Raw genomic sequence first — 144,179 nt, forward strand, 5'->3', positions numbered from 1 at the left:
TAATGTTCCAACTGCAACAAATCCCTTTTGCAAGGGTGTTGGAAAGACTTTCCAAATCTAGGCAACAGATTCTCAGAATGGTCTATTGCCTCTGGGAAGATGGGACTGCAAGGAGTCTGTACTTAGAAACAAATGAGGATGAGGGTTGATGGTGATTTCCATATGGTTTTTGTTTTAAATTTGAAATTTTATTTATTTTTAATTAATTCAAATTTAAAAACTGATGCTCAGGTGCATCACAGGATACTTGTAAAATGACTTTGGAACAACTTGGGTATGTGAAACTACTTTACAAAATATTTTTTGGACAGTTTTAGGTTATGACAAAATTGAGAGTAAGGTATAGAGATTTACATTATACCCTCTGCCCCTACATACACATTTCCCCCACTATTAACATCCCCCAGAGTGGCACATTTGTTACAATGAAGGAACCTGCTTTGACACCCAAAGTCCATAGTTTACATTAGGCTTCACTTTTAGTGTTGGCCATTCTATGGATTTTAACAAATGTATAATGATATGTATCCATCATTTTAGTAGCATACAGAATAGTTTCACTGCCCTAAAAATCCTCTGTGCTCTGCCTATATCTTCCCCAACCCCCAAACCCTGGCAACCGCTGATCTTTTCACCATCTCCATAGTTTTACCTTTTCCAGAATGTCGTATAGGTGGAACAAAATAATATGCAGCCTTTTCAGATTGGCTTCTTTCACTTAGTAATAAGCATTTAAGATTCCACCACGTCTTTTCATGGCTTGATAGCTCATTTCTTTTTAAAAAATGTTTTATTTTTCAATTGCAGTTAACATTCAAAACTATATTAATTTCAGGCACAGAGCATAGTGGTTAGATATTTATGTAACTTATGAAGTGATCCCCCTGGTAAGTCTAGTACCCACCTGGCATCATACATAGTTATCATAATATTATTGGCTATATTTTCTATACTTTACTTTATATCCCCATGACTGTTTTTATAACTACTAATTTGTGATTCTTAATCCATTCACCTTTTTCACCCTCCTCCCCAACTCTTTCCCATCTGGCTAGATAGTATTTCACTCTCTGGATGTAACACACCCATGTGATTTTTAAAAAATATATATTTTTATTGATTTCAGAGAGGAAGGGAGAGGGAGAGAGAGAGGTAGAGACATCGATGATGAGAGAGAATCATTGATAGGCTGCTTCCTGCATGCCCTTCATTGGGGATCAAGCCCACAACGAGGGTATGTGCCCTTGACCGGAATTCAACCCAGGACCCTTTAGTCTGCAGGCTGATGCTCTGTCCACTGGCTAGGGCCACACCCATGTGATTTTGAAATGGTGGGTTTACTTCCTGGGAACAGGGATGTCATAAAGAGTGGGGCAGACCTAGAGGACTGCATAAGTCATGAGCAAGCTTTCTTCTGCTTGCTGACATTGGAATGCCACTTGTTGAAGTGACTTAGTGAGCACGGAAAACTTTTGCTGTCTTTTCACCTTTAATTTTTTTTCTTAATCCTCACCCAAGGACTTGCTTTTTATTGATTTTTTAAAAGAGAGAGAGAGCGAGTGTGAGAGAGAAACATCATTGTGAGAGTGAAACATTGACCGATTGCCTCCTGCACGCACCCTGACCAGGGATTGAACCCACAACCTGGGCATGTGCCCTGACCAGGAATTGAACCCACCACATTACGGTGTACTGGATGATGATCATTCAACTGAACCACACTGGCCAGGGCTCATCTTTAATTTTTGACTGGACTTCATTGCTACCATCAAGTGCTCAGAGGAGGAAACAAACATAGAATTTGGACTCAGGAAGATCCATCTTTGGGCCCTGGTTCTGCCACTTCTGTAATATGGGACCTTGGGAAAGCCATTTTACCTCTGTGTCTGAGCTATGGTTTCTCTGTAAAAAAGAGACAGTGATCCTAGCTCAAAGGAAACTTGTGAGAATTAAATAGTACATGTCATACTACTTCATAAACGATATACAGTAGCACCTTTCAAATGTTAATTTAATAATTGTTCCAAGTGAAGTGACTGAGTCCCTGGTGTTCTTGTTCTTGACTTCCTGCCAGTCTGTTTCCCAGTGGTCCCAGTGATGGGGAACTGCAGGACCATTTATTGTATCTTGGTACACTGAAGGGCAATTCTCCCTGAGCAGGGTCAATGTTAGGGGCCATCATTCCCAAAATCACACTCCAAACACTGGAAATATCATAGGCTGACCTAAATAAGGACTGCACCAAACTAAATCTGGATAACCCAAATTCTATCCAAACTGTGCCAAACTTAAAATTCCCAGCTAATTAGTCCACAGTTGATTTCTAGATGATGTCATTAGATAAGCTGTTTTCCCTTGAGTTCTTACTGAAGCAAAGCAAGTTTTGGGTGAAATTGAGGAACCTATTTATTGAGATCCAAAGGAAAGCAAACCTCCCACATTTCTCTAGTTAGGCTCAGGCAGCCCAGGTTGAACCATATCATTGATGCTTAGAGGTCTGATGTGCCCCTTACTCACCCTGAGGTGGTTGTTGCCTTGGGATCATAATGATCATTCCTCTAAGTTATTCCACTGAAAATACAATGCAGAAAGTCAATGTCAAGATGAAGGGAGACCTCTCAGATCACCTATCAGGCACAGAGTTTGTTCTTGAATTCTAACCTCTGTTACTCCCACATCAATGTAGATCTGGATCTTCCAGTATGAGGTAAGCTCCATAAGCTCAGGGGTATGTGCCTTATATTATTATTTTGTCCTTTACAACTTGTAGAACAATGGTTGGAATAATTTGACCTAGAGAGGTATGAAAATGGCCTAGGAAAGTGGAACTGTGTCATAGATATTCAGTAGTGCAGAAGAGGTGACCAGATAGACTGAGCATGTGTACTGGTAAAACTTTGGTACTATTGAACCAGGATGAAGATATGGATACCAATGCTGGGTTTGAAAATTTGAAGTGGATTTGGGAAGGAAAATATCTAGTGAAGAGAGGAGGTTGAGGTTTATAATCTCTAGAGAAATGCATTTCTTTGACCCCTTTAGCATTTGCTTCAAATCCTTGTTTTTTTGGAAGTAGAAATGGGTATTAATGGAGAAAGAGTGACTATTTTGAGAAAGAAAATTGGAAACTTCAAAAAGAATGTATTCCCAAAATGAATTCATAAAAAGGCTGGATCTTTGGTTATTAGATGTGTGTTTCAAAGGCCAGAGGTTTTATGGTCATATGTACCAGCCTAAAGCAAATTAATATATTGTTGGTGCTATTAGCATGTAAATGTCAATTGTAAAATTCCAAGAATATTTCTATAGTGTGTATAATTTTCCAAAATTACTTAATCATGGAGCCCTAAAAATACTTTAGTACTTTATTTCTGTAATATGATTATTTCAGGGGTTGCAAACTGGTTATTCTGATTTGCCTGGTAGAATGTTTAAAAATAAATGGAATTTGAATACATTTGAGCAGTGCCTAGACTTATGAGTTCTACACAGGACTCTCTACTGTTTTATTCTCAATCTGATGCAGACAATTAATTACCTGCCTATAGGCATTTGGGTTTTCTACTCTTCTTTCTGCTTCAGAAAACAAAGGAGTGTGGCCTATGAATATTGGAACTAAATGTCTGTCGCATTCTTAGGAGGCAAGAGAAATCCAGGACCTCCTCAACATCCGCAAAAAAAGCAAAAAAGCAGATGATAGGGCCTCTAGTGGACCATCTCATTGTAGCTTCTGCTCAATGTGGGAATCCTTTCCAAACCATTCTGGACATAGCCTTTTCATGTCTACCTAGACACTTTTAATGATAGGGGAGTTACTATTAATATGAAGCCTTAATACATATATTAAACTAGGATCTTTTGTACCCCTTGCTTAAAATTTTCACCTGTGGTGGTTCTGCCCTATGGAGGAACATAGAATGACTCCTTGTCTTTGCTACAATGTCACGTCTATTGGATGGTCTTTTAAACATACAGATTCCTTCAGTGGCTTTTCATTTGTAATCATTTCTATATCTCTTCCTTGGTTTTACCTCACTCCTACGGATGATCAATAGCTTGATCATGTAGTACACCGAATTTGAACAGGGCATTCAGAGTTGCATGCATCACTCAGGATCTGCCCTGCTCAGTGCAGACTATTTTGGGACCTATATTCATGATCTGAGCATCAAACTTCTCATGACACAGGCCCAGATTGCCTTGGCTTGGCTTTTGCAGTGGCAGTGTCCCTCAACTGGTTCACTGAAACTTACAGTCAACCGAAGGCCACAATTTGTTTAATAAAAAGCCAAGACAAGCCTCTTGATTCAGGAAAATTGTCTTGACTCCATTATAGTTAATTTAGAAGTGGCTGTGTTGACTGAGACCTATACACTGGGTTCTCTGTTATAATATAAAATTTGTGTAATCATGAGAAAGCAGAGTTATTAATAATTTCATTGGTATGTATTGAGAAATAAAAGATAGAGTTCTGGTTTTCAAGAACTCTCCAGTTGGGAGGAGAAGACCAAGGTTTATTTAGAAAGAAATTAGTGAAGAATATGAGGAAATATGTAAATGCTAAATTGTGCCAAGTAGACCAGAAGTCGTGATCAGAGAAAAATTGGGGCAATGGTGGTAGGAGAAAGAAAGAAAAGGTTTCATGGAGGAAGTGAGACACACCCTGGTGCTTGAACAGTGCTTTGAATTGGACTAGTACAGACTGACGGGTGGATCTTGTTGGTGAAGGGGTTGGCAGAGGTGATCTCATTTGGTAGAACAAAGGGTGTCTTTGAGTATTAAAAGGTAGGATGGGGCTAGTTATAGGGGGTCCTGGTATCCAGACAAAGGAATTTAGCCTTGAAATTGTGGGTCTAGGGCAGTGATGGCCAACCTTTTGAGCGCGGCATGTCAGCATTTTGAAAAACCCTAACTTAACTCTGGTGCTGTGTCACATATAGAAATTTTTTGATATTTGCAACCATAGTAAAACAAAGACTTATATTTTTGATATTTATTTTATATATTTAAATGCCATTTAACAAAGAAAAATCAACCAAAAAAATGAGTTCACGTGTCACCTCTGACATGCGTGTCATAGGTTCACCATCACTGGTCTAGGGGAAGGTGTGAAATGGCAGAAGAGCTGCTAAAGGAAGTATAGTCTGGAAGTGGTATTTAGGATAGATTTGAGGGGCTGGAGGCAGGGGCCACACCTGCAAGGCAGTTAGAATAAGGAAGCAATGATCATCTACCGTGAAGAACCATTTTGAAAGAGGAAATACAGGATTTATGAGACTGCTTAGAGGTGAGGAAGAAGGGTTAGATAGATATGATGTTGTAGTTTCACACCTGGTTGATGTGGATAATGGTGGTTCCATGGTCAGAACTGAAGAAGGAAATGGTTTGGATGAAAGAGGCTGATTTTGTCTGGGGCAAGATTGGGTGGCCATGTGGGTTTGGGGCAGCATTTAAATGATATGGTCCAGTAAACCATTTGGAGATAGGACCTGGGTAGCTGCTGATGGGAAAGAAGTGTGAACAATGCACCATCTTCCCTTCTTTTTTTTTCTTTTTAAAAAAAATATATTTTATTGATTTTTTGCAGAGAGGAAGGGAGAAGGATAGAGAGTTAGATACATCGATGAGAGAGAAACATCGATCAGCTGCCTCCTGCACACCCCCCACCGGGGATGTGCCTGCAACTAAGGTACATGCCCTTGACGGGAATCGAACCTGGGACCCTTGAGTCCGCAGGCCGACGCTCTATCCACTGAGCCAAACAGGTCAGGGCACCATCTTCCCTTCTTAGTACATGCCCTGGTGTTCAGTTCTGAGTTAGCAGACAGGTGTATGCCTGGTACAGAGGTAAGAGCAGGTGCTTCTGAGTCAGACAGATCTGGGTTCAAACCCTGCTCTGCCACTTACTAGCTATGTGACCTGAGCAATAAATGTAACCTCCCTGAGCCTCAGGACAGTCATCTATAAAAGGAGGAGTAATAAAACTTCATAAAGGCTTAGGGAGGACTAAATAAAGTGGGTACAATTGTATTTACAAGAAGTGCACTGTTATTGATGTCACTGCTGTCTGGCTGCCTGCAGCAACTGCTGTCTACCCATCAACGGGTTTGGGCTATCAGGAGATGGTGCCTAGGGATTGAGACTAAACCGAGACTGTTCTGAGTGTGGGGATCTCGCTGATAAACTTGTCATCACTCTGGAGCTGCTGGGCAGAGATAAAAGCATTCACCCCTTCTGAGAGTCTGGTTGAAGAAAGATACCCACTCACCAGGGGTGAAGAGTATTTTCTTTAAGCAGCCTTAGGAGTTCCCAGACCTGCCTACCTCCTGACTTCTGCAGAAGGGCTAGCTTTGTACAGCTGCCATAACACAGCTACGGTCCTTTATAAGTCTTACTAGCTTTCCCCACCCCCAGTAGCTGCCTCTGGGCTCTGACATCTGAGGACCACAATGAACTGGGAATGAACATAGGCTCCAGCCAAAGCTTGAGGACCTTCCTCAAATACTCCAGGTTCCCCATAGACATGGACGTTAAGAAGTCCTCCCATGTCAGGTCTCAGGATGTATTTCAGGTGCTTGTAGGTCACTTGGCATTGGCTATGAGACCACAGTGGAAATACTAGCACAGCTATTTCATGTGCAGTGTCAGCAAATGCAGCAGGCAGACAAGCCAGGGTTGGGTAGCCCAGTGTGCTCACATAGGTGAGGGCAGCCAAGCCTGTCTGAATGCGGAGAACTCTGGGAAACATGAATGGGGATGCTTGGCAGCTTTTGGAGGAGCCAGAATCCTCAGCGCAAGGCTTGGAAAGCTGTTTATACTTAGATTACATTTTTCTTTCTAGAGTAAGAGGTGTTCAGCCTGATGATGGAACACCCTAGGACTGTGAGAAAGGCTCCTCTCATATGTCATCTTTTATGCCAACTTCTTGGAGAATGACCCTTGCCTGATCGAGCTTCTATCTGGTCTGTGTGTGTGTGTGTGTGTGTGTGTGTGTGTCTTCAATTGGACATCAAGGCACCTGCATTCCACTCCTCTGGACAAATGACTCAGGCCAGAAAGGCTCTGGGCTCTGTGTCAGCACTCACCTTTGGTCATTGGACCTTCCCATTTGGCACCCAGTGAATATAGTCTTTTGTGAGGTTTAGGTGTGATTGTGGCTAATGGTTTTGAAAGACAGATCTGCATAGGTAAGCATCTTGTAAAATAGTTCTCTGAAGGCATTTATCAAGGAGAAATGTGCAAGCCCAAAGGTGGAAGGAAGCTGGGGGAGGAGTGGCAGCGGGAAAGGAGGTGAGAGTGGAATACCAAAACATATGCTTTTCAGCTGCCCTGGCTGGTCCTGGAGTAGCCCCGCTCCGGTGGGAGGGAGGCCCTGCAGGTTGCAGTGCATCTGAAAGATTTATGCCCTGCACACCGAGCGCATATCGACGACTCTCCACGGCACAATTTTGAAAAGGTGATTATGGGTCTGACATAAAGAAATATTTTATATGAAATTGCTGAAAGTTCTCTGGGTACTAAGCAATAATCACCTTAATGCTTTAGAAAGTCTTCCAATTTGTTTCCCATTGGCTTCTTGGCAGTTGGGATTTGCATGCTACATAATATCCAATTCTGGGCATTCTGCATGCCACCATGCTCAGCATCGGGCTTCCCTGGACGAAGAATGCATTATGGGTTGGGGATAAGTCTCAGTAACTTTAAAAATGTGCATAGACTTAGAATCTACCTCTTGAAATGTTTTAAAGAAAAATTTAGAAAAAAGATGCTCATTTAAAAGATATGTGGTCAAAGATGTTTATCATGGTGTGATATTTTGTGTATATGTCATTCCAGAATTTAATGCCCTGCATTTTAAGAGAGAAAAGTTAGAAACACCATGAATGTGCCAAAATAGGAGATTTGAGGTTTAAAAAAGTACTATAGAATATTATGTATGACTAAGTCTGAAAAACAAGTTGTAGCACAGTACACATGTATGTGCTATGATTCCATTTTTATAAAATGCATATACATTCATATTTTTATGGGAATGAATTCTTGAAAGACCTATGCAAACATGCAAAGGTGGTAAGGATATGGGTGATTTTGCTTTTTACAAAACATTAACCTGACTATTTTCTGTAAAAACATAGATTATTTATGTTGAAAATAGCGGGGATGCTCCCTTAGTGAGGAGCTCTCTTGTTGGCATTGGTCCATTGCCACGTGTGCTTCCTGCTGTTGTTGTCCTAAGGTGTCCAGTAGGCTGCTTGTTGCAGCTGAATGGAGCTGCTGACGGTAGGCCTTGGCTGCAAAGACGATGACAGGCAGCTCCTCTTAAATTCTGGTCGGTGCCACGGAGAGGAGCCATTGGTTAACTGACATCTTTCATCAGCTGAGCTTGGGCTTCCAGATCTGACTCATGGGGAGATCAGGGGCCTCTGCCATTGCCGTCACTATTGTGTCTGGCCCGTGGCCACATGTCAGTGTACCAGGAGGCTGCTTTCTTTTCTATTGGCCTCTGTGTTTCTTTTTAAAATTGTGTTATTTATTTAGATACTGTTTTCATCAGCATCATGTGTTGTTGCCACTGAACTTGAGTCAGGGAATAAGTCTGTTGGAATCTGGCAGTTGTGCTTTGTAATTTGTAGTCCTAGTCAGCAGGTTGGCCTGAAACGTTTGGTGTAGGGATTCAGATATTGAACTAGGTCACGATGACAGTGCAGTAGCTCTCAGAAGATGGTGTCCTGATTTCTTCCCTCTGTGTCTTCTCTCTTAAGGTGGGGTGGGAGGGACTTAGTTTTAAAAATATACCTGGCCTCCAAAATGAGCCTAATTTTGAGTAGTCTTTTCCCATTACTACCCTACTACTAGTGAAACGAAGTTGGAGCAGAAAAAAACTACACACAAGAGAAAGAGAAACTCCCCTCACTTCACTTTTTTTCCTTCTTTCCATGTGTGCCACTTTGGAGACAAATCAATTTAGCTATTTCTGAGCAAAGAAAAAACGATGCCCCAAGTATCAGATCTCAGTTTCTGTGCCAGCAGGCAAGGAAGCAATGAGTGTCCACAACATCTGCATTAAAATTGGGATTTCTTTTGTTATTGCTGGCGTTGCACGGGTGAGATGTGATTCTGGAAGCAGACTTTGGGCAGCTTTCACTTTTTCAGTGTCAGAAATACACCGAAGACCCTGGGAAAAGGTGTATAAGGGGGAACTAACATTTACTTGGCCCTGACCATGTGCTAGATAATTTACATCCACATTTCATTGCAGGGTTAAAATTACACTCAGCATTCTGACCCTGAAGTCCAATGGAAATCACATTGGAATTCCCTCTCCAGAGCTGACAGTTTGTTTTTCTTAATATTTTTTTTTGAAAGGATGAGTCTTCTCTTTCTCTTGGATTAAATAATACAATGAGTCTGATAAAAAATAATATTTTACCTTTGCTCAATCCAGTTAACCCTGAAAATTACTGGGTTGAGTCTTGGGCTTAGAAAGAAACCATTTCGTTGACACCTAATTTTACAGATGGTAACACTGAGATCAGAGGAGGAAGGGACTTGCCAGGGTCACACTCAGAGTTTCAGATCAGGTCCTTGAATTACTGATGAGGACGCCACCTGAGAACTGATTTTCGTGCAGTTGGTTATCAGCCCACTCCTTTTCCTCATCCTCATCTCAGTTCAGCAACCTTCTGATGAGAAGTGATTTAGGGAGCCAATCTCTCACCTGGATCCAACAGAAAGGACAGAAGAGTCATGCTTCTATTTTCTGATGATTCCACACCATGAATCTACAGTACAAGCCAGTTTCCTACATTAGGTTCATGTCCATGTTGCATCCCCAATGAGTGATGGCAAGATGGAAACTCCCCCCATAGGGCCCAGGAAAGCATTTGTTATACCCCAAATCCTTTGGAAGTTCCCAAGAGAGAAGAGACAAGGGCTACAGAAAGTGACTCATTTACCCCCTAAAGAGTTGGCAGATGAATCAACAGACACTTGTGATCACTGACACCATAAGTGTCGATGGACATGAACCATCTTTGGGCAAATAGTATCAAACTCCATAACTTCATAAGCATGTTAGGCCTTGGAATAAATTGCAAGTTCAACTCCATAAACGACAAAATGATGTTAATATGTTGATAAAAATGTAAAAAAATGTTAATGTATAGAAAAAGTATAGGCCCTTTTTCTGCCACCAGTTACACCCCCCCCCCCCCCCATAATGAATTAGCATATACGTTCTATTTTTTTACTGCTCTATTTTCAAAAGTTCCACCATCCCATTGGTGAAATATTTATTTATTTATTTATATATTTATTTAGATATTTTTATTGATATAAGAGAGGGAGAGGGAGAGAGAGACAGAAACATGAATGATGAGAGACAGTCATTGGATGCCTCCTGCATGTCCTCCACTGGAGTTTGAGCCAACAACCTAGGCATGTACCCTGACTAGGAATTGAACTGTGACCTCCTGGTTCATAGTTTGATACTCAATCACCGAGTCACACTGGCTGGGCATGGAGTTTTTAAATGATCCGTAAAGGCAGATCTGATGCTCTTGCCTTGGTCAGGTGACCCACAGACTAATATCTCTTAGCCCCACACTTATCTCAGGGAAGCTCAGCTTTTCACACTGTCCATTGCTTAGAAAAGTTGTGTTGGAAAATAAAAATACTTTACATTTACATAAAAGATACTTTTACTGATATTGTTTAGTTCAAATCTGCACTTTTTATACTAGTCCTATTTTAACATTTGAAAGGTGAGGAAAGGGGGGATTGGGGAAGTGATAGGATTTTACCAGGGGCACACAGCTCACAGTTAGAGCTGGGACTCAAATCCAGGACTCGGGATCCTTTTTAATGGGTTTCCTACCATCTCAGGGTTTGATCTTGTGATGGAGAAATGCCAAGGCAGCATTATTGTTAGTTCAGACTAGACATTGCTGTTAGCTTTCTAGATTGTTCATAGTTAAAAAAAATAAAGAAACAACACCTCAGGAATCTATCTTTTAGCCAAATCAACTGTGATGACAGTGTTCCGTAATCGCCATGTTATTAGAAGGAATTAGGATTAGCTGAACTCTTCACCTTACCCCCTTATCCTACCATTGTCTAGGGATCAGAGCATAAGTTTAAATTTCCAGCTGTGCCACATGTCAGTTAGGTGACATTTGGTAAGTGTGAGCCTCAGTTTTGTGAAAATTGAGGAAAATACTTTAAAATGTTTTTGTGAGACAAAACGTGTTAATGTAGGTAAAACACCCAGCACAGCACTGGGGTAAATAGATATTAGCTCTTGCTATTACTGTTCCTGAAGTTCTAAGGGTGAGACAATAAAATAAATTGTGTGAGAAGTTGACAAATAATTAAAAAACACGATTATTTACATCCACCAACGTCATTGGGTGATTTTAATTGAGGACTTAATCCATAGAACCTAATAGAGTAGCTTATTAAGAAGGGTAAGGTCTCAGGCATTATGTATAAGTCCTGTTAGAGTAGAGAAAGAGTATTTCATTAGATTTTCCTAAAAATCCTACAGGATGGGTGTCATTGTGCACACTCACAGATGAAGAAAATGAGACTTTTAGGGTAAAGTAATTGCCATGTAATATGTAAGCTGGCAAAGCAGGGGTTTGAATGAATATTGATTTCACTTTGATAACTCATTGAGTGTCTAGGAGATTTGCCATGGTGGGTGTCAAAAATTATGAAGTGGATTCATCTGGTTAATAAAGTGTTAGTTCTAGTTATTAAAATACCTTTTTTTGCCAACATTAGACATCTTTTAAATTAAATTGATAGTGCTGAAAATTTGGAAACCTTTGCTTATGTATTTATATAGATTTTCAAGTAAGGTACAAATTATTTGAAAATAAATATACAAGGGCATTTTTGTTTAACCCTTTCATTTTTGGTTATGATGCTTTATGATGAATGGAATAGAATATGGGAAAGATGAATGACACTACAGAAGTTTATTCTGAATTAAATTTTGGGCTACATTAGTGACCAATAGTTTTGAAATGACTGTTCTGAAAAGTTCTGCTTCTTCATTAAGTGTTGACTGCTCCCCCATCCTCATTTTACAAATGAATTTTTTACCCCTAACCCTAAAGGCTTAGATTTTATTTTCCATAAATTAACACTATATACCAGCCCTGATGAATCACAAATATCTTAAATATGAGATTCTCTTGCTTCGGAGACAGACTTTTTTAAAAAAATATATTTTATTGATTTTTTACACAGTGGAAGGGAGAGGGATAGAGAGTTAGAAACATCGATGAGAGAGAAACATCGATCAGCTGCTTCCTGAGCACTCCCCACTGGGGATGTGCCCGCAACCAAGGTACATGCCCTTGACCGGAATCGAACCTGGGACCCTTGAGTCCGCAGGCCGATGCTCTATCCACTGAGCCAAACCGGTTAGGGCCGGAGACAGACTTTTAAAACAAGTTTTTGTTCTGCATCCTGGAATTCTGGTTACATTGTGAGAAACAGCTTTGTTCCCTATTAGTGTGACATGAAAATATCTTTTGCAAAGGACCAGGGACAGCGAGAAGGACAGAAAAGAGGGAAAGAAAAGAACAGGAAATTGAAGAATAAGGCCAAGTGGGAAATAGGTGTAGGAGAGATGGAAAGAGAGAGAGAGAGAGATGGAGAAGGAGAAAGAGATGAAAAGAAATACAGAATGAGATAGATAGAAATAGAATGACAGAAAGAGAAATAGACAGATGAGGACAATGGAGAATGAGAAAGGAGGAGAGGGGGGATGGGAGAGACAGAAAGAAAAGGAGAGAAACCAAAAAGCCAGGACCGTATCTCCTCCAGGACCCCGCAGGGAGCTGGTAAGAAAGAATTTGAAGCCAGAGGGACATATTCAGAACCAGGAGTTGAGTCTAATTGTAAGCAGACCCTGCCCGCCCCCTTCAGATGAGTGATGGACTCCTGGCATGTGACCTAGCTTGGCAATCTCCACCCCCTGTCCAGGCTGCCATAAGGAGATACGTAATGTCTAGAGTGATGGGAAAGTCATGCCTGCAGATGGTACAGATGGAGCTGCCTCATAAAATGACTCACTGTGAATCCTCACTGAAATCTCCGCTATAAAAATGATAATGGAAAAAGCAAAAGAAAGGCTAAACAGGCTTGAAAGAAATTTGTTCCAGCTTGTGTAGCTCCCTTCAATTTTTGAAAGAAAGAGAGAAAAAAAAGAAGACCCTGTAAGTAAAATGCAAGGAAGAATGTATCTTCTTCCCTCCTGGCAATATTCCTTCACCCCCACTTCCTTTTTGACATCAGTATGTAAATGAAAATGGCAAGGGAAAAAGGAAGAGTTTTGGAGAAAGATGTAAGAATTATTTATTAAGAAGTAGGGGGATGTCTGTAGGGAAGGGCTGGGAGGCTCAGAAGAAAGGGAGTGGCATTTTAGAGAGCAAAGAGGAGGCTCTCATGGAGCAGGACTTGTGTTTCCTTTGATGTCTGAGGTAGAGGTTGCCAGAATGGAGTGGGCCTCCCAGAGAGTGAGGTCAGACACTGGATGAGAGAGTATATAACAGTGACTCATGAAGACCTCTTTAGCAAGAAGGTGTCCCAATCTAGGCATTTAGGCTCTGCCTAGTCAGAACACTGCACAAAAGTCTCTGCACACGCCAACTACAGAAGCAAGACACCCATGATTTCACTGTCTACCTGGACCATTTCTGATATGGGACTGTCCCAAAGCACATTATTCATGCACTCCATGCTTCTGACCCCCTTGTCCTAACCATCAGTGCAGTGGATGTACCTCAGTCTAGACCAGGGGTGGGCAAACTTTTTGACTCGAGGGCCACAATGGGTTCTTAAACTGGACCAGAGGGCTGGAACAAAAGCATGGATGGAGTGTTTGTGTGAACTAATATAAATTCAAAGTAAACATCATTACATAAAAGGGTACGGTCTTTTTATTTTTATTTTTATTCATTTCAAACGGGCCGAATCTGGCCCGCGGGCCGTAGTTTGCCCAAGGCTGCCCTGACCTCTTATTCTTCACTCTCACCTCCTCCTGGTACTTCACATTAGTCAACCCCATCTGGAAACAGCAGTGAGGGAATCCATGAGGTCAGCCTCCTGGGGTTCAAAGCAAGGCACAGAAGGGTGGAGGGTGGATGGGGTTGAGGGGAAAACAGAGAATGACCATCATATATGCAAACTCATCCAGATGGCAGTTGTTCAGTACCAGGTAATTTGTCTACTTGTGTCTAGACCAGGGGTCCTCAAACTACGGCCCGTGGGCCACATGCAAATACAAATATTGTATTTGTTCCCGTTTTGTTTTTTTACTTCAAAATAAGATATGTGCAGTGTGCATAGGAATTTGTTCATAGTTTTTTTAAAAACTATAGTCCGGCCCTCCAACAGTCTGAGGGACAGTGAACTGGCCCCCTGTTTAAAAAGTTTGAGGACCCCTGGTCTAGACCACGTCAGGGGCAGCCAGATCCAGCCCATAGGGAGAAGGCCACTCAAAACTACACAGGTTCTCGGGCCCAGGCTATGATGTATAATGGCTCTAGTGCTGAAGAGCAATGAGAGTGTTAAACCAGGAAACTGAGGTACAAGCCCTATCCTTTGAAGAGCTCCAACATGATGAGAGATGGGGGAGATAATAGTTCAGAAAGAGCCTTACTAGGTCCCTTGGCTGTATACAATTGACTTAGTGTTGGCTCCATTAGGTTGGGGTGCAGCAGGGTGCTGATGTCCTCATCTTCATCCTCATGGGTTCAGGAATTGGGCTGGGTCTTGGATCTCCCAACATTTTAGTTGTTGGAGTTACTGTGGGGTGCAGGGAGAAAACTTTGGTTGACAGGGGAGGGTGGTTTGAGTGCTGGTGGACTAGTTAACACACACGAAACACAAGTGGGTGTAGGAAAAGCTGAGAGTGACTAAGAGCCTAGAGCAGTGGTCGGCAAACTGCGGCTCGCGAGCCACATGCAGCTCTTTGGCCCCTTAAGTGTGACTCTTCCACAAAATACCGACTTCTGTGCATGGGCCAGGAAGTTTCAATCACACTGTCCATGCATGCCCGCACGTGGTATTTTGTGGAAGAGCCACACTCAAGGGGCCAAAGAGCCACATGTGGTTCTCGAGCTGCAGTTTGCCGACCACTGGGAGAATTAGCTTCCAGGAGCTGAAAGGGCCATAAGTGGCAGATAACAGGCCAATGAGGCATCCTCACCCAGAAGGGCCTTGAAAACAAGATGAGTCTCCTTTACACCAGAGATTTCATTTTGTTTTTGCTTGTAAAAGGGCCTGTCTTTATGTCCTCAGCCTGGATTGTGTGGAGAGGAGTAGGAATGGGGAAGAACTTGCTGAGGAGTATGGTAGAATAGGGAGGAGAAATATAAGTGTTGGAGAGAGATCTTGACTCTCTGTTTTCTCACAAAACATCTCTTAAATATCTTCCTTGAATGAGGATAACACTTAAAGGAGGCCCTTTCTACTTCATGCAAGAGTAAAGGCCTGGCCTGAACTCATTTCTGCATTAACTGGTGAAATAACTAATTGACTCATATTACATGGGATATATTTTTGTTTCATGTGTTGATAAATAATATTGAAAATGGTTTTTAAAGACATATAGAGTATACCTTCAGTTAAACACTGAAATCTTTCCCTTCATGAAGAAAAGGATGATTATTTTCTAGTTATGCCATAGGGCACAATCTGGAATTTTGAATCATGGTTGGCTCTGTCTTAGAAAACTCCTGTATTGTTATTTTTGTCACTTTCCCCCTGGGGCAGGAGTCCTTTGTGTATTGCTTGCTCTCCTTGGTTGTGGCAGCTGTCTCTTAATTTCTGTCTCTGAAATTGAGTTTTCCACTCTGATTACTTGTCACTTGTGGTCATCATTGTAGGTACAAAGTTAAATAGCACTGGCCAGTTGCTCAATGGTTAGAGTGTTGGCCCTTGGACCAAAGGGTTGTGGGTTCAATTCCCAGTCAAGGGCATGTACCTCGGTTGCAGGTTCCATCCCCAGCCCTGGTCTGGCATGTGCTAGAGACAACCAATCAATGTGTCTCTCTCACATCAATGTTTCTCTTTCCCCTCTCCCCTCTTCTACTCTCTCTTAAAAAGTCAATGGAAAAAATATCCTTGCGTGAAGATTAAAAAAAAAGTTAATTATATATCAATTATGTTTCCAGCATTAGATAGATTCAAAGATGGAAAACTTAGAATTGATAGAATGAGAAATAAAACCTCCCTGAATCTGTCCCTTATGTCTTCAGAGGATATTAAAAGTGCTACCGAAGTTACTTCCATTCATGCGGGTGAGACTGGGAAGATAGGTACAGTACCTCTCTTCTCTGCAGAGAGGAGTTTCAGACCAGAGGTGTACCCACCTCCCAGCTTCCCCAACAGCCACTTGTGTTACTTGTATCTTTGAACCATTTTGTCCTAGTCTTTTCTGCCTCGTGCTGATGTTTTGTGGCATCATTTTAAAAAATGTAATTTTATTAAACATTTTAAAAATAATTTGAAAATTTTTCACTTACAGTTGACATACAATATTGTATTAGTTTCAAGTGTTTTGTGGCATCTTGAAATTGGTTGACCCAGATATCTCAGTCATCTTATAACTGAGTTGATAATGAGAGTTAAAAATGGGGAATAGAATAGTTTACTAAAAGTCTTTGGAGAATTATCCAAAATGTAAGTATCTCATTCCTGAAATAAGTAACTTCCAGATTTAAGTGATCGTGTCAACACTACTAATGAAAATTCAGGTGAGGGACTGTTATTTTATATTTTACTATACTTTTCAGATTCACTGTATCTAGACTTATGTTTATTTTTGCTTCCAAAACTTTATACTACATTTTGGATCTTATTCTTTAGCTAATTATATCTGTCACTAAACTAAGCCAGAGGCTGTACCCTATGAGCACCTGAGCAGTCTAAAATATCCTGGCTTAACCTGAAGTCTAGGTCCCGTTAGGACACTGTTTTGTAAATATCGACAAAACGTTAGAAGCACAGATTCCATATGACTGGGTGTTCTGGAATAGTTCCCGTGTTAGTGTCTGTCTTGCTATCCCTATAAATACAGTGGGAAATATTAGACTGTGTGTCCCAATTTTAACTTAGAATGTAGTTCACACATTTTTTTCTGTCTTCACTTTCTCCCTATCTTGTGCTGCTCCAGGAAGACTGTCGACCTGCCTGGTCTGGTACTGGATTCACCTGGACATTTGTGGGCCTTCCTACCCCAGTCCAGTTTGTTCCTTGGTCTCTGCCATTCGCTTCCAGGGATGGGTTGTTGTCTTTGGTTTTGCACAGGAATAAATAACTTTGGGGTTATTAAGGCCGCTACCCTAGAAAAGATGAACGTTTTTTTCATGATCTCCTTTCAGTCCCCCTATGGCATTTCTGGGCAGTGAGGACTGGAGGAAATCCTCAGAGTGCTTAAAAACATTTCCTGCTTTTTCCTGCATGTGCCTGGGTTACAGGGACTCTTGAGCCCCTGGCTGTGCCTTCCTTTTCTTCCCCTTCTGAGAGAAAAGAATGGGAGAGAGAACAGAGAGAACTGGTTTTTCTCCTGATGTGCCTGAAGTGCATGGTTACTTTGTTTTTATGGTTTCTGATTTGTAGGCTACATTTGCCCTTCTTTACTTTCATTCATTCATATGTAATTGCAAAGGTTTGGGTGGGCAGTATTATGGTAAATCAGTGTGGCCTTTCCTTGTGGCCTCTTTCTTTATTAAACCTTTATTTAGTGCTTTTGTAATACCTTTGTTTTTCTGCTTATGAAAGTAATATAGAAAAGTATAAATAATTTATTTCTTTAGACAGATTCCTAGAAGTAAAAGTACTAGGTTCATGTAGAGCATAAATATTTTATAGTGAAATTATATTCCAGAAAGCTTATACCCATTCACCTTCCTGCCAATTGAGTAAATGAATACATTTTAATTTATATTACTAATAAAATCTTTGCTAACTTGATTGGTAAAAATATCTTATTTTTAATGCATTTCAAAACTACTAGTGAGCTTTATAAAAATACATAAATAAGCAAACAAATACATGTTTATTAGCCTTTTGTACCTCCTATCTTTGATGGTAGAAAAATTTAACAGTTTAAGGTCTAAAATATATTTCTTTTTTTTTTTTTGCTTTCTTTCTTCAGAAAGTCTTTCTCCATCCAAAGCTCATCTATATTCTGCCCCCCCCAAGATTTAAAATATGATTTGATTTGAAAACAAATTTATTCCTTGATCTGCATGAAATTTGTTTTAATGTGTGTGGTGTGAAGTGAGGATTTAAATTTTTTATCTTTAAATCAATAACCAAATTTTATCAACACCTTAGTTGTAAACTACAGAACCCATACTGGCTAGCTTAAAGAGATTCAGAATATTCTGAGGATTTTAGGTGGCTCATAGTATCTCTGGGTTGGACAGGGTGATAACTTTCAACAATGGTACTCAGAACTGTGCCAGAGGACTGGCTAGGTGAGGAATTTGCTACAGCCTCTGCTCCCTCCTGTACCAGCAAAATCCAGGCCAGACCACACTTAGAACTGGGTCTCTCATTTACTTTTGAGAAAAGTCTCATGTGGTTTCACCTGATTGGGAAAGCAATTTTTCTGGAAGTTATTTTGGGAAGTCAGTTTTCAAAATGTGGGAAATTATCAAAATATAGGGAGAATGTGTACAAGATTGGGTGACCACAAGGGGCTAAGCTAGTTGTTGCAGCAGCCTTAACCACTGATTGGTGATTCCACAAATTTGTTAAGTTTGCATTTTAGAAAATGTATCCTATATAATAAAGAGGCAATATGCAAATTGACTGTCATGCCCTCACACAAGATGGCCGTCCCATGTGGTCACAAGATGGCCACAACAAGATGGCTAGCCAGAGAGGGCAGTTAGGGGCGACAGGGCCAGCAGGGGAGGGCAGTTGGGAGGGACCAGGCCTGCAGGGGAGGGCAGTTAGGGGTGACCAGGCCTGCAGGGGAGGGCAGTTGGGGGTGACCAGGCCTGCAGGGGAGGGCAGTTGGGGGGGACCAGGCCTGCAAGGGAGAGCAGTTGGGGGGGATCAGGCCTGCAGGCGAGGGCAGTGGGGGGGACCAGGCCTGCAGGGGAGGGCAGTTAGGGGTAATCAGGCCAGCAGGGGAGGGCAGTGGGGGCAATTGGGCTGGCAGGGGAGCAGTTAGGTGTCGATCAGGCTGGCAGGGGAGTGGTTATGGGGTGATCAGACTGGCAGGCAGAAGCGGTTAGGGGCAATCAGGAGTCCCAGATTGTGAGAGGGATGTCCAACTGCTGGTTTAAATGGCAGTGGGACATCCCCCGAGGGGTCCCAGATTGGAGAGGATGCAGGCTGGGCTGAGGGACCCCCTTTCCCCCAGTGCACGAATTTCGTGCACTGGGCCTCTAGTAGATTAATAAGACCAGTTTCTCACATGTAATCAATTCTATTTGATTATTTTTTTGTTCTTGTGCTAATGCATAATTATTGTGTTTTTTGTTGTGCAATGTTTTAATTACTATTGATCTATCTTGCTCTTCTTTTTCAGTTCTTATTCTTTCCAGGTGAACTTTGACCACTTTATCACTTTATAAAACATAAATTGGTATTTTGATTAGAATTCATTAAACCTTTATGTTAATTTGACTATTATTGACCTCATTAGAATATTCATTCTTCCCATCTATGTAAGAGATATATACAGGGTGGGGCAAAAGTAGGTTTACAGTTGTTCATATGGAAAATAATACAGTAATCCTATATAATAAAAGCATAGTATGCAAAATGTTCTCTCGACTGGGAGCTCATCCAGGAGTTCGACCAGGGGGCGGGGTCGGCTGGGGAAAGGGAGGGAGTACCCGGCCAGCAGCCAGCAGCTGCTAGGGACCCTACCAATGCATGAATTTCGTGCACTAGGCCTCTAGTTAATAAATAATAATACAAGACTAAACTCTTTTATGTACTCACAACTGTAAACCTATTTTGTCCCACCCTGTATTTTCACCTAGTTAAAAATTTTTAATGTTCCTTAATAAAATTTTGTCATTTGCTTCATAAGGGTATTTGTATTTCTCCCTATTATTCTATAAAATATATTATTATTAATATAAACAGACTTAGTTTTCTTTTTATTTCCCCTGCTTTTTCTTGCCAGGCATGATAGTTATTAAATTTTGCCTATGTATTTTGTGTTATACACTTAAAAAATTTATTAATTCTAAGAAAATTTCAGTTAATTTTGTTGAGCTTTCTAAGAATACATCGATATATGCAATATGACAGTAATTTTGGAACATCATAAGGCAAACAACTAAAAGAAAAGACATGAACAATGATTTATATAAAATTAATTCAATAAGCTAGGTGTAAAATACCCTGGAAGGGGAGATGTTTCTAATTTTATAATAGTGCCTGCATTCCCTCTGTAGGGACACTCTGAGTAACATGTATAAGGCTGGTGATTTATAGCACCCAGATATGTGCTATAAAGACAACCACATGCCTGCCTCGGTTTCCCTGTAAATCTAGACTGCATACCCAGACACACATGGTGTTTTCTCTCCAAATGCAAGTTCCTAAGCTCCACGTTCGGATGCTGGGTAATTCAAGCAGAATGATGCCTCACGAAGTCTCTGCAGCAATGCCTCTCTGCAGGCTCACCGATGGAAGGGATTTCATAAGTGAAAACAGGCCAGGGCTCACTCAGTTCAATCTTCCTGCTCCAAGCCTCTCTCTTCCTTTCGACAGCTAAGCCAGGTGTTTGGAGTACAGTGTTGGTGGGGTTTGTGGAATGTTACACTTAGAAGCTTAAAAAAAAAGTCAATAAATAAGCTCAAACAAATGGAAAGAATTTGCCTACTTTTAAGACTCCCAAATTATCCTGTGTCTCCCAGGCAGGCTGACAACTAACAAAATGGCATTAATTAGTTACATAGAAATTCCCTAAAAAGCCTTGGGAAGATTAATGCCTGAGGTTCATAATGAGCATCATTGGATACTAGCTTCTAATTCCATAGGTTATACACTATACAGAGATAAATCTGTCCTATATAGGAACAGGATTCTGCCTGGCAGATTTTCCCAGGGTCTTAAAAATTTTGCTAAGTATTCATTTGTATTTATAGCCTTAAAGGCAATTACTAGGCCACCCCATCCCTCAGTTGTTCATTGGCCAGCTAGCTGTACTACATAGTCTCTGCACTTTGCCTGCTTAGCATATAAATTAAGAAGATGAACAGACTGGGCTGAATCCACTTACCTGGCTTGCTCCATTCTAAGATACACAGGAGAGGGTGGGATTTGGGGGTGTTTTTGGCATAAGACAACTGAAGGTCCTGTTTCTCGAGGTTTTTAACAGCTGGGACTCTTTTGTGATTGGTCATTTTAGGATGGCTCTTAATGAATTTAGGAATGTGGCTCTGAGCCAAACCCAAGTGCAGCTGATGCTGCTCTTTCTGGTCAGAAAGTGGGCAGTGGGATGGGATTTGGGAAGGCCTTGTGGTGAAATGAGGAGGTGTGTTAAGTCAAATATATTAAAAGGCTAAGGTAGGAGCTTTCTTAATACTTGAAGGATTACAGGATATTTGAGGTTGGCGGAGGCTGCATTTACAGCAGGAAATGCAATAGCTCCTGTCACATCTTGAGGGAGCTTGATAGGGGCTGGCCCGTTCTCCTGCTGGGCTTTAGTATTAGAATCCTCCCTTTCATGAGCCCTTCAAAGTCTGCAGGGTCTGCTTTGTGCCACAAAATAGTGCTCCACACATTTCTGACTGGCCAGCAAAGACTAAATGCATGATTGCCCAAAAGTTAAAAAGAATCCATTTGATGTGCATGTGGGTAATATCTTGTGGTGATGCTGCTTTAGAAAACTTGTATAATTAACTATTTTTTTTGCTATTAATAATATCGCCATCAGATCTGTAAAAAAGGACACAACCCCCTTAAAGCTTAACTTTCATTTTGGAAATGAACTGGAAGTCTCCTAGAGTGATGATTCTTTCTACAATAATCAGTTAATCTTTCTGGTAATCAACTTCACGTTGAAATCCCGCTCTTTTTTTTTTTTTTTGGAAAGCAACATCCTTCGTTTGAAAAAGGGCTGTGAGGGTTTTGACACGAAGGAGAGGTGGAACAAGTGTTTGGAGTTGTGAACCTAAGGTTTCCTGCTTTTTAAAATCTTTACTTAAGTGTGTGTGTGTGTGTGTGTGTGTGTGTGTGTAAGTTAAGCAATGGCAGAGTAATTATTTAAAATTAATTAATATAACAGAAAATTAAGTTTTTAAGTAGAACCACTGTTCAATTCAGGTGTCTGTGTCTTGGGGTAAACCTTTATATTTGGATCACAGGTTTCAGGACCAGTATCTACCTGGGGCAGCCAGTATAGCAGAGTAAAGGCTATGCTCTCCATGGATACATAATGCAGGCACCCATGGCAAAGTCACAGATTACATGCTAGCTTTTCCTCCTATCAAGTACTTATTTTGACTGTGTAGACAGGATGTATTTTTAGGTATCCATTTGTGTTCATTTGCTCCACCTTTCTTTTCCGCATGTATTAAGTCACTTCATTTTCTCAGGGAAGTCAACAGCAGGGTTGAAAGGGAAAAAGGAAGTCATTCATTCCTCTTGGCTTTTGTTTTCAAAGGCCAAGCCCATGGGAGGGCTTAAGGTACCACATAAGGACCAGAAAAGGAGGGAGTGGTTCACAGGAGGAAGCAGAGTGAGTTGGCAGAATTAGGAGTTCCTCAGAGGGCTTTCTGCAGACCCGAAGAATATTCTCCTGGGCCAGAGGGAGGAAAGTTGAAAGGCCCTCGTGTAGTAGGGACCCTGACTCTGCATCCTGAAGAGAGAGAGCAAGAAGGTGTGTCTAGGTAAACAAGACCAGAAAGATTCTCCCAGAAACTATGTTATTGGACCATGGAAACAGCAGAGAGGAATTGGGCCTCAGGGAGCCATAGGTACAGGTGGCAATCTCTTTGGCAAATTGTGTGGACTAATGACTGATTATCACCAAGCCACCCCCATCACTGCCCTAGGAACTTCGGCATAACCTAAGGAAAGAGGGGTGACCACAGAACCACTGCGATTGTTTCCTGCCGGTTCGATGAGGGGTTAACTTGACTTCTAGAAAAGAAAGGTGCGCTATCTCCTCTAGATTTGGTTTTGTGGGTTAAAATTAATCTCCACTACAGTTGCGTAAACTAATCAGTTATCACCATAGTGGAAACAATAAAGCTATTTGTGTATAGACACAGTTAGTTAAGGTTTCTGTCTCTGATGGAAGAGAGGGTGAGAAGACTTGTGTACTAGTGGAGGAGAACAGTGGCCTGGGGCATTTAGAAATGCAATGAAAATAAATTCCCTCATGAAAATTAAGTTATACCTTCTATTGACTTCCTTTTGTGTGTGTTCACGCTTAAATTCTATTATTTTAGCATATTTTTAATCTGCAATACAGTATTACCAACTGTAGCCATTATTCTAATCCTCAAACTTTATTATATTGACTTTCATTAAATGCATCAGTCAGAGATTGAGAAAGACACAGGTGGAATACTCAAATTGGAGAATTTTAGAAGAGACCTAAAAGAAGGACCTGTTTATAAAAGGGCAGGCAAAATTTAGGGAAAGTAAGAAAGGATGGTGCAATACCTCGAGGGTAGTAAAACAGAAGTTCTTTCCATCCTGGGTTGTTATTACTTCTCAGCAGATGTTTGGAAATGGGAATGACTGGATTTCTTCATTCTTCGCATATTTGTTGAGAAATTAAGTAGGATACAATGGATTTTTCCCCCTAGTCCCCTCATTGTCTATCTTCGTCCCATGAACTTTCTGCAAAACAGGTTCTTCAGCATTTGCAAAACCCTCACCTTTAAAATGGGATATACTTAGGGGAAATGCTTTTCTTTCATTTTTTAAAAACACCTCTGGTGAAGTGAACTCTATAAGCCCCTTTACTCACTCTACTGTAAGGGAGATGTGTTGACTTACCCGATTGGTAAACTTTAGAAGAATAATTGGTCATGCTTATCTGGGCTTGATTCTTCTTTCTTTTAGGAATGTGCCTTTCTGTGGAGGATGTAAGATCTCTGCCTTCATCTCAGATATTGTGGAGGGACCCCCCTAGTGGGAAGGGCCCGCTGCTCAGGCCAGCTTTTCCACAACTGGATGAGATAGGTTTATGTCTTTTATATTCTAAGTTTCAGTATTAGCAACCCCATTTAGCTAACAGGATTATTCATGATAAAAACTCTTAGTAAACTAGGAATAGAGGGCACTTTCTTAACCTAATCAAGGGCAACTAGGGAAGCTTAGATCAGAAGTCATAGTTAATGGAAGAATGTTGGAAACTTTCCCTCTGAGATGAGGAGCAGGATGGGATGTCTGCCACACTCTCTGCAATTCAACATTTTATTGGAGGTTCTCACCAGTGCAGTAGCCAGCCAGGCAGGAAAACAAACAAAAAATTAGTAATTAGGAGAAATTAAAATTGTCCTTAAGGTGAAATAATTGTATAAATATGCTAAAGAGTTTTTTAATAAGTTAGTAGAAGTAATAGGTACACTTTGAAATGTTGTTATATATTTAATCAATATACCAAAGTCAGTTGAATTCCATACACCATCAAAAATCAGTTAGACAATGTAATTTCAAATAGTTTTATATTTTACAGTAACTACAGAATTATAAATTCCACAGGAATCAATAAAAATAAAAGGCAGACACTTCAAGGAAATTGTGGTTTTACTAAAAGCTATTAAAGTTCACCCGGTGTGGCTCAGTTGGCTGAGCATCATCCCGTGTACCAAGAGGTCAATGGTTGGATTCCTGTTCAGGGCATATACCCAGGTTGCGGCCTTGACCCCAGTGGGGGACGTGCAGGAGGCAGCCAATAGATGTTTCTCTCTCTCACCCTCTCTCTCTAAAAACCATTAACAACATATTTTTTAAAAAGCTATTAAAGTTCTTAATAAAAGGAGAGATATTTCATATAGTTGGATAGAAAGATGTAAGTCCTTTTCAAATTTATTCATAGTTTCATAGTAATTATGATTAGTATACAAACTTTTTTTTGGTGCAGTCAACAGATTTTTAAAGTTAATATGGATAAACAAAGGGCTTCTGCAGGATAAAAACACTTTTGAAGAACAAAATAGGGACTTGAATAAGACTTGTGTTGCCATGACTTTTGATGAAGCTATGGTAATTAAGACAGTGTGATATTGTGCAGGAATTGATGAAAGACCACTTGAACAGGACAAGAAGCTCAGGAACAAAGTCAGGGTATGTAAAACTGTGTTTTATAATAAAGTTTAATATGTCTATACCCTAAGAATCAGCAATTTCACCCTTTAGGAAACACTTAGAGAACACTTTGCTTTTGTACACTAGGAGACAGATTGAAGAATGTTCACAGAAGCAATTTTTTAAAAAGCAACCAAGCAAACAAAAAAATAAAACATTTCAACAGGACAAAGTAGGGTATATGCATATAATGGAATACTATAGGGAAGTAAAAGGAAATGGACTACAGCTATATACATTAAGATAGATGAATCTTAAAAGCATAGTCTTCTTCAGAAGTCATAGAAAAATATATTTAATATATTCATTTATATCAAGTTCAAAACCAGGCAGAGCCAAACAATACATTATTTAGGCATGCATTACTTGTAATAAAACTCTTAAACAAAAACAAAGGAACACTTATTACAAAATTCAGAGTAGTGGTGACCTCTGTAAGGCACAAGGGTGATAGTGGGGTGATGGGATGCCATTGGGAGAGAGCTTCCAAGTAATGGGTAAAGCTCTACATCTTTAACGAGGTGTTGGGTACATGGATATTTGTTTTTTATTCTTCTAACTACATATATATATATATATATATATATATTAGTAGTTTTTTATTCTTCTAAATATATATATATATATATATATATATATATATATATACTGGTGCACAAAATTTGTGCACATTAAAAGAGAATTAATTGCCCCAACCGGTTTGGCTCAGTGGATAGAGCATTGGCCTGCGGACTCAAGGGTCCCAGGTTCGATTCTGGTCAAAGGCATGTACCTTGGTTGCGGGCACATCCCCAGTGAGGAGTGTGCAGGAGGCAGCTGATCGATGTTTCTCGTCATTGATGTTTCTAACTCTCTATCCCTCTCCCTTCCTCTCTGTAAAAAATCAATAAAATATATTTTTTTAAAAAGGGGATTAATTAGCAGAGATATTTTAATATTGCTATTTGCCCTTTCTCTATAATAGAAGTGTGAGAGATGAAAGTATTAGTAAAATGTATATGAAAATAATATATAAATTTATTAATAAATAAACAGTAACAAAAGGATATAACAACAATAGAGGAATGATATAAAAATGACAAAAACATGATATAAAAACAACAGTGATGCAAAAGATGACTGATAAAGTGAGTAAACTTATTCTAATATCTCCCTGTACACCACATTAAGAGTGAAAACACTTTCAGAGTGCTTGACTAATTTCCCTTGTGATGAAGTACTTAGAACTTTAACTGTAACATCACATGCTCTTCATACTCAAGAGAAAGCAACATATAACTGACCATGTGCAAAAACGGGTTCAAGTAGGAACATGCCTACTCTGTCTAGAGTTTGTCCATGTGATTTATTAGTAGTCATCACAAATGCTGGCATCACGGGAAACCGTCGTCGAATCAATTTAAATGGGAGGCCAGTGTCAGATGGGGACAAATTAATTCTTGGAATCAGAACAGCCTCTCCCTCTGCAGATCCTGTTAATACTTCAGCTTCGATAATGTTAGGTCATACTCTTTTTTAAAAAAAAATATTTTATTGATTTTTTTTACAGAGAGGAAGGGAGAGGGATAGAGAGTCAGAAACATCGATGAGAGAGAAACACCGATCAGCTGCCTCCTGCACACCCCTTACTGGGGATGTGCCCGCGACCAAGGTACATGCCCTTGACCGGAATCGAACCTGATACCCTTGAGTCCGCAGGCTGACACTCTATCCACTGAGCCAAACCAGGTAGGGCAGGTCATAATCTTTGATAATAAAACTGGTACCATTACAAAGACCCCATTTACTATTGAGATTTCTCAATAGCATGATGATTGCACCCACTTTCAATTTTAATTTATGACACGGCATTCCCAAAGGAGTAATATTATTCAGAAATTCGATGGGGAAATTTTCCTTTGTTTCTTTGTTATGGGGTGGGGCCACAACATTAGTAACAAAGAAACAGAATTAAGACTTTATTGTGCGGAGCCGCTACAGTGTTTTGGACAGGTTCAAGCCTTGGACTGATGAGAGGGCACAGTCCTCTCATTGCCACGTGCAAGTCCCAGCTTGGAGGGAAGGGCCCACCCAGCACAATTATAGCCAATAGCTGTAGTTGTCAGCTTGAACCTATGGTCTGAACACGGTGGCCCCACGTGCCTGAATAATGGGGGCTTGATAGAGTTCAGGTGCATGTAGTTGAGTAGGATTGAAACCCAGGAGAATGTTTGTAAACATCTTGGTCACGCCCTTACTTTGCCTCATAGCATCTGTTATAAACTAAAGGCATTGCTGTGGGAGTGGTCGCTGTCTCTGAGAGAAGCAGCGTCCCACCGAGACCCGGCTTTCATTCTCTTGTCTGTCTTTTCTAAGCCTTTCAGCCGCCCCCACTCAGGTTCACCCCTTGCTGGAGCGGCACACTTTAGAAAGATCTGCCTCCACGCTCCCAGGGCGGGTTCCTGCCTCAAACTCTGCCCTTACAGGAAACAGCTCCTGGAAACAGCTTGGGGAGGATGCAGCTGTTGCCAAGACAACCCCTGTAGGACTGACTTCCTTCTGCTCAGTCGCTGTTCGTCTGTATGTGACGAACACCACCCATGGTTTTTATATAAGTAGATATATATGTGTATAATTCTTTATTGTTGAAAGTTTTACATATGTCTCCTTTTTTCCTGATTGACCTCTCCCCACCCGCTCCTGCCCCCAGCACATGTGCCCACCAATGTTATATCTTTTGTATGTATAGTATATTTCAGAATAAGCATAGCCACAAATCATAGTTGGCAGGATTTGAAACTTGTGAGGAAAGTATCCAATAGGCAAAGGTGATATTTGGGGAGTGCAGGATGTGTAACTATAGTGTACTTTTGCTACTTGGGTTTTTAAAAATCTTTTTTAAATTTTATTTTTTATTAGAGTTTGCATTCAACACAATTTTATAATAGATTAAGGTCTACAGCACAGCAGGTAGACATTCATATAGGTTACAAAGTGTTCCCTACAATAATTCAAGCATCCACCTGGCACCATAGATAGTTATTACAATATCGTTAGTTACATTCATTATCCTTTACCTTACATCCCTGTAACTATTTTGTAGCTACCAATTAGTAATCCCATCTCATTATTTCACATATCCCAACACTCCTTCCCTCTGGCATTCATCAGTCTGTTCTCTGTAACTTTAATTCTATCTCTATTTTGTTTGTTTTGTTCTTTAGATTCCACAAATAAGTGATATATGGTATTTGTCTTTCTCTGTCTGGCTTAGTTCACTTAGCATAACACCTTCTATGTCCATTCATGCTGTCACAAGTGATAAAATTCCATCCTTTTTCATGTCTGAGTAATATTCCATTGTATATATGACAGATTTTATATCTACCCATTTATTGATGGGTACTTGGATTGCTTCCATATCTTGGTTATTGTAATTAATGCTGAAATTAACACAGGGGTGCATATATTTTTTCCAATTAGCGTTTTGGATTTCTTTGGATATGTATTCAGGAGTGGGATTGCTGGGTCATAAGGCAGTTCCATTTTTAATTTTTTTGAGGAACCACCATAGTGTTTTTCCATAGTGGTTGCATCAATTGACGGGAATGCTGTTTGGGTTTTGAGCTACAACTGGCAGTAGCCTGGCTCAATGTCACCACTAAGTTTTTTCTACTAGATCTTGCACTTTCATAACCTATGCTGGCTATAGCTCTTGACGGAAGAAGGGAAAACATGGGTTTGTTTCTGCAAGAGTATCAGGCATGGAAAGTGCAATAGGAACATCACGTGTGTTTTATAAAGAACTGAAGATGTAAGTCTTGCAGGACTAAACTTGTCTTCGGCACTCTTATAGCAAGAATGAAGCCAATGCATATTCTGACATCTCTAGAAGTCAAAACACATCCTGGGCTTCTGAATGGTTAAAGCAGAAGGTCTCACCTAAAGCATAACTCTTAATTGTTTATAAGTCATTTAAAAATATATTTTTATTGATTTCAGAGAGGGAGGGAGGGAGAGAGAGAGAGAGAGAGAGAGAGAGAGAGAGAGAAACAATTAATGACAAGAGGAAATCATTGATTGGCTGCCTCCTGTATGCCCCTTACTGGGGATCGAGCCCTGACTGGGGATCAAACTGTGTCCTCCAGGTTCATAGATCAGTGCTCAACCACTGAGCCACACCAGTTGAAAGTCATTTTTTTTATCACTAGTAACTGCAAAGCCTGTTTCCTAATAATTTGAATTTTGAATGAATTTCTGAGACTTGAAAGTTTCCTGTGCACTGATGTTCTATATATCTTCTTGAATGGGAGGAAAAGTGGCATTTCACTTAGAGGTACTGCGTTGTGAATAGTTATGATTAGAAATTATGTTAGTATTTGACTTCTCTGGCAAATATTCTTGGGGGAGGGGAGTTAATTAGATCTGACCTTGCATCATTGATCTATATTAAGAAAGCAATGACACAGATCTGTGACTTGTTGAGAACTGCCAGGCTGGAGTACTATAGAGAAATGCCACCAGTCTGCTTGGAAAAATACCTGAACACTTGAATAACCCCCAAGAGGGATGTCAGCAAGTGGGCCTAAATCTTACTAAGCAGCTGAAAACATGCTGAATGCCCTCTGGAAGTATTATGGCCATTGTGCAGCTCAGTTGTGTAAGTCACGGCTATTAACTAAACTCAAAGGCCAAACTGTCAGGCAGCCAGCCCTTTCCTTAGCTGCTTGTTTTCCTGTCTCTCAAGTGCATCTTGTAAACCGTGGTACTGAACAGAGACTAGCACAACATTGTTGCTCAGAGTCAGTGTTTCCTACTCCTTCCATTTTTTCCCGTTCTTCCCAAAGCCCCGGGAAAGTGGACACCAGTGGATGCCTACAGGAGAAGCTGTCGTGACAAATGTTTCCAAGCTCACCCTGAAGGATGGCGAGGAGAGTGCCATTTCCTGAGAATTACTGGTAGTAATTACTGTCGGACACTGTGGATGGATGGGGAAAGTTCAGAAACCATGTGCGAACAGTTGGCACATTGGAAATATTTGCAAAGGGAAGAGAGCAAACCCAGAGCATTCTTTTATTTTTCATTAGCCGGATTGCAGGCCAATGAATAAGTAGAAAGTTCATGTATTTTCTTTTCTGGGACCCAGGCCAGGGTTCTGGAGACTGATCACAGAAAACTGGTTATGAAATACTCAGGAGCTAGGAAGTGGCATTGTGTCTACTCCCGTTTCCTCACCCCAGCAGTTCAGGCGACTCAATGCCATTCAGAAGGGAGCTTGCAAAATACTGTCTGTCTCTCTTTCCTATATTCTTGTCAAGATCATTGCCAAACTATTTTTTATTTGTTAAGAAAAGTAAAGTTTGGATAATGATTTGTAATTTTTGAACACAAGAAGGAAAGATGGTAAATTCAGATATAAACTTCATATTCTTTTTATTTCACAGATCTTTGTTTTTGGTTCAAAATGTATATTTATTGAAATATTATGTTGCACCAGATCTACTTTTTATATTTAAATAAGCTATTTTTACAAAATTATACCATTTTGATTATTAGGTGAGATAAAAATTCATCCATAAATTCATGATCATAGTAGGCAATGGTATTCTTAAGAAAGAATATTATGCTGTTGTAACCTATATGTGCATGCAACTGAATATACATTCTTCAGATAACATTGTATTATAATTTTCCACACTGCTGCATAGTCTTCAAAGCCAACACGAAAAATAGATGATAAAAAGTACACACTCTTTAAGGAAAATGTTGAGAATAGTTTTTAAAAATTGTTAATTTTCTGAAAATATCTTTATATTTTGCTTTAGTCTACTTTTTATCCATACTCTAAAAATAGCATGCAATTCAGTATCCTGTTTTGGGGCACTTAACATAATTTTTTTCCTATTTTAGTGCATAACCATCATACACATAATTTTAATGGTTGCATTATGTTCCATTTAGTATATTTGCCAATTCAACATTCTGCGATGGTCGACATTTAGATTATTTCCACTAACTTGCTATTATAAAAATGCCATCATAAACATCTTCCTGCATGTAGCTTTTTCTTTAATTGGGTTGTTTCTCTAGGACATTACTGGATCAAAGGCCAACCAGTTTCCCAGCTCCTGAGGATTGTTGCCAAATGGTTTTTTAAAAGTATTGCATAGGTTTACACAGCTACTAATCTTGTACAATAGAGCCAGTTTTACACAATTCTCAATGTAATTACTATTAATTTTATAGCTGTTTTAATTTTTATTTATTCAATTAGTAATGAAATTTCTTTCTTAATGTGTTTCTTACTGGTTTTTCCATTTTGTGAATTGTCTGTTTACATAGTCCATGTGTTTTTTGAACAGTGTTTTTCTAATTGCCTTATATAAAATTTGGTGTATTGCCATGCATATGATTTTTCCTCAGACTTCTTTTATTTTTTTGACATACCAAAACTATCATATTTGGTATCAGTCTTTTCCTCTGTAGTATCACTTAGAAAGTCATTTCCTCTATGAAGAATTGGTTGATGAATCCTATATTCTTCTAGATTTTTTTATGATTTAAATAAAAACAATTTCTCCAGTAATGTGAATTTTTTTTTGTGTGTGGAAAGCTTACAATAAAGAGATATACAAAAAAAGAAAAAAACATAAAATAATCAGAAATCCTGCTTTCTAGAGAAAATCATAGGTAACATTTTTGTATATATCCTCCGACTATTTACACTGTAAATATAGAAAAATAAATATATAATTATACACATTTTACAAAAATGGTATTGCATACAGAGCGTGTATTGTTAAGTAAACTCCATGTTTTTCCTACATTAAAATGTAACCTACATCAGTGACTCTAGGTACACCTCGAATTTCAAATGGCTCCATAGCATTCTGTTATATACATAACTATTCCTTTAGCATATTTGGGTTTTCTTCTATTATAAACAAATCTGAGATGAATAATGTTGTACAAACTTTTTTTCACACTTGTGCAATTTGAAGCAGGGAGGATTCCTGGGGCCAAGACATGTTAAAAAAGATTTTTTTATTACTTTCCCAAATTGTCTCCCCAAAGATTCCTGGTTTCAACTTCAGCCAGTTAAATTTGACAGTGCCTATATTGAAGTGATTCTCTTTAATCTTTATCAGTTAGATAGCTAGACAGTAAAGATGTTTCCTCCTTACTCTAATTTGTATTCTTAGCCTGTTTTCCATTAAGTTTTTTATATCTTTGCGTAATTTGGTTTATAATTTAAAAATCTGATGCAAAATGCCTGCCCTCTCCCCTTTTTAGTGAGGATAAATTGCCTTAAAATCAGTTCTTAACCTCAGAATTGAGGGGGAAAAGATTACTCTCCACGCCAGAGCAGCGTCATCTGTGTGTGTAAGGATACTTGCTGTCATCTGTGTGTGTAAGGAAACTGCTTTCCTGTTATTCTGAGCATGAATTGCAATTTCTATTATGCTGTAGTAATTGCTATCAAGTAAGGGAAAAGTTCCATTAGTGTTTATGTGGGGAGCCATTTTCTCCTAAAAGTTATGTTATATTTTTATGTCAATTATGTGAGGAAGAGAAATGTCTTAGAGACTCAGAAACTGGAGTTGAGAGAAGGGATCCTCAGTGGGAAACAGAGTCGGTAGATGGTTTTTGAGCACAACAATGCCAAGACTATCAGTTGTGGGTGTAAAAAAGCTCTCAGTAGGTGGAGATAATACAGTGATCAGACCTCAACATGGAGGTTCCCAGGGCTGGTGCTAGCTCAGTAGGAAGGATGCCCAGACTAGCTGGGAGCCACAGGCAAGTGCAAACACCCTGCCATGGAGAGGAGCATTGAGGATCAAGTTGGCAACTGGGACTATGGACTGCTAGTTGTCTTCCAATATTTCAATAATTGAACCACCAATCTATGGCTGGGCGTATAGCCATCCATAAGATAGACCATACTCTGCAATTTCCCTTGCAGCTGGTTGTAGGCCTGTGGCTGACTGCTGGTAAAAGATGCTCTGTGTGCAGAGCAGAATACATCCCTTCTGGGACATGTCCTTAAAGAGGATGAGGATGCCCCTTTCTCCTTTTTTGCTGTTCAGAATGTGGATTTGATGGTTGGACAATGTAGTGGACACTGTTGATGCCTTGCTCAGCTCCCCCTTTCTGAGCCAGAACCCTCCAACCCCCGGCTGTTGAAATGTTGGCAGCTAATGGCTCACAGCTGTCCCCTTCTGCAGGGGATTGTCCCCAGTCCATCTTTCTTTCTGGACAGGGCACAGCAATTTCAGAGTCTCCATTTTGGACTGTGAGGGGGAAGCCATATATTGAGGATAGTAGAACAAAAAGGTAGAAGAAAGCTCCTTCACTGTGGATTGTGACTGCCTGCCTCTGGAGTTTTTAAGTGTGAAGTACCTTGGAAGTATTTGGGACATTAAGAATAATGATCACAGCCTATTGGTTCCACTTGCTTTTGTGAGAAGGGGAAAAAAAAATCATTGCTTACTTGTGCCAGTGATTGTATGCTCTGTTTAACAGAGGATTTTCCTGAGGGTGTCACCTAATAGATTATCTCAGCAGGTAGAAATTTGACCATCTGACTAGGCACTTAATATAGTGATTAAGTATGGGCTTCTGCACTCAGGCAGTTAGAATCCTGGCTCCATTGCTTATTCTCTCTGTGATTTTGACATTTTTCACTTATAAAATAGGCTTAGTATTACCAACACCACAGAATTGTTATTAAGATTTAATATGTAAAACGTATCATATAATGCCTGTATGTTGGTGTAAGTAGAGGCATTTTCCATAAGTATAAATTCCTTCTCAGCTTTAGGACAAGAGAAGAATGAGATATTTGGAAACTTTTCAGAAACCCCTTCCAAACTAGTACTTTCAGGTTATTCTCATGCTCTGTAAGGGCATTTCCCAGAAGGGGGTGCATTGGATTTGCTGACAGCTTTTCCCATAGATGCTTTTTCATGGAAGAAAGGAAGCTGGAACATAAGTCTGTTATCTTCATGGCTTCTGGAACCCTAGTTAGCTGCTGGGAGAGCATCTGATGTAGCCAAACCTTTTCCTTGTTCTCTAAAGAGCTACAAGGCCTTCATATTAAGCCACCACTATGGTCAACATGAAAATCTACACTAATATTAAGAGCATTGAAATTCCCAAGCTTCATTGGGCAAATTGAATCCCAAAGAAGAGGAACTGGTGCTTAGAACAAGAAGATTCAAAGAGTCTAATGAGGCCACAGGAAGAGGGCAATTGAGGGAGAGGCAGTAGGTCAACAAAGGTAGGTAGCAGGAGATTTTGGGTCCTCTGTCCATGTAATTTATTATAAATGTTCTTGATTCCAATCCCAAATATTTAATTTTTCTTACACAATAAATTGGTGCTGTTCCTGTTCAACCTTATGACTTGATGGATATGACAGTACCCAGCTCATAATGAGTAGCTCCAAGGGCAGGGTCATGTGGTGTCCTGCACAGTAACTGTTTTTCAAATGGGGAGTAGTTCTCTGCTAAAGAAGGGCTTGATCTGGAGCCTTTGGGGCATGTGCTGCAGCTTTCCTATTGAGGCTTGCCAGAAATTCTATGGAGCATCCTTATCCACTATGGATACTTTCATCAACATTGCACTTGTGTATATGGGGACAGTTTATGGCACAGTCTGGACCTCTTTTGTGTTCTGGCCACATTTGAATCTGGCAGCCTTATAAGTAACCAGATGAAGCCAACACTCTCAATGCCTGCCCCAAATATCCTTGATAGTTGTACACACCAAAAACTATTTGCTGTGAATACCATGCCTCTGCATGAGGCATTTTAGCAGTTATAGGTGCATTTATAGTCCATGCACAGGGAAAACCAGAAGTGCCAGATAGCTAGTGCCTCCAGAAGCAGCCCTCAAGCAATGTCAAAGGCTTTACCACTTGTCTACGTGGTCTCCCAGAACTCCCCGGTAGGACTGAACCTCAGGTGTCCATGATGGTGATCTTCTTGAAAACATGTCCTTTAGTGGCGTCTTTCCCTTTCCTATCTCATTCTTCCTTAGGATTTCCTTTCAACTAAACTACTTGTATTCACATCCTTATCTCAGAATCTGCTGCTGGCAATCCAATCTAAGACATCTAATACATGGATCAAAGCAGTATTCCCATTTAATGCTGCTTCTAAAATCCAGAGAGACCTGAAAGCACTGTGTCCCCTTCTTACAAGTATAATATGTAAGCCATAGTGACTAGCTTACAGCAACTAGCTCTTAACTTAAGAAGAGATATCCTGGAATACCCTAGACCACTGTATATGTAAAAATCTTCACTGATGTGGCAGCTCTCTAAGACTCCCATGGTCATGGTTTGGCACACAGATAATTATGAGGGCATCTTGCTCACTGGGTCTAATCACTCTATTGTTACTAATATACTGGGCCAGCATAAAGTCTAGTAGAATGCCAAGGTACCTACAGCATATGTTATAGTGGAGAACAGAAGAGTTAACATAGTTCTGGGGCAAGACAGTGAATGTGTACTGCTGTCCTTGTCATGTGAACCTAAGCCACCTTTTTTTTCCCCTAGTACTGTGAATTGAGAATATATTTACTACACTGATAGCTATATACCATGTGCCAGAGCTGTGTTGATTTCACTAGTGAAAATAGCACATCTACCAGAGCAGCCATGATTGAGATAACTACCATGATAAGTTCATGGTAATTCATCATTATCTGCTATAATTAATCTAGTTTGTTCAGGAGTCAGACAGTTGAGTTGAACAGGGGTATGATGGAGATCACCATTCCTATATCCTTTAAGTTTTTATGGTGGTTTGAGGTATTGCTTCTTATTTTGTTATCTTAGTTGAGCAGATTGGGTGGGAGAGTAGTTTCAGGTGCTTCCTTTAGACTTCTCTTACCATGATGGCTTTCGCTCCACATGTAAGGAAATAAGTGTGAATTTATAATAGTTACTAAATGTTTATACTCCACTTATACACTCAGAGCTTGAGGAAGCAACTGGCCATTGTACTAACTGTGAGATAAAAGTATGATATAAGCCCCCTCCTCTAATTAGAGCACCAAGTTGGCATTTGAGTCTTCCATTATCACTGTGAGCTTAGACTCTGTATCTATTGGTCTTCAAAATGCCTGAGTGTTCCTTTTCCCCACTACACAGTTACTATGGCAAATAGCTGCAGTTTCCTTGGGGGAAATATCTGAGGAATATTGACCATTATACTTGTAGCTGAATTGCAAGATCCTTCCTCATGAAGACCTGATTTTCCCTTTTCTTAAAAAAATATATTTTTATTGATTTCAAAGAGGAATGGAGAGGGAAAGAGAGATTGAATCATCAATGATTAGAGAGAATCATTGATTGGCTGCCTCCTGCACGCCCCCCCCCCCCCCCCATGGGGATCGAGCCTGCAACCCGGGCATGTGCCCTTGACTAGAATCGAACCCAGGATCCTTCAATCTGCAGGCCAACATTCTATCCACAGATAGAACTAGGGCCCTTTTGTTTTTCCATTGAGATGGCTAATATCAGTTTTCTGTTCTCTCTCTGTTTAATCCTACAAGTCGAGCAACGCTTTAGTCAGTAACCTATCTTAATAAATGTTCACTTAGTTAAGTCACTATAATTTCAGTTTGCAGTCAGATGCAAATTCTATGAAAGTAATATTCAAACTGAACCATGAGGGTTTTATACCTATAAATGTATAATTCACAGTGCAGGTATAGCAATTGTGAATCTTTATGTATGGAATAATGCAGGCTAAAATGAGTTGAGGAAAAAAGTTGGAAACATGAGGAGCAACTGGTAGAATCATGTGTCTAATGCTTCTTTATCTGACAGATCAAACAGCAACAAATAAACAAGTTTAGAGATCTAATAATAAAATGAAATAACTAATAGAACAATACTGATTATTAAGCCCCGCAAAGAGAAAATGCATTTACTTTTTTTGTCTGTTGCAAAGCTGCTTATGTTCATTTTATTTTATTTTAATTTTAAGTATAGCTTGTGTAGAACATTATATTGGTTATATTAGTTTCAAGTGTACTATATTGTGATTTTACAATTTTATACCTTACAATGTGATCACCACACTAATTCTAATAATCACTTGTCACCATGTAACATCACAATATTATTGACCATATTCCCCTTCCCCTTTTAAAGCATCTATTAAGCATACTAGGCTAGTGAGGACCTTTCTTAATAAAAAATATTTATATATTTCTTGACTGGGAAATCATAATATCAGCAATCTCCTAGAGTTAAGTGTATGGATGTATGTTGCTGTGAAATGACAAAGCCAGCAAGGTAAGAAAAATGGCGCCTGGGTTTTTGGAAGCTGATTGGGGTGAGTCTGGAAAAAGGGAGCACATGTTGTCTTTCTTTTCTCTCCTCAGCCCTCCCATGCCATCTCCAAAGTGCTATTTAATGAGCAAGGTGATTATTTAAAAAAACGGTTTTCCACTGGAAATCTCTTATGAGCAACAGTATAGATATAGGTGTGGTTCTTTTTTATGGTTTAATTTTCAAGTTGAAAGCTAGTTGGTTCTTTGAGCTGTTGATCGTAACCTTCCAGATGTGGTACACCTGGGAGAAGGGTTACTTCTTGTTTGGTTAAATTAATTGGCAAATGGAAAGCAATTAGAAATGTGCTTAATGCATAGTAACTGTCCATTGAAGGATAGCTGATTTACTCATTAGTGCCCTATCTTCCTGTCTTTCAAAGCCCCTTTATCCTCAGCGTCTGACTCAAGTCTTCCTCCAGGGCCCCTCTCAGGATACTCCAGCGCAGTCACACTATAATATCTGCTATGAATTTCATCATTTACTTGTCTTCTAATTGCATCCTGATGTTACTACCTCTTGTGCTACATGCAAGCTCTTGAAGGTACAGTGGTGCCAAGGCTCTGTGAGCAGGTAGCATAGCATTGCAATTCAGTGTATGGTGCTACTGCTTGGGTTCAAAACCTGGCTCTTCCACTAATTAGTTGTGTAATCTGGGGCAAGTTGTTTAATATCTCAAAGCTATTCATGTATTTATGTCTATAGCTTTTTCTTTCTTTTGTGTTCTTTTCTTCCCAGTAATGGTATTACTGGGTCAAAAGACACTGCTTACAACTGTGTGACTTAGCAAGTTAGTCATATCTCTATGCTTCAGTTTCCTCGCATGTAAATTGTGATAAAAGACCTTCTCATAGTGTGGCTCTGACAGTTAACAGATAAAACACACAGTCTTTGGCAAATATGAAACAGTGAATATTAATGCTAACTATTATTTTTATTTTTTGTTAATCCTCACCTGATGATATTTTTCCCATTGATTTTTAGAAAGTAGAAGGGAGGGGTAGAGACAGAGAAACATCAATGTGCCTCCTACATTCACCTTCACCAGGGCTGGGGTTTGAGCCTGCAATCCAGGTATGTGCCCTTTACTGGAATTGAACCCATGACCCTTCAGTTTGTGGGCTGATGTTCTAACTACTGAGCAGAACTGGTCAGGGCTAACTACAGTATTATTTTTGATTGATTGAAATACTTGGGCTTACATTTCCTTTTGAACAGATGCTCTGTTGGCCAAGAGGTATGAAATTTGAAAAAGAAAAGCAAATGAAATTATTCACTTAAGTGAGGCTTTTGTATTATCTAAAGTTTGCAATTTTGTATGATTTCCAAACTCTCATTTCTAGGAATAATTAAGAGTGCTGAATTGGGTACGGTGGCAGTTTTTCACAAAATCTACTTAAAACATGAGCTCTAAAGTTGTTTTGGTAATCTGGATGGGGGTAAAAAGAAAGGAGTGAAAACTATTAGAAAATCCTGTCTTTCTCGGCTGTATACTAAGACCAACTTGCTTCTTGCCTGTATAAACAATTTACTTTGAGAACAGAACTTATGGAATGTAGATCTGGGATGGTAAGGCAAGATTCAATTTGTGGGGTCATGCTTGGTGAGAAAAGTGTTCCCAGAAATAATATTTGAAGAAGGATTACATTCTGAACCCTGGTCAATTTCTTACCTCCTGGCAAAGTAAATTATGGTGCTGGGCAGGTTTCAATGCTCCCCCCTCCCTAGTGCCAGAGTTGATATTCGATGAGGTTCTGTTCGGGGCTTTTTACACACGTTTTAAATGGTTGCCAAGACATTTGCCTTTGCACTGCATCTCTGTTAAGCACTAAAGCTTGTGGCTTGATGTGCTGCACAAGCTGCAGAAGGGAGTGGATTCTGACAACTTGGTGGGTCCACAGATTCAACAGAGGCTGAGACATGGTCCCATGTGGGACAGTTAGAAATGACTTTGATTTCCCTTGTGGGGATAAGAAAAAAACTTGGTCCCTGTTCTAAAAAGAGTAAAAAAAATGGTCAAGCAGTTTTGGCTGAGGATTTGAAACACGCTTTTTTATGCATGTGTGTGTGTATGTATGTAAGTGTGTGTGTGTATATTTATAAATATAACATATATAACATAATTATATATAACTATATCATTACATATAATGATATAACATATCATTATTTACATATAATGACATGACATATGATTATATATAACATAATTATGTAATTTATATGTGTGTGTATATAAATAGATATGTATATCCTCTGAATACACTCATATGCACACACACAAATATACAAATTTATCCACATGTATTCTTTCCTCTGTGTTTTTGGCCATATTAAAAATGAAAAACGACTGAATTCATATTAGAACATTAATTGGTAGCATTATTGCTAAACACTGACTCTGCAGTAACTAAACAGGATGATAAGCCTGATTAGTGCATGTCTTTATTGATTTAACCATCTGAAAGGACTGACCATTGAATTTCCACTGTGATAAACACTGATCTGATCTGTTAACATTCTTTACAAGAAGATTGAAGTCAAACTAGTATGGAAAGACTAGATTACATTGTAAAACAATGCAGGTATAACTCATTGGAGGAATAGGAGCTAGTTTATCAAATAGATAAGCCAAAGAAATGCCTACAGCATAGCCAATGACAACAACGAAAATATCACCAAAATGCCAGGACTTTGTTGGATGGATTTGTTCTTAGCAGAGAAGGCAGATTTATGGCTAGTAATTTGTGTCCTTCAGAATTTAGAGTCGGGAGGCAGATGGAAATATAGCACGTTCAGCAAAACCTCTCTACAGCCAACTGTTGGACAGAAACCCAAGTTTCCTGAAAACTCATGGAAAAGCCATTCAGAGCCCTAACTCCCGAATCCTTATTAGGATGGTGGAGAAAATAACTTTTAAAACTTGATATGTTCACTTATGCACAAAGGTATATTTTTTACAGTATTGCAAAAAAAGGTAAATTAAGAATATTTTTTTTATTCCAAATGATCTGGTATTATTTTATTTTGCCATAAATTGCATGTATCCCAATGTGATTGAAACCCTACCAGGGTTTGAAGTTTTAACCGCAGCTAATGTATTTGAAAAAATAAAAAGCTTTCTGTCGGTATGGTTTTTGCTTCATACTGTGCAAGACACACTTATTCTCCAAGATAGAAGGAACTTTTTTTAAAATAAAACCTTAAAAGACTAAGCAGGAAATAACACACACTCAGAGAGACACTTTAGCCAAAAAGGAATAATTGAATACAAGTGAGAAAAGGGATTTATTTTAAATTAAAGAATTTTGACAGGACAGCTAAAGAACAAAGGGCTGTATTCTATATTAGCCATTTTCCCAGGGGTTCCAGGCTCTCATAGACTTCAATGGGAGGCTGCTTGCAGGAGGGAGGACTGGAACTGAAGAAATGTGGATCAAAGCAATCAGCATAAGGCATCTCAATCTGCCTTTGCTAGGCCAGCTGTTCAGAAAGTTCTATGGCCTTCCACAGTCATGCCTGTCCTTTCATGAATGGCAGTTACAAGACAGTTAAAATCCTAGTCTGAATGACTGGGTTTGGTTTAAAATACTTTGTTAGGTTTTTAAATATATTTACACCATGGTTCAATGGGAGTTTAAATGGGTTGACTAGAGACAATGGACTTTTGGTTGATGGAAAGAGGGACACAACATAAAAATAACAATTTCTTGGCTGAATAACATAAAGAAGGTACTTCTTACTGAGGGTGAAGTTTGTCTTTGGCTTCTCCACATGAGCCAGGGAATGGGTGTGATGCTGAGGAAAAAAAAGCAAGATTTGGGAACCATCAGATCTGGGTTCAAATCCAGCTTTGCTAGTTCTCACAGCAAGATGATCTTAGACAAGCCTCCTACTCTCTTAGGGGCTCAGTTTTCTTGTTTAAAGTGGGACTAGTAATACCTACATTAGGAAGATGGGGTGAGGATTAAGTGAAAGCTGACGTGAGAGAGAAAAGCAAAGTATATGTGTCTTAGAAATCATTCAATTCAATAAACATTAGTTTTTCTTAAGAATTCAGTCTTGATTACTTCGACACTAGGTTCACTTTCCAGTTCTACCATTGCTTCGGTTGAGAGGCAAGGCTCTTTATTCTTTCTGAACCTCATTCATTAGTAAAATGCATATGCAAATAGGTTGTACCCCAAAGATTTGTTGAAAATGGTAAAAAAAAATACAAGATTAAAACGAAACAAATAAATAGAACAAGATAAAACAGTTAAGACAAATCTCAGAAGGTAGTAAGCTCTCAAGAAAAAGCTATCTCTGATTCTGTGCCCCAGTTCTCCTTTTAGTCTGATTGGCTGTTTTTCTAAGCCAGTTCTAAACTCTCCTTTAGAGCCTGAACCTTCTTTCTTTTTTAGTGCATCCTGTTTTTCCAGCCCTAATAAAGAGAGCCTGCCTGTTGGAAAATGCATTGTAGGGCAGGGCCTTGGTCCACCCTCGGTGTTTGAAAACAATATAAAAGCTCCTAGGTCATTGGGTGTAACATCCCAGTGCTCCCCACCTTAATATCCAACCCCTTCCCACTGGGCCATTCTAGTTTTGTTTGCTATGGGATAATAGAAGTGACAGTTTTGAAATTAAATTTACTGGATAATATTTTATATCTTTAATGCACTCAAAGAGAAAACTATACGCAGAATGAATATATGTTCTGTATATTCCTGATTTTTCAGCATGACTATGTATTGCTTCTTATAAGGGACAATAAAAGAAGGACATTACAAATATAAACTCAGTTGGAACAGGCCTTTCTGTATTCTCTGCTTCCTCCTTACCAAACATCTCAAAATTAATGCATTATATAAACAGAAGGATTTGTTGTGTAAGACATCTTCCTAGGAGGAAGATCTTATGTATAGGATGACAGTTGACAGGGAGACTTTTTATCTGCACCCCCATCTCCATCCCACTCCCCTCTGCCTAAACTCTTTTTATATTTTCCTAAAGAGGTAATGATGGCAAAATGACTTTGGATGAGTTTTTCATTATTCCATTACTCATGGCATCTCTACGTCCCCAAATTTCTTGAGAATGGTTTTGGGCAGACCAGATAAACCCCATTTTTTGTGCTCCCAACATGGTATTGTGGAATTTATGGGGAATTTGTTGGAAGACAACTTGAGTTCTATTAAGTTTTGTTAATAATCATGAAAGCTTGGGTAAATCACTGAATTTCTTTGGGATGCAGTTTCTGTATTTGTAAATTGGATATAATAACTAGTATCTGTTTTTTCGAAACATACAGATGGGTTGTGAGGTTCAAATGAGAAAAGCATTTGGGGGCCATGTTACACAATAGTAGGATATTGTTAGGCCATATCTACAATGTTTATTCTGTGCCTGGTCCTGTTTGTCTCCATTCTGTGAGCATCATATATAAATAACTTGTGTGTGCATGAACCTTATGACTGTCATGAATCAATGACTTGCAATTCTTAGACATACCTGTATAGACTTTTATGCACTGTTTGGGATCTAGCAGCATTAAATAGCCTACACAAATGAAAGTTATCTTATTTTTATCACTGGGAAAGTTTCCAGGACGTTATCAACACATGCTAAAGTTTCCTACGTAGAATGTAATACTGAAACCTCGGCTACCTTACACTCGGGCTCACAACTTCCATATGATTTGCTTCTCACTTATAAAAAAACCACAGGCCTTGTCAGCCAAATTCCTAAGTAACATTCGGCAGTGGATAGTTGGATTCTGTTTTGGCTTTTCTTTCACTGTCACCAAAAAAATACAAAAGGGTTGGACACATGTATTCCCCTTTCCAACCTTCTCCCTATTCCCATACACTCTCCCCCCCCCCTCCCCCCCCACACACACGTCTTTCTCTAGAGCTGGACTAACATGGTCATTTCAAAACCACTAACACACACATTCACTTTCCACATGTTGATCATAGATCAATTTAATTATATGGCACTGCCCTTGGTTATCATCCCTCCTGAAACCATGTGGAATACTCATCGTCTCTAATCCTGGTCGATAGTATTTCCAAAGTACTTTACAAGCCCCGAGTAAGAGCCTCTAATGCTTTGCAGCAGCTGAGCTGGTAGCACACATGATATCTTAAATGTAACAATCAAAGGAGCTCGCAGGATCTTGGTATTTCCGCTGGCTTGCAGATGTGCTGTGTCCAGGTCCAAAATCTGTAATGTCAATTTTAGACAAAAGGAGCTTAAAACAGAATAAAGTCTCCCTGCTTTGTGTCAACAACTGAGCTAGGCTGAGAGAACGCTCCTGGACAGGGAGGCTGTATGTATTGTATATCAGTTATCTGACCCCTACAGTAATTTTTTGGGGGTGTGGGCCCATGAGCAGCCTTGCTCAAGATTTATGTAATGGAGGGCATTGTTTTATTAATCTACACCATGTGGAACTCTCCAGGTGCTAAGCTTTGATCTTCCTGCCCTCTGGTGCATTAAGTTTTCTAGTACTCATTGACAATGATGTTTGTGATTTAAAGCCCTCTTTTCCTGACTGCGGAGGGGGAAGCAGAAAGGGCTCAGATAACCCTACCTTGAACCAGAGATCCTCAACTTCTTTCCTTGTTTGGTTCAGTTTGGTCTAAAATTTACTCTGATTCTGTTTAGGAGAATTTGATCAGCACTCCAAGGAGTAAAAGAATAGCTTTCTGAAACATTTTATAGCACATTAGATTATGGCTAGAAATGCTAGACTTGGCGGACTGGGGAAGCTTGGCCTTCATCAAAGTGGCATGAGAAGATGGAAAAGAAATGGCGATTTTCCATTTCTCCCTGCGAAGAGCAAAAGGGAAAACAGTTTGAGAGGGATGAAAAGAGATATAGACATCCAGACATATGTCTAGCACGAAGCTTTAAGAACAAAAAGTATAATGATGAAGCAACCCGATTTGTTGCATTTCAGTAAGTACAGTATTACATTGGAGGAAAATGTGAAGAAATGTCAAGCAGATTATAGGCAATATAATATCTACTCCTTAAGGATACAGAGCTGGCGTCAGACTGCCTGTTTCAAACCCCCATTCTACTACTTCCTAGTGTCAAGTTCCAGACCTGGAAAATGGGGATAATAGTATCAACCTCCCAAGTTATTGAGAAGATTGAGTGAGTACTTAGAAGAGGGCTTGTATAGCCTAAGTGGTCTGTGTTTGCTAATACCTTCCCTAAGCCCCTTGGCTATAACACCTGTGATTTGCAACATGAATTACTTTTCCTTCTTATCCCCACTTCTGTTATTAAATAGAGTGACACCTTTGCACTTTTTAGGCTGGCAGAAATCAAGGCCTGGTTCCTATGAGGTATGTAAATAGAAACTCTTTATTGGGGAAGAGAATAGATTCCAAGTAACACATTTATGTTCAAGAGCACTATTATCAGAGGGAGAAATTAGTGTAGAGGCACAGGGGCGTTCTAGGGTCATGGAATCCTTATGGCTCTGCAAGGTTACCCCTACATTCTCTCTACAGGTAAGGGGGTGCCTCTTCCTCTCCCTACATTCTCTCTACAGGTAAGGGGGTGCCTCTTCCTCTCCCTACATTCTCTCTACAGGTAAGGGGGCTGCCTTCTTCCTCTCCCTACATTCTCTCTACAGGTAAGGGGGTACCCTGTTCCTCTCCCTACATTCTCTCTCACAGGTAAGGGGGTGCCTCTTCCTCTCCCTACATTCTCTCTACAGGTAAGGGGGTGCCTCTTCCTCTCCCTACATTCTCTCTACAGGTAAGGGGGTGCCTCTTCCTCTCCCTACATTCTCTCTACAGGTAAGGGGGTGCCTCTTCCTCTCCCTACATTCTCTCTACAGGTAAGGGGGTACCCTGTTCCTCTCCCTACATTCTCTCTCACAGGTAAGGGGCTGCCTCTTCCTCTCCCTACATTCTCTCTACAGGTAAGGGGGTACCCTGTTCCTCTCCCTACATTCTCTCTACAGGTAAGGGGGTACCCTGTTCCTCTCCCTACATTCTCTCTACAGGTAAGGGGGTACCCTGTTCCTCTCCCTACATTCTCTCTCACAGGTAAGGGGGTGCCTCTTCCTCTCCCTACATTCTCTCTACAGGTTAGGGGCTGCCTCTTCCTCTCCCTACATTCTCTCTATAGGTAAGGGGGTGCCTCTTCCTCTCCCTACATTCTCTCTATAGGTAAGGGGGTACCCTCTTCCTCAAACCCCTCCACCCACAGAATACAAAAAGGTGCTCTTGTCTCTATCAAACAGATTTGTTTTTGCTTCTTCTTAAACTTCATACAAATGGGATCTTACACTAGATACCCTTCTGTGCCTGGCTTTTTCATCTAGTAACAAATCTAGGATTTATGCATGTTTTTGTATATATCAGTAGCTTATTCTTTTCATTGTTGTGTAGAATTTCATTGTAAGAATATATCACAATTTATTTGCCCATTTTACTGTTGATGAGTTTTCAGTTTTGGGAAACTAGAAATAAAAATTGAGCATTACCTTTAAAGAGACATTTTAATAATATCCTCCATCAACAAGTTTTGTAGTGATGTGTGTTCTAACTTTCTTCTTGCTCAAAACTGAGTAGAATTCAGGAAGCCTTTATGTTCTCTAAGCATTTTGTTTTTCTTTTCTTTCCTTTTTTTTGTCTTTACTGTCTAAATCAGATTGTCTTTTAAAAAAGGATTTAATTGTCATTACTTGGGTCATTGCCAACCACCTTTATTAATAATTATATCTAGTTGAGCAGTGACAAATGATGATCAGGTGAGATTCATGTCTTTTGCAAAACTATCGAGTGGTTCTATAACTCATTTGGTCTAACTCAAACAGACAGAGAAAGATTTGTGTGTCTAAACCAGTGTGCATAGGACAGTAAAGGTGTTTCTAATTAAGGCTTCCACATCTACATTCATTTTGAGGAGATGAGTATGAATCCAGCTTAGTTGCTAGATGCAGATGTTCTAGGATTTCATTTCTTGCTCGTATAACATTAGGCAGAAGTTAAGAGAGGCAGTTTACCCTGGAAGCACATGAGAGAGGACATGCCTCACTTAAAGAGCCAGAGCCTGTCCTGTCCTCTTCAAGTAAGTGCTGGGCACACAAGTCCTAGGGGTAACACAGTTGGAAAGAAATGGAATGGGTGGGGGAACTAAAGGTTAGGGTCTACTAGCCCATTTTCCCCTTCAGGATGCACTGAAATGGAGAGACAGCCTCAAGAGATTTTATAATAGTTGATGTTGGCTAAAGAAAGACAAGGAAGGCAGAGGAGAACACCAGAATGTGCTGATGAGGTCTCTTTAGACAAGCAGGCATGCTGGGAGTACAGTAAATTACACTTTCTTATTAGGCCGAAGAAGAGGGTTTTCCATGAGCCTGGGGCTTTCAGTGTTAAAACTGGGGAAGTCCTGGAAAGACCAGGAACTTAGAACAACAAAACAGATTTAGCAGACCCCTCAGAGGTTTAGATTTCGCTGAAAGGGAATCATCTCACCAGCTATTAAAGTTTGTTTCACAAACTAGCCTCTCTTCTTTTCAATACAGAGTTTAGGCGTTGTTTTAGAAACTTAGACTAATAAAGTGGAGATGCCCTGTTCAAAGCACAGTCAGTGTGTGGATGTTCAGGGAAGTCTTCATCTAGTCGAAATATTCAAGCCTAGAATTGAATATTTACTCTTTTGAGCTGTTTTTTCCCTATTACGATTATCCCTTAAAGTGTGAGCAGGGCACCCCCGAATGAGAATCTTTGATTTTGTTAAGCATAACCACCAAGGGACCACATCCTAGGCCTATCATTTTAGATTATATCAGAGAGGGGCTTAGGAATGTGCACGATAACAAATTCCCAGGTAATTCACATGAACATGTGGCTTCTTAAGTCCCCCCTCCCCTCCTTCAGCAGGATTCCTACCTGAGAGGTGCCAAGAACCACTTGCTCGTGGAATCTCTCAATTGTATCATTTGTGATCTGGACATTTGAGCTTATTACATGTTATTGAACAGGATAATAATCAAAAGGGCCCCCAAATCTTGGGGAGCAGGCAGGCTATATATTATAGCTCCTTCTGCTCATACTTGTGCCTGTCACAGCCAGACTGGGGCTGGATTCTTACTTGCCAAGCCCTCCTGTGTCAGCTGAGAGGAGCATCTTACCCATGCTGGCTTAGGCTAACCTGGGCTGGCCTGAGAAGTCACTCTCTTTCATAATAAAGAGTTCTCTCTGTCACTGTGAGGTACAAATAGCCTTTTCCTTGGACAGAGATAGATGAGTCTTCCCAAGATCTTATTGAGAAGCTCTGCCCTTTTGACCTGGGGGCTGGCATTCCTCTCGTGTTAACTCCAGTGGATCTTATGGTGACTCCAAGGGCATGAACCAGCATGGTGTATCTTATATAACTTTTCTAAAAATTTCCCTTCTATCTTTTTTAGAAATACCCTCATCTTTTGCATTATATGATTGGCTTTGGCTTTGAGAAAGTTGAGGGGGATAGGAGATTCAAATGAGGATGTCTTGCACGCTCTTCAAATTTTCTTATGAAAATATTCTGGTATGATTTTGGGGTGGCTAATGTAAGTATTATGGAATAGAACTGCTGTGTTGAATTCTTCTATACTTTATTCTTTAAGTTTAAAATGTTAATATTTTGTACATTGAAAATTGTTTACAGCTATATTTTATATATTGGGTTTGCTTTAGTTTCTTCTAGGTGACTCAAATAATATTTTCTTCCACACTCACCCCAGAACCCTTCCTCCTATCCCCTGGTCACAGGCCTTGGCATCTTATGGTTCTTACACCCCTGCTCCTAGTGCAAGGAAGATGGGTGGGCAAAGTAGGCCAGCTGTGTTTGGCAAGGAAACCACTTTCTCAGGCTGAGGAAACCCAATTTATAGTGTGCTAGATTTGGAAAGCTACAGAAGGCTGTAACAGTGTGTAGAGCTAGGGATCTACCTCTTTAAATCAGTGTCTTGGAAATGAATTGCCAGCCACAAAGAAGAAGACATTAAAAAAGGAATGCTTCTAAGAAAAAGCCCTGAGACTCTGGACATCAGAAATCATTTTGTTATGGTCATTAAAATGGCCACTTTTTGGTGGAACAAAGTCCATAGAGTTGCCACTTCTAATGAATCAAAAGTTTGGGTATATCTTGGAGAGGTTAGAAGAAGAAAAAAGGTTTGGGTAAAAGAAATTGGAATATGGAAATTCAGGAGAAGTAACAAAACATCCAGGAAAGGCATTGATGTGCAAACATAGCTTCACTAATGCCTATACCCCACTGTAACCTAGAGAAGGTATTTGGCGAAGAACTTTGCAGTAGATATTTGGGGTACTGCTGTGAGTGTCAAAGGTATGACTGGAAGGAGAACTCTGAAAATGGCAGGTAGATACTCTCTCTAGCCATCTTGGAGTTACAAGTCCAAAGAGGGGGCCCAAATAGGAGAATGAGGAGGATGAGGCTGAGATATGGAGCGAAGACTTACCTTGCAAATTAGACCAGGTGTCAAAATGATGTTGTTGATTATGACCCTACAGCCTAGGGTAAAGAAAGCTTAAAATAGACTTTTCACTGTCAAGGAAAGCCCTGTCTGGAGCACCAGCAGCCATGACTCTAAGGTGTAATCTGTAAGGTCAGGATTGTTGGATTTTTATTATCCCTGTATTCCCAGTACCCAACTCATTGCTTGGTACTCAATAAGTACTTATTGCTGTGAGAATAGGGTCTAAAAGAACTGGTGAGGGGTATAAAATATTTCATGTTGGAGATTAAAGTGGGGTCAACTCTCATGAGTGAGATAAAGAAATATGGCTTATGTCCAGGATACTATGGTTTGCCTGGAGTATTGGGAGGATGAGGGAGGGTATCCTACACATTGGTCTAATTTTTTAGCACTTAGAAGTAAGGATCCCAATGGATGTCATTTTAGCTGCTTAGTAGAATCTCTAGAGATCTGGGATACCCAGTTTGTAAACCATTGTTAGGAGCTCTGCTCAATCATAAAGTAGGGAAGGAACCTAGATTTAGATTTCATATTTGTGAATGACCCACTCTTCCATAAACTGTATCTGAGTTTCATGGAAGTGGAAAAGGTTATGGCAGTGACTAGCAAGGCCAATGGTACTCGGTAAGGGCACCTGGTCATTGTGTTCTGGAAACTGTGGCAAGTGCCTACAAGCAGTTTAGTGTAACGGAGGTTAAGTAGGACTTGCAAAAAATAAAAGTGAAACTCCTCTAGAGACTCCTAGGAACAACCAGGAGTGACTTTGAGTGTCTGTATTGGCAATTGGAGGTTGTTTTATTGCTGTTAATGCAACACAATACATCCCAATATGCTGACCTGGTCTGAGGAAACATGGATTTCAGTATAATCAGATCTAGAATCTCCTAGTTGAATAGGACCTTAGACCTATGTAACACAACCCCCTACTCTATAATATCACAGATAAATGTCATTCAACACCTGTTTGAAAACCTGCAATGATAGACACAAGGTAGCCCATCACGTTTTGGACACACAACATTGACAATGACCTTCTGAGAGTGTGATACGTAGGACTGGAATGCAGGAAACATGATATCAGGGAGATAAAAGTGCAAAATGAGAAGTTTGAAAATTTTCTAATTTAGAGAAAAGATTCTTTTTGATGTGTTCTCAATGAGAAAAAAATGAGGGAGAGGCCAACAGAAGACATACAGAATGGGAACAGTTTTTCTCTTCTGTTTTCATGCTCTTTGTCAATTTGAAAATTAATTGTGGTTAAGAGAGAATAAGACCTGGGAAGTGGAGAATATAAGAGTATACTTGGCTGTTCCTAAGAGATTGTGTCTATGATGACCTTGGGTAGAAAGTGATTTGGGGGATAAGATCTACAAATGGTTCTACTATAAACAGAAAAATTAAACCTGACACTTAGCTAAAGTTCGACCATGGTTTACACATTCTATTTCCCATTTCATGAGTTGCCCTTATAGATAAGGAAGCATGTAGACAGATAAGTCTATCACTGAGTAATGTTTTTCTCTAGTCCTACTGTAACAAGCCCATTGTGAGAGCTGATAAAAAGTCCATGATGAATTCAGGGTAGAAGCCTGAAGGCAGTTTATACAGTTAGGAACTTTGCCCTCAGTGTTTAACTTTTAGGGAGTTGAGAGCCAAAGCAGCTCCCAGATTGTTTCAACAATAACACCAAGATCAGCTGTCAAATCATTCAGGGGGAAACTAGTCAAACTGGTTATTTGACTTCTTATGTATAACCAACCAAAGGAATAAGAACCACCACCAACAAAGTTTAAAGACTGATGTTTTAAACTTTCAACAAGCTGTGTTGACATGTAGCTATAACCTTAATGTGCAAACCACTTCAAGCAGAGCGAGTTTTAAAAGCTGTAAATTAAAATCACATTTCTTTTGCAAGCTCTTAAAACCTTTGAGAAACAAATCAGTCAGATTGTCCGTCCCCTATTGAGAATCCCAAATTTCTCCAGCAAACTTCAAGTTCAAAAAGAAATTAATGAAACTGAAACTGTGATTTTAGACTAGTGATTTACTGCCTTTTTGGGGGGTATGACCCACATGTTGTTGATTTGATTTATTGATATTCTCCATTCCCTGAATCTTATTAAGACTTGGGTTCAAATGCAGTCACCATGCTGGTCCATTGTGGCTGGAATTCTCCGATATGTCCTGTCTCTCCTAGCGGTGATTCTGATGTGAATTGAATTCCAGTGTGGTATGGCCTAAGCTGGTTCTCAGGAGACATACAGCCTTATACAAGTGGCCCAGAGCTGGGGTCTTTCTAAAATCAAAATTAATAACATCAATTTTGATTAGAACTATTTTCCTCTGAAATACCTATTGTGAGAAGTAGAGACATTGGGATTTCTCAAAACCAAGGTTTGAGAGCTAGTAAGTCCTTATTGAGATTAGGAATGATTATTACTATATTAAAATATGTCAGCTTTTGGTCAACCTAAATATTTATGATTCTAGCTCCCTTAAGGGAGACTAGAGGTTGTTTTTGGGATCTAGTTTGTATATGTGCCTTTCTATTCTCTATGAAATGATACATGGAGATTTGGGGATTGTGGTCTAGACCAGTGATGGCAAACCTTTTGAGCTCGGTGTGTCAGCATTTTGAAAAACCCTAACTTAACTCTGGTGCCCTGTCATATATAGACATTTTTTGATATTTGCAACCATAGTAAAACAAAGACTTATATTTTTGATATTTATTTTATATATTTAAATGCCATTTAACAAAGAAAAATCAACCAAAAAAATGAGTTTGCGTGTCACCTCTGACACGCGTGTCATAGGTTCGCCATCACTGGTCTAGACTACAGTACAGTCTTGCTTCTTGAGCCATATCTCATGATGTTAGTTTGGGCAGTGCCAGGATGCTGTGATGTTCTCTACTGTGCAGTCTTTTCAAGACTAGGCAAACTCACCCTGTCATCAAGGGAGACTCAGAGGGCCTTCACCTGCCTTTGTGGTCCATTAAAATATGATTTTATGGGGTTCACAAATTCATCAAGAGGCAGTTCTTGAAAGAACTAAAAAAACTCCTGTGATTTAGCAGACCTACTGCCCTCTAGAGGAATAACCAACCTATCAGGGATGGTTTGAGCTGTACCCCATGGCTGGGAATCATTGGAGAGGACAGTGGCTGGCATAGCCAGAGAGCAGCAGGAGTGGCCACTGGGAGCAGAAAAAAGGTAGAATCTCCAAATATCTAGCCTGTTTCTCTATTCCAGCTGGAGTCATCATTTTGAAAGCGAAGAAGGGTGAATGTTTTGGGGGTTTGTGTTGGTGCTTGTGTGGTGATACAGGCAATGGTGGTCAGTGAAAATAGAGTGGGGGCAAGTTATAACATTCTTGCAACTAGGAAATCTTGAGGGTTGTGAGCATGACTCAGACCACTTACAAATGATCAGAAATATCCTGCAACCCTCCATTCATACAAATATCTTAGATTCTCAAATGGGAAGATTAGGCAAGGGTGTATGGAGAGAGTTTTAGTCATGAATGTTTATGAATTATTTTGTTGTAATGTGGATCGTGTGTATGTTTGTGTGTGTGTGTGTGTGTGTATGTGTATGTGTGTGTGTGTGTGTGTGTGTGTGAGAGAGAGAGAGAGAGAGAGAGAGAGAGAGAGAGAGAGGGATGTACTTTTTCCTATATGCATTTATTCACCTATTAATGTGACATCCATTGAGTACATATTTTGTGCCAGGCTATGGAGAAGCTGATGAGGATGAAAAGACTGAACAGAAACAGGTTCCTAACTTGAAGCAGTACACAGCCTAGGGAAGGAGGCAGACAGGCTTGTAAACCATTGATCACAGTGGAGTTCTAAGAAAGGGGCTATGCAAGCAGAGTAGTAGGGGCACCTGACCCTACCAGGGGAGAAGAGGCCATTTGTGTTGTGTTTAGGGGGATGAGTAATGGCCCTCCCAATTGACACGGTTAAGGAGGCCAAATGCACTGGAATATTGCCCAAGAGGAGCAATAATTAGCTCAGTATAGTCAGAGTGTATGGAACATGGTGGCATATTGGGGGAGAGATGGGAGGTAAGGCTTGAAGAGCTGGGCAGGGTCCAGAAACAGGAAGGGCTGGAATACTACGCTCAGGAAAGCTGGGGAATCTACTGAAAGGGGCTAAGCAAGTCAGAGAGGATGTGATCTAGATTATTTCTACAGTTATCTCCGAACGCTGATTGTGATGGATTTGGGCAGATGTGGTTCTGTTTTGGGCTTGGAGTGACTCCCTTTCATCTGGATTGCATCTACCATGGAGCCCATAGTAGAGCTTCAATGGGAAGTTTGCTATCATTGTGAGAAATCAGAGCAAAACCAAAGCATTAAGAAGAGGCAGGACACCCTCATGGACTGAGCCTTGAGTGCTTTTTTTTTTTTTTAACCCTCACCCAAGGGTATGCTTATCAGTGTTTTAGAGAGCAGGGAAGGCAGAGAGAGTGAGAGGGAGAAAGGGAAAGAGAAAGAAACATTGATGTGAGGGAGAACATTGATTGGTTACCTACCATACATGTCCTGATCAGAAATGGAACCCACAACATAGATGTGTGCCCTGACTGGGAATTAAACCTGCAGCCCTTTGGTGTAGGGGATGATGCTCCAACCAACTGAGCCAAACAAGCCAGGGTGAGCCCTGGGTGCTTTTAAGAGCCAGCTCTATCATCTTATATCCACATGGGCATGACAGACAGAGGAGGGAATGGCAACATATTCCACATCTGGGAACACTGCTCTGATTATATCAGGTGACACAGCAGGCTGCTAGGCTGGGGTGGACCCCAGAGACAGACAGAGCTCTGCACTGGCCTATGCTGTAGTACAGATAGTCTTGTTTGTACTTGAGTCATATGACTCAGTAGTCACAAGGTATTAGAGGAGTTTGAGGTAAGGAAGTCATGTGGAGATTCTGACCAGCCCCAGGTGCGGAGTCATAGCAGAACCCTAGGGTTCTTTAGCAAGGCCATATCATCCACAGCAGAGAACTATTTGCTATTTGAAAAGCAGCTTTTGGCAAGCTATGACACCCTAAAAGATAACTGAGTGTCTAATTATGGAACAGCAAGTGATCATGTGGTCAGAACTGTCCATTATGAGCTGGGCATATCAAACCCAATAAACCATGACTCAACATAAGAAGGAAGTGTTCCATTTAGTATTGGCTTGAGTAAATTGAAAGGGCACACATAGCTGATTGGACAGATGGTGCAGATCTCATGTCACCTACCGCTTTTGCACTAATGCCTCTTCAATATATGCCCATAGTTTCTCCATGACCAACTGATAGAAAGGGAGAAATCCTGAGCTTGGTTCATGGATGGGTTGGTGCAAACCTAAGATAGCTGTTGTGCTACCATCTCACCTAGGAGTGGACCTAAAGGACACTGCTGAGGGGAATCCCCACGGAGGGCAGAGCTTCAGGGAGAGAAGCTGGTCATTCTGTGTGGAGGGAGAAGTGGTCTGAGGTCAAAGAGCGTGGTTGGAAAGACTGGGGACAAGGTGGTCTGGGATAGAAGCATATGGATGGGCCTGTGCGAGTAGGAACATTGTGTGGGGAACTTAGTACTGCATAGTGGTGTCCACCAGAGAATGTACACTAAATAACCACGTGGACAGGATCTCAGCCAGCTCTTTCCTTGGCCAACTCACTGGCAAGTAGATTACATTGGAAACTTTCCACCTGGAAACGTCAACAAAACATCCTGCACAGGATTAACATGTATTCTAGGTATGGCTTTTCCTTTCCTTCCCACAGTGACTTCATTGGCATGATTATCTGACAGTTCACAGAGTATCTGAAAAACTGACAGGAGTCCTGCAAAACATCACCTTGAATCAAGGGCAAAGGAGCCATGACACAAACACAAGATCATGGGATCCACTGGTCCTGCCTCATGCCATGCCATCCAGAAATTACAGGCCTGCTATGATGGTGGAATGACCTCTTGAAGGCAAAAGCTGAAGTGCCAACTGATAGATGACACCCTTTGGGGCTGGAGCTAACTTTCAGGATGTGATACACATCCTAACCCACACCATTGGAGAGAATACATGGCTCTGGAAACTTGGGGATGGAAATCGGAATGGCCCTCCTCCCCATCGCTTCTAGGGATCCACTTTGGGGAGTTTTGCTTCCTGTCTCTGCAATTTTAGGTTCTGTGGGTCTACAGGTTCTGATTCCCAGAGCGGGGTACTTGCAAGAGGGTTGCATACTGAATTTAAAGTTCTGGCTGTAACTGGTCATTTGGATTTGTCATGCCAGGGGAAGAGCAGGCAGAAATGGGAATTAGGGGTAACTGATCACTGTGAGGAAACAGGGCTGCTGCTGTGTCATGGTGGCCGGGAAAATGTTTTTGCATTTAGAAGATTCACCGAGGCATCCCTTCATGTTCAGTTCTAACTAAATGGGCAATTTAGCAGCCCTCCTTTGATGAAGACATGATAAGCAGAGCCTCAGAGTCTCCAGGGAGGAGGTCAGAATCCTCCACCAGTCACGTCACCTTGATCAGCAGAAGTACTAGTTGAAGGTGAAAAGATCTAGAATGGTGGGAGAGGTGGGTGCTGAATTGATGAGTATCAGTTCTGGCTCCAGACTAACTGAGCACCGGAGACTTTACTTCTTCAAACAAATCTTCCTCTTATAAATTTCCCTAGAAATGTTGATGACTCAGAATCTCGGAGAAGCTGTGTGTGGAAGGATAAACTTAAAAACTGGGAAACACAGGGCTCTAAGCAGTGCAGGAGGCAGACTCATTAGATCCTCTCTGCTGGACTGGTGCATCTATCTCCATGTGCGTTGTGGTGACTGCTAAGACTCACAGCTTCATTCATATCCCGAAAAACCCCTCCTGAGATGGGTGGTTATGCATTTCCCCTCCTGCAAGGGCAACCTGTAACCAATGACTGCATGGTATGATAGTAGTTATTGGTCGTGTTCAGCCCAAATTCATTCTGAGTTGCAATTCACGCTGCCAATGGCATTAGGCTGAAGGCTGACATCAGCTGAAACCCTGTCTTTGCTTAAATTCTTTTTCTTTTCAATAATCTTTTAAAAAATTATTATTAAATGTATGTATTGGGGTGACGTTGGTTAATAGGATCATATAGGTTTCAAGTGTACATTACTATGATATGTGGTCTGTATATTACATTGTGTACCCACCACACATAGTCGAATAATCTTCGGTTGTCATATGTTTGGCCTCCTTTACCCTCTGTCTCCCCAAACCCCTTCCTTCTGGTAACCACCAGACTGTTGTCTGTGCCTATGAGTTTCAGCTTCATATCCCACATATGAGTGAAATCATATGATTCATAGCTTTTCCTGACTAACTTATTTCACTTAGCATTATATTATCAAGGACCATCCATGCTGTCACAAATGGCAGTGTTTTGTCTTTTCTTATGGCTGAGTAGTATTCCATATTATAGATGTACCACATCTTTTTATCCAATCCTCTATCAAAGGACACCTTGGTTGTCTCCATGTCTTGGCCACCATGAATAATCCTGCAATGAACATAGGGGTGCATATATATTTTTGAATAAATGTTTTTGAGTTTTTCAGGTAAATACCCAGAAGAGGGATTGCTGGGTCATATGGTAACTCTATTTTTAGTTGTTTTTTTTTTTTTTTGAGAAATCACCATACTGTTTTCCATAGTGGTTGTACCAGTTTACATTCCCACCAGCAGTGAATGAGGGTTCCTTTTTCTCCACAGCCTCTCAAACACTTATTACCAGTTTTATTGATAATGACCATTACCCTATCCTGCTCTCCTAACTCCTGTGTAGATTTCTCCCGAGACTCCACAAGAATCCCTCTTTTCTATTTCTGCTTCTAGGGAAACCAATGTAAGACAGCTGACCAGCAGTAGAGCGGTTTCTGAACAGGCAGCTCTTCTCTGTGAGCCTGGACACTATCCCACAGGCTCCCACAGGCTCCCAAGGCACCCTGAGGTAAGTGTGTGTGTTTGTGTGTGTGTGTGTGTCAGACTTCAAGCCAGGTGAATCCCTCTTCACATTGATCCTGAGGGGATACAGGGCTGCCCTTTCACCACATAGTCATCTTTTAGAAATTCAAGCCCGGTAGGTGGGGAAACGCAGCCTTGCTTCTTCCACCTGGCATCTCCTGGAATAATGTGAGGGCTCCCTGTGGATCCCCACCTCCATCTTCAGGCGCCTCGGGCTACTCTTGTCAGCTTGTGAACAGGAGGGCAGTGGGTGGATAACACCTGGTGAATAAATTTACACGCTGAAATAATGGTTTCCATGTTGGTTTTTCATAATTAACTAAACAGGCTGGAGTTAAATTTCATGTGTAAAAATCTTGTGAGGAACTGGACGAAAAGATGAAAGTTGATGACAGCAGTTAAGGTTTATAAAAACTTCTTTCCTCTTTGGGCTCTTCATTTCTCTTTCTCTCTCTATCTCTCTCTCTTCCTCCACACTCCTCACCCTCCTTCTTTCATCCTCTTCATTCTCCTCATAAAACCCTCCTTGGTCCTGGTTGGTTTTCATGTGTGTCCCTCCACACTTCCCTTCCCAGCATGTGTGCAAAAAGAAAAACAGTAACATCGACAGATTATGTCGGTGCTTCTGTAATTAGAAAATGACATCTACAGATGCGCCTCTGATCCTGCAGGGGAAAAAAAAGAAAGTTTTGCTAAGTCTCCAGCATGAGAGATTTGGAAAATAAATGGGATGGCAGGTGGTGGGGGAGCCTTGGAGGATGCCACAGCCGTCCTGGGAGGGAGGCTAAGTCTTTTCCTCGTACCCAGCAGCTTGTCTGGGGTGGGGTGGGGCATGCTGTGGAAACATTCCTCGTTTGTGAAGAAAGACCTTGCACTTTTTGGGTAAGAGCCCACCATAGCTGCCCAGAGAACCAAGGCCTTTATCCCAGTGTCTGGCCAGATTTCGGCATTTTAAAACTTCACAGCTCACGTTGCTGGGGGAGTTGGGGGGGAGGGGGGGGCTGCCGCATGCAGCTCTCTGAAGGGACCTATAGGAAAGGATGGCCCAGTGAAAATTTGCATTAGAATGGCTAATTTGTGCCTTCAGGAGATCCTGCCTCAGGGATTATATGCCTCCTCAGCTGAAAGCTCTAGGAGAATTAAGTTCTTTCTTCTGGTAGAAGAATGTTGGCATTGACAAATGAACAATTATATTTTCTCATCAACGGTTCCCTCAGAACCACAAGCCATAAAAAACTAACATCCACCTTTGCTGGTGAGCCTTTGGGACCCCGGTTCTCTATTAAGGTCTCAGGGATTAGGCTCCTTAACTGAGTTAAGTCACAACATTCCCATTGCATGAACTCTCCAGGCCTGCTGTTTTTCTAAAGGGTTTTTGTGAGTCATATAATGTGGGATTTTATACTTTCTGCTGCCATTTCAGACTCACTTTACCCTGACCCAGGAGGCCTCATCCTAGGTTTCTCTTTGGGATTGGACACAGACTGTGGACCTTCTGTAGGCTTCCTTGGGCAGTTTGGGGTAGAGGATGGATGTGTCTGGTGCACTTGGTCATCCGAAGTGCCTCCAGTTCCCATCAAACACTTAAGTATTGAGATGCTGTATAGGTAAGTGGGTGTGGAAATCCATTTAACTGATAAAACAGAATTATCCACAATAACATTACTTCAGAGATCTAAGTTCCTGAAAATAATGCAGTTTTTAATGTTTAAGAATTATAGGACAAAATTTATTTACCTGCCTTTGCTCCTTCCCATAACTTTTCTTTATTACAACCTCTTTTTTGATGGATTTAGGAAAACCATTACTAAGCAATAGATTGAACAGCAGACCTTCTAGCCTATTGTTGAGAAACCAGATGAACTGCTTCTAATGTGGTTTCATCTACCAATACAGCCTTTCCTCTGCTTTCCCTTCATATGCGTGCTCCGCTTGTGTATGCCCCTTGAAGGCACAGCCACTGTCTGTTAGGTATCCAGGCCTCTGCTCCCACCATCTTCCTCCCTGATGAACTTGCTTGTCATTCAAGGTTCAGCTCTTTTCCTAGCCTTTCCCATGAAGACTTCCTTGACTGTTCCAGCCCACCTAGTTTATTCCCTCTCTGGATTTCTGTTGCATTTGTAGTCAGTTCTATATAGTTCAGTGTTTATCTTGTGTGTTCTCTAAGGATTTTATGTTTATTTCATATTTTCAATCCTTTGTATCTAGTAATAGTGGTAACAGTTTGTTAAGCACCTATTGTGTGTTAAGCGCATTAATTACATGCATCGCAGCTAAACTTTGAAATAACTCTTTAAAGTGTTAGTAGCCTATTTTAGTGTTAAGAAGGTGGAGGCTCAGGCTGGTTTATAACTGCCCAAGTGGCAAAGCCTGACTAGGAGCCCAGGGCTGTCCAATTCAATCATCATGATCTCTGATCGTCTCAGCCTTGCCTCTCAAAGGCAGGCACTGCACTGTGTACTTACCTTTTAGTTTTATATTATTCAGTATACAGAAGAGGTGACATGTAAATTCCCAAGTGGTTCTGTGGTGACCACAACTCTACTCTCTGTTCCTATGAGGCTGGATTTTTTTGATTTCATATATAAACGATGTCATACATATAGTATGTGCCTTTCTCCATCTGACTTATTTGACTTATCACATTGCCTTCAAGTTTCATCCATTTTGTCAAAAATGGTAGGATTTCCTTCTTTCTCATGGCTAGGTAATGTTTCATATGTACACTTCACATCTTCTTTATCCATTCATCTGTTGATGGCCACGTAGGTTGTTTCCATATCTTGGCTACTTAGAATAATCCTGCAATGAACCTGGGGATGTAGGTATCTCTTAGAGAGATCTTGTTTTCATTTCTTTGACTTAGATACCCAGAAGTGGGGTTGCTGGATCATGTGGTAGTTCTACTTTTAATTTTTAAAAAATTAGAACCTCCATATTTTTTTTCTCTAGTGGCTGTACCAGTTTACATTCCCATCAACAGTGCACAAGGGTTTCCTTTTGTCCACATCCTACCAATACTTGTTACCTGTTGTTTTTATGATTGCCATTCTAACATGTGTGAGGTGGTACCTTAATGTTGTTTTAATTTGCATTTTCTTGATGGTTAGTGATGTAGATCATCATTTCACGTACCTGTTGTCCATTTGTATGTCTTCTTTGGAAAAATGTCTGTTCAGTTTCTCTATTTTTTAAATTAGAATGTTAGTTTTTGTTTTTGCTATTGAGGTATATGCGTTTTTAAAAAATATATATTGGATAGTAACCCCTTATCAGATATGTCATTTGCAAGTATTTTCTCCTCCTCTGTAGATTTCCTTTTTCATTTTTTTGATGATTTCTTTTGCTGTGTGAAACTTTTTAGTTTGATGTAGTCCCACTTATTACTTTCTACTTTTGGTGAAAAATCCAAGAAATCATTGCTAAGACCTATGTCAAAGAGCTTTTCCCCCTATGTTTTCTTCTAGAAGTTTTAAAATTTCAAATGTGTTTAAGACTTTAATCCATTTCAACTTAATTTTTCAGAGTTGTATAAGATAGGGGTCCAATTTCATGCTTCTGAATGTGGTTATCCAATTTTCTCAATACCATTTATTGAAGAGACTATCCTTTACCCATCAAGTGTTCTTGGCTCCCTTGGCTCTCAGTTATGTGCCACTGGGGAGACTTATCTTTTATGAGTATATCATGGTACCCCTGTGAATTCTTCATGATATATAGATATATGTAGAATGTAGAAACCATGATTGTTGTGTTGTTGTTGTTGTTTTTTTCTCACCCAAGAATATTTTTTCCCCATTGATTTTAGAGAATAAAAGGGAGGAAGGGAGGAAAGGAGAGAGAGAAAAAAGCATCAATGTGAGAGAGACACATCAATTGGTTGCTTCCTGCAATAGCCCCGACTGGGGCTGGGGATGGAACCTGCAACTGAGGTACATGCCCTTGACCGGGAATTGCCCCAGCGACCCTTCAGATCATGGGGTCGATGCTCTAACCACTGAGAAAAATTGGGCAGGGCAAAACCTTGGGTTTAATTAAGAGATACGCTAAGTGGAAATATTTTATTTTCTGTCATTTATATATTATCACACACAAAGCTTTATGTTGTGATTCTGTTCATTGTTTTAAGCTTCTGGCTTTTAGCCAACAAGGTTTTTCTTCCAAATTTGCCCTCTTTTATTGAGTTGAACGATTTGTCTTTCTCATTTACCCCCGTCTGGGTCTTCCTATAAGAAATTTGCAGTCATACCGTGAAAAATGCCTGTAGCACAGACATATGCAAAGTATTACCACTTTGCTTTAATCACCAGAGCAGAGCCACTCCATGAATAATTTGAGCCACAAGCTTCCTGTTGAAAACCAAGACCTCTGGGTTGTGAGTCATCTGTTCTTTCTGTGGCAGGTGTTGGGGTCAAAGCACTTTGGTTCTTTACTATGTTTTGTTGAAAGGACAGTTAGCCATGGAAGTCCCAAAGCTACTGCAGGCAGTGCACTTTGATTAGATGAACATTCATTGGAGGTGGTTGTGTGCTGTGCCAGAGAGTTTGCCTTTCTCCCTGTAGACTTGGGTTTTAGGTTCTCTGCAGTATTTCACGTGGAAGCAACTGCTGATGCAGTCTAGTCTTTCAGAGCTGGAGCTTTTATCTGAATAACAAAGCCAACGAGCATTTTAACATGCCTATAAACCTGTCATGGTCTGTTTTATGGGGAGCCAGGTATGGACAAAGGTTGGAGAGGCCATCTAGATCCTGCATTTGACTTGATTGAATCTTGCTGATACTAACTTTTAATGATTGTCATATCAAAGTAAGTGGGGAAAGAGACTACAGTACAACATAGTTACTTAAGAGGAGTATGAATACATGAAATATTGATTTAAAAATCATAATATACCTATGACTGGAAACTATCGTTCAGTAATTCCTTTCTTCCTTCCAACAATCCTGATTAATAGCAATCAGGAGGCTTATGATAAGATACAAGATTAATTTGTAAGGGTGTTTATATGTGTATTATATGTCAAAAATTTCTGAGGATGCTTAAAATTTTTCTATGAAGATATATATATCTAGATTGGGGGTGGGGAACTATTTTTCTGCCAAGGGCCATTTGGATATTTAGAATATATATATATGTGTATATACACATATATATATACATATACACATATATTATATATATTCTTTGTATAGAAAGATTAATTACTACTTTACTTCTATTACATTTCTCACTTGAAATTAATTCATACTTGCTAGAAACATGTTTGGAAAACTTAGAAAGGTAATGAAAAGTAGAGTTCACCCATGATGTTTTTACTTGGAGTTAACTATTATTAATTTTTATATATTTCCTTCTAGTAATTTCAAATACACATATAGAGCATATATACATATGAAACTAAATTTGATATATGTGTATGTTAGAAAATTGGAATCATTGTTGTACATAATTTATACCATATGTTTTTAACATTAATATTTCATCATAAACATTGCCCATGCTATTAAATATTCTTCAAAAATATGACTTTTAATTTCTACCTAATATTCTATTACAAGGCTGTTCTCTAATTTACTGAATCTTTTTCCTATTGTGAGATCATGACTAGGTGATAAATATTTTTATATATAAATCTTTTACTACATCTCTCATTTACTTAGGATAGATTTGTAGGAGTGGTATTATTTATTCAAAAGTCTGAGCATTTTTATGGCTCTTAATATATATTGCCAAATAGCTTTCCAAGTTAAAATTCTAATACTATCATATGAGAATAACATCTTTTTTCATTTCTATTTGTATTTAAAAACATATTTTGATCTGATAGAAATTTCAATTTGTCTTTTAAAAAATCACTAGTTGAACATGTTTTCCTTTTTTTATATAACTTTTGTGTCCATTTTATTATTTTATAAAATTTCTGCTTATGTTCTTTCTTTTTCTATTAACGTATTAATGTTTCCTCTTGTTGATTTGTAAATTTAGTATAGCTATTAACCGTTTATTGTGCTAATAGCTAATAATATTTTCTAATTAATCATTTAACATTTACTTAGATTCTGTTATAGGCATACAGAAGTTTAAAAGACAGTTAAATGTATTCAAATATGCCAATATTTACTTTGTGATTTGACTAGTTTTTTATATTTTGAATGGCTTTCTTCAGATTAGTTAAATAGCTCCCTATATTTTCTTGTGCCTTACTTTTTAAAGTGTACGATTCTTTAACTTATGTGAATATTGTTTTGGCATAAACTGGTAAGATAAGACTCTAACTTTACTTGAGTTGACTGGTAGAGAACCAAGCTCTGGGGCTGAAAGCTTATGTAGGTCTTATAGAAGGGCTCTAGAAACTTTCTCCTTTGTTATTGAATTGTTTTGCACGGAGCTAATAGAGAAAGGACTGATTGTGTGCTAACCCTGCTGTGGAATCAATCATGATATTCTCTTCTTGCCCCACCTCATCTGCTAGGAGTTTGTACATTTATTTTTTAACATTGGTTTATTAATCTCTAAATTTGCTGTAATATGTTTAAAGAATGTGGCCTATATTTTTAATTCATTGGGATTCCATTGGGTCTCATCATGTAACAAAATAATTTTCTCATTCCTTTTGTTTTTAGCATCGTTGAAAGAATCAAATAGTTCTGTAGAGCTTATTATAAAGAGCAGGCATCTGCCCTTCTCAGAGGCTACCACTTCCGGCCCTTTTCAGTAGATGCTTTTGGCATTTACCTCCGTGTGCCACATGACATATTAATATTGTTACTTTCCACAGTGGAGGACAAAGATTTATTCTTCTGATTTCTCCAGAGACATACAACCACATAGACATACTCAGGATCCTCACCCCATGCAGATACACCCTTTTCATTTTCTCCTGATATATTTGTATATTTATAGGGTAATCTTTGGTTTGGTTTCTATTCAGAATTTGTGTTCTCATTACTCCATCAATACAATTCATAGCCAAGGAGCAACTTGGATGGGCTTATGGATTATTGGTGGTAGTGTATTTTGAGCTGACTGGACTATTTCACTGGGAACCACTGTTGTTAGTTTCAGTCTTTCTTTTCGGACAAGTCAGATACACTAGATTGGCTTTTCGCACTTTCTGCTTATAGTGGACATCAGACCTGGTTGCCTGCATTGTGGGAAGTTCCCCAGGGAAGGAGGCTGGCACCAAGGGATGGTGGGGTTCGGAATATCTGCTTAATCTCTTTATTTCCTGTATGGCTCAGGACCCTCATTCTCACCTGTATCTGATATCTCCTTGCCCGGGGCCTTCTGTTATATCCTAGGTAGAGATTAAACTTCCAGTCTTATATGTGAGTTGGGGGAACTTGGGGGGAGGGGTGGCCAGTTGCCTCGCCACATGAAGTGGTGGAGGGATATGGGGATCTCATTACTTATTAAACAGACTTGCACAAATCCTTCTTTAGTCTGACCTTCACCTCCCACTAACAGAGGTACCTGGTGCTGCCAATTTCTGAGTCTTTTGGGTGCTTTTCAGGGTAAATTGGGTTTTTCATGGGTTTTCCCACTGTCAGCTTAGGATTCAGCTTTCTTGGGTCTGCTAAGTCAATTATCATGGGCCATCTGCTTTCCAGCTTCCAAAATTTTGTTGCTGTTGTCTTTTCTCCTGTTCTCTTTATCCTAATGGGTTTATATCTTTATAAAGACACTTTTATTATCATTTTAGTGGGGAATATTGGGGCAGTATGTGCAAAGACAAGCACTCACTTTGCGTTTTTTATCTAGTAGTCCATTTATTCTTTATTTAAAAAAAAACTCTGTGTTCATTTTAGAAAAATTAGAAAATGCAAGGTAGGTACCTATTTAAAAGTCACAAATAACTCACCTTCTAGACATAACCATTATTAGTATAATTTTGATATAGAGCTATGAAGATAAATATATTTTTATTTATTAACCACAGGGACATGGGGTTATTATATGCAGACTTTTGGTAACCTCATTCAAGATCGTCTTAACCTGGTAATAAATTTACTTAATTCTTCATATTAGTCTTAATTGAAACAGATAATAAAGATTGTCTAAATAACTTTGTAAATATGTTTATAATGCTAAATACAAATTGTTGAAAGTTAAAAAGAATTGTCTTATAACAATATTCTAGTTTTTAGCTACCAGATTATATTAAACAAAGAGTAAGGAATGAAGGTAGGTAGGAGTGTGGAGTATAAACTGCCAAATTATTTGTATAAGATAATGGAATATAAAAATTATGTTTTATTTTTTATTTTGATAATTAGATTAAAAATTCTTTGTTTAATTTATGTAGTGAAGACACAAGCAAAACCATTGTGGAGAGAAAAAAATAGCAATGAAGCAAATACAATACAAAGGAAAAACACAAAAACAGAAAATAAACGATAAAAAAATAATTCCTCATGCAAAGTTCTCTTTTTCCTTTTCTGTAATTTCCTGTCAGTCTCCTGCTAGTTAGTTAGGTTGAGTGGACCATGATGCTGATCACAGTAAAGGCCAATTTTCTTATTGAATGTAAGAGTGACTCTAGTCAGTCGATCTCTGGCACAAATGTGAATGGTTGGCAGCTCAAAGGCATTCATAAATCATGGAACAATAGATTACAATGTTGTGAGGACTTCTTTTTAATTGTATTAGATTGTAATATATTCTATATATGTAAAAAATATTCTATATTTGAACATGGGCATCATTTATTGTGAACTTATTTATCAGGCACTGTTAGGTATTTAAAAATGTATAAACATCATCTCTAATTTTTGTGATGGTAAATGTAAGGTATATTTTATCCAATCATTTACTACATAAGGGAGCAAATGTTCAAAGAGGTTAAGTAACTTGCCCAAGTTAACGTAGCTATAGATTATGGACTTGAAGCAAGGGCTTTTGATATCCATTTCTGTGCTCCTTCATAAGGTGCTACCTTGAATTAAGGCCCACATATTTTCCCCTGAAGTATTTAACTGTGCCCCAGTTCAAATATTTCCCTGAAGGCTAATATTTGGAAAACTGTCAAGTTGTTAATTAAGAATTATAATCCTTGGTAAAATTTGGAGATTGCTATGTTGAGCAATGTTAAATACTTTTGGAGGCCTTGAAAATGGATGTGTGTGAGTCATCAGAGGAAAGTACTGTGTACCCAGTTTTACAAACTTTCTTGACGATGGAGCCCTTTTTGTTTCTGTTATACCTGGATTTGACTCACCTAGAATAGTCTTATGGGGAACACTGATTTGGGACATTATGTTCCAGTAATCACCATACATTGCACCATAGGATCAAATATACTGAGTCTTATAACTCCCTTATCTCTTATGAAAGAAAGAAATGGAAGGAAGGAGGGAATGTTGGAAGGAAGGAAAGAAGACAAAAATGAGAGAAGAGGAAGCATCAGTTATAGACAGTATCTTCTTCTTGGGGAATGTAGGCACTATGTTATTTTATTCAAATATATTTTCTTTGGTTTTGGAAATTACAATAGAAAAAGAAACAAATGATATGAAGTTTCATGAGTGAGAGAATGTGTTTTAATTAGCTTTATATCTATAGTGCTGAACACAGAGCCTGTCACAGAGTTGGTACTCAATAAATCAATGAACAAGCAAATGAATGAATGAGCAGAGCTACACAATCTGAGGTATGAGAGCGTTGGTGAGCTTGGGCACCACCCTTGATTTCTCTGCTCCTCTTGGGTGAAATGGAGATGAATGCTCCATTGCAGGGTGTTGTGAGGATAACACAGATGGTAACATCCCTACCACAGTGTCTATAAGAGAGTAAAACCCAATACATTTCAGTTAACTTCCTTTTCTGTTCCAAGTGAAGATTTTATGCTTGATAATGGCATCTTATTTTAGAAAAACCAGTTTGTTTGTTTGTTTGTTTGTTTTTAGAGACATCTCAGTTAATGTCCCAAAGAAACAGGGGTTCCTAAAAGCTGACAGGAGTGGCCAGCACTTAGTAACCCTTCAATGAAAGCAGTGATGTTTTCCTATTTCTGAGTCGTCAGGTAGAATACTTCTGTACAACTTGTGTTTGTATGTGTATGATGACATACAACAAGAAAATGCTTTCAGAGTAGACCAGAGACAGAGTGTCTGATTTCCCATAGATGTCTATAAATTAATATACTCTTAGTATTCAGTCATCTGAATATCTCAAGGAATTTTTCTTCAGATAAGTAGTCCCTATCCTGGTATACTTTTCTGCATGAGATAATATGCTGAGTATTGATGGAGGCCCCATAATGTACAAATTTCTCCTCAACATAAATATGGGGATTATTTTTATAACCATCACTCAGCTGGTAACTAGTGGGGAAGCACTGTGTGATGCTTGGTTAGGAAAGCTAACATGTAAAAAACAATGGGCTCTTCATTATATGGGCCATCAAAGGAACATTTGGGAAGAGACAGGCAGGAAACAGTAGGGGGTGGGGCAAAGTTTATGGCTAGCTCATCTAATTAACACAGCTTTTTTTCTGAAACAGAACAGAATCTCTGCAGATACTGAATCTAACATTTTCATTCCACCATCCTTTCTTTCTTTCTCACCTGCCTTTGCTCTCTGCCATGGTGGTGTTACCAAGAATCAAAGCTTAGCTTGCTTTACCTCCTTCCATAGGCTTAACATTCTCAAAGGAAACAGGGGTGGCCAGAAGAACACCTAGTAATCCTTCAATGAAAGCAATGATTTACCTTTTACCTGGTAATTGGATGGAATAATTCTGTGCAACGTGTGTTTGTGCGTATGTGGAAAAGAAAATGCCTTTCAGGACAGACTAGAGACAGTGTCTGATTTCCCAACCTGATAAGGCCTCCAAATGGAAAAGGAGAAAGAGAGTTAATTTTAGGTGCTGAATGTAGATACTTTCTGTTGCCTCTGTGGCCTTGCATTCTGAACTGGGGCACAACTGGACTTCTCAGATTTCCTTACACTTCCCAACTTGGTTTTTGAGCTGATGGTGTGTTGACGTCTCTCTCACCAGCAACAGCAAAAGTATGTTGATGTAGCTTCTTTCATCTGCATGGATGGATTGCTTTCTTCCAAAAGGCTCCAGCTGCTGCAGGTGGATATGTTTTCATTATTTTTCACAGAAGAGCGAGGGGAGAGTCCTTGTCTGAGTACATATCTATTCTTTAAGACCCAGTGAACCACATAGCACATACCTTCAGTGTATTTAGGAATATCTCTATTAGTGTTCAGCCAGATAATGCTTTCAGGATAAAGGACAAGTTATTTTCTTTTTGTTCTCAAGGCCTCCCATCAACTAGCCTCTCCCCTTTCTTATTACCACACCTCCTGTTCCTGCCCAGAGACCTTCCTTTCCAATACTGCTTGCTGACCCACCTCTCTCATGGACCAGCTTTGGAAGTCGTAGAGTTCAATGCTGGAGCACATTCAGGGCTCAGCAGATCCTAGCTTCTCTTTAGGGACAAGTGTGGTGAAAAGATCCCTGCTATGAGTCAGAGCCATTTACTGGCTCTGACCACTGAGCAAGACTTAAAATTAAAACCCCACTTTCTAATCTGTAAAATGGGGTGCTAAAATCAGTTTTCTAATATATAAAATGAGTAGCTGTATATAGACATATGGATTTGTGCAGATCAGAACAATAATGGTTATGCAAGCACTTTACCCTGGGGGAAGTCTTGGGCTTTCATAGTAATTATGGCTTCACAGGAGGGGTGTCCCTGCTTATTTTCTTTTTCCACATCTTGGCAACCTCCCCCCATCCCTTCCTCTCTGCCTAATAAAATCCTTTCCACCCTCAGGGCCCTCTCAGTTCTGCCTGCTTTATAATGCTTTATCCAGTGCTCTGGCCATGTTGCTCTCTCACTGTTCAAATCACCTATAACCTTTATTGACGTAAGAATCTTATTTTGTCACTTTAATAAATAAATCAGCTCTGTGTTTGATTTAACTTTCTAACTTGTAACTCACAATGAATTGATACTCCTTCTGACTAGTCCCAATAGAATTACATTCAGAAACTATGTACATTCAACATCTAAAAGAAATTGAACATCCATTAAATTTTATTATAACCTTTCTACAAACACCAAAGGCCTGGCATTGTGTGACAAACTAAGAAGTTTTCCTCCTCATCTCAGCAAATCTGTTGCCCCCTTAAAATCTGTGTGTGGGGAGGGTGGGGGTAAGGGGGAGAGATCAACCAAAGGACTTGTATGCATGCATATAAGCATAAGCAATGGACACAGACAACAGGGGGTGAGGGTGAGGGCAAGACTCGGGGGATGAGGGGACAATGGGGGGATAAAGACACATTTGTAATACCTTAATCAATACAAAATTTAAAAAAAATCTGTGTGTGTTTCACATAGTGGAGCCTGGTTCTCGGACCCCTTTCTTTCATCCTTCTGAGTCTACTCCCCCCCCCCCCCCCCCCCCCGCAGTGAGTAGCTCTCTGACATTTCTAACATAGATGAAGTTAGACTTTCTGACCATTTAGAGAGAAGGAAATAATTTTGAATCCTTCATAGTGCCTAGTACAACACTGTTCTGGGCATGGGGTTGGTATATCCTCAATAACTGTTGCATTGCATCCATTCCGTAATAACCATGTAGCTATTGTGATGAAGAAACTCAAATTGATTGTGCCATAATTCTTGGGTCTCTAGGTGGCTACAGTAAGTCTGGGAATGGCTATGTTGGAGCCTGGAGTAATGTAAGAAATGAGAGCCTTCATTCCATGACAATCTCGGTATTTCCAACCTGGTAGTAGATGAAGGCCTGCAGTTCACTGGAGTCAGTGGTGGGTGTGGGTATAGGAATCGGGCCTAATCACTTTGCCTGGCCCTCTCTTCCTCCTCAACCAGTCTCCAGTGCAAGTTCCCCTCAGTTGGCCAAGTGGCCAGGACTCACGCAGTTGCTTTTTCTGGGGAGAGGAACCTTATGAGCACATCCTCCACAATCTTGTTTTACTACCCAGCTAGAATCTTGTAATCCCACTTTTCCGGCCAATTTCACACATCTTTGATAATCAAAATAACCATGGAAAACAGACAGCACAGAGCTCTAAAGCCCCCTTCACAGATGAGAGAAGGGAAATAGAAGAATTATAAGGTTTCCTCTGTCACTGGCCACAGAATGTCTTTCTCAAAGGAAAGGCATCCCAATCCTTTACCTCTGGTTGCATACATTTCTTTACTGCAGGGTGGGGCAAAAGTAGGATTATAGTTGTGAGTACACAAAACACAGAGTTTATTCTTGTATTATTATTTATTAATTATTGTATTATTTTCCACATGAACAACTGTAAACCTCCTTTTGCCCCACCCTATAGTTTAATTGATGCTATGGTCCATTTGTCTTACACCCTTTAGGTTTGTCAGCACTGAAAGCAAATTCTATCCATCTAATCTCATGGAAGGGGATTCAGCAGACTATTCTGCATGTATTATGGAAAATGTTTCTGTTGTGTTGGTATTGAAAGTGGGGTTTGGGGGCACAGATGGTGACCAAAGGAATGAAGGTAATTTAGAAAGAGTCTCTCCTTTAATATGCAACAAAGTGGAAAGTGCACCTGGATTTCCATGGGAGAGGGGCCGGGAATGAAAGGGAAATGACTTCCAGGGAAGATGCACCTTTAACCAGCTCCACCCAGTTCATCTGGGTTAACTTTCAATGCAAACCCTGCACCGTCTACCTGCGGTTTTGTGAACAACATCTGGTTAAGAGATGCAAGTATGCCCTTTAATAAGTTAACCAAGCCTGTCACTGTTTGGGTTCCAGCTGAATTTTCCTGTTATCACTTCTATGATCAATGCTTCCAGACTTGAACCATGAAAAGTGGTGGGTTCCTTGAAATCACAGGCCATAGGCTGGTAGGCTTTAGGCCTCCTTTAACCCTCAGACGTGTTGTATTCACTTATTTAGGGTTTAAAAATAAAAAAGAAAACAGTTCCAATCTTTACAAATGGGGACGTTTCAGGTAACATTGTATTTTTGGCACCTTTAGAAAATTAATTTGTCTGGGGCCATTGGGGTTGAATAATTACATGTCAGTGTTTGGGTAGAACTAACTAGTAGCCTGTGGGCTGTTGTTTGCTACAGTGCTATATGGCTGCCCCCTCATCTTTGTTTCTTGCCTAGCCCCTGGAGTCAGTTGAGTTCCCCACTCTTCTGCTTAAAAGTCACTGTTCCAAAACTCTTTTCATAGAGGCATAATTAGAAGCTGAGAGAATCTGGTGGGGGTGGCTGGGGTGGAGAGAAAAAGGAAGGGGTGCCCAGGAAATCTCTTTAGGCTTCATTTAACTTTTCTTTTTCCATCCCTACTCTTCTCTCTCATAGGTAACGTAATTCAGACCAGAATATTGCAAAGCAGGGATTGGAGGCATGCTAGGTCTGTTCCATGCACAATAGGCTGTACAGTGGCTGTCAATCCCAGCTGCACACTAAGTTCTATGCATTCATTTAGAACATGCCACTGCCGGGGCTCCACCCCAGACCAACTTAGTCAGAGTCTCTGAGGGTGGGGCCTAGACGTCACAAATGTTTGCAGCTCCCTAAGTGGGTCTAATGTGCATCCAGGATTGAGAACTGCTTGGCTAGGCTTTTGAGGAGGTTTACCGAGGTCCTTCAGGCCTTTGAAGTTATGAATGTCCTTTACTATCTTTCAAGGCAGATGTAGCGATGTGTCTTAGATAATGAACATCATAACTATCTGTGTGCATCAACTCATTCTCCTGAGTGAGAGGTCGCACTCCTCACTACTCTACTCTTCATTCCCGGAGTTCGCTGGGAAGGCTGAGGGCAGGTTTCTTCTCCATCCAGATAAGGGGTTGCTATGCAAAGAGCCAATGTCTGAGAAAACCTCAGCATATTGTTTGTGGATTCCAAAGAAATAACCTGGAGGACTGGCTGTGAAAGACATAGTTTATTAGGACTTACACGCGCACCCATGGCAGCTGATTGGTGAAGCTCACTGCTGCACTGGTGGCAGCCACTACTAGTGAAGTTTTGTCAAGTTCCTTCTGGCTTGCAGACCGGCTGGCAATGGGGGCGCCAGGCCGGTGCTATTGCTTTATCACAACCCAGACTTTCCCAGTACAAGGTTTTACAGAGTACAGAATACAAAGCAAACAGGGCAGGCAGGGGGAGGTGCGCGTGCCCATGCGCAAGCTGTGTGAGATAAAACGCTAGCTGTTTATAGTCGGGCTCACATCTAGAAGTAGTTTCTCTTTGGCCTTTCTTAGACCAAGGAGTTGGCCAGGCTCCCAAGGTCTCACTGTCTACTTACAGATGGTCTTCACTATATTCCCACAGTGTGGGAGGGCGAGTTGGAGCATGAGAAGGGCCGCACGTTCCCATTTACCATACAGGGGTCCAGTTCAATACTTACTCTCCCACCACAGTGGAGGGTAATGTTTGTAGCAGCAAATGTTATTGGTTGTCACTATCCACTAACTAAATGCTCCATCCAAGGTCATGAATCTTTTCTGAAGCACTAAGTTTCTTTAACTCACACACTGAACCACCAATAGAATAATAACAAGGGTATGTTATTTTCTTTTCTATTCCTAAATAAAGTATTAGAATAAAATAAATATTATTTTTTTAGCTTCAAAATAGATCCCAGCAATACAAACTGTGAAATTTTGCAGCTCTGTGTAGGGAAATAGAATCAGCAGACAGGGCTTGTCTCTCTGGCACTAATTCCAGCTGCTTTTCCAATGCTACTTTTTCTACACAGGTCAGAGCCACATGTGTGAGTAATTCCCAAATATATGAATAACTGATACATAGATAATGGGTACCTCCTGCAAGGGTGGGTAGGTGGTTTACATCAGAGGGTCCTAATCCTGGCTAATCATTCCATTTCCTCAGAAACTTAAGAAAAATACAGATGCTTTGGACTTCACTTGAGACACACTTCATCAGAATTTATAATAGCTTTGGCATCTCTATTTTTAAAAAATTACCTCTGCTCATCCCTAGTAGGTCTTCTCATATATTGCTGGCAGGCTGGTAATTAGTGGACTCTTGTCTGAGAGGGCAATTTAATTCAGTCAAGATGTGAAATGCACTTTCATTTGAATCAGCAATTCTACTGCATCCTTTGGATGTATTTGACTTGTATCAAACATATGCAACTCTGTGATAGAAAAAACATGGAACAATCCAAACACTTATTAAAATGGAGTTGGTGATGCTAAAATCCTCAACAAAATTCTAGCAAATCGGATTCAGCATTACATTAGAAAGATCATACACCATGAGCAAGTGGGATTTATTCCGGGGATGCAAGGATGGTACAATATCCACAAATCAATAAATGTGATACATCACATAAACAAATTGAGGGTCAAAAATCACATAATCATATCAGTCAATGCAGAAAAAGCATTTGATAAAATCCAACATCCTTTCTTAATAAAAACTCTCAGCAAAGTGGGAATAGAGGGATCACCTCAACATAATAAAAGCCTTATATGACAAATCTACAGCCAACATCATACTCAATGGGCAAAAACTAAACTCATTTTCCTTGAGAACAGGAACAAGACAGGGATGCCCACTTTTACCACTCCTGTTCGATATAGTACTGGAAGTGCTAGCCATAGTGATCAGACAAAAAGAAGAAATAAAAGGCACCCAAATTGGAAAAGAAGAAGTGAAACTGTTGTATTTGCAGATGACATGACATTATCCATAGAAAACCCCAAAGACTTAATCAAAAAACCTACTAGACCTAATAAGTGAATTTGGCCATGTAGCAGGATACAAAATTAACACCCAGAAATCTATGGCCTTTTTATACACCAATAATGAACTCACAGAAAGAGAAATGAAAAAAAAATCCCATTTACCATTGCACCAAAAAAATTAAGATACCAGTAATAAACTTAACTAAGGAGGTAAAAGACCTATACTCGGAAAACTACAGGACATTGAAAAAAGAGATAGAGGAAGACATAAACAGATGGAAGAACACAGCATGTTCATGGATTGGTAGAATCAACATCATTAAAATGTTCATACTACCCAAAGCAATCTACAGATTCAATGCAAACCCCATTAAAATACCAATGGCATAGTCAAAGATCTAGAACAAACTCTCCAAAAATTCATCTGGAATAAAAAAAGACCCCGAATAGCCTTGCCTGGGGTGGGAATGGCTGTGGGGGACATCAAGTGGGGAAAAAGGAGACATATGTAAAACTTTAGGCAATAAATAAATAAAGAAAAAAAATGGAGTTGTTTAAATAAATGAAAATATAGCTACACAATGGAATACTACATAGTTGTTAAAAATGATGTTAGATCATTTGGGAATGATCCATATGTGTTGATGTGGGAAGATATGCATGTGTATTTTAAGTGGAAAAAAGTAGGTTGCAGAATAATTTGATTACGTTTGAATATGTATATCTGTATATGTGTTTATATTACACATCCTATCTAATAATAGACAAACATGGTAATTGACCATACCTTCGCTACGCCTCCCATGGGCTAATCAGCACAATATGCAAATTAACCGCCAACAAAGATGGCAGTTAATTTGCATACGTAGGCTCCAAGCAGCGGAGGGAAGACTGAAGGCGAGCCGGAGCAGCGAAGATGGAAGACTGAAGGTGGCTCCAGCCAGAGCAAAGGCCTGGGTCCCGGGTGCCGGAGTGAAACCTGTGCCAGCAGCCAGGAGAAGGGAAGGCCTATTGCACGAATCTCTTCATGCAACAGGCCTCTAGTATATATATATACTCAGAGAAATGTACACATAAATGTATACATGCACATACATATATATCCCTTAGTTAATTTTTAAAAGGATATACTGTTAACCAATTGGATTTATTTACTTAGAGCATGTTTCCTAAATCTCAATGCTCATCAGACTTGTCTGAGAATAAATGTTGAGTTGCCAACCTTGGATTCTCAGGCTAAGTTAATGATCCTTGCATTCTCCCAGGAGACATCTGTGAATGTTCCTTGCTAACTGAAGGAGGTGCCTCCACTCTGCTCATATTAAGGCAGCAACTGGATTGGTTTGGGGATCCCCTTAAATGATGGGGGCCCTTGCTGGAGTTCCAAAAGTAATATCTCTATTTTCAGGGAATGTCATCTTTTCATTCATGGATGATGAAAATTCAGAAATATGTCTTTAGAATCAAAGAGGTGATCTTGTTCCCAAGTGGAAACAATATTTAAATAACTTTGTATAAATCTTATTTTGTAGGTTTTATTTCCTTAAGAGTTTCTTTTTATATTTTGTTAGTATAAGGAGGAGATTTATGATGATGAAAATTCATTTGAATCACTTGGTTTACTTCAGGGAAGCATGGGTGTTGTGAAGGTTCTTTTGTTTACTAATGATGGTAGGTACTACATAAGATGGTGGGGCACAAACATGTTTTCTCATTAAAGTGAAAGGACTACTGTTTCTTTGGTCCTGACACCAATCTTTTCCTTTCTAAGTTTTCAGATGGTTGTACAGTAAATGCAAGGACTATGAAAAAAAAGAACAATTAAGTATCAGATAGACATTATGCTTCATATAAATTGTTTTATCTCTTTCCTGAATAACCCTGCAAGGAAATATTCTTTTTTTTACAAATGAGAAAACATATTGAGAGGGATTTTGTGTTGCCCAAGATCCCGTCTAGTCAGCAAATGTTGGGACTAGCATTGGGCCCCTATGGGCCCATATCTTTTCCACAGACTCTACCAAGCAAACCATGAGCTAATAAAATTTGTTTTAATCTTCACCTGAGGATATGTTTTCCATTGATTCTAAAGAAAGAGGAAGGGAAGGGGGGAGAAGGGAAGGAGGGGGAGAGAGAGAGAGAGAGAGAGAGAGAGAGAGAGAAACATTAATGTGAGAGAAACATTGATTGGTTGCCTCATGCATGCGCCCTGACTGAAATTGAACCTGCAACCTGGGTACATGACCTGACCAGGAATTAAGCCTGTGACACTTTGGTGCACAGATCTATACTCCAACCACTGAGAAACACTGGCCAGGGCAACAAGCTAATAATGTTTTGTAATAATATTATGTTGGGTATTAAAACAACCTAGGAGTCATTTTATCAAGATTGGAAAATGCTGATAACATGTTAAGGTGTTAAGCTTTTCCTGATTGAAATCCAAAATAATTCTTATTGTATAGGTCTTTCTTACATTATATGAAACTAGAGGCCCAGTGCACAAAATGCATGCATGGGTAGGGTTCCTAGGCCTGGCTGGCAATCAGGGCTGATTGGGGCCTTCCAGCTGCCAGCTGGGGCCTCCCTTCATTCCGCGCCACCCCCTGGTGGTCAGTGCACATCATAGCGAGCGATTGAACTCCTGGTCTCCTGGTCAAACTCCCATGGGAACAATTTGCATATTAGGCTTTTATATATATATAGATGGTAGCAGGAAAATATTTTTGGTATTTTCCCCAATGCATCTTGTCCCTTTGACTCTTTTCCAGTTCAGCCAAATGGACTGGAAATATTGATTGCTTTAGGGAAGGAATCTATGGTAGCAATAATAAAATCTATATTAGTTTGCTAGGGCTGCCATAACAAAATATAATAAACTGAGTGGCTTAAATAACAGAACTTTATTGTCTCACAGTTCTGGAGGCTGGAAATCCAAGATCAAAGTGTTGATAGGATTGGTTCCTTCTGAGGGCTGTGAGAGAGAATCAGCCCTATGCCTTATGCGTAGCTTCTGGTGGTAGACTGGCAATCTTTGATCTTTCTTGGCTTGTAGATGCATCATCTTCATATGGCATTCTCCCTGTGTTTGTGCCTCTGTGTCTAAATTTCCTCTTTTTATTGAATTAGGGGCTAACCCCATCCCACTATGACCTCATCTTAACTAATTACAACAACCCTATTTACAAATAAGGTCATATTCTAAGGTACTGGGGGTTAATATTTAAATATATTAATTGGGGGGGGGGGGCACAATTCAACCCATAGCACAATCCCTGATATACTGGGGGCATGTGGGCCACATTCCTCGAGTAGATGAAAAGACCTCAAAGTGGAAATGACCAGGTGGTAGGAACAGACAGAGAAGCCTCACGTTACAGGAGGCAGAGAGCAGCAAAATGGTCCTGTGTGGCTAAGCAGGCCTACAAGGGACATGGCCTTAGAGGGCTCATGATGTTTCCTGAAACCCCATGATGGTGCTGGAGCAGCAGGACCTATTCATGCACTGAGAAGATCCCCCTAAACTCAGAGTAAGATTCAAACTAGGTGGTCTTTTTGGACAGAAATTGAGAAAGAATGGAGCCTCCATATACATGGAAATGTGGAGGAAGGAAATTGATCTCAATTGTTCTCTGACTCTGAGAGGACTCAGCTCTTCTCTTCATCCTCCACAAGAGGAGTAGTGTCTGGAGCATGGACTCAGGTGAACGAAGCTTGGCTTGCTCCAGGCCAGACAGAAATGAAGTCCAGAACTGTTCATGCCATTAGCACTAAAAGAGAAAAGCCTCGGGAAGGTGGGGGAGGCCAGGCCAACCTGAGGCTCTGGGTGTGGGATTCTCAGGCAACCTCAGAGGAAGGGAAAGTGAAGAACTTCCCAGGGCGGCTGTTTAGCAAAACAAATTGATTGGTCTATTAGCCAACAGTTCACTGCACACTGGGGAAAAGCAAATGCTGACCATTTTTCTCTTCATTGCTGTTTATAGATTGAAACTCTTTCATAATAAAATGCCATGAGACACTAGAAGCCAGGTAGATCACTGAATTTTTCAAATAAAAACAGACTTTTCTAAACATTGGCAACAATTTCCTTTGTAAATAGGTTTAACCTTAGACCTGCTGTCATCTTGCATTTTTAAACAGGAAATTAATTTTCTCCATCCTCTTGGTGTTTGAGGGAAGAGGGGAAAAAGTTGAAAAAGTGCCTGGGATTTCAAAAAGCTGCCATATAAACTTTAAAATTAAACAGATGTTATGTGAATCACATGTAAATTGGAGCCATGGGAACCTGGGTTGTAAATTGAAGGGGATGTTCTGAAGCAGGAGAAGTGGATTTGGGGGCAATAACTGGGGACCTTGTGGATCACAATATCAAATGAAGATGGATCTTTGAGTTTCAGCCAGAGTTAAGAGGATAGTCCACATAATAAATTCTTTTTTTGCAGATTTTAAACTTCCTGAGGGCAAACACCATGTCTTTCTCCACTTTTTATTCTCAGCATCTTGCAAGTATCTAGCTAGCATATAGCAGACACGCAAACTATTTACTGAATTCAGTCCTCGGGGAGCAAGCTCGCAGTCACAGTAGGTAGCTTTTAAGTGCTGAGATCCCTCTAGCTGACCTCTGTGTCATTCTTTACTGCTTTAGCTTAGATTTTTCCCAAAAGCAGAACCTGATGTAGGAACTTGGGTGCAGGTAGCATATTTTCCAGGTGATCCCAAGAAGCAGTGTGAGGGGGAGGTAACAATGGGACAGGAAATGGGAAAGAGAAAACATGAGGGAGAATTATCAAGGCCTCTGCTATAGACATTGGTGGGGAGTTTATTTTGCTGGAATTTCTTTGAAAAATACAGAGTGCCTCCCAGACTTTCCAGCGTGAGGACAGAGGCTGAGGCATTTATGCACTGTTTCCAGTCCCCCTGTCAACAGAAGGCTTCAAGGCAGAGAGCGGCACATACACGCACTTGAAGTGGGACACATCATGAATTCACTGTGGGGGCTGGACTCAGAGGTCGGCCAAGAAGGTGTGAGGTGGGCATTGAGAGCGTCCTCACTTGCTGTAAGAGCTCCCTTCCCTTCCTCCTCCTTTGGGAAGAGTCCCTCATTTGTTCTATCCTGGATGATGTTTATGGATGCCTTTTAATTCCTTTTAAATAGAAACATTCACCTTTTATTTCATGTGATTATTTTTGCTATTTGGAATAACACAGTGAGAGACCAAGGCTATTAAAAAGCCTGCAAACACATTCGCTCCCATAATCCTTAGGTGTATGCTACAAGCTTTCTGGGGAAAGATTCCTGGAGGGTCTTTCCAACACAAGCTGAACCCAATCGACCTTATTGCTCTTTCTTTCTCAGTGCTTCCTATGGTGAGCATTGGCCCTGCTATACGAACCTTGTTTCTGCTCCTATCTTTGCTGACTCAAGTTTTTCATCAATCCATTCACCTCAAAAGCTCTCTTTCCACTTTATACTCCTTTCTAGCTGTTACGGGTTGAATTGTGTTGTTCCTTCCCCCAATTCTTATGTTGAAATATTAACCCCCAGTACCTCAGAATGTGACCTTATTTATATGTAAGTTTGTTACAGATATTATTAGTTAAGATGAGCTTCCTTTCTTCTGCTCACTTTGGGCATTGTTTGTTGTTATTTTTCTAGTTTCTTTAAGTGTAAAGTTAGATTGTTTATTTGAGATTTTCCTTGTTTCTTGAGGTAGGACCTGTATTGCTATGATTTTCCCTCTTAGGACTGCTTTTCACTGTGTCCCACAGATTTTGTGTTGTTGTGTTTTTATTTTCATTTGTTTCAAGGTGTCATTTGACTTCTTCCTAGACCTCATTGTTAACCCATTCATTCTTTAGTAATGTTATTGCCTCCATGTGTTTGTGTGTTTTTCAATTTGACTTCTTCCTAGACCTCATTGTTAACCCATTCATTCTTTAGTAATGTTATTGCCTCCATGTGTTTGTGTGTTTTTCAGTTTTTCTTTTTAACTGATTTCTAGTCTCATACCATTGTGGTCAGAGAAGATGCTTGAAAGGATTTCAATGTTCTTCAATTTACTGATACTTGCTTTGTGTTCTAACACATGGCCTATCCTGGAAAGTGTTCCATGTGTACTTGAAAAGAATGTATATTCTGCACTGAAAATATTAATTCAGTCAATCTGGTTTACTGTATCATTTAAGGCAACTTTTTCCTTGTTGATTTTCTGTCTGGAAGATCTATCTATTGATGCTAATGAGGTGTTAAAATCCCCTACCATGACTATATTACTGCCAATCTCTCCCTCTCTGTCCATCAGGATTTACTTTATAATTTAGGTGCTCTTATGTTTGGTTCATAAAGGGATACATTTTCTTGTTGTAGTGATCCCTTTGTTGTGATATAATGTCCTTGTTTGTCTCTTATTATTGATTTTGTTTTAAAATCTTTTGTCTGCTATAACTTTTGCTACTCCTGCTTTTTTTCATGAAATTTTCCATTTTCATGAAATATGTCTTTTTTTTTCAGTCAGTGTGTGTCTTTCATTCTGAGGTGGATCTCTTGTAGACAGCATATATATGAGTCTTGTTTCCTTATCCATTCAACTATGCTGTATCTTTTGATTGGAATGTTTAATCCTTTACATTTAAAGTTATTATAGATAGGTACATATTTATTTCCATTTTATTTTTTATAATGATGTTCCTCTTTCTTCTTTTTAAAGAAGTCTCTTTAACATTTTATGTAATACTGGTTGGGTGGTAATGAACTCCTTTAGCTTTTTCTTGTCTTGGAAGTTCTTAATTTTCTCTTCCCACTTTAAACAATAGCCTTGGTGAATAGAGTAGTCTGGGTTGTAGGTCCTTCCTTTTCATCACTTTGAATATTTTGTGTGAAATCCTTCTGACCTGAAGTGTTTATATTTAGAAACCAGCTGACAGCTTTATGGGAGCTCCCTTGTAGATAAATAACTGTCTTTCTATTGCTGCTCTTAAGATTCTCCTGCAGGCCAATGTCACATGCTGCCTGTGACTTGTCCTGGGATACCTGTTTGGAGCTACAAAGAGATCTACAGTTTGTGGTTGCCCCTGCTGGGCCTGGGTGTTCATGATAGGAGCCAGGCTCCATACCAAGGCTGTCTTCCACCAGTACCCAACCCTGGGGGCAGGTCAGCAAAAGGCTCAAGGCACCCTGGGATCTGCCTCCTCTTGCTGGCTGCTTGTTTGGCTCAGTTACTGAAAGAGTACACAGTTGTGTGAGTAGGTCCTCAATAAGTCACAAGGTAGGAGCAAGTGGTGTTTACCAATGGTGTTCACAGATTAAAACTTGGTGCCTGTGCTGGACCTGAGGCCACTCAGCAAAAGTCTCAGTGTACATTAAGTCAACTGCCACCTTCTGGGGCCTTTGTGGTGGTGCAGGGTTTTAGGGGGGTGTCAGGGAGTGGCCAGAAGAGTTCATCAGACTAAAACAGATTAATATTTGGCCTTGTGTAGGGAGGGCTCTGCATAGAAACTGTGGTGCAGATGGGGCATGTGAGGGGGAAATGGCCATCACTGGAGAGCCACAAAACTCAGTCTCTCTTTGTCCTTCTCTGTCATCTTCTGAGTCTGGCTAGACCTCCTCAAGAGTCTTCATGAAAGTCTGTACTGTGGGCCCAGGGTGGGAGCTGGGCAGGGTGGGGCCACAGTGAGTCAAGACTGATGCTCTATGGAGGGGAATGCTTGACCCGGGAAAGATGGCACCTTGGGCAGTGTGGGACATGGATTCAGGACAGGAACCTGGGCAGCTGTTCCTCCAGCCCTCTCCCTGTAGGACTCCAGTCTGCTCTGAGCTGCCAGTCTCTCTACTGGAGCCCCAGGGGAGTGCTGACAGAGGAGATTTTGTGTGCTGGCCCTTTATGAAGGCACATGATTTTTCTACCAGGAATCCCCACTGATTTTCACCTCCAGTTGTTATGTGGGAACCTCTTTCCTGCTCTGGTGCTCCAAGCTGGGAAGACCAGTGTTGGGTGGAGACCCCTTGCTTCTCAGGGGGGATCTTTGCAGCTGAGATATCCCAGCCTATTATCCACCGCTGCACTTGGGTGCAGGGCCAGGCCTTTCTGTGTCTCTGTCTTTCTAACCACACTAGAAGTGGTTTCTTCTATAATCCTTGGTTATAAGACTTCTGTTCAACTAATCTTCATTTGGTTATTCAGGTTGATTGTTCTATAATTTAGTTGTCATTCCCATTTGTCCTAGAAGGACGTGAGTGTACCTTCCGCCTACTCCCCTGCCATCTTGCGTCCCCCCAATCTGTGTATCTTCTGTGCTGAGGTGTCTGTCCAGACCTTATGCCCATTTTTTAATTGGGTTGTTTGTTTCCTTATTGTTGAGGATTAAGAGTTTTAAATATATATTTTGATACAAGTTTTTTTTCTCAGATCTGATTTTGAAAACACTTTCTCTGAGTCTGTGGCTTATGTTAAAATAGGTAGAAAACTGACATCCACAAAAGTGTCCTCTTTTCCCCTCTCTCCTAGTCCCTCTATCATTAGAGACTTCTTTTTATTCCTCCAGGGAGAGTCTAGCGAGTCCTCATTTCAAGGACCTATGTTCTCTGCTCAGTGGGGGTAGATAAGAGATATGTCTCTGACCTGGCAGCCTCAGACTAAGTGTATTTTACTTGACATGACTTTGAATGAGATGACAGCTCTCTCCCTCCTCCCCACTGAGCAGAGCTCCACTCACAGAAGCTGGATGTGCTGGGTATGTGGGCTGGGCTGGCCCAGGACTGGGGCAGAGGTCACCGCTGGAGGACCTCTGTGATTTGGGCGCTGTGGCCTGCCCCAAAGCCTCAAGCCTGATGCTCCGGCTTACCTTCCGTAAAGCCCCATGTGAGATCCCTTCTGCTCACACAAGCTCAAGTGGGTCCTGCTGTTGCAACTGAGAACTTGTTACAGCATGTTCATGCTGGTCCCTGTGACAGGCAGAACCTCCCTAAACCGGCTTTCCTGACAGAGAGGAAGGGGCTTCATGCTTGCAGGGAGAGGGAGCAGGCCAGAATGTGTAGGCCCTACCCTCCAGTGTCCTGGATGGCAGGGTCAGGCTGCTCAGCTCAGGTAAGTTATGGAGTGTGGTGGGGGGAGGGACGGGAGGGAGTAAGGTGGCAGGGGTTAAGAGTGGAACAAAAGGCAAGGCAGAGGCAAGATGGATGGATCTTCTAGCTGGGCATGTCACTCCAAGCCCCTTCTCCTCCTCCCTCCCTGAGTTCTCAGCTCCAGGTCTCCTCACCCCTGCTTTCCGCCCAAAGGCTCAAAGTGGACAAGATGACTTCAGATGCAGTGACCTGCCCCCAACACCTTAAAATCATGTTTACATTAGACCAAGAATCTCCACTCCTAGAGACCTGTTCTAAGTAAAAAAAGATTTATGGACACAGATGTTCCCTTCAGCAAGATGATGTGAAAGAAAAATTTGAAATGGCTCATGTTCCACAGCAGGAGCTTCATAAATTCCAATGTGGGGACACAGAAAATGCCACAGAGGAAAAGGACTGACTGCAGGGTCAGAAGGGAAATGAGGTTCCAGGAGGGAACATGCCAGGGAATCCTCCCAGCCCAACGCTCCCAAGTGCGCATGCACCCATGTGAACACTCACAGGCGCCCACACATGCATGCATGAGCATGGGAACACAGGTACACACACGTGCACATGCAGACACAATGTGCACACACAAGGAAAGGACTGGAACTGTGAGCGCGCCCGTCAGGGCTCTCCTCACTGGGAGGACTTTGTTCTTTACTTGATTCTGAATTGCTTTAGAATTCATTTTTGTGCCATAATAAGTCTTTTTTTCTTGTCATAAATCCTCTACAACTTAAACTAAATAATGTACTTTACACCATAGATGAGTGATCAATGGATAACACTGAACATGTAACTTTAATATTTTTAGAACTATCAAAGTCATACATGCATTATAAAAAATTTAGATATTATCACCTGAAGAAGCTAAGAGATTTGCAGGTCGTATGCTAGGTGACCATCATGAGTGCCTAGGTGGGTATCTCTCAGGCTCTCCCTTTCTCAGTCTGTTTGTCTGTCTCTGTCACAGGCAGATTCATTTTCACATATGTGTGCCTGCCTCTTGAAATAACACGTATGGGTTTTAACAGGTAGGATCATGGATGCAGAGAGTTGATCCATGTGTCCCACATGTGAGGACCCTGAGGTCTTTATCTCTTGGCACGTAGAGACCCATGGACCCACTTTAGCAGCTGCTCAGCTTCCCTCTTCCATGTGGACAGGACTGGTGGATCCCATGTCCTCTCCATGGACCTTAGTGGTTTTACCAATTCCAGGCTATTTCATCAGTGCTCTGATGGGCAGTCTCAAAAATCCATCTCTGAACAATTGTGCAAGAATTTCTGTGGGGTAACCCCTAGGGGGAGCACTGCCAGGTGCAGGTGTGCCCCTGTGGGACTTTGGCAGATCCTGCTCACTGTTTTCCCAGAGGGTGGTCTTCCCCCTTCTCCCCAGGGGACCTGCTGGGGCCTCTGCTGCCCCTAGGTTGGTCACCACCAGCCCAGAAGCCTGCCAGTCTGATCATGAGAGTGCTCTGTCCTCAGTGTTGACATGTGTCTCCCCATCAGGGAGGTGGGGCACCTATGACAGGTACTAGTGTGTGCACGGCCTCTCATTGGAAGTGCATGTGTTTGCTTGTTGTCCCTTTAGAAAACAACTTTCTAGAGTTTTCTGCACCACAGGGATTATAAATCTCTGGCCTTGGGTTGTGAGGAATGCTTTCCAGCTTGTGGTGTATCTCCCCAGATTTCTGTATTTCTTCTCCTTTTAGTTTTGGGCACAGGAAGAACTAGCATTGCCTGACTGACTTTTGGCCCTGGGGTCACACTTAGCACAGAGGTCACTACCCTGAGATTATGCACACACTTACTAAAAGGGCTTCTTTTTTGCATCTTATCTCTAATTATCTGGGATTTCCCTTTCAAATAAAAAATATCATTTCAGATAAAAAAATAAAATTATGCAAGCAGACACCAAAAGGCACCTAGTGTAAGATTCCATGTATAAGGAACGTCTAGAACAGAAAACAGAGCAGAGACAGAAAGCAGACCAGGGCTCGCCAGGGGCAGGAGTGGAGAGTGAGTACTGTTGGTGCAGGGTTTCTTTTGGGGTGATGGAACATCCCCCAACTAGACGGTGGTGATGCTTGCACAACATTGTGAATATCCTTCATGCTCAGGAACGGCACAATTTAAAATACAAACAATATATTCATTCATTCATTCATTTAAGTCATCCCATAGAGAAACAAAGCATAAAAAAGGGAGAATAGAGAAAAAGACCCCAAAATACCCTGAATAATAAAAATTTTAAAATAAACAGCTGAATCAACCCATGAAGAAAACTAAAACAGAAAAAGAAAAATAAAAGAAGAGGAAAAGATCAATGAGGGGAGGGTAGCACATGTTTTTCTGAGGGGAGATGGCGAGTAGTCTCAGCCAGTGGCTCTGGAGCTGGCCCTGCTAGGTTTTCAGGAGGCAGCTCCTCCCCTGAGGCAGGGTCCAGGGCAGGGTCCAGGGAGGCCTCCTCATTCAGGGGTGGTGGGACCTCAGTAATGTCGGCAGGTGCTTCCCAGGCTGGTCTGGCTCTACAGTTGCAGCTGGAGTGGCTGATGGAGGTGGCAGGACCTCTGGAAGTGCAACACCCCAGCTCTGCCTCAGGCACCTCAGGATGGGCTTCAGGTGTTACTACAGGAGTCTCCTCTGCCTCCTGGGCTGGTGCTGGGGTTGTGAGAGGAGAAAAGATCACCCATGTGCTTGCTTTTCTATGTGTCCCTTTCATCTCCCCTCAAGGATAACAGAAGCCATAGCCTTCCAGAGAAGCCACGGCTCAGGATCCATCACTGGATGTCCTTCCTGCTGGTAGTCCAGCAGGTGGGTAGTCTGGGGCCAGTCTAGTTTGCCCCTAGCCAGCCACTGTGGGTGCTCTCTGTGTATCTGGCACTGAGACCTCCCCCTAAGCTCCCATGCACCTCCACCCCCCATCCCCCCCACCTCCTCCACCTTCTCACCCTTGGGCTCTGCCTCCTGGGGCTGCAGGTCCTCTGGCCCAGTGTGATTCACATGGGCCTGGTGCTCCAGGTAGGCATCACACATTGGGAATCTCTTGTGGAGCCTGGGGGGCTCCAGGAAGGGTTTGCAAAGTGCGATCGGTCTTTGCTGATTGAGCAGCTTCCAGGACGGAGGTCTGCGGAACCTGATGGGCTTCTGAGGAGGACTCTATCTCTGTCCACTCAAGGGCCCTGGTTCCCCAGATCCCCAGCTGGCCATATGCACTGTGGGCCTGCTCTGGCCCTCAGTAGTATGGCTCACCTGCCCTTCAATGGTGAAGATGGGGCTGGAGTCTTCATGGACTGGGGTTGAGCTCTGCAATGACAGTGACCAGAAGCCGGTTTAGAGGCCTCAAGCCCTGCCCGGCCCTAGTCGCTGCTGCTTCTGCCCACTGGACCTTCTGCTCCCGAATTAGGCCCAGCCCTGTGTCTGCACAGACCTCCACCCAGGGGAAATGAGAGTCACCTCCAGGGCTCAGGATAGACCTTGGGCAGAGGGCGCCACCACACTCCACATCCACCCAGCCAGCCTTGACCCTGGGTGTGAACATGAGTGGTTCAGCAGGTTTCTGCTCAGGCCCTTTCTATGTGAACCCCCCTCCTAAACACACACACACACACACACACACACACACACACACACACACACATGCGTGTGCGTGCTCAGTGGACATTGGGCTAAGAGTGGTGGCCTGGCCCTCACATAACCACCCTGGGCCTTCCTGTGTTACCTCTGGCTCCAACCGTGTCAATGGCGTTAGGGTTCTGGGCTGAGTCCTGAACCAGCGGCGGCCACTGCGACCTACTCTCATCGCTGCCTCTCTTGAGGCCTCGGCCTCGGGACACGGGGAGACAACACGAAAACATGGTGTCCTCTCCAATGTCTCTGTCCGAGTGAGATGGGAAGAGGCAGTTATAGAATGGGGCTCCCTGGTTACCAGGCTTCCAAGCTCTGATGTGCCCCATTTTCAGGAAGTGAGGTCACTGTTCATCAGGAAGTGAAGTCACTGCTCTTGTCTGGGCAGGTGCTGTGGTAGTGGACCCAGGCTGGGGATACTCATGGACCCCACTGGCACAGGTGCAGCTGGGTGTCATTGTCTCAGAAAGCTCCTGTTTTGTTGCTCTTTTTCTGGAGTGCTTGTTCTCCCAGTTAACTCTTTTCGCATGTCTGCTTCAATGTGCAGTGTCGTCTTTTGCAAGGCTCTTAGTTAATCCTCTTCCATAACTTTGAATTGTACTTGAATTAAGGGTGGCATTTCTGCAGGCAGGCAGCTTGACCATTCATGTTGAACCCTGTTCAGTAATTACTGACTTTAGTTTCAACTAAAAATTCCTAGAATAATGACTCTGCTTGGCCCATTGTGGTCAGGCATCCATCTTTGGTCAGTTCAAATATAGCTGGTGTAGAGGGTATTCTCTTGGTTCATAGCAGTGTCTTTTTGGTGTGGCAACTTTTCTAGTGAAGAAGTATAGTGGGGATAGAGTCAAGACCATCTTTAGAATACAGGTTATAGGTGGAATGTGCTTGGGATAGGAGGATTCATACCAAAGGATGCAATGTGATCTGGAGGAAAAAACCGATGGGAAAATGGAAGAGAGTAGGTATTGTAGGAGGAAGTTTGGTAGCCATATGATGTAGGTTTAGATTTTGTCTGATTATTTCTTATAACATACTCATGTGTGCATGCACACACTTGTATTCCATGTGATACAACTTACAGAAAAAATTAAATTTAGAACTAGTTTAAGCTATTTCATTCTTATTTCTCTACCTTCTATAGACTGTTGCTTGTTTTTTACATATAATTTTCTATAATCAAAATTTAATTATTTAAGACTGCTATCTGCACACCAAAACCCACAATATTTTTATTTCTCAGCATATAGAAAAGCTGAGTGGGTCCATATAACTAGGTTTTGTTCAGTGGTACCTACTTCTAATCCTGGCACCTGAAACCTTCTCAACCAATCTCCATGCTTTGTCACTGTTCCTGTGTCTACCACCTCAATCCCAAGGATACAATAGTAGAGGACCCCAAATCCCTGGAAGTTGGTTAAGCCATGGGATTAAAAAAGTCCTAGGCTCATGAATGAAAGTATGTATAGAGCAGTGAGAAAACCTTTGTCTCAGAGATTTCTATTACATATAACATGAATGACATACGGTAGTACCACTGAGTTTTTGATATTAATTGCTATGGCTCTTAGTTTTGTCTTTGCCAGTCTATTAAGAATATATATTGTTTAATTACTTTTTTCAGTTATAGTTGACATTCAATAATATATTTGTTTTAGGTATACAGTATAGTGGTTAGACATTTATATAACTTATGAAGTGATCTCCCTGATAAGTATAGTACCCGCCTGGCACCATATATAGTTATTATTAACATATTATTGTACATCGCAATGAGTACTTTAATAGTGCCAATTTGTATTTTTAATCCCTTCACCTTTTAATGCATCCCCAAACCCACTCCCAACTGGCTACTATCAGTTAGTTCTCTGTATCTATGAGTCTGTTTATGCTTTGCTTATTTGTTTATTAGATTCCACATATAAGTGAAATCATATGGTATTTGACATTCTTTGTCTGAGTTATTTCACTTAGCACAATACTTTCCAGGTCCATCCATGTTGTAGCAAATGGTAAGATTTCATTCTTTTATATGGCTGAGTAATATTCCATTGTATGTATGTACCAAATCTCCTTTATCTAGTCATCTATTAATGGATATTTAGGTTGCTTTCATATCTTGGCTAATTAAGTAATGCTGTAGTGAACATAGGGATGAATATATATCTTTTCAAATTAGTGTTTTGGATTAATTCTTTTCTAGAGTTTCTGCCTTTTCATTTAGTGTGTGGCAGAGGTGGTGGCATAAAAATTAAATATAAAATTTAATATAAAACTAATGAATCCATAAGATGGATTGATAAGGTTATAATAGAATGAACATTAACTGAAAAGATAATTTGACACAAAAATTTTAATTTATTTTTTTAGTGAAATATCCAGCAGTGTACTTAAATGTCTAATCCTCAGGAATGGCATATAATTATTTAGTTTTTTATTTTTTGACTACAGAAATTGTTTGCTTTACACAGAATGTTTACATTTCATCAGTCATAAATAAGTTCATTCCAAAATACCAGCTAAAGTGCACCCTTTTATTTTTACTTAGGTAGTTCAGGGATAAATTTTCTTAAGGAAAAAAATTCTTCTCTCTGCCAAATGATTAGCTTTTGGTAATGGAAATGTAAAAGAGAAGTACAATTTGTTAATGTTTAATTTTTTCCCTACCACACATGTAGCTGACATAGATACATAACAAATTGATATATACAACCATATCAACACACACACACTCCCCTATATTAACATGCTTCACATGTTGGTATTGGTGTTATGTCTTATTTTATAAGCAGAACTTTTGTTGCTGCTTTGAAGTTTCAAACAGTCTTGTACTAATTTGTGTATTTTGTTTTGTTATTAATTCTGAGTTTGCAAGTTACAAAATTTTCTAAACGTTGTAGAAAAAGCCCTGGACCAGAGTCAAGGATTCTGTTCTCATCTCTGCCACTACTTGGCCTGTGACCCTAGACAGTACCTCATCTCTTTGGATCTTGATTTTCTTAACTATATGATTAAATTGGACCTAGAGAATGGGCTTTGGCATCAGACAGACCTAGCTGACTTTGGGCAAGTTCTTAGCCTCTTTGATCCTCATTTCCTTAATTTATAACATAGGGGTGTTACCTTTTCCCTCTCAAGTCAAGGTGAGCATTCATGAGACATATCTCAAGTCCTGATTCATAGTGAGTACTTAATTATTTGCTTCCCCTGCCCTGCCCTCCATATATTGAAAGCTAACCACTTTCTCCTCAGAGGGGCTGCAAATATGTAATTTAGTTTTCCTTTTTTTGTTGGAGCTTAGACTGTTGTAGCTTTTACTAGGCAGAAATGGACTTCTGTCCTATTCTCTTGGTGATCAAAGAAAATATGCCTAGAAAAGAATGTATGTATTGGAGACAACAACTACCATACATTACACACATTGTGAGCACACATACCAGGGGAACACCCCGTCATGTGCAAAAGCAGGAATGCACACACTCACATACACACACACAGAGTTTGAACTTAGTATCTATGAAATTGAGTTAGCCATTACATGTACCTTTCTGATCTTCTTACTCACCCTTGTATAATACCATCAGAGACAGAAGAGGAGAGAAGAGGTGGGAGGAGGATGGGGTTCTTATATTTACTGCATGATGATGCTCTGACGGTGTCAGAGAAAATTTACAAGGAAGTCATTGAAGAAAAGTTATCAAGATATGTCTCTACAGTCCATGGCTTATAGTCTCTGTTTAGGGTGTTGATTTCTCTTTGTAATTTGTAAAAGATCATAAATGAACACAAACACTACTGCCTTCCTTCAGCAGAACTTTTGTGGTGAGATTGAGAAGTGTCCCAATTGAGAAGCGTCACCCTGTGAGCTGACCAAGGTGAGAAAGTTTCCTTGTTACTCTCCAGAAAGGGAGAGATTGCAGAGGGTCCACTCGTTGTCTTTACTATCATCATACAAATGGAGAGCTAGCCTAGAGGCAGGAAACCTCAGTTATTGACCCTGCTTTGCTGCTAACCAACTTATAACTTTCAGCTAATATTTTAATTTTCCAGTCCTCAGTTTCCACATTGTAACATTAGGGAGTTAGTCATCATTGGTCTCTAACATCTCGAGTTTTAGCATTATATGATTCAAATATAGTTTTTCTGGAGTATGTTCTAATGCATATGTCTCAAAATAAACTAATTTTTATGTCATCATAGTCCATATTTTTGCCTTTGTCTATGCAGTATCTAAACTAGACAATAATTTGGTTAATATTTTATATTTCAGTCATGGTTACAATTCTCCTCCTCTTCCACAGTAATATTTGTGAATTTATAGACTTGATGATAAATACATACACACACAAATACACACATGCCGAATCTCCAGCTATTAACATTTTTGTGTATGTTCTTGCATGTAATAACACATTTTGAGAAATGTTGCTATGGTATTTTTTTAGAGAGATTAATATACAACTACTCAAATTTAATTTTTCTAGCTTGAATAACTTAATCTGATGGGGATTATAAATTGATATATCAATATTTATGCTGGTTCATAGGCTATTTACCAATAGCCACAAAAAATTTGAAGTGTGTCATTTTTGCTCCAGAAAGCTGTGAGAAATGGTAACCTTGTCTTCCCAGTAACACTCGTTGATCTCCACCTGAAACTTTGTGTAACACAGATGTAACACAGATTATAAGATGAGAAGAGCTAGAAAGCAGCATAAGGAGGGCTAGAAAAATAGCTGAGATCAAGCGATGGGTGATAGAACTTTCCTTGTTCCCTGAGAAAGCATTGAATCCTATGACAATGCATATGTATGTTCTTCTATCTTTTCTATGTTTTGGCATTGAAGCTGAGTTGCACACACACCTCCTTTAAGCTCCCTTTTAGATATCTAAAATATCTAATGTGCTTACATTTAACTAATGAAACTTGGAAGATGAATTCCTTGGATGTCTTGGTTTTGAAAGAGTTCCACAAGAATTGGAATTCATGAAACATATAGCAAGTTTAACCTAGCCTATTTTGAAATCACCTGATATCAATTAGCATTCCTCCAGCTTGGGGCTGATTTATGATGCCCTTGTAAGGCCCTGAAAATATGAAAGCAGAGAAGCAGTATTTCAAAATGCAGCATAAAATCAACAATAAAATGTATATTTATAACCTGAAAAGTATGATTTCATCTTGGAGAATTACCAACCCAATAGCAGTAATAAGCATGATTTTCATTGTACCATATTGTACTTATTAAGCACTTCAGGGGACTTGTGAATAAATCAAATTGTGGGCTCAGTTTTGGATATCTGAATACATATTTTTAAACATTGTAAAAATGTGGAAAAGTATCACAACTGGTTATCATTTGCTCGTGTTTTCCAAAAGGGTTTAAATAAAAAATTCATTCTTACATCTTCCTATAAGCTGGACTGAGGCCGGAATGGCCTGTAAAGTGACATACTTTTAATAAATGCAGATTTAATATGATATTGAGATAAGATTAGACCCTTAAAGAACCCCATTCAAGTACCACAGACTCTGATTTATGCTCATAAAAGTCAGGGAGAGCTAGGTGGTTTGGAGTATGCAGTGTTATCAGATAATTTAGGGTGATATATATGCCTGTTTTTTATTTAAAAGTTTAATAAAAAAATGTCAATATGGAAAGTTAAGGCACTGAATTGAAATGCCTCAGCTTGTTCTGTTGGTATTATTTTGGCTTTCCCAAGTCAAGTCAGTTCAACCCAACCAACATTTGTTGACAATGTGCAATGTGTCAGGCACTGTGATATGGGTAGGAGCTACAGAGTCAAAAGATGGCATTCTGGCCCAGCTGGTGTGGCTCAGTGGTTGAGCATCAACCTATGAACCAGGAGGGTTGATTCCCTTCCTGATCAGGGCATATGCCCAGGTTGCGTGCTCAATCCTCAGTAGGGGCCATGCAGGAGGCAGCCGATCGATGATTCTCTCTTATCATTGATGTTTCTATTTCTGTCTCTCTCTCCCTTCCTCTTTCTGAAATCAATAAACACACACACACACACACACACACACACAGAGATAGTCGTCTGGGAGAGCTCTCCTTGGCACATCGATTAATGTGAGAGAGCTGAAGTTCCAGGTTGACCTTAGAACATGGACTTCCCAGATTTGGTCAGTATTATGAATTAGTGTTTAGATTAATGATTATGGATTCCAATGGGACAGGGTTGCATGAGTTGGCGTGGGTCTGTAGAGGGCAGCATCCCCAGTGAGTCATTTTAATGTGCTAGGTTAAGTTTCTAGTAGCAGCTTGGTTAACCTGGAGAGTCTGGTTTAAGAAGCCTCAAATGGATGTTCATCTACCAAGAAGTTACCACTTCTCTGTGGGGAGAGGGATGGTGACTTGGGCATCTCCAAGAGCTTTATGAACAAGACAAATAAGGTAAAGAATTCTTATTGACATTCCTTTATTACTGGTCTATTAGATCATAGCAAAACAAAAAAATTACTTTTGTTTCTGATGCCCACATGTGGCAGAGTGTGAGGCTCCGTAGGTTTCCCAAAGTGACAGAAGTGAATGAGCCCCAAAAAATTGACAGGTGAGTTCTCAAGTGTGCTGCTGAGGAGGGGGATGACATTGAATATTACCATTAGGATGGGTTCTCCTCCAAGCTTCTCAATTGTTTGCCAGTGATGAGTCACCAGGTCAATGATGAGAAAGCCATAGGCTCTGATGATCAGAATAGCATATTAGCCCTGGCCAGTGTGGCTTAGTTGGTTGAGCGCTGTCCCATGCACCAAAAGGCCACTGGTTTGATTCCTGGGTAGAGCACATACCCAGGTTGTGGGTTTGATCGTTGTTTGGGGTATGTTCAAGAGGCAACCAATCAATGTTTCTTTCTCACATCAATGTTTCTCTCTCTCTCTCTACAAGCAAGAAAAACATAAAAAAATACTTACTGGTCAGACTGGCATATTAGAAATTGGGGGTCTGCTCAAGCAAATTCTGCCCTTTCCTTTATCACCCCAATATAGGAGATTCGGAGTCTCTACTTATAAGCCTGTGGGTTCTTGGCTTCGAAATAGCTGATCCACGGCCTCTGCAAACCACATGCACATAGTGATGCAGTCATGGAAGTAGCTTTTATCCCATTCTCTTGTCTCTTTCCACAGGGTGACATATTCTCGTAGTTGATGGGGGAGCAAAGGAAACCACGTGTAAGATCATGGAGGTTGTTTAAAACATTTTCTGTTTACTTTCCAATGGGTTGCATTTTCAGTTTCAAATTTGCTTGGATACAAAATTCTGGTTCTGACTAAGCAATGAAATGTTGTGATGGTTTTGGAAATAAATGTAAAACCTGATGTGTTCCTTCTCACATTGAACTATTCTCCTTTGATAACATATACTATGGAACTATCTTGCCAGAGAAGTGCAGACCACAGACAGCAGCCAAATTTCCATTGCACAGGCTACTAAAAGCAACCAATGGCACAGATAGGTTCAACAAGCAGAGACTCCAGATATAATTTGCATTTGTGAATAATAATAATGGCTACCATTTGATCAGTCCTTTGTAGGAAATTTTATGCTCTGCATTTTACATAACGTGCTTTAATTTAATTTGAGACTCTATTCTTGTGAATTAGTGATCATTGTAACAGTATACTTGAAAGATAAGAAAACTGAAACTTACAGACGTTAGGAACTGAGTTGAAGCCAGGATCTAAATCTAGCCATTTATCATTCCATAGCCCATCCGTTTTTATTATTACACTCTATTGCTTACTTTGGAATGATATGCCAAGTTTTTCTGATGTAACTTTCATGTTTTTATGAGACTAGAGGTACCCTTCTCAGCAAAACCCTTTTATGGACCATTTGGACCCTGGAAGGATAGGCCCTAAGGAGTGTTTTTCAAACTGTGGGTGTTGTGAACTGAATGTTTGCATTCCCTCTAATTCATATGTTAAAGCCCTAACTCCAATGTGATGTTGGGTGGGGCCCTTGGGAAATAATTAGATTTAGATGAGGTCATCAGAGTGGGCCCCCAGGCTGGGATTAGTGTCCTTATAAGAAGAGGAAGAGAGACCAGAGATGCTCCCTCTCTGCCATGTGAGAACTCAGCAAGAAGGTAGAGAGCCAGGTGAGCCAGGAAGAAGCCCTCACTGGGGAGCTGAACCAGCAGGCAATGGTAAGTATTTTTTCATGAAGCCTTTGTTTTGGTATATATATTATACACACATGCATATACATGCACACATAATTTTTTGTATGCATATGCTTATCATATGTGTATGCAATTGTATGTGTTCACAGTATAAAATATAAATTTTTTCTATTGAGCTCAATAAAACAATTTGAAAACCATTACCTTAGGATATGGGTAGGCTGGGGGAGCAATAAGATTAAGAGATATTTAACATCTGCATAAGGAATGAAGAAGGACTTGGGGGGTACTTAAGGGGGTGAACTAGGAAGCAGTAAGGAAAGAAGAGCAAGGGAATCCAGCAGCATGGATAGGGAATGGCCCCCGAGTGGAAAAGAAATGAATACAATTTCCCAAGATGAATAAATGGTTGAGGGACTTTTAATAAGAAGAATGTCTATTTCTTACATTTAAATTGTTTTCTGTGCAGTTCTGCACTGCACCTTATCTTTATCCCCACCCTCTCTCCTTTGTTAGAAATTTGTATGAGGTATATAACTTAGGTCCAGTGGAGAGGTGGACTATAAAGAAACCAGGAATGTATCCAGAAAAACTCAAAGCAGAATGAGAGAATCGAGCCCAGCTGGCATGACTTTGTGATTAAGCATTGACCCATGAATCAGGAGGTTGTGGTTTGATTCATGGTCAGGGCACATGCCCAGGTTGTGGGCTCGATCCCAGTGGGGGGTGTGCAAGAGGCAGCCGATCAATGTCTCTCTCTCCTCATGGATGTTTCTATCTCTCTCTCCTTCTAACTCCTCTCTGAAATCAATAAAAAATATCTATCTATATCAGTGATTCCCAAAGTGGGTGCTACCGCCCCCCGGTGGGCACTGCAGCGATCCAGGGGGGCGGTGATGGCCACAGGTGCATTTGGGGGCGATGAGTAACTGCTATTAAAATTTAAAAAAATTTAATTTCCAGGGGCTGAGTAATATTTTTTCTGGGAAGGGGGCGGTAGGCCAAATAAGTTTGGGAACCACTGATCTATATAAAAGCCTAAGTGGCCAGCCGACTGGCCGACCAGCCAGTAGCTATGATGTGTACTGACCACCAGGGGGCAGACGCTCAACTCAGGAGCTGCTGAGCAACAGCAACTTTGCAGAGTGCCCTCTCGCACTCCGGAACTCCTTGGGGGATGTCGGACTGCTGGTTTTTGCCTGATCCCCACAGGCCAGTCTGAGGGACCCCACTGGTGCATGAATCCATGCTCTGGGTCTCTAGTATTTTAATAAAACCAAACAAAGTAGAATGAAGAAATTGAGCAGAAGCAGAGACTGGGAGTTGAGCTGACTGAGGTTACTGGGAGGAATGCTGGCTTTTTTTCTGAATCCTAGGAAATGAGGGTTGAAGTCAACTTTACTTACATCCGAAAGATAATGCGCCTCTAGTAAGCTGGTGACATGGAGACATCCAAGCCGTTGAGATTGAGACACCTCATATACTTCCCCTGCCCAGTCATGCTTTCTCTTGTTTCCTGCCATATAATGGGTATCACAAAAGAGGAAGTGGGAGGGATGGAAGAACATTAGATCTGAAAGACAGACATAGTGACTAAGTCTCAATCTCAGAGCAAAGTATGTATATATGCATATATCTCCTTTAGTACAGGGCCAGGGGCTCCCATGATACCAAAGCTTAGAGTGTATGTGATTTGTGGTATGTGTTGTTTTCAACATAGTCCTTTTCTAGGGAGATTTTGTTTTCATTGGGGGGCAGCTAGAAATAGTGACAATCACACTGGTCTGATCTCCAGAGGTGTGGATTCCTGTCTGCTTTTGCCCTGTTTCTACTGTGAATTTTTGAGCAATCTATCACTTTGGCTTTTTTCTTATAAAAGGGAGAGGAAGGATTTCATTTTATCTGCTCTAACATTGTCTGATATGAGTCAATATTGTTTGATGTGAGTTAATGTTGTTTGATGTGATATGAATGAATGGTGCTTGATATGAGTCCTTGGAGGCTACAGAGACCCTTAAGCAGTTTCTAGATGGCCAGAGGGAAGAAGGGTCCCTCCCCTCAGCCTGTGTCAGCTCCCTCCCCAGTCACCTCCATAGCTTCACCAAGAGTAGCCCCGTGTTTCTGTTTTATGTTTTGAGATTCCCTTTACAAAAAGGAAAAGAAAAAAAGTGTGAAAAACTACTGTACTAGACGATCCACAAGGGATACTGTTCACTTTGCAATGACTAAGAAAGGATGGAAACCTGAAACCAGGAGGAAACTAAGCAACTGAAAAATATTTTCCATGGAAAAATTTCACAACTATGAAAGGATATTAAAAAAAAAGGCCTCACAGTCCATTTTACGGCAGGCGAGAGCAATATCATTAGTGACCGACATACTCTAAATATCTGGATTATACATGATGAGCTATCTTTACATATTATAAAATATTTAGCGGGCTACATTAATAAATTGTCTTTCTACAATTACGAGCAAATGGAATAACTTACTTTATGCTGGGACTGGTCTAGTGCAGGTTGAACACACAGATTTGGCCCAGGTCTCCACAAATGGAAACTTACCTGGCTCACTTCTGATGGGAGTAAATCTTCTCACTCTGGAAGCCTGACACCAGCTAGTTCTACTTCAAACCCATGTTGGTGTTGACCAGATGGAGCTGACTTGCGGAGCAGAGAGGAAACAGTAAGTAAGTCATGAATCCCAACAGCAGCTAATATTTATTGAATACTTATTATGCACCAAAATCTGGCCCAGGTGTTTCTCTTATAACCCTTACCATGACTCTGTAAAGGAAGTGGTACAGATAAAAAAAAAAAAAAAAGAACTGAGGCTGAGAGAGGTTAAATTATTTTCCAAAGTCACTACAGCTGGTGAGTGATTGCCCATCAATGGTTCCAATTTCTGCCCTTCCTTAATTATGCTGTGTGGCTTCTCATAACAGAAGGCATCTTGAGCCGTGTTCATTCTAAGCATGGTGGGGCCACATTCTAATACATAGTCTTTAACCTCAATTTATAATTAGCTCTTTATTTAGTCAATCAAAAATAGTCATAGAGCATGTGCTATGCAAAGGGCATTATGTACGGAACTTGGAAGATAAAAAATAATTTAAATATGCTTCTTTATCCATAAAAGCTTAAAGTCTAGTAGAGCATATAGGCTTTACATAAATAAATTACAATTCAAGAAAGCAAATGGCAGGTGTCCTATGAGAAGGTATAAGTGTTTCGAGATTCAGAGGAGGGAATAAAACTTTCTGTATCAGCAGAGAAGTCTTGTGGAGGAGGTGGCTTCCCATTGGCCCTTGAAGGGAGATATAATTGATACATGTAAATTTGTGATCAGAAAGGAATTCTGGGAGAAAGAAACAATGTGAATAGAGTTATGTGTTAATTACATAGTGGTGAGTGATAGCAAAAAAAAAGTTGTTTGGCTGCAAAGTGTGGCATATGAAAGGGAGCAGTAGAAAAAAGAAGTTGAGAAGATAGACTGGATCAAGTTAGAGTATGGAGGGTGGTGGGGGGGTGGAATGTCTTGGTTCAAGCTAAGGCATGTGGGCCTTACTCTCTGGGAATGATGGAAAGTCACCAGAAATTCTTGAGCAGGAATGTGGCATAACAAAACAATGCCTCGGAAAGATTAGCCAGGCCATCGTGCATATGATGGATGTGCAGAGGCTGGAGGAGGGTAGAAAACTTAGGAGGCTTTTGAGATAACCCAGGTCAGCGACATTGAGTACCTTGAATGGGAAAGGGGAAAAGAGAGGAGGGAAATATTGTAAACATGGATATGGAAGTAGAGGCCAGTAACTGGGGAGATGGGCTGGGCCTTTGACTGAACAGGGAACATGGAAGAAGAAGCAGATTTCCAGGGTAAGAGGATGTGTCAGTTTGGAACATGCTGAGTGGGCCCACAGGAGGGACATCAAGAGCAGTTGACGACACAGCAGGGGGACATGGGCATATTAAGGTTAGTGCAGTGGAAGGGTGAGTAGAAGGGCTAACACACAGTTGAAATAGGCAATACACCAGTATCCAAATTGGCACTAAGTTAAAAGTTTTATCTTGGTTTTGGTGGCAGGATTTATGTTTTTACCCTAATGTTCCCCGCACCATTGTTGAATGCCCCGAAAGAGCAGTGAGGCATTGCCCACTGGCTGTGGGAGCATCCAGACTTCGGTATTTTAAGACTGTATTACTACTAGTAATACAAAGGATTTGGTTTTGGTTGAATGACTATTAGTATTTTAAAACATAGTTATTTTTGTCAAACATCTGTTTTGTTTTAGAAAAAAAATTTTTTTTCTCCACTAAAATGACTGATGATTTTAACATCCTTGGGACACAGTCATCTTTGTCAGGAGAAGGGAGAGGCATCAGCCCACTGCCTTTGAAAACTGCCTGACAGTTTGGCATTAAGGAAGGAAATTTGTCTGATCTTCTCTATGGATCCAATCCCAAGAGTAGAAACATAATTGATATCTTGTGATAGCATTAGGTCTGAGGATAATGTATCCTCTATTTAGATGTTTTTTGTTTTTTTGTTTTGTTTTTTACAGTGGAATAACTTTTATTGCTCCTAAGTAAAGTTTAACTGTGTGGCCTAATTTACAAGCACGAAACCACATGCTACTAGACAAATATTTACTTTCCTGACTTTGCCCTTTCTGTGGCTTTTCTGGACCAGGATTACCCAGTGTTCAGTTCCTCTGCCTTATTGGATTCTGATGCTGCGAATCATGCGTCTGCTGGATACTGTGCCTATGTTCCCCCAGAGCACCAATTGGTCTCCACAGCAATGCATGTGATCAGATGTGTTGTACAGCTGCAGAGCCTGATGTAGTTCTCATTCTTTGATGAGTAGCCTGTGCAAAATGGAAAGGACCAACCCCTGATATTGGACATCATTCTCTTAGTTTCAGCAGTGACCTCTGAGGTGACTTGTTTTAGGGATCCTATAGGAACAGAGTTTAGTGATTTGTGGGCATTTAGCAACCAAGTTACTAGTACTTCCTCTCTCATTTCTATCCTGCTCTCACAGTCCTCAGACCTTATGGTAGGAAACACCCAACAATCAAGCTTCTGAAAGCACAGCCTCAATAGACTTCTCTGCCATTAATTGCATTCTGCAGGAGAGCCCTTGTAATAGATCCACCTCCCCGTGATTGATGGGTCAGTTGTCACATCATAAAAACCTATCTTATTAGCTGAAGGAAAGTGTCATGAAAATAAGGGACCCCATTAACATCAAAAGAGAAAATCCTGAACTATATGGGACATCTATTTGAATATTTTGAAACCAATTATTTATTATTTACATGCTCTTAGAAATTTTAAATGTACTAACTAGACATCAATTGTGAGATAAAGCAAATAGGATGGACATGTTCTTTGCATGCCCTATGCTGGTTAAGTCTCATTTCTTGACTTAATTTTGTTTAACTTTCAAAAGCCATTTATGAATCCAGAGATTTAATACTCAGGAACTTGTAGAATTTTTAGGAATATGGAATATGTGATGAAATATGATCCATGTGGGGCCTGGAAGGTCAGAACTGGAGCTGGGACAGAGGTGGACATGAGTTGGGGGGCAGACAAAGAGGAATGAGGGTAGTGGTCAACAGGGTATAAATAAAAGGAAACTGAGGAGGTGCAAGTTCCCCATAAGTCAAAACAGCCCTGTTTGGGGAGAATGAGGAGCATTCTAATAGCTAATAACTACTAATGAGGATCAAAGGAGGGAAGTACCTGGAGGATCCCTATGACAACATATAAATCATATTGATGTTGTCTTTACTATTTTCATTTCCATTTTTTTCAGATGAGAGAACTGAGGATCAATAGATCATACAACTAGAAAGTAATGAAACCAGATATTTTTTATTTCAGAGGCCACACTTTTTGTCTGCAGAAAAAACATAGAAGAACCTATATTTCAAATAAAAAATCCATTTAATTAGTTAGATTCTTAAGGCTGTAATCTATTACTTATCCTTAATTTCTATTAGGTGGCCTTCTATGGCGATAAAGAATGAGGGTTTGCTTAGTTTGGTTACTTCATAGGCTTGAGGACCATTTTTCTGTTGAATTAAAAGAATTATGATTTGAAGTATGGGGTCTCAAAAGCCTTAGAAATTTTCATTCTGGAATCTTCAGCACAAGTCCAGTGGGTCCGATCTCAGATAATTTTCCCACACAGGATTGTGTGGTGTAACTTTTGGAAGCACCCTTTATGTTATCATCTATGTGAACACTTAGTCCAGATGAAGCTGTGGAGTTGTGTGATGTCAGGATCCTGGTCCCACATGGCCCCATTCTGTTCAACTACCTTCTTGATGTTAAAGCTGCCACATGGTTCACCCACTCTTAGTAAGCCCAGATTGGCCTGTTCAATAAACTCCAAGTGTGGACTGACCTGAGTCTGCACAGCTCCCCAGGCATGAATCGGAGAGCTCTCTCGATTTTGAGGGGCAGGTGAGGGGTCATCCAAAGGTGGGATCAGCTTTGGAGGCGCAAATATGTTATGCTTGCCATGCTTGTACCATTTGGTGACCATATTTCCCCGTGGTCTCAGAAATGGAGAATTTTAAGAGCAGGTTGTAGAGTACTAATATGATATCAGATGTTTCTATTATGGATTAATATTTATGAAAGAGGGGGTCAGGGACAATAATTTTTCAAGGACAGTTTTGCATGTTAATCCCATCATAACAAACTGATTGATACAAGGATGTTGCAGTTCTTCCCTACTTACTTCCATAGTCTTTTGCATTACCTACTGTGTGCAAAGAGGGCACTCAGGTTCCTGCCCTATCGGAATTTAAGCTCCACTTGTCTACCAATGGATAATGTTTTTTTCTGAGGAGTGATTTACCAAAATTCTATTTATTTATAGTGATAACATATATGTAACTTAAAGTTTTAGTGGACCTATAAAGGTTAGACAGTAGAACCACACAAATAAATGACTTTTTAAAATGTGAATGCTCAACATTATCCATACTTCAAAAATTTCCAAAACTATAGATTTTATAGATTCCAAAAATATAGATTATATTTTCACTTGAAAACCATCTATCTGCTGTTAGTCTTCTTATTCTGTTTCTTGGGCTGTGGACGCCTCTCTTCTGGCTCTCTCTTCTCTGGCTCTAGGACTCTGAGACTTTTCCTTTCCTCTTATCACTTAAGAGCAAATGCAAAACATATCTTTTAACTATACTCAGAACACCATTAATTCTATCTCCTAATTGGTTCACTACTAAGAAGTTGAGTTGACCTGGCTCAGTGTGGAGTCTGCTCCCACAGAATTCTCTGGACAAGTTGAACCAGAGTCTGTGACTTGGCTCTCCCCTTCAGCGGGATATTCCCGCTGAAGTGCTGGGTCTGTGTCCTGTATAGGGATGCACAGGCAGGGTGATGGCAAGTCTCAGGGCCCAAGCACCCACTGAAGCCCTGTCCGCATTTGTCTATCTGTCTGTACATTGTTGTCTTAGGTAAACGTCAGTAGCAGATTTTGAAACCTTAGCAGGCTTCCTCTTCTCATCCATGATGCCATTAACTATCCTCCTCTAGACAGATGATGTGTGTTAAAAGATGCAAACTAATATGAACCCGGCATATAAATTATAGACATAAATTCTGAAGTCTACATAACCTAAAAGCTCAAATACTGGAAAAATTTTCTGAATTTTTTCTCGTATAGAAAAGATATGAAACAAAGTTGAGCTTTGAGATGACCTTTGTGTCCCCCCTTTCCTCACCATCAGTCTTTGACCTTGTTCTTCTTCCCTTCCTCTCCCCTTCTCTCCCCTCCCTTCCTTTCTCCTGCCCACCTGAGGATATGTTTATTTATTTTAGAGAAGGAGGGAGGGATGGATGGAGGGAGGGAGAGAGAGAGAGAGAGAGAAACATCAGTGTGTGAGAGAAACATTGATCAGTTGCTATTCATAGGTGCCCTGATGGGGGCTCAAACTCACAACCTAGGTATATGCCCTGACTGTCCTGACCTGGAATCAAACCCATGACCCTTTGGTGTTCAAGACGATGCTCCACCAACTGAGCCACCAAGCCAGGGCAATCTTTGACCTCTTTAATGAAAGAGGGCCAGATATGTAGCAATCAATATGTAGTAAAGACTGGTTGGGCCTTGAAGTAGGTCATGGACCCTACTGGATTAGGGTATATATTCTTATGTATGTTAATTCCACAGTGGTTCTATCTTGGGCCCTGGCTTAATACCATTGGGTTTGGGAGATCTCCAACCTCTAACTGTCTTTTGAGGTGTCCAGATTGCCTTGGCTTCCAATGTGATTATCTGTTCTTTCATCTGGAATCCCTGTTCTTTCTCCCATTTCTCCTTATGCTTCAGGTGTGAATACTTAGATTTTATTCTTTTGAGCCCAGAATGCTACAAATCTCTCATGACTCTGGGAAAAAAATGAAGGTTATAGTGCTTGAGCTAAAAGCATTTTAATTTTTGTCAGGACTCAGTAATATGTAATTCATTCATTTATGTATTCATTTGGCAATTATTGGATTATTGAGTACCTTCTATGTGCCTGAGAATGTTCTGGAAATTGAGATTACAGGGTTGAAAATCTCAATCCTAACCAAAAAGAATCTGTATTGTTTTGTCATTCTTCTTCAGGCATGTATGTGTCTTATGTCTCAACTAAACCTAGTTGAGGTCAGAGACTGCCAGTTGAATTCAAACAGTTGTAGCTTTCCTTTCATCTTCTCTAGACTTGCTCAGCCATCACTGATTTTGAAGGATGGAAAAGACTTGGGATCCTGTCCACCCACAGTGTGGCAGTGCATTTGCAGAGTAACTTCTATCTGAAGATTAGTTTCCTGAGTTAGCATATTTATATTGTTATACTGGAGGTTCGATGCACGAAATTTGTGCATTGGTAGGGTCCCTAGGCCTGGCCAGCGATCAGGGCTGATCTGTGGGGTGACCGGCAGGGTGATCAGGGGGCCCCCCCGCTGGCATCCTCCTTGGCTGGCCTGGGGCCTGTGGGCTAGGGGCATCTCCTGCATTGAGCATCTGCCCCCTGGTGGTCAGTGCGCATCATAGTGAACAGTCATTCCACTGTTTGGTCGATTTGCATATTAGGCTTTTATTATATAGGATATTTTCTATGATGGACAATTTCATGTAATTTTGGGGGAGGGAGTGGATCAGTCCATTAAATAGGTAACTAAGTATGCTAATTATAATCTTTTTGTAAATATTTTTTTCTTTACTGATTAAGGTATTACATATGTGTCCTTCTTATTTAAAAACCTTTTAATTCTTTTCACAAATCAGAATACTAGTATATTCTTATCAAACTCAGAATTCTGAATTTTGGTTTAGAAAAATATGCAGGGACATAGTATAAATGTATGTTGACAGTTTTCAGTATTATCTCAGCACAATTGACATTTGCCTTCACCAGAGATTAAGTTCTGACAGCAGTTTCCAACTTTAAAAGGAAAGGTAGAGAAGTCCCAGCCATGTGTTTGCTTTCTGTTAGATGGAGTATTTTTAGGATCTTATTAATGATCATGTTTACAAAAGGGTAGATGCATTATTTTGCCAATTAAAAAACCTTAAAAAATAGTTCCCCCTTCCCTCTCTCACTCTCTGTATGAACCTGGGCAAAAACAAATGTGGTGGTGTGCTAGGTAATACAAACAGGGGGTACTGATGATCCGGAGAGTCTTGATATTACCTAGTATAGGTCTTGTGCATTTGGAGCTTTTTCAGGGTTTGAGATGGAGGGGATTGGAGTCTGTCCTGTGACTGACTTGCTTAATTAGCCAACAGCATCAAACCAAACCAGCCCAATGCTTGACTCCTTACAGATTCATCCAGAGTCTTCCTAAATTGTCCAGAAGCACAGAATTGTTATCTTTTGTGTACCCATTCTGCTTTTTCCTTTTAAAATTGAATTTATTGGAGTGACAATGGTAAATAAAATTATATGGGTTTCAAGTGTACATTTCTTTAATACTTCATCTATATATTGTACTGTGTATTCATCACCCAAAGTCAAGTCTCCTTCCATCATCATTTATATCCCCACCCCACCCATTTACCCTCTTCTACCTCCCCTAACCCTCCTTTCCCTCTGGTAATCATGATACTGTTGTCTGTGTCTGTCTATGAGTTTTTGTTATTGCTTAATCCCTTCACTTTTTTTCATCCAACCCCACAAATCCTTAGTTCTCTGACAACTGTCAGTCTGTTTTCTGTATTTATGAGTCTGTTTCGATTTTTATTTATTTTGTTCATTAGATTACATATGTGAAATCATATGGTATTTGTCTTTCTCTGACTGGCTTATTTCACTCAGCATTATACTCTCCAGGTCCATCCATACTGTTGCAAAAGGTAAAATTCCTTCTTTTTCATATCTGAGTAGTATTCCATCCTGTAAATGAACCAGAGCTTTTTAATCCACTCAGATACTAATGGATACTTGGGCTGATTCCAAATCTTGGTTATCCTATATAATAAAAGGCTAATATGCAAATTGACCAAACAACGGAATGACTGGTCACTATGATGCGCACTGACCGCCAAGGGTCACTGCAGGAGCTGTCCCCTGGTGGTCAGTGTGCTCCCCGAGTGCTGCTCAGCCAGAAGCCAGGCTCATGGCTGGTGAGCATAGTGGCAGTGGCGAGAGCCTCTCCTTCCTCTGCAGCAGTGCTAAGGATCACTCGGGGGATGTCTGACTGCTGGCTTAGGCCTGCTCCCCACAATCGGACAACCCCCAAGGGGTCCCAGACTGCAAGAGGGCATAGGCCAGTCTGAGGGACCCCCACCTCCCCAGTGCACGAATGTCGTGCACTGGGCCTCTAGTTGTAAATAATGCTGCAATGAACATAGGGGTACATGTGTTTTTTGTGTGTGTTTTTTTCCTTTTTAATTTTTTTTTCCTTTATTGATTAAGGATTACATATGTGTCCTTATCCTCTCATTGCCCCCTCACCCCATTCCCGTTCATGCCCTCACCCCTCTGGTGTCTGTGTCCATTGGTTATGCTTATGGAGCTGGAGAGCATTATGCCAAGAGAAATAAGTCAGTCAGAAAAAGATAATTATCACATGTGTTCTTTTGAATCAGTGTTTTGGGTTTCTTTGGATATATTCCCAGAACTGGAATCGATGGGTCATAAGGCAGTTCCATTTTTAATTTTTTGAGGAGGTTCCATAATGTTTTCCACAGTGGCTGCACCAGTATGCATTCCCACAAACAGTGCATGAAGGTTCCCTTTTCTCCACATCCCGTCCAACACTTGTTTGTTGATTTATTGATGATAGCCATTCTGATAGGTGTTATGTGATATCTCATTGTGGTTTTAATTTGCATTTCTCTGATGATTAGTGATGTTGAACATCTTTTCATATGTCTATTGGCCATCTGTCTATAGGTCCTCTTTGGAGAAGTGTGTATTTGGGTCTTTACCACATTTTTAAATTGGATTGTTTATTATTTTGGTATCTAGTTGTATAAGTTCTTTATAAATTTTGGGAATTAACTCCTTATCATAGGTATCATTGGAGAATATGTTCTTCTATTCAATGGATTATCTTTTCATTTTGTTCATGGTTTCCTTTGTTGTGCAAAGCTTTTTCGTTGTATATAGTCTTATTTGTTTATTTTTTCTTTTATTTCCCTTGCCTGAGGAGGTATATCAAACAAGATATTGCTACAAGAAATATCTGAGATTTTACTGCTTATGTTTTCTTCTAGGATTTTTATGGCTTCAAGTCTCACATTTAAGTCTTTAATCCATTTTGAGTTTATTCTGTGTATAGTGTAAGAAGGAGGTTTGGTTTCATATTTTTTTTTACCTGTCTGTCCAATTTTCCGAACACCAATTATTGAATAGACTGTCTTTACTGTATTGTATATTCTTATCTCTTTTATCAAATATTAATTAATCATAAGGGCATGGGTTTATTTCTGGGCACTCTATTCTGTTCCATTGAACTATATATCTGTTTTTATGCCAGTATCATGCTGTTTTGATTACTGTGACCTGGTAGTATAGTTTGATGGCCGATAGCCTGATTCCTCAAACTTTGTCTTCTTTCTCAAGATTACTGTGGCTATTTGTGGTCCTTTGTGGTTCCATATAAATTTTAGGGATATCCTTGATCTTTCTTGGGTCACTCACTCTAGGAGACTCTAGTTGCAAGTTTGTGTATGAGAACGCTCAAACAGCCCCATAGCGAGATGCATGAGTCAATGAACTGAGTCCTTTAAATAACCGTAAAAGATTGTTAACCCTAGTCATGCCTCCATTTACTATATTTCTGGTTGACATCTTGAGTACAGCTTCTTTAAAGACCATGAGTCTACCTGGCCAGCATGGCTCAGTGGTTGAGTGTCAACCTATAAACCAGGAGGTCCTGGTTCAATTCCAGGTCAGGGCACATGCCCAGGTTGCGGTCTTGATCTCTAGTGTGGGGGTGTGTGTAGGAGGCAACCAATCAATGATTCTCTCTCATTATTGATGTCTCTATCTCTCTATACCTCTCCCTTCCTCTCTGAAATCAATAAAAATATATTTTAAAAAGACCATCAGTCAGAACCACCCAGATAAGCTGTTTCTAAATTTCTGACCTATAGAAATTACAATATTTGTTCCTGTTCTGTGAAATACACCATTGATATCTTGAAAGGAATTGCATTGAATTTATAGATTGCTTTGGGTAATATGGACATTTTAATGATATTAATTCTTCTTATCCATGAACACAGTATATGTTTCTACTTATATCCACTTCAATTTCTTTCTTTAGTGTCTTATAATTTTCTGAGTACAGGTCTTTTACATATTTGGTCAATTTTATTTCTAGGTACTTTAATACTTTTTTAATGCAGTTGTAAATGGTATTATTTTCATAGTTATCCTTTCTGATATTTCATTATGGGTGTATAAAATATGCACCTGATTTCAGGATATTTATTTTTTATTGCTACTTTACTGAACTCAGTTATCAGTTCTAATAGTTTTTTGGTAAAATTTGAGGGTTCTCTATATATAGTATCAAATCATTTTCACATATGGGTGTCTGCCAGTTAAAAACACATGTATGTGGTCTAACAGGCGGGATCCTGGATGCAGATAGTTGGTCCATGTGACTCATGTGAGAGGATGCCTGAGGTCTTTATATATCAGCAAGTAGAGACACCTGCACCCCTTTAGCAGCTGCTCAGCTTCTCTTGTCCATGTGGGCCAGGATTGGTGGATCCCATCCCCTCTCCATGGACATTAGTGGTATTTTCAGTTCTCAGTTATTTCACCAGTGCTCTGATGGATAGTTTAAAAATATATATCTTTGAATGATTGAACAAGGGTATCTGTGGGGTAACCTCCTACCAGAAACCTGCCAGTCTGATGGTGACACTGCTCTCTCCCCAGTGTTGACAGTGAATGTGTCCCCATCAGAGAGGTGGGGACATGTGGGGTGTGTGCACTGCCTCTCCTTGGAAGTGTGTGTTTTTGCCCTTTATTCCTTTAGAAAACACCCACTTGTGAGAGTCCTCTGCAGCACCTTCCTCTGGCCTTGGATGGGGAGGAATGCTTTCCAGCTTGTGGTTTGTCTCCCCAGATTTCTGCATTTTTCTCCTTTTAGTTTTAGGCACAGGAAGAACCAGCCATTGCCTGACTGGCTTCTGGCCCTGCGGTCACACTTAGCACAGCGGTCTCTATCCTGAGATTATGCACACACTTACTAAAAGGTCTTCTTTCCCACTCCTACATCTGACCTCAAATCCGCATGGGATTTCCCTTTCAAATAACAAAAATACTATTTCCGATAAAAAGAAACAAAAGTATGTGAGCAGACACAAAAAAGGCACCTATTGTAAGATTACATGTATAAAGAACATCCAGAACAGGTAACAGAGCAGAGACAGAAAGCAGACCAGGGGTTTCCAGGGGCAGGAAGAGTGGGGAGTGAGTACTGTTGGTGCAGGGTTTCCTTTTGGGGGATGGAACATCCTGCAACTAGACAGTGGTGATGCTTGCCCAGCATCATGACTGTACTTCATGCTCAGGAATGGTGCCATTTAATATACAAACAATAATTTCATTTATTTATTAAATTGAATGACCCTATGGAGAAACAAGGCATATAGAATAAAGAAGGATAGAGAAAAAAGAAAAAGACCCCAAAATACCCTGAATAATAAAAATTAAAAAATAAACAAGTGAATCACCCCATGAAGAAAAATAAAACAGAAAAAGAAGAGGAAAAGGTCAACAAGGGGGAGGGTCGAGGGGGGCGGGTTGCACCAGTTTTTCTGAGGGGAGAAGCGAGCAGTTTCAGTCAGCAACTCTGGAGCTGGCCTTGCTAGGTTTTCAGGAGGCAGCTCCTCCTCTGAGGCAGGACCTATGGCAGGTTCCAGGGAGGGCTCCTCACCCAGGGATGGTGGGGCCTCAGTCTTGTCTGGAGGTGCCTCCCAGGCCGGCCCCGGCTCCACAGCTGCCACCAGAGAGGCTGCTGGAGGTAGCAGGACCTCTGGAGGTGCCCACTCCTCCAGCTCTTCATCAGACTCCTCGGAAGCCCCTGCTGTGGACCATGAGCCATTTCTGATTTTTCACTCCCATCATCCTGCTGAAGGGAACATTTGCATCCATAAATCTTTATTTGTTTAGGACATGTCCTAGAAGTGGAGATTCTTGGTCTAATGTAAACATGATTTTAAGGTATTGGGGGAAGTTCCCTACATCCTAGGTCAACTTGTCCATTTTAAAAAGATATTTTTATTCATTTTTAGAGAGAGAGGAAAAGAGAGAGAGAAACATTGATGTGAGAGTGAAACATCAATTAGTTGCCTCCTGCACGACCCCTATCAGGTATTGAGTCAGCAAGCCAGGCATGTGCCCTGAGCAGTAACCGAACTAGCACAATTTTGATGCATGGGACAATGGTCAACTAACGGAGCACACTGGTCAGGGCTACCTTGCCCACTTTGAACTTTGTTTGGGAAAGCAGGGATGCCAAGACCTGGGCCTGAGACCTCAAGGAAGGAAAAAGAAGGAGGGGACTACTCTACCAGTAATAATATTGTTTAAAATGGAAGTAGAAATGAAGAGCTTCCCAGACGAGATAAAGCTAAAGGAGTTAGCCTGATTTTGGTTAGCATAGATCAAAAGATAAAACTATTTCATTTTTTGATGCTAATTTCTTTTTCTTACTGTTTGTGTGTGTATGTGGGGGGAGAGGATGTTGGGTAGGGGTAGGGAAATTCAGTGGAAGTGTGTACAGGGTGGTTCAGAGCTTAATAAATATGAGACCTAGTCTGGAAACAAAGGTTATATACCTCTCTTAGGCCTTTAGCAGAGTTTGTGAAGCATCAAAATAGGGTTTGAACCATCCTAGGTAGGACTCACATAGACTTCTGATGTAGGTTACTAGCCTCGATTGAACCTGTGTTAAGTACCAGACACCCTAGGAACATTTCATGTGCATCTTTACAACAATCGTGTGGGGTAGGTACTGTTAGCACCATTTTCATATGAAGAAAATGATGTCCTGAGCAATCAAATAATTTGTCAAGTTCATAAAACTGCTAGTGACTGAGCTGGATTCTTGCCTTCCTTAAAGCCTCATGGGTTCCCCCAAAGAGCTATTGAAAGAAATGCCAAGATACTCTTGAGTATACTGTCTGCAAGCATCCAGTTACACATCCCTGAATGGCTCCAACACTGGGGAGGAGGAAACAAGGCATATATGAGAGGAGTGTTTATGATGGAATTGAAAACAGGCAGGGTTCAGGCTGAGGGCCTTGTATAGTGTCCCTTCATACCCAGGGTCCCAGCCTTCTTGTGGAGAGGGAAGCAACTACTTTCATTTTCCTGAAATCTCAAGATCCCAGGGAGAGCAGGGGTCTGACAACACAGTATTCTACATGTGAAATGCTGACACTCAGGTGTGTGAGGGTATATGGTGTGTGCTGTGTGTGTGCAAAGGCACTGATGTAGTTGGAACCCCTTTCCTTCCAGAATATCCAGCCAACCGCAGAGAAGGAGGCTTCTTGTCAAAACCCATGTCCGAGTAGAGAGAGACATGAGTAGCCACTAGCAGATTATGCCAAGATATTGGTTAGGAAATCCAGCTCCATATGCTCACTCATTTTACAAACCCAGGAAAGCATGTCATGTATAATATGGATCACAAAACAGAGACAGCAAGAGAATTCTGGGAATAACCACAAGGCCCAGGCAAAGGCTCAGGGTGTTTCAGCAATCATTTTGAGTAAGGTGTCAGACTTATGCTGAAAAGACACTTTGTGTAGCATGTTTATGCTCCATGTAGTTAGAATAGGCTGTTCAACAGTGAGCTAGGTGCTCAATTTGAGTAAGGGTCTCTGTTCTCTTGCAATTGAAATTTTGGTGCATGGCACCAGTATAACTGAAAGCTTGTTGGAAATGCCGAATCTCGGGTCCCATCCCAGACTTACAGAATCATTTGCATTTTCAAAAAAATCCCCATGTGCTTGGGATGTGCAGGGAAGTTTGAGAACTGTGATAAAACATAGTTCCAGATATAGCATAGTATATCAACGCTATTAATTAGTGGTCTCAATCCTGCTTGCTGCACATTCGAATCATTTGGGTAGCCCCACCCCAGACCAATTAAATCAGACTCTTGTGGAGTAAAACCCAGGTATTGGCCTTTTTAAAAAGGTCCATAATGTGCTCCCAGATGGTGGGTGCCCATATGAATGTGGGAATGTTGCTTTATTGATTGGAGTTCTGAAAGAGTTGAACCCTGACTTGGTACTACGTAGCATGTTCTTAGTGATTTAGAGGAATAGGTTTAGGATATACTGATTCCATCAGCCAGTGATAGGGAATTGCACAGCTAACATTATGAAAACCATCAGGACTGAAATGTTAAGTGACTGTGACAAGAGGGGGAAAAGTGTGGACGAGTGTAAGAGCCCTGCTGGGTCTCAGTGGACCTCCATCCTATCCCCGCAGTATGCAGAGGTCAAAGTGCACTGCAAGTGGACAATGACTCAGCAATGAGGACTGATTAAAAAGGCAGAGAAAAATCAGAGCATGTGAAGTATAAGTAGCAAGAAATCATAACCGAACATGGTTAGACCTTGACATTGTATTGTCCAAGTTAGGATGTTGGGGACTGCAGTGCAGTTAGGATGAACTTTGAATACTTTTAGAGGAGACTGACTAGTAAATATCAGCCACAAAGTAAAGCAAAAAAGGTTGATTTAATTTAGCATGCTGAAAAAAAGACGGAGGGGAGTACTTAACATTTTTCAAATGTAGAAAAAAGTGCTATTACATGAAAGATGGAGATTAGCTGATCCTTATTTTACCAGAAAGAGATGAGAATAGAAAATAAACATTAGAAAGAACTTTCCAACATAAAATGTTGATAGACTGTGAAAAAGCATATGAGGAAAAGGAACATATATGCTGATGTTACTTTGGGGCCTAAGAGGCAAAAACAAGTTTTAATAATATATCTGGAATTTGAGGCCCTATTCCAAAGGATAAATAAATGACTCTTGTAACTTGCTGTCTCTATATAGGGGGTGAGATATTGTTCTGGAATTCTGCATACTGTCACACATTGACAAAAGTTGGTGCACCTCAAGTCTGCTAAACACCTGAGCCAACATTGATTTCTGCACACCCAATCTTAGTCAACCAGAACTATAGGAAAACTTCTTTATCCTGATAAAGAACCTCTATAAATTACCCTCAGCAAACATCAGACTTGATGGAGAACACATGTTCTCTTGTATTCAACATTGTATAGGAGTTTCCAACTAACATGAAAAACAAGAAAAAGAATTCAAACATATACAAGCATTAGAAAGAAAGAAACAAAATTATAATTCACAGAAGATATGCATCACTAGGTGTTTTTTTTGTTTTTGCTTTTTTTTTTGTTAGAAAACACCAATGAATCTATAAATAAATGATTGGAATTACTCAGAGAATTTGGTAATGTTGCTAGATATAAAAATAAATTTTTAAAAAGCCAATTACATTTCTGTAATTAATTAAAATTTTATTTGAAAAAGATAGCACTTACGGTAGGATCAAATGTCTCAAGTATCAGAGCTTCACTTCTAGTAATGGCTCACTAGGATAGCACAGACCAACCCTCAGAAGAAAGCTGGGTGAAATACAAAAAGTAAATGTTTTAAGGTGCACAGAGCTATGTAGGCAGCGAGAAGTTTCAGGTCCAAGATCTGGAATAACAGGGAAGCCAGAAAAGAAGTGAGCACAGAATTTGGCTATTGTTTTCATTTGGGGCAACTATAGATTTTGAAAGCAAATGCAATGCCTGAGACACCCAGAAATGACTAGAGTTTTCAGGACTGTTAGGGTTGGAGGGACAAAAGTAGAGTTCAAGGCCCTTTAAGAAGAAGATGCCCTGTTAAACATCCTAAGCTTTAGTTAGGACATGAAAGGGCTACACACTAGGAATGTGCATGAACCAGAAGTAGTTATGTCCTTATAGGAATAAACCTCAAATCAACTTAAACCTGACTGATTTTTAAAAAATATATTTTATTGATTTTTTACAGAGAGGAAGGGAGAGGGATAGAGAGTTAGAAACATCGATGAGAGAGAAACATCGATCAGCTGCCTCCTGCACACCACCTACTGGGGATGTGCCTGCAACCAATGATTCTGCAGTCACCCGCATCCTGGCAAAGGATGTGCACCTTGAGTGAGCTAAATATGTTGAGCCAATTTTGGTTTTAGCCAAATGTTCAGTGTAGTTTTCTCTTGAGCACTTTCCCCTTCAGAACTAGCCACTCATATTCATTTAAAAACAAACCTAACTCATTTCAAATCTTTGTGACCAAATTGCCAAAAATAATTATTGTACAGCTACTTGTTTTCACAAGGTCTGTGGTGACTCGGCTACACTATTTTAAGTTTTTCTCCCTCTGCCTTGCCCAACACGTTCTGAGAGGTTGGGTATGATTCAGTTTGTCTAAACCAACGACCTCCATGCAATGCCAAGGGATGGTTTTCTGCCTATTTTGATTCCACGAACATTAAGGTTTCTCCCTCCTGCATGGCACAGTGTTGAGCATCAGGGGTCCTGAGGTCATGGGAAGAGCTTCTGTCCACTGTAGGAGCTCAGGTCACTTCCAACCCCGAGCTGTGGAAAACTCCCTCTGAAGGAGGAGCTTGTGTCACATAGTGGCTTTCAGTTCAAAGGTGATCCTTATTCCACGCCACCCCCATCATCCATTGTTTGTGCAGGCTACTTGGTTTTCCTCTAACCTTTCTGAGTAGATGAGAGTGGAGCACAGGAGGGTGCACGGGAGATTTGGTGAGGGGAGGCTCAGTGTTCATGAAGACTCAGTTCTGCTTCATTTGTTTACTGCTGCCTGTGCCCGGTCTTTAATACTGACAGACCTTTCCCTTGCTTGCTAAAACATAGTGGATTTCAGCCTTTGTTACCTTCCTGGTGTTTTGGTGCTAGAATGCACCATGAATAATGTATGCCCCACTCAAAAATCTGGGGAGGAGAGGAGGTAGAATTACAGCCTCCTTGGGTGAGGGGAGGGTGAGCAGTGGGAGAAGGGAGGATTGTTTGTATTTTACAGAGAGAGCTGCACATGCTGAAAGTCCACCTACCTTTGCTGGTTGGAAATCATTGGCAATAACCCTTGATTATTTCCATTTGAATATTTGTGAATGACCATGACATCTTTGATTAAGCTAGAGTAGTAGCCATTCAATTTTCTAATAAGAGAGGAGACATTGCCTCATGGCCTTATGCACTTGTGGAGGTGAAATAATGTAAACTGCATAAGCCCCCCATGTTCCTGCCTCAGACCCCATATGGTCAGATAGCTGGGGAAAACACAAGAAGCAACTGAAACATTGACTTGTCACAAAAGGAGAGTCCAGGCCCAGCTAACAGTGATACAGATTTTATGGAAGGAGGAGATCTGTAAAAAAAGAAAGGGCCCATTGATGTGGCTCAGTGGTTGACCGTATACCTATGAACAAAGAGGTCACTGGTCCAATTCCCAGTAAGGGCACATGCCCGGGTTGCAGACTTGGTCCCTAGTAGTGGGTGTGCAGGAGGCAGCCAATTGATGATGTTTCTCTCTCATGGATGTTTCTATCTCTCTATCCCTCTCCCTTCCTCTTTCTAAAATAATCAACAAAAATATCTTTAAAAAGAGGAGAGAGAGAGAGAGAGAGAGAGAGAGAGAGAGAGAGAGAGAGAGAAAGAGAGAGAGAGATAACGAGCAAGCCAGGGTACCAGTTATACTTGGCTTTGAGGCTTTGAGGCTTGTGGTTGTGTGTATACTGCTGGATTCACTTGGGTTATTTGTTTACTTAGACTGTGTATAAAATGGGAAGATCCTACCTAAGTACTTATCCAAATACTTTAACACTATTTCACTATTTGATTGGAAATGGTGTGAATTCATTGATTAAAAGTGGTGTGTGTGTTATTCTGGGATCAGGGAGCAGTAACTCAACAATCCAGAAAGGGAGAGGGGTGGGAGAGGGTGGAGCTGAGTGTGGACCATTAAAAAGCCATCATCCCAGGTGGAGCCCTGGTACCTCCTCTCTCCCCTGCCCAGGGGGCTTCTGTGCCAGGACCTCTGGAGGGCAGAGAGCCCGTGTCAGCCAAATCACTGGATGCTGGCTGGGGAAGACCCTGTGTCCACTTGGGCCTGCTTCTGTTTTATGGCCTGATGGATTTGGGAGCTCCCTTTCCCTTTCAGAGGCCTACAATCCGCACCAAATGTTTCACATTACTCAGTGTGAAAAACCTCCTATTCTTTCAGATTTTTTACAAGTTCATACATCCGTAGAAACCCGATATTCCATATTTCATTCTGCTTCGTGGATGTCATTGTGAGGGATGCGGGTTCACATGCAACAGGCCTCCTCTGGCTTTGATCAGCTTGACCGCAACTAATTGTAAATGGAGAACAAATGAAAGAAATATTTACAAATTTCATGGGAATTCAGGCGGGGCCTAAGCCTTCCCTAATGCCTCCATTCACAGTAAATGTTTATTGAACACTTTGACTCTACTGTGCACTTCAATATTTATATAGTATTAGGTTTTAACTTGTTCTTATCCAAAGAGTTAGTAAAATGACCTTTCCCCACCTCCCCACTTTACCCCTTCCCTCCTGCAAACTTCCTTTCTTTTGCAGCACAAATTCTGCTGCTGCCTAAAGAAAACCAACTCAAATTCCAAAGCTACAGCTGTAAGAAGAGGAAGAGGAAAAGTAGAGAGAGAGAGAGAGAAGAAAAAAAAAAGCACCGTAAAATTTAAAACAAATTTTGAGTTGTACAGTCTAGTTGGGAAAAGTCAAATGAAAATGTTCGAGATTTGTTCAAAATAAAGTCATAAATGCCTGGAGCCAAGTTCAGCAGCTGTTGGGTCAGGCAGGCTAAGGCAGCACCAACTAAACGCTGAATATTATGCAATTAATCAGCAGTTGCTAGTTATAAAGAAACATGCGTAGCCCTGCTGGAGAATTTCTGATTTAGGTCCGTCCATTCCTAAGCATGTGTTTCCAGATTTTTGTTTACTCGGGAACCATAATAACCTTTGTGACTTCTCCCTAGAGGTTTTGGAGAGGAGGCCCCTTGTAGCTTGGAAAGGGTCAGCTGACCTCCCTCCAGCTCACCTGGCTCATGGCCTATGCTGGAACCTCCCCCCCGCCACCCCCTCCCCCCCCCCCCCCCCCCCCCCCCCAGACCCTAGCTTCTTCCCACTGCTGTTGTGAGCTGTCGGCACTTCCAGGGCAGCTTCGACAGATGATGGGCCAGATGCTGAAGGGAGGAGAGGAGGTGACCTCTCTCCAGACAGCCCCCTGGCTACCACCTTGGATGGCAAATGCTTCTGGGGTCAGCCAACATCGTCCTAAGAAATGCTCTAGCAAGTGCTCTTCTAATTAGGAGCATTTCCCATGTGTGCATGCTGTACCCAGGGTCCTTTCCACTCCAGGAGTTGTAAAAATCAGGCCAGATTCTGTTATGTATGGAGGCTGGCTTAACCTGCTGTTCTCCACCTTCCCACCAGATGTGAAAGAGGTAATTCAGGGATCTCACAAACTAGAGGTAAAGGACCGAAACATCTAATGAGAGAGGTGGTTGCAAGTGTCTTAGGATAGATGGCTTGATGTAGAGCAGCAGAGTCTGAGAAGAGCAATGGGACTTCAGAGAAGGGAGTCAACTCCAAAGTTGACAAAAAAATGTGAATGAGATCCCAAAGGGGTGTTTTCAGAGCATTTTATTAGTATAAATTTACTTGATAAAATCAAATTAGTATAAATTTACTTGATAAAAGCATTTTATTAGTATAAATTTACTCACTGGGGAGCCATCCAGTGAATTGAAGCCATTTTTAGGAGCATAAATATCAGAAATCAATATTGTAGATTTTAAAGTCATACCTTTTTTTTGTTTTGGTTATACAACATTGAGAAAAATCCTTACTTATAAAAATAAGTAGCTTCAAATATTAAAGTTTTCAGCAGTTCACTTTGTAATTTATATATATTTTAATTAAGTTGATCTAATACTTTAAGGACTATTCAATAGTTTTGTTTGAAAATTCAATGTTGACATTTCTTCATATGATTAAAAAGTCAAATAAGCACCCCAAAATTATAAATTGTGAAACTATCTATAACTACAAGTCATGATGAAACATGTGTAAAGTTCACTTGTTTTTATATAACTATTGTATACTGATGAAAGAATGACTTACATTTAGTTAAGCATAACACATTCTATATTGAGAGTGTACTGATGTGTTCAGTTTCACGTGAGTGGACATCAACAGGTCTGATTAAAAATAAAAAAGCAGTGCCAGGTCACACATATTATACTCAAAGACTATCCTACATGAAGTTCATTCATTATTTCACACTAGGGGCCCAGTGCATGAATTTGTGTACCTTGAAAGGAACTGTGGGCTGCGAGGCTGCAGTGGGCACAGGGGTGGGTCTCGGCCCATCCTCCACACACCCCCACCACCCCTCCTGCCCCTGGTCCCCGTTCTGCTGGCAGCCCCACACCCACCATCGCTCCCACATGCTGATGGCACAGAGCAATTGGGGCCGTTGCCGTCAGCGGGTGTGAGTGTGGCTGCTGGCCCAATCACCCCTCAGGAGTAGGGGGAGGTGGAGAAGCCCTCAGGGGCGATCAGGGCCGCTGACACCCGCTGAGAGCACCAAGTGAGGGGACTGGCACCAGGCATCGGCAGCGGTTGCGAGCGGTGGCTCTGGTGCCAGCTGTGGGTGTGAGCAGTGACTCCAACACCAGCAGTGGGTGCGAGTGGCGGCTGCCGGCCTCAATAGCCCCTCAGGAGCAGGAGGAGGTGGAGAAGGTCTGAGGGGCGATTGAGGTCAGCAGCTGCCGCTTGCACCCCCTGATGGTGCCAAGTGATCAGGGCCAGCGCTGGGCGCTGACAGTGGGTGTGAACGGGCCCAGCGCTGGCAGCAGGTGCGAGTACCGGGCAGGACCGTGGCACATGAGAGCAAAGAATTTTCAGTAGCCACCAGAGGCTCGCCCTGATGACAGCAACTGGTGCCCCACCTTGGTCTGGCGCCCCTGCTCATCTGTTCCACCATCCCACCGCAGCCAATGCCTGCCATGTTCCATGCTCTATCACCTGCAGCCCACGCCCGCCATGGTCCCCACGCGCCCCCTGGTGGTCGGCACATGTCATAGCGACCGGTTGTTTGGTTGTTCAGTTGTTCTGCCGTTCGGTCTATTTGCATTTTAGGGTTATATATATATATATATATATATATATATATATATATATATATATATATAAAGAGAGAGAGAGAGAGAGACTAGAGGTCCAGTGCATGAAATTCATGCACGGGGGGAGGGGGTTCCTCAGCCTGGCCTGCACCCTCTTTAATCTGGGACCCCTTGGGGGATGTTTAGGCCCGATCCTGCAGTTGGACATCCATCTCGAAATCTGGGACCGCTGGCTCCTAACAGCTCGCCTGCCTGCCTGATCGCCCCTTACTGCCCTCCCCTGCTGGCCTGATTGCCCCCATAACTGCCCTCCCCTACTGGCCTGATCGCCCCTAACCGCCTCTGCCTCAACCCCTGCCACCATGGCTTTGTCTGGAAGGACGTCCGGAAGATGTCTGGTCTAATTAGCATATTATCCTTTTATTAGTATAGATAATATAGTGTTCATTTTTGTGGACATTAAGGTGCTTTTGTAAGCATATAAAACCTTAGGGTCAACATTTACCAGTGACAGGTGTCAGGGTGGGATTAGAAAATGAAGACTATATGCATTCCTGAGGCCTGTCCAGCCATAGACTGAGAATTCCAATCCAGGCAAGGGCAAGAAAAGAATCAGGCAAAGAAAGAAATTAACCCAGCTTTTCCGGACCTCTTCTGCAAGGAGCAGGCCTGTCCCGCTGACACTGTCAGAAGACAGTACCCAGAAGACAAACTTGATATGTTACTGCCCAGATGAGAGCTTGCCTGATGGGCAGTCTTCTCCTTGTCCCAGACTCTCAGGCTGCTTTCTTTCAAACTCCTCTTCTTACAGGATTTTCAGAGGATGTGGCCTTACTTTAAGCTTGTTCCAGGCTGGATAGAGGAGTGCCCTGCACCAGCTCTGCCCTTTGATTGCCTGGTTTCTGTGGGTGCTCTATTGTTCCACTGAGCAGGACTGAGCACCCATCAATAGATCAGAACGTCCCGAATCAAGCTGGACTGGCTGAGTGATGGCCTTGTTTTTACAAGTTTTTCCTCCTCCCTCTGGAGCTGCCACTTGCCATCCCCAGGAGTCCTTTTTTTAAAAAACAAAACAAAACAAAACAAAACAAAAAAACAGCCTCTTTCCATCAAAGTGTGCTCGTATGCCCTTGTTTACCATTAAATCTAAGTGTTACAATAATATCAAACTGTTTTCATTCTTAAAGATTATTTTCAGGAAGCTTAATGGACAGAGCTGAGATGGTGGAATTTCTTGGCAATGCAGCAGGGCAGGGAGCTGGTTGAAAGTGAACAGAGTACATGCAAACAGCTCGAGGTTGCATGTGTTGAGTTAGTAGGGGACAGAGGCCTTGGTGAAAGATGTAGGGCTCTGTAGGTTCAAAGGGCAAGGCAGTGTGGTGTTTAAGGACTTCTGTTTTGGAACCAGACTAGCCAGGTCAAATCCCGCCTGCCATTTGTTAGTTGTGCAATGGGCAAGTTTCTCCACTGCTGTCTACCTCAGATTCCTCATCTGTAAAATGGGGATAATAATAGTGCTTTCTCCATTGTGTTGTTTGATAACTGAATGAGTTAATATACATAAAATATTTAGTACAGTACCTAGCACATAATAAATGATACATCGCCATTACCTGTTTTTATAATTTTATAAGGAGGCAAGAGGCATTATCTTTATCTGAGCATTCATTATGTTCCTGCAGCCAACTTAGCAACAGAAATGTTTGTTCAAGTCAGATCTTTTTACTTTTCTAGAGAGATTCTCTACGGTAGCTCCCTTCTGAGATGAAAAATCCTCTCAATTCACATTTAATACTCAGGAGTTTTCACGTGAATTTTTTAGTTATTTCTTATAAATTCATATTATGGTTTCATGCAAATGTTTTAATTACTTCTTATGAATTTTAATTCAATACTATGTGTATTGTAAATCATACATATGTATTTTTTCAAATATATTTTTACTGATTTCAGAGAGGAAGGGAGAGAGAGGTAGAAACATCAATGATGAGAATCATTGATTAGCTGCCTGCACACCCCACAATGGGGGTCGAGCCCGCATCCTGGGCATGTGCCCTGACCAGGGCTTGAACTGTAACCTCCTGGTTTATAGGTCAGTGCTGAACCACTGATCCACGCCAGCCAGGCATATATATATATATTAGAGGCCCAGTGCACAAAATTCATGCACTGGTAAGGTCCCTAGCAGCTGGCAGCGGTTGGCCGGGTACTCCCTCCCTCCAGCCCGGGCCTCCCTCCCTTCCCCTGGCCGGCTCGCCCCCTGGTGGAACTCCCAGAAGAACTCCGGTAGAGGGGACAATTTGCATGCTATGCTTTTATTATATAGGATATTTTAAATGCGTACTCTCTCTTAAGAACTGAGAGGAGAAAATCCACCTACAGTGCATTTGCAGAAGAATGCTCAATTATAATACTCAGTATCCTTGGACTAGTTTTCACCAATGTGCTTTAAGCAAAAAAAAAAAAAAAAAAAAAAAAAAAAAAAAAAAAAAAAAATGACCCCTTTTCCTAATTATCTGTTCTAAAGATGGTGTTAATAACTGTCCAATGGTCAGATATCAAAGGAATTGTTCAGAAACAAAATTTGAGTGTTTGTTGATCAGTATTAATTAATGGTAGCAGAAGGAGGGGGTTGTGGATGATTGTGAAGCAGCGTTGTTTACCTTTCCTATTAAGAACTTGTCTGGACGTCCATGGACAAGGTACAGAAGACATTTATTCTACCTGCAATTTGAGCTATGAAAATTGTCCTGTGTCTGAACATTCCTAATGCCACCAGCATTTTTTTCTAAACCACAATTTAAAGGACAAGAAAGGAAGCAGTTTGCCAATGGTGCTTCCCTGCACAAATGGACAGCATTCCAGATGGGGTTTTGTGGGGCTCCACCTACAGTAAGCTGACCAAAAGGAGAGTAACCCCACAGTGGACTTATTTATTGTATTGTTTTGCCTCAGAACAAGTGCCATTCCTCAGGCTCCTTTTCATGTAACAATCTGTCACAAAATGCCTTAGTATTCTTTTTACCTGTGCAACTGGGTTATATCAACTTCAGCACTTTTAGGCTTATCTGATGGCAAATGAAAACTGATACTGGTGGGGAAAGTCACGACAAGTTGGTTACCAGACAACCATCCCCTCTGTGTCTGAGTTCTTTGAACAGTTTCAGATTAACCCTGAAAAAATGCTTATGAGCAATGATGCGTACCCATATATCCATGAATATATTTATATAAGAAAAATAGGGAAATATGCATGCATGTGCTCTTGGTGTGCTACGCATTACGCATTCTTGCTGAGATTAGACATTATATCATGATTATGTGTTCATACAGGTTTTGTGTGTGTACCTGTTTATGTGCTATAATGTGACTCTGTGTGTGTAGGTGCATGTTTATGTGGATATCAAAGCATTTTTCCATGATACTCTGAAAACTGCCTATGTGGCTGGTGAGTGAACAAAGCCCCAAACCCATTGATTATGTGAATGCTGCTCATATAATATATAAATCCTACAGCCTTCCTAAGTGTCAGCAATGCTGGAAAAGGGAGATGATCTTAGAGTATCTTTTATAACGTGCCTTGTGACATCATGATTTAATTGTCCTGGAATGTAGCATGCGATGGATTTGCACCATTTTCCTCCCTTGAGCACTGAGAAAATGACAGGCTCTGCCAAATGACAAAGAAACAAGGATCTGTTGAAAACGACTCATTTTATGGGTTTTACAAACATTATAAATATGCAGTAATTACACACGCTAATGTACACATTTAATATATTAAGGTTTTCAACTCCAAATATTTTCTAGAATGCTTTTCTGTAGTTACATCTATTATCTTTGGAAATAGTATTTTAGCTTGAGCCTTGGGTAAATTCCAAAGACTCACACATCACTGAAAGTGACTCCAAAAGCCACTAAATAGAGAAATTGAAACCTGTTAGCTAGCACACAATAATTTGCAATAGGGTTTTGTTTGGCCACTCAGCATTATATATGCGTGTGTGCGTGTGACATTTTATTGAGGTATAATTGACACAGAATAAATTGAACATATTTAAAGTATAGAATTTGATATAATTTTTAATATCTTATTTTATTGATTTTTTTTTTTGAGAGAGAGGAAGGGAGAGGGATAGAGAGATAGAAACATCCATGAGAGAGAAACATAGATTGGCTGCCTCCTGCACACCCGTTACTGGGGATTGAGCCCACAACCTGGGCATGTGCCCTGACTGGGAATTGAACCAGGAACCTATTGGTTCAACCACTGAGCAACACTGGCCAGGCACAATGTGATTTTTTGGATAAAGGTGTATACCTGTGAAACACAATCAAGACAATTAGCATACTCATGACTACCAAAAGTTTCCTCCTGGCCCTTGGTAATTCCTCCTTCCTGTCCTCAGCCCCTCCAGGGAACCGCTGATCCGCTTTCTGTTTCTATAATAGATTAGTTTGCCTTTTCTAGAATTTTATCTGAATGGAATCATACAGTATATATTCTTTTTCTGTCAGGCTTCTTTCACTCAGCACAACTATTTTGAGATTCATCCAAAAGTCAGCAATTAAAATGGTTTCCTCCATGTTTACTTGCAGTTTTATAATCTATGTTTTACATTATTTCACATATTTACATTTACATGGTCTGTCTCCATTTTAGGTAATTTTTTTTTACATGGTCTGAGGTATAATGGCAGTTCATTTTTAAAAAATATAATATCAAGCTGTCCCAGCACCATGTGTTGGGAAGACTGTCCTTTATCTACTGCATTTCTATGGCACATTCTTAAGCTGGACAGTTGTGGGGCTCACTCGTTTCATTTCTCAGAGGTTGCTATCCCTCTCTGACTATGTCCAGCATTTTTGAAAACAATTTTTTCCTATATTTTCTCTGTTTTTTTGTTTATTTCATGTGGAAGAATAAGTCTGATCCCTGGGACTCCATCTTGGTGTAGTTTTGAAATAATTTAATTTGTTTCTAACAGATAAAAATGAGGAAATACTATACTCAAATTTAGATTTCTGGTTTCTCATGAAAAAACTGCAATCTGGCAAAATGAGACTCACACTCTACAGGGCATCCATCAGTTGAGAAGCACAGCTCCCCTTGTCCTTGGGGGCGGGGGTGGAGTTCCCTAGTTTCTCACAGTCCCTACCTGGCTTGCTTCACTCATTTAAATTACTTACTGAACCCCTTTAGGCCTGATCAGTCCACGCCTTTCATTTTATTCAGGAGGAAAGATGCAGAGGAAGTTAAATGGAATTGGATCTGGGTTTTTTGGCTCCAAATCTGAAAGTATTTCCACAGAGATTGAATAAATGTGTTGTTTGGAGATGAGCAAGTAAAATGTCTGAATAATTATTGACACATTCAGATGCTCAAGGCCTGTACATCACTCTCTTATTACATTTCTTGAGAGTAACCTGTGAAGTTTGTTATAATTTATCTGTGCCATATTTGGAAGCAAGGAGTTAACTATTACTTAATTTCTTTAAGGAAATTGTTCATTCAGCAAAACCATCTTTTAGGGATTACGATCGTTATTCCTCACTGAATAAATTTCCTGTACACCCATTAGAATGGCCAAAATCTGGAACACTGACAACACCAAATGCTGGCAAGGATGTAGTGCAACAAGAGCTCTCAGTCATTGCTGGTGGGAATGCAGAATGGTACAGTCTCTTTGAAGGACAGTTTGGCAACTTCTTATAAAACTGAAATGCTCTTACCTCTGATCCAGCAATTGTGCTCCTTGGTATTTATCCAAAGGAGTTAGAAACGTATTTTCACATAAAAACATGCACATGAATGTTTAGAAAAGCTTTGTTTATAATTGCCACAACTTGGAAGCAAGCATGATGTCATTTAAGTGGAGAAATTCAATCTGGTAGCCTGGGAAATTATGTGATAAAAAGTTATACCTATTTACCTTTTCCCTTTCTTAACTGTTAGCCAAAATGTTATTAAATTGTTGTGCAGTGTATCAGGATAAGGGTCAAAAAGCAAACCACAAAACCACTAGGAATCACATGAAGTCATACTTCCTTAGTAGACAGGTTGTAAAAATAAGTCCAACATCTTACAAAAATCTTTGTCTTTACTCTCAGCTGTTAGCTACCTTGGACATATAGACTATGTAGAACAATTTATAGCTCTTGACTTCATATTCTGGACTTTTTAAAAATGTAAACCCTGTGAAAAATAGAACTGAAAGTATAATATGGAATAATTTTGGTATTATTTTACTGATTTATCACAGGTTACTATATATCATTTAAAAATAAAGAGGAACTGTAAAACTCTCTTATGATTTTCATGTTTAGGATTATATTAAAAACCTAATGAAATGATTTTACCTGCTTGCAAGAGCGTTTAAAACTGCCTGTGTGACAAAGAGTACTACAAGCCATTCCAAAAGCAAGGTGGGAACATGCTTTGACTAAGATAGCAGATAATGGCACGGCTGGGGCCCCAGGACTATGTTCCCGTCCCCAGTGCCTGGAGAGCCATGCTGACTGGTGGGACAGAAGAGAGAAATTCAGGGCCTGGGTTCCCACTTTCTGCAGCTGATAGGATTTGAGTGTAGGGTAGTTTATATATGTTCCCAGCCAGTAAATTCTGTTCTTCCAATAGGTTTTCCAAGGAGTTTTGGTTAAAAACACCAAGCTACTTTTTCTCTTTCATGTAACTTCTCTCCATTTTCATTTTCTCTCTCTTCCTCTCCTTGTCTTTTCCCCTCCTCCTTTGCACCTTTATAGGACTTGCTTGTTTCTAGATGTAAGCATGTCTGTATTTTTCTCTCCTCGAGCATTCTCACTTAACCATGCTGCTCTCCCATCTTTGTCCTCTTTCCATGTCTCTTTAACCTGCTTGAATAGGAGAGTCACACCTGCGGTGTCTCCACAAATCCAGCAGTGTGACAGTTTGTCCCCAGCCCCCCTCAAAGCCTCCACTCTGGCTAACATCTCCTGTGGTCTCCTTCAATCAAGACAAAATCGAACAGACTGAGTTTTATAGCACTCTCACGCCTCCCTGGGCAGTTTGTTTGTGGCTCTCCTGTCTAAGCCTCTTTAGTTTAAATACCGGAGACATTGCTCTCACTTAATATTTTCTCACTTCATTTTTCTTACATTTTCTCAATCTTCTCCTTCCTGATTCTTCTAACTGGATCACCGACTTTTGGGGGCTACTCAACATCAATTTCTTCCCAGATTGTATCTCCTCTTATTGCATTTTCTACATCTTCATTGAGAATCTATAATTTTATCTTTATATATTTTTGGCCCCAAAGCTTTTTAATAGTCTGTGTTTCTTTCACCATCTCCCTTCACTCCCCATCACTCTTACATTTCACTTATTAAAACCAAAAATGTTATCCTCACCACTGGGAGAGATCAGTTACTCAAATAGATTTTCTCTACCAAAGAAGACTTACTTTCACATGCAGTTTTGCCAATCTCCTTCCTTGTCCCTACTCTTTGTGACCATTTATTACGAGGTATTTATTTTGTTTTAGTGATTCTTTAGTATCTACTCCCAATCACTTCTTTCCCAAATCCATTCTGAACCTGACTTTGACATTCCCATATTGAGGAAGGTTGTAGATGAGCCTGAAAATGAGGTGCTAGAAGTGGTTCCTCTTCCCCCCACCCTCCTCCATTTCCTGGCTTCTACCAGTGGTAACATTGGCATGAGAAACCTAAGAAATACAAGCCTATCAGGAAAAATAGATGGGTGATCTCTAGATGTCACTAGCCAAAGCAAAACAACCAAACCCCCAAACCCTATTCTCAATAATATAAAATAGACCCCATGTGACGTGTAAATTGTTTCTTAAACAGGCCATATTTATAAGTCTCATACATTTAAAAATGATTTTTACCTCCTTCCATTTATTAAAATTTCAATAAAAACAATCTTACTAAATGAAAATCAAAAGATGATGGTGGTATGGAGATTCTTGAAGTCTTCAAGTTGAAACTTTCAGTGCTTGAGTTCCTCTCAGTAGATAGGAACAAGCAAGTTGGAACAAGATTATATGTTTTCTTGATCCTTCTTGTGGTTTTAGGAGCTCCCTCTTCTGTAATGCTCTTTTGCTGCATTCTCTTTGAAAATAAAAGGGAAAGATGATATAGCATTCATGTGGAACAACTCAGGCAGAAAGAAGTCACGAGGAGAGAATGATCTCTAAGGAGTAACAGCTACAGACCTGCTTTGGCCTGTTCTGGGATTCCCGACCTTGACTGTAAAAGCTTGGTCCACCCCATCCAGGTTTCGATCCATAACATCTGCAGTGATGTCTTTAACATGGGACTTCTTGAAGATTAGCAAAAGAGGCATGATGGTATAGTGATGCATTGAGCAAAGGGTGCTTCCAGACCACACCCATCAGAATCATTGCGGGGATTCTTGAGATCCTGGACTTACCACTGTTTCTGAAACTCTGGAAGTGTGGCCTAAGCGCCCACAATTTTAACAAGATGCCCAGATAACCCCCATTGAATTTCAAAAGTCCCTTCTCTTGTGGTTGTTTTAACAGTCCAGGTTCTGCCTCCTTTTGACTGTGCGACCTACAAAAGCTCTTTAAGCTAAGTCCCACTTCCCTTCTCCACGACATAGGAATAATGATTGGACCCCACCTCATAGGGTCCTGCTGAGGATTAAATGAGATAATGCTGTGAAACAATTATTACAGTATCTGGCCCATGTGAAGCATTCATAAATTTTAGAGGCTATTTTTATTATTATAAGAAATTTTATGAAGGAATTTCTACTTTGAGAGCAATATAGAATGTATGTTTAAAGGAATGAATATAAATGACATAGTGAGTTCTGACAGTAAATTATATCTCCTCTTTAGCAGTGGTCACTTCCTTGGCTTTGCTTGCATTTTTTCTTGTCCCAGATTCTGCTAATGCCCCTTTGGATGCTCTCTTTGGTTCTTGTCCCTCAGAGCCCCTTTTGTTGTTTTGAGGCCAGTACTCCTGAGTTTCTGCTTTTGAACCAGTTCTAAGGGGAGTCTTTAGCAGATGATTTACAAAGAGGGCTTTGATGTTCCCCCACTTGCCCTGCCAAAGCTGTCAGTTTTCCTTACTTGTTAACCCTGGTGGCCTTTGAGAGAAAGGCCCCGCAGCTGTCTCTCGCCAGTCACCCTCCTATCCTAGTTTGCATCCTCTCTCTGCTCTGCTTGGCTTTTTTTAAAAAAATATATAATTGATTTTTTTACAGAGAGGAAGGGAGAGGGATAGAGAGTTAGAAACATCATTGATGAGAGAGAAACATTGATCAGCTGTCTCCTGCACACCCTCTACTGGGGATGTGCCCGCAACCAAGGTACACGCATGCCCTTGACTGGAATTGAACCTAGGACCCTTCAGTCCGCAGGCCGACGCTCTATCCACTGAGCCAAACCGGTCAGGGTGGCTTGGCTTTTTTGTCGACCATGGACTCTCTGCTGTGATTATGGAATCCCCATTTTCTGAGACTTGGTGGGACAAATCACTCTTCTTGGCCATTTCCATTTTCTGGGTAACACCATTAAACATCAAATGTTGTATCCTTTCTTCCCACAAAGTGTTTTTCTTAACTTTTTAATCACTATATTTATTGGCATTTAGGGATTCTATGAATGGCAAAGAGTCACTGATTCTGAAGGCTAGAAATGTTCTTGAGTCATAATTTTTTTACTTTTCCCAGAAAATAATTTAGGACAAGATGAAATACCATAGACTGGGAGGCTTAAACAACTTAAATTTATTCTAGAGTCTGGGAAGTCCAAGACCAAGGCACCAACAGATTCAGTGTCTAGTGAGAGCTGTCTTCTGGGCTTGCCTATGACTATCTTCCTGGTGTATCCTTACGTGGGGGTCGGGGAGAGGAGAAAGAGAGAGAGAGAGAGAGAAAATAATACACATATTATTTCCTCTTCTGTCTTCTCTTATAAGGGCACTAATCTCACCCTCATGGCTTAGTTTCCACCTCCAAATACCTCCAAATACCATCACATTGAGGATTCGGCTTCAACATACGAATTTGAGGGACACAAACATTCAGTTTATAGCACATGCTACAGGGACTATGAGAGATTATCGGAGACTTTCTTTGTATAACTTACAAAACCAGGGCACTTTGAAGTCTAGTAGTTTGGTTTATGGTAAAAAGGCTGACTTGAAGAAACTGGTAGTCACTGAATTTAGGGGGTGCAGGTCCTCATGGTGCCACAGAGGGCAGCGTAAGAGTAGCACATGTCCTTGGGCAGAGAAGCCAGGGGACAAACAGGCTCTGAGAGGGCAGGAGGGAGTGCCCCCACACTTTTGCTGGGCATAGAGCTTCTGAGACTTGGTCTCACAAAAGGCAGCTGTGAGCAGAGAGCAGAGCATGCATGGGAAGATTCAGGCCTAACAGAAATTAGCAGAGCAGCAGCTCTAAGCCAGGTCCTGCACTTGGTACTTTTTCTTCTATTCCCTTGAGCTTTTCTAGCTTGTGGGCATAATAAGCCCCTTCTTCATAACTGCGGGTCCTGAGGACATTGTGATAATCCCAAGGTTCCTTAGGGAACATGCATTGGAGCTGGAGGAGCTGGAAGGTCTGAAGTAGATTGCATGAGGCTGCAGCGCTCAACGCCTCTATTCCTTGGGATCTGTGCCACTTGGGACAGGGTGCCAGCGTGGCAGAGTGGTAATGACATTTGTGAGTTTTGTAATCAGACAAATCTGTAATCAAATCCAAGCTCCTGTATTTATTAGCAGAATGCATTTAGGCAGTGCACAATGTTCACAACTAGAATTTATTAAATGTCAGATACTGACCAAGTATTGACACCTTGCAAGTATTAACTGACAAGTATTTTTAAGTATTTAAAAGTATGCTATGAGGTTGATGTTATTATTAATTTTATTTCACAGAATAGGAAACATAGGCACAGAGGAGTTAAGTAACTTGCCTAAAGTCACAGAGCAAAAATTGGAACACAGGGAATGTGCCTTCAGCACCTACGCTTTTAACCACTAAACTCTCCTACTTCTGTTCCTTTATCTGTAAAACAAGGAATAAAAATAGCTACCTCAGTAATGTAAAGCTGAAATTAAATGAGGTGCCAATAGATGAAGCACCCATCTTTGCCTGGCCCACAACAGTGCTTAATTACCAGCAGCTGCAATTCCTGTCTTGCTTCTTTCAGGTTCTGTAGGACCAATCTCCCTTCTTAGCAAAGCTGGAGCCTCTCACCGCATGTGTGTCCAGCTCTCCTCTCCCTGGGTCCCCTGCCGCCTGCTGCCCTTCTCTTTGTACTTGGAGCTGCAGCCCCACCCTCCTTATTGCTGCACTTGTCCTTAACTCATTATGGTTTTTGAGCAGGAGGCTTCTATTACACAATGTTATTTCCGGCAGGCTGCTTTCTGGCCACATCTGTCTGTAAGACACCTTAGTCTCCTGGGTAAGGCTTCTCCACCTCACAATGGGGAAAAGGGGGCGGGGGGCGGTGAGGGGGTGGATTATTTCTGGGAAGGGCATCCCTCTTTGTGAGGCTTCTCTTTTAGTGACAGGCCCTTTCCTGCCCTTTTTCTGGTCCCCTTTTCCCACTTCTAATGTTCTACCTGAAGTCACCTTATTTTGGCCACTGTTCTATGTCTCCAGCAGACACTGAAGTGTCTGAGAATCTCTTACAGAAGGGTCCCTCCCAAGTTCCATAGCTAGGTTGTCACCATCACTGTCTTGGAGAGGGCCATCCTGGTTAATTTCCACTAGCAACCAGCACCACATCGCCATTATCCTTTCTCTCTGTTCTCTGCCAGGCTGTATGTCTTGGAGGTTGACCCTCGTGCACTGTATTATCTGTGATCTTGTGCCTCTGGCTTCCAAATGGGTTTGGCCAATGAAAGTCACCAGAAGCAGACGGAGAGGGAGCAGCAGCTGCAGCCCTCCATGGCAGGCTTTGTGTCCCAAGGGACTCCCGTGTAGCAGCAATTGGGGTCTGGGTGGGAGCTTTGACCTCTCTCAGGGTCTGATTTTAGGGCTAAACTCATGGTGTCCTTAGAAGAGAATAAACAGAAAGGAAAAGGTTGTAGATTAAAAGTAAAAGCATAACCCACATCCCTCTTGGCATTCCTAGTTCCAGTATGGATTTGGAAACAGAAGGAATAAATGAGGCTAACAGAGTGATTTCTCTGTCAGTCAGTGTGCAAAGCAATTTACATACATGATCTCATCCAATCCTTATAGTAGCCCTTTATTCCCGATGCACAGATGATAAAACTGAGGCTCAGAGAAATAGAGTACATTGCGAAGGACACATGGTGATAATTATCTCAATTGTGCCTGTGCCAAAGGATTAGGCTCAACATTTTCAGTTTGGTTAAATTATAAAATCATTCCCAACCTTCCCAGTCCTCACATGCAAATGGATTATACGTCCCCACAAGTTTAAGGTAAACGGGGTATTTCATTTACCCTTCTTTTTGGGCCTGCTTTTATCAAAGTTTGTTTCCTTTTTTTCTATTTTAAATTTTATTTTACTTCTGTTCTTTTGCCAACTGACTGGAAGATCAGTTAGGTGTCTGTAGGTTTACTTCCTTGCTTATTGGTTGTTGTGCTTTTTCAGAAATTGCTATACTTGGCAATAGACAAGAGAAACAAGATAAGAGAGGTTTCCCAACAATACAAGGAAAGGACCCACTTGGAAATGCCTTCTTGTGGAGGAAGCCCAGAGGAAAAATGTCTCTGCCCCATGGGTCATGTCCAAGGCCACTCCACCAGTAACCCAACACCTTCTCGACCTCCAGTGGGAAGACCATGTTAGCTTTTTACTCAAGATAACATCATTCACCTTGACAAAGTCGAATCTCTTATTTCCACTTTCTCTCAGCCATCACATTCTTATCCACACTCATAAAATCATTACTTGTTCCTTAAATACTGGTTGTTAAAGTAGTTCCTAACTACTTTAATTTGAACAGTTGAGCCAAACATCTATACCCACAGTCTTAGGGGGAATTATGGGCCATTTGTATGAGAAATAATTTTTACATCCCCATTGCTACAACTGAGTCATCTCTCACTGACCTGGGTGACAATTATGCATGGGAAGAATTTGACATCAACATATACCAGGGGCCAGAGTAACTCAAGTATGTATACAAAATACCCTGTGGGTTATTTACCTGTAAATGGTCTAAGTTAAAAATAATTACAGCAAACTCACACTTTCTTCATCTTTGATGAAAAGTAGTGATATTTCATGCATAGCCTGTTTGAAACAGGTCACCTCAACAGGCCTTTCAAATTTTTATTCATATTTATTTTTCTCCTCCAAGAGAGGGGATAAGAAAGATTGAAACTCACCTTCACTCAGTAGAGGGGGACATGGAAAAGTCACCAGCCTGAGAAGCCATTTATGTTTTGTCTCACCTTTGTTTTTGTCTCACCTTCCTCCCTCCCCCTCCTATTCTAGTTCTTGTGTCCTTGGTGACTTGCTTAGCCTCTCTGAACTTAGTTTTGTGCAGGTGTGCTATCCTTGAGAGCACTGGTTCTCAATGAGGGGCCGGTTTTGTTCCACAGGGGCCTTTAACAATGTCTGAAAATATTTTTGGTTGTCACACTGTTTAAAGAGGTTGCTGCTGGTATGTAGTGCGGTAGAGGCCAGGGTTGCTGCTAAACCTCCTACAGTGCACAGGACAGTCCCCACAACAAAGAATGTCGATATTGCAGAGGCTGCGAAATCCTGCTCTGGGGATGTGGCGAGGAGACATGTTAAAGTGCTTTGTGAATTGCTCAGAGCTGTATGAAAAGTGTTACCATAGCTTCTTCCAGACTTGGCTGCTAATCCAGACTCTGTAGCTATTAGCATCCAACATGCCCCAAGCACCATTTAAAATTCAGACTCCATTTCTTCCTCATTAAATGTATTGGGCTTCATGATCTCCAAAGTCCTTTCTGGCTCTATATGGGAAAATCATTATATGGCACTTAGGACCAAAGTTAACAAAATGAATAATTGCTAATTTCAGCATTTTTAGCCCTCATGCATATCACTAACCTGAATCTTTTCTCTCCAGATAAACTTGAGATTTGCTAAGAGGGAGGAGACAAAAGAATTCTTAACTTTAATAAGCAGACAAGATTTGTCTGTGTCGGTGTTATTCTTGTACCATCCTATATAATAAAAGCCCAGCAACCATAATGACAGAATGACCAGAAAGACCCGTCGACCATTTGCATCACTGACCACCAGGGGGTCAACACAGGAGAAGGGAGAGGGGGGTGCAGTGAGGCCTGGAGTCGCATGCTATGGCCCAGGGATCCCAGGAACCACAAGCCCAGAGCTTGCTTTCCAATATAAATAAATAAATGAATGAATGAATGAATGAATGAATGAATGCAGCTGACACCACCAGGAGGGAAGAACAGCTCCAGGAGGGAGAGGCCTCCCCTGGCCCCACCCAGCCTGGCTGGCACACCTCCAGCTCACGGGGACTCACCGATGATGTGCAGGAAGCGTAGTTCCTCTAATTCCAAAGCTGATCACACCGACAGCTGCTCCCCATTCAGCTCCATGGCGGGCGCAGTGCTGCCGGCCACCTCAGCTCTGACTTCCAACTTCTGGCTTCCTGACCACCCCTTCGTATACTACATGCGCTTGGGAGTGTGGCTTCAGCCTCCCCGGCCAATAGTGCTGCAGCACAGCCAGAGAGTGGCAGAACACAGCCACCAGGGCTGGCTGGGCATTGATTTGGCCACTGACTGACGTCCATGTGCAGTTACACTGTGTGTTTACATTTGTACGGAAGTAGGACAGCCCACTCCTGCTACCTGCCTCACCTTCTAGGCTAAGAAAGGCCTACTGATCTCCATGTTTCTCCTCCCATCCGGAATCAAAACCTCTTGGGGATGAATGATCCCAGTGATGGCCCCGACACACACTCAGTGTCACTGTCACAGATATGCCCAGTCATTACAACTCATTCCTCAGCCCATAGTGCCCTGCTCCACTCACTGCCACTCCTCACCTGTCACCCCCTGAGGACCACCTTATGTTATCCTATTTGAAATGTGAGCAAGATCTCAAATGCCCCCCTGTCAATAGCTCCCTTGCCCTACCTTTCTTCCTCTAAAAACCTTGCATTTTAAAATATATATATTTGATTGATTTCAGAGAGGGAAATAGAGATAGAAACATCAATGATGATAGAGAATCATTGATTGGCTGCCTCGTGTACGTTCCAAACTGGGGATTGAAACCTCCCCTGGCCCCTCTCCCTCCCCTCCACTGCCAGCAGGCCTCCAGTGGTGCTGTGGCATCGAGGGAAGAAGGAGGGGGGAGGCGGGGAACCATGGGGTGGTGGGGCACTGAGGGCAGCATCTGCGTCTGGTGTCTGTTCCTTCCGCACCCGGCCCAACGACCGTCACCTCCTCTCCCAACCCCACAGGGGCCTTCGGCCCCGATCGTCCTGACCCTGATTGGCCCTGATCGCTCACCAGGCCTAGGAACCCCACCCATGCATGAATTTTGTGCACCAGGCATCTAGTATGGAATAACACTGACATCATGTAACCACAGCAGCCAACAATTATATAGTGTTTACCTGGTGCCAGGCGATCGAATACCTACTGTGTGCCAGACTCTACCCTAGTGCTGTAGTTACAAGAACTCATTTTATCATCACCTGATGTCTGGACTATTGGTGTTATTGGTCCAGTTTGCACATGAGGAATATGAGGCTCAGACAAGCTAAGTAATTTGTCTGAAGTCACACAGCTAATGAGTCATTAAATTGCTTTGAAGTACAAGGCCTGCCTGCTTTCCGTTCTTTATGTTCATACTTGTAATGGAGGATTAAGAAACAGTAAAATGAGTGCCATGAAAGCTCCATGATTTTGTAAAGCTTCATGCTCTGTGGGCAGATGTGTGGCGTCTGGTTAGCTGGAGAAGAGACTCTGGCAGTAAATGTTGCCATCAGCCTCAGCTTTCAGAGAGCAGAAGGACAGCTTGGATAAGTGGCTCATCTCTTTTCTTTCAAGTAATTAATAAATTGGCTCCTGTGGATAGGGTGGAGCATCGTATACTAGTGGTAATGTTATTGATGATAATTGAGAAAACAATGGTAACACTGAAGTGCTTTTGTTTTTCAAGGTTTTCTCAATTATTTTATTTTAACTTTTCTGTGACTTTATTATATTTATTTTATTTTCTTAAATTTTTTTTTTGTTTATTGATTTTAGAGAGAGAGGAAGGGGGGAGAAAGAGGGGTGAGGGAGAGAGAGAGGGAGAGAGACATCGATCTGTTGTTCCACTTACTTATGCAGTCATTGTTTGATTCTTGTATGTGCCCTTATGCCCTGACCAGGGATTGAACCTACAGCCTTGGCAATTTGGGATGATACTCTAACCCCGTGGTCGGCAAACTAGCTCGAGAGCCACATGCGGCTCTTTGGCCCCTTGAGTGTGGCTCTTCCTAAGCCTTAGGAGTACCCTAATTAAGTTAATAACAATGTACCTACCTATATAATTTAAGTTTAAAAAATTTGGCCCGCAAAGGAAATTTCAATCGTTGTACTGTTGATATTTGGCTCTGTTGACTAATGAGTTTGCCGACCACTGCTCTAACCAACTGGACTACCTGGACTGGAGCCTTTATTATATTTTATTGAATCGCAATGATAAACACCACTTACATGTTTCTGGATTCTGTCTTTAAACATGGCAGGTAAGAACAGGATTTTAGATTATAACTGAATGGGGTTTTGCACATATAGGTATCAGTTACTCCCCATTGGTAACAGCAACCCTTCTCCATCAGTGGTTCTCCCTCTTGGCTGCCCCTGGGATCCTTTGAAAAATCCTGATGCCTAGGCCACACCCTGGCCAATTAAATCAGAATTTTGGGGTGGCACCCAGGCGTTAGTAATTCTTAAAATCCCCCAGGTGATTCCAAAGGGTAGTCGAGTTTGAGAATCAGCGCTCTGTAGTAGTGGCCCTTACACTTCTGTGTACATCAGAATCAGTAGAGAACTTGGTAAAAATACAGGGCTCAGGCTCTGTCCTTCTCCAGTGAACTGGGGGCCCTACGTTTTGTATTAACCCCTAGGTGATTCTCGTGAAGTTGAGAATCGCCACTTTATCTCACTTCTCTCTAGGTTTTACTCTATTTTTAAAATGAAAAAATGACTTTATTCTAGGAGGAGGACTGCGTAGGTTAAAAACTATGCAGGTGGGTCTGTTGTGAATCCACAAGAGTCCTTACCAGGCTGTAGGCCAGCATCAGTCTATTTATTACATGTCCCATAGATGCCATCCTGGCTTCCTCAGCCCTTTCTAGATTTTTCCTGCCCATGGCCCCTAGTCCAATTTGGAGGTATCTCTCTGTCATAATTTGAAAATGTAGTAAATGTATTGTTTATATATAGACATCAGTGATAGTCAGGGTTCTCCAGAGAAACACCCAATAGGACACACACACACACTATTAATATATAACATTATATATAAATTAATGCTATATACATAAATTAATGTATAATTAATATGTTAAATTCATATGCATATTTATTATGAGGAATTGACTGGTATGGTTATGGACACTGAGAAGTCCCATGATTTGCTGTCTACAAGTTGGGGATGCAGGAAAGCCAGTGGTATAACTTAGTCCAAGGACAGGAGAAGATGTGATGTGATGTCCCAGCTCACCAGTGAGGCAGAAAAAAAGGGGGAAATTCCTTTTCCCTTTGCATTTTGTTCTCTTCGGGCCCTCAGTGGACTGGATGGTGCTCATCCGCAGTGGAAAGGGCAACCTACTTTACTGAGTCCACTGATTCAAATGTTAATATGATCTGGAAACACACCCATGGACACAGCCAGAAATGATGTTGAATCAGAGCACCTCATGTCCAGTCAAGTTGACCCATTCAAATTAACCATCACAAAACCTTACAGTGAATTTTACTTCTGGTTATTCTCAGAGCATGTGATGCCTTCTGAATTGCTATGTCTCTGAAAGAGCCTTCGTTGTTTTTGCAACAATCCCCATGTTCCAGGAACACCCCAAGCCTCCCAGGACTTGTATGGTCTTAAACCTCACTGGCTCTCTAAGTTTAAATATCTGAATCCATGAAGCTCACATTAGTTATATCAATTCAGTCCATAGCAGGCTGGCTGCCCATTTACACACTTCTGGGTTTCTGGAGAGCTAGACTTTACTAGGCTCATTCCATACCATGCTTGGATCATCAAAAAACCGAATTCAGATCTTGCCTGTCCTCTGCTCAGAGCCCTGAACTGGTTTTTCATCTCTCACAGGGTAAAAGCCAACTGTCTTACATAGTTTGTAAGGTCGTCACGCTCTGCCCCTGTATCTCTTCCCCTGGTTCACTGTGCGGTAGCCACCTGACTTCCTTCCTGTCCTTTCAACACATAGGCATTCTTTCACCTCAGGGCCTTTGCACTGGTTGCTCCCTCTACGTGGTGCATTCTTTCTCCAGACACCCACACTCTTCCTCCTTCACGTATTTGCTCAAATATCGCCTTTACACCTAGGTCTACCCTGACAACCCTATTTAAAGTTGCCACTCACCCCCATCACTGACACTGCTCACCCTACTCACCTTGATTTATTTTCTTCCATAGCACTTAGTAAAATCTAATAATCATTTTCTTTACTGTTTGTCTACCCCCTTTAGAATATAAGCAGGAATTGTTGTCTGTTTGGTTCAATGCTGTTTCTGCAAGGTCTAGACCCTAGATGGGACTTGGCACATGATAGGCATTCCATAAATATCTATTGGATGAGTGAATGTTCTTACTGAGAGGGACAGAGGAGCCTCTAGAGCTGTGGTAGCCTCTAGACCTGTGGTAGGCCCGGTTAAATGCTTTTTACTCCATGCTTTTCTATTCTCTGTTATGGTCAATTTTGGAATAACTCAACTAAAGATTGCCTTAGGTACAGGACCAACCTCAAATGAACTGCATGCTCCCAAATATCTCCCCACTGGCCTGGAAAATGCTCCTAGTAGTTACTCCAAGATATTATCCAAGTGAACCTATCTTACTGAGAATACCAAGAGTAAAAATAATGACAGACATTTGCTCAGTGTTCACCCCATGCCAAGCACTGTACTAAGCATTAATGTGCACAGACTCATTTCATGTTTCTACTAATCTTATTGTTATAGCTGAGGAACTGAGAGTGTGAGTATTGGAGGCACAGTGGGGCTTATTCGTGAGGAAAGTGTCCCGGGAAAGGAATGGCATATTTGAAGATTTAGACAGGGTGTGATGTATTGGAGTTACAGGAAGGTGTTAAAAATGGTGGGAGTGGAGAGTACACGTGAAAATAATTCAAGTTGAGGATGGAAGATTCTTAGTTGTAAATACTTTAAGTCTGTCACCTTAGAAATTCCTACACATATATTTTGGTTAATATTTTTAAAACTTTTGGATTCATGAAATTCTCATTTATCATTATAGTTATTCCTCCAACTTACAATGGGTTTGTCAGTTGTTTTCACCTAAAGTTCTAGTGTTTTGCTGGGCATTTCTAAAATGAGAAAATGCAGGCTTTCTTGATTTAAAAAAATGTGTTTACCTTCCCCATATGCTCATATGATAACCTATTTGTTAGGATTACAACTTCACTCTAAGATCAAGGAGGAGAGTAAAGGCAATTATAAATCTCTAAAACAGTGTTTGGGGATGAGTTGAAAAGAAAAATCCACAAAATTTAAGTTGGTAAAAAAACAACTAGTATTTATGTAAGTCAAGTCTTTCTCAATTTTTGTCTACTTGTAGCAAAAGTGTTTTTGCTATATGAGATGTATTGTTAATCAAGTTTACATATATTTTATTGTTATGATTTGTTTAGAAAAATAGGATAAAATATCACAGAACAAATATAAAAGTTGACAGTTGCAACCATATTCATAATAAACTGAAATCATACCCCTTGTGTGATACTCCAGAAGATATTAGCAGGCATTTGGAATTAACACGATGGCAGAGGTTTTGTGTATACCAGTGGGAAGTCAGTTCTCCGGATTCACTTTGTCATTCCTTTAACAAATACCGAGTGCCATTATGTGCCAGGCACTGGCATAGGCACTGAAGACACAGCAGTGAGCAAAACAAAGACTTTCCTGATGTGGAGTTTACACTTCAGTGGAAAAAAAACAGATAATGGCCCTGGCCGGCTTGGCTCAGTGGATAGAGCGTCAGCCTGCGGGACTGAGGGGTCCTGGGTTCGATTCCAGCTAAGGGCACATGCCTGGGTTGCGGGCTCCATCCCCAGGGGGGGTGTGCAGGAGGCAGCCAATCAATGATTCTCTCTCATCATTGATGTTTCTATCTCTCTCTCCTTCTCCCTTCCTCTCTGAAATCAATAAAGAAATATATTAAAAAAAACAGATAATGAACAAGTCAATAAATAGAAATATACATAAAATGTCAGATGGCGATCATTTGTAAGCAAATGGTTAAGTGACAGAGTGATGTGTGTGGAGGATAATGTGACTATGGGAGGTAAATATCAGAAGGCAAAAATTTGGTCACCCACTAAGTGGCTGAGCAGGCAGCTGACAGCATGGTGGAGCGTTTGGCGTCTCTGCATTTCTGGTGTTCTCTGTTCTATTTTCATCTGGAACCCCATGTGTGACCCCAGGTATAGGATATCTGGGCCTCAGTTTATTCTATTGTAAGAGGAGAGGCCTATATAAGTAGGTCATTGAGGCTTTTTCTGGATGTGCATTTCTGGCTCTGCCCAAAATTGGCTGAATGCTTAGCTGTAAACAGGCAAAACATGCAGAACCCTGAGCACTTAGTTGAGAAGTCCAGAAGATAGGGAGACTAAAAGAGAGTATGATAATCAATTAGGGCTGTCAATAAACCTAAGATTCCAGTTCTCCTTCCTTGGTCTAAATAATGGCCCCCTAAAATACCAGGTGCTAATCCCTGGAACCTGTAAATGTTACCTTATTTGCAGGTGTGATTAAATAAAGGGTCGTGAAATGGGGAGATTATCCTGGATTATCTGGTCAGGCCTAAATGCAGTCACAGGTATAATCATAAGAGAAGGGCAGAAGGAGATTTGCACAGACAGAGGCGAGACCATGTGAAGACAGAGGAGAGAGATTTGAAGATGCTGGCCTTGGAGATTGGAGTGAGGTGGGCACAAGCCAAGGAATGGAAAAGAGATGAGGAATGAATTTTCCCTTAGAATCCCCAAAGGGAGTGTGGCCGTGCCGATACCTTGGCTTCAGCCTAGTGATATTGAGTTTGGGCTTTGTGCCTCTAGAACTATAGGTGAATAAATTAGTGTTGCTTCCATCTGCCAAGTTTGTAGTAATTTGCTGCAGCAGCCTCAGGAAACTAGTACAGTAGGATTGCATTTCACTTCCCTGCTCATGAAGTTAGATGTGGTCATGTGGCTGCTTGGACTGATGATACTCCAGTGAGTGGAGACAATGTGTATCTTCAAGGGCCAGTGTGGACTTTACCAAACTCTTTTCCATTTGATGATGAGAAGGTTTGGACAGTGGCTGCCTTGTTTGCCTGGGTCTCAGAGTGATCATGTTGAGCAGACCTCCCCTCCTGACTCAGAATGGACATGAGTGTGACTGAAAAATTAACCTGTGTTGTTTAAAGTTCCTGTGACTTGGGGATTGTTCTGAGCCTCTCCTGACTGGAGGCAAGGAGACTGGTTGGATGCTATGAAACATTCCCAGTAACACTTTCTTTGTGGTACCATTTGCTTATCAGTGGTCCTCTGGGTCCCTCGAACCCCCTCCTCCAGCATCCCACCAAGCCAGGACAGTCTCAACATGCCCTCCTGTCCGATGTGCTGGTGATATTCCAAGGTTCTATGGTTGAATAAGGAGGAATGCTGGGCGAAGCAAGGAGAAGCAATTGCCCTCACAGCAAGACTTCGCTGTGGCTTCCACATGCTAATGTGCAGTGAGTCACTGGAATTGCTGTGGAGTGAATATTTGTCTCCCCCCAAATTCATATGTTGAAACTGTAATCTCCAGTGTGATGGTATTTGGAGGCAGAACCTTTAGGAGGTAATTAGGTCATTAGGGCGGAGTCCCCAAGTCTTCAAAATGAGATTAGTGCCCTTAGGCAAAGAGCCACAAGAGAGCTTTCTCTCTTTCCCTTCCTCCTTCTATCCCTCTCTATACCCTCCTTATCTCCCTCCCTGCCTTTCAGTCATAATGAGAAGAAGGCCGTCTGCAAAGCAGGAAGAGAATTCTCACCAGAACTCCACCATGCTAGTACCATCATCTCAGATTTCCAGTTGCCAGAACTGTGAGAAATTAATTTCTGTCATTTAAGACATCCAGACTATGGTCTTTTTGTTATAGCAGCTTGAATTGACTAAGACACATTGTTTCAAAGCCCATTCTGGCAGTGTGAGACATTGCATTGGACTGTGACACTTCCTGTGTGTATTGTTAACACATTCCTACAGCCAACTAACACAGGGACAGCCTAGGGGCAGCTTAGTGTAGGATAGCTTTAAAACAGCTTCTTGTTCAGTATGTAATGGACTATATTAATTTGTTAGAGAGGCAATTTAATACTTTGCCTGACAAATTGCAGGTAAATGTTACCTGACAAATGAGGAAAGCAGGCTTTAGGCATAGTGAAGAGGAGACTTAACTGAATGTTCCTTAATCCTGTACTCACCCCCCTTGGGCCTACTCAGAAGCCTGTTTCTCTGAAGGATGCGGCCAAGGGCTTAAACTTGGGAGACCTTCTCCCAGCTTTTACTTGTTTGATTTTGGATGAAATTCCCCTCAATTTCCCCAGCTATTTTTCCGTCTCTTCAATGGTTGAGACCCGAACCCTGGAGCACTTGGAGCTCACAGGCCCTAAGAAACAGGTCCCTGCTTTTTATTAGCCATAGTCCTTGGACAGACTTAAAGTGTGCTTTTAACGTCCAAGACCACATGAATCTTTATGAGAAGAGTAAAGTTTGCCAAAATGAAGAATCAGCATGAGACTTCAAGTGACCTGACTAATAAAAAAATAAATAAGTAACAATAAAAAGTGACTTGACTGGTCCCACACTTAGAGGAGCCTGGAAAAGAACTCAGTTTTTCTGGCGTTGTTGAGTACCATGTGATAAATTCCAAAAATGGGCCCCAATTCTTCATCGCTCCCCAAACCCACTCGCTTTTCCATGTAACTTTACAGAGCCCTTCCACTCTGGGTGGGTCATTCTGGCTTCCCCTTCACTCTGGCCTCAGACATATGGCTTGCTTTGGGTCAGTAGTATACCAGCTCTTTGGCTGGGGGTGGGGGAAGTCCTGGTTTATAGTGTTTGCTGATTATTTTTTACTTCAGTCTACCAGCGATATAATATCTGACTCACAAGGTATTTGAATATTTAACAACAGGCTTTTGCAAACTGGAGGAGCCAGCCCTAGCAAACTGCTGCTCTGAGCCAATAGGACGTTAGTGAATATCACACAGACACAGGTTTAAAATGCACTCGTGAGATTGGGCTCGCTCACTCTTGTTCCTTTGCCACTGCCATGAGAACTGCCTGGGTAAAAGCCTGATGGGAAATGAGAGCCATATGGAGCAGGAGCCCCAGTTGCCCTAGCCAATAGCCAGCTGACCCCCAACTGACCTCAGACACACAAGTAATAAACATACTGCTATATGCCACTGAGGCTATGTGGTTGTTTGTTACACAGCATGACTGCAGTTGTAGATAACTGATCCGGTGCTTAATAGCAGCAACTCATGTATGAGAGACATGCCACACCTGTTCTTTTGACTGCACCCTATTTGGAATGGGCATCTGACAAGCATTGAAGAAGAGTAGCCTACCCTGTTTTCCCTCCGCTACTGGGGGTAGTACCTTTGGGTGGAGCAGCAACGTGTTTCCTCTTTTTGAAAGCTCTTTGAAAACCCGCCTCCTGCAGGGGTACTTTAGCTGTTAAGTCTTGGGGCTTACCTTGGGTGTGCAGTTGCATAGAAAGAAAACTACATTTGCCAGAGAGAGAGAAAGAGAGAGAGAGAGAAAGAGAGAGAGAGAGAGAGAGAGAGAGAGAGAGAGAGAGAGAGAGAGACTGGGGGAAAGGAGAAATAAACCAACAAATTGGCTTTATCACATTTTTAAGATAGTGTCCCTTAAAGAATGGCCAGCAAACATTCCAGGCAGAGGGAATATACAAACACCTTAAGGCAGGCATTTATAATGGGCCTAAGCCCTTTTTCAGCCAAGAAAAAACATTTGGTGGATTTGTTAGGTATGTACTGGTCACCCAGTATGTATTTGCTGGGTATGGGTCTTCACTCCTGATGGTTGAAGCAGGTGGGATGTTATGTACAGACATGGTCAGCACCTTGCCAATAGCCCTAAAGTTAGGCACATTTCATTCTATGTGCTCTCTGCATTCTTGTGCCTGAGGGCTTTGCCCCAAAATCCAGCAGGCCCAGTTCATCCACAGCCACGGGAGCAGCCCTCAACCAATGACTCCTGGAAATCAATGCATAATTACGACAGTTGCCTTGCATGTTGGGTTGGGATGGGTTCTGAGGTTTCTGTTTTGTATAAATTATCAGTTTCCCTGTGGGATTAAGCTCCAGGAGCCCACAGTGGTAGCTGGTTTGATAATGTGCCCTTTATTGGTTGCCTTTTCCTGTATCCCACACTCCTACCCATGTTCCCCACACCTCCTCTACCACCAATACATGTCTTGTACTTGAATTCTTATCTCAGGAGCTGCTTGTGGGAAAACTCAAAGTAGGACTATTATAATAAAAGCAATTTCAAATTCTAATAAGCAGGCAAAGATTAAGTAAACAGGTACAAGACAGGTTTACAACAAGTTCTGTAGTTCTACCCTTGGTGCTCCAGCTAACGCTTTGGAAGACTCACTCTGGGGACCAGGCAGCCTCCTGGTTGGCCAGATCAGTCATGGGGCATCCATGAGTGAAGGGATCCAGGACAACCAGGCTAGAACCTTGAGCTGCTGCTGAACCAGAGATGCTGGCCAGGTAGATCTTTGTACTTTGTTTCCCTCAGGGCAGTGGAGCCTTTACAATATTCCTAACTAATCACCTGTATTGAAATTCTCTCATTTTACCAATAATAAGCTAGTATTTGTTTTGGTAATTAACTTGGCTTTTGGATAACAATATTTTATATAACCAACACTAAGATATTGATTTTTGGTTAGGATCCCTCATATACTAGTTAACCATTTCTCCTGGGGTATTGAGATTTGATATAGGAACTTTAAATGACTTTAAGTACTAACTGCTTGTAGGATATAGGTTAGAATTAACTTGCACACACATTTTTTTCTCTCATGTAGACATATATAAATGCATGCACAAACATGTCACATTTTACACTAAACTTCTCCCCATGCAGTGTAGCAGTAGAAATGACCTTGCGGATTCAAATAGCAGAATATATATATATATACTTGACCATGAAACTCAGAGCAACCTGCCTGTGTAAATGCCTGATATCAGTACGTAGATGGTCAATTTATCCATCCACATAGGTACTGCCTCATGCCTGGCATTGTTTTAGGTTCTAGAAATATGGCAGTGAATACAGTAGATAAGACCTCTGCCCTTATGGAGTATCCATCCTTGTGTGAGATGCAAACAATATAGAACAAATGGCTATATGAGAGTTTAGTTTGCTACTGAGAAAAATGAAGTAGCACTAGGAGAAAAGGAAATCCTGGGGCAGGGAG

Source organism: Myotis yumanensis, unplaced genomic scaffold, assembly GCF_028538775.1.
Source record: "Myotis yumanensis isolate MYYU_CA2020_CCGP unplaced genomic scaffold, mMyoYum1.0.hap1 SCAF_12, whole genome shotgun sequence".
Taxonomy (NCBI): Eukaryota; Metazoa; Chordata; class Mammalia; order Chiroptera; family Vespertilionidae; genus Myotis; species Myotis yumanensis.